At 35.3% G+C, this 127547-nt stretch overlaps 14 protein-coding genes and 1 pseudogene across 18 annotated transcripts in view; 6 read left to right on the top strand and 9 right to left on the bottom strand.

The window, feature by feature from the left end:
- Positions 1-8153: 8153 nt before the first annotated feature.
- LOC114720252 (protein trichome birefringence-like 39) lies at positions 8154-11714 on the bottom strand. The gene is made up of 5 exons (XM_028905888.1): positions 11369-11714; positions 11085-11256; positions 9259-9434; positions 9002-9160; positions 8154-8901 (listed from the first exon to the last, which is right to left on the bottom strand). The coding sequence occupies exons 1-5, from the start codon at positions 11665-11667 to the stop codon at positions 8613-8615; spliced, it is 1095 nt and encodes a 364-aa protein (XP_028761721.1). The 5' UTR covers positions 11668-11714; the 3' UTR covers positions 8154-8612.
- A 7042-nt stretch (positions 11715-18756) lies between these two features.
- LOC114720251 (uncharacterized) lies at positions 18757-23758 on the bottom strand. Of its 2 annotated transcripts, none has more exons than XM_028905887.1 (5): positions 23621-23758; positions 22737-22842; positions 21619-22315; positions 19409-19563; positions 18757-19329 (listed from the first exon to the last, which is right to left on the bottom strand). In XM_028905887.1, the coding sequence occupies exons 2-5, from the start codon at positions 22830-22832 to the stop codon at positions 19132-19134; spliced, it is 1146 nt and encodes a 381-aa protein (XP_028761720.1). In that variant the 5' UTR covers positions 22833-22842; positions 23621-23758; the 3' UTR covers positions 18757-19131. The 2 variants fall into 2 exon arrangements, with proteins under 2 accessions (XP_028761720.1, XP_028761719.1); XM_028905886.1 differs by having other exon boundaries at positions 22737-22871.
- Positions 23759-25508: 1750 nt separating this feature from the next.
- Positions 25509-29446, bottom strand: LOC114720253 (uncharacterized protein At1g03900). The gene is made up of 8 exons (XM_028905890.1): positions 29200-29446; positions 28758-28789; positions 28387-28487; positions 28214-28286; positions 28103-28134; positions 26780-26870; positions 26517-26631; positions 25509-26425 (listed from the first exon to the last, which is right to left on the bottom strand). Exons 1-8 carry the CDS (start codon positions 29311-29313, stop codon positions 26126-26128), a joined length of 858 nt encoding a protein of 285 aa, XP_028761723.1. The 5' UTR covers positions 29314-29446; the 3' UTR covers positions 25509-26125.
- A 541-nt stretch (positions 29447-29987) lies between these two features.
- Positions 29988-31349, bottom strand: LOC114720254 (transcription factor bHLH30-like). The gene is made up of 2 exons (XM_028905891.1): positions 30742-31349; positions 29988-30630 (listed from the first exon to the last, which is right to left on the bottom strand). Exons 1-2 carry the CDS (start codon positions 31063-31065, stop codon positions 30154-30156), a joined length of 801 nt encoding a protein of 266 aa, XP_028761724.1. The 5' UTR covers positions 31066-31349; the 3' UTR covers positions 29988-30153.
- A 5792-nt stretch (positions 31350-37141) lies between these two features.
- LOC114720313 (ketol-acid reductoisomerase, chloroplastic) lies at positions 37142-40782 on the top strand. Its single transcript, XM_028905957.1, has 10 exons — positions 37142-37447; positions 37592-37684; positions 38259-38324; positions 38476-38616; positions 38829-39056; positions 39161-39278; positions 39368-39507; positions 39629-39796; positions 39873-40028; positions 40181-40782. The coding sequence occupies exons 1-10, from the start codon at positions 37178-37180 to the stop codon at positions 40547-40549; spliced, it is 1749 nt and encodes a 582-aa protein (XP_028761790.1). The 5' UTR covers positions 37142-37177; the 3' UTR covers positions 40550-40782.
- A 2858-nt stretch (positions 40783-43640) lies between these two features.
- On the bottom strand, positions 43641-44964 carry LOC114720261 (senescence-specific cysteine protease SAG39-like). Its single transcript, XM_028905902.1, has 2 exons — positions 44522-44964; positions 43641-44435 (listed from the first exon to the last, which is right to left on the bottom strand). The coding sequence occupies exons 1-2, from the start codon at positions 44955-44957 to the stop codon at positions 43846-43848; spliced, it is 1026 nt and encodes a 341-aa protein (XP_028761735.1). The 5' UTR covers positions 44958-44964; the 3' UTR covers positions 43641-43845.
- A 2013-nt stretch (positions 44965-46977) lies between these two features.
- LOC114720263 (senescence-specific cysteine protease SAG39-like) lies at positions 46978-48088 on the top strand. Its single transcript, XM_028905905.1, has 2 exons — positions 46978-47413; positions 47499-48088. Exons 1-2 carry the CDS (start codon positions 46978-46980, stop codon positions 48086-48088), a joined length of 1026 nt encoding a protein of 341 aa, XP_028761738.1.
- A 9192-nt stretch (positions 48089-57280) lies between these two features.
- LOC114720260 (inactive TPR repeat-containing thioredoxin TTL3) lies at positions 57281-60954 on the top strand. The gene is made up of 7 exons (XM_028905901.1): positions 57281-58558; positions 59085-59280; positions 59362-59546; positions 59636-59969; positions 60051-60252; positions 60350-60456; positions 60544-60954. The coding sequence occupies exons 1-7, from the start codon at positions 57603-57605 to the stop codon at positions 60697-60699; spliced, it is 2136 nt and encodes a 711-aa protein (XP_028761734.1). The 5' UTR covers positions 57281-57602; the 3' UTR covers positions 60700-60954.
- A 1606-nt stretch (positions 60955-62560) lies between these two features.
- LOC114720273 (uncharacterized protein At5g01610-like) lies at positions 62561-62971 on the bottom strand. Its single transcript, XM_028905917.1, has one exon. The coding sequence runs from the start codon at positions 62969-62971 to the stop codon at positions 62561-62563; it is 411 nt and encodes a 136-aa protein (XP_028761750.1).
- A 3861-nt stretch (positions 62972-66832) lies between these two features.
- LOC114720262 (protein CONSERVED ONLY IN THE GREEN LINEAGE 160, chloroplastic) lies at positions 66833-70643 on the top strand. Its single transcript, XM_028905904.1, has 9 exons — positions 66833-67252; positions 67872-67921; positions 68006-68084; positions 68194-68289; positions 68478-68558; positions 68669-68760; positions 69723-69818; positions 70105-70173; positions 70354-70643. Exons 1-9 carry the CDS (start codon positions 66938-66940, stop codon positions 70484-70486), a joined length of 1011 nt encoding a protein of 336 aa, XP_028761737.1. The 5' UTR covers positions 66833-66937; the 3' UTR covers positions 70487-70643.
- A 1113-nt stretch (positions 70644-71756) lies between these two features.
- Positions 71757-77211, bottom strand: LOC114720269 (phosphoenolpyruvate carboxylase). Its single transcript, XM_028905912.1, has 10 exons — positions 76707-77211; positions 75960-76354; positions 75550-75634; positions 75196-75418; positions 74899-75002; positions 74722-74809; positions 74455-74609; positions 73263-74261; positions 72668-73054; positions 71757-72229 (listed from the first exon to the last, which is right to left on the bottom strand). Exons 1-10 carry the CDS (start codon positions 76872-76874, stop codon positions 71933-71935), a joined length of 2901 nt encoding a protein of 966 aa, XP_028761745.1. The 5' UTR covers positions 76875-77211; the 3' UTR covers positions 71757-71932.
- A 12269-nt stretch (positions 77212-89480) lies between these two features.
- Positions 89481-93346, top strand: LOC114720325 (protein LIGHT-DEPENDENT SHORT HYPOCOTYLS 10). Of its 2 annotated transcripts, XR_003737966.1 has the most exons (3): positions 89481-90062; positions 91983-92078; positions 93091-93346. XR_003737966.1 is itself a non-coding variant. In XM_028905968.1 (2 exons), the coding sequence occupies exon 1, from the start codon at positions 89544-89546 to the stop codon at positions 90033-90035; it is 492 nt and encodes a 163-aa protein (XP_028761801.1). In that variant the 5' UTR covers positions 89481-89543; the 3' UTR covers positions 90036-90062; positions 93091-93346. The 2 variants fall into 2 exon arrangements, 1 of the variants encoding a protein (XP_028761801.1); XM_028905968.1 differs by lacking the exon at positions 91983-92078.
- A 3494-nt stretch (positions 93347-96840) lies between these two features.
- LOC114720316 (trihelix transcription factor ASIL2) lies at positions 96841-100362 on the bottom strand. Of its 2 annotated transcripts, none has more exons than XM_028905960.1 (2): positions 99268-100362; positions 96841-97125 (listed from the first exon to the last, which is right to left on the bottom strand). In XM_028905960.1, exons 1-2 carry the CDS (start codon positions 100175-100177, stop codon positions 97106-97108), a joined length of 930 nt encoding a protein of 309 aa, XP_028761793.1. In that variant the 5' UTR covers positions 100178-100362; the 3' UTR covers positions 96841-97105. The 2 variants fall into 2 exon arrangements, with proteins under 2 accessions (XP_028761793.1, XP_028761794.1); XM_028905961.1 differs by having other exon boundaries at positions 96841-97129; positions 99268-100360.
- A 3608-nt stretch (positions 100363-103970) lies between these two features.
- On the bottom strand, positions 103971-116786 carry LOC114720314 (serine/threonine-protein kinase EDR1-like; annotated as a pseudogene).
- Positions 116787-126235: 9449 nt separating this feature from the next.
- Positions 126236-127547, top strand: part of LOC114720315 (uncharacterized) — a 3855-nt gene continuing 2543 nt past the window's right edge. Inside the window, exon 1 of one of the 2 annotated variants that reach the window (XM_028905958.1) lies at positions 126236-126472. The gene's annotated coding sequence lies outside the window, so the exon portion shown is untranslated. The remainder of the gene's footprint in view (positions 126473-127547) is intronic. The other variant, XM_028905959.1, reaches the window with a different exon arrangement.

Below are 127547 nucleotides of genomic sequence, written 5' to 3' on the forward strand. Positions count from 1 at the left end.
TCTTCTTTATCATCACCGTAAAAAATTGTGGCAGATCTTGTTAGTAAAATATGGGGTATGATGCGGTCGACTCTGAGTGAGTTAGAGCGTCCACTCAGAAATAACAGTTTGTTACATCCTTCGAAAAAAGAACCCTAGCGAACTATTTCATGATGTCTAGGTAGGTTCCTAACATGATTTCTATTGCAGATGATAATTAGGTTCTACAGGAAGGAGTGGTATAAAGAACTGAACTGCTTTAGCTGTGAAAGCGGTAAGCACTTCCCCACCCTATTTGTAAGTATCATTTACCCTCAACAAGAGGGCACTCTCATATTATGCTTTAGCCTTAGCCTTTAGGGTTAATCTTTTGACGCAGACAAGTTCACACATAGCAGCTACTGTCAGTTTTAAATTCAAAATATGCAGTTCAGTGAGCATCTTGACCTCGTTACCGAACTTTTGAAATATGTTGTGGTGGACAGTTAATCGTGTTCAGTATTTTGGGTTCCACTACCTTTTCGTGGTGCCCCTTTTTTTAATGATTGGACCTGATTCATTACTACGATCAGCCAGCTTTATAGATAAGAAATTTTGAACGAAGCAAATTAAACAAACCACAAAAAAGTTAGGGTTCTTTACTGCCTATATCTTTATAATAACTCTAGGAATTACAAAACGACTCTTCCACTAAATTAATGCAGCAATCTAGCGAACCGTTAAAAAGATAGCGACTCTACGCTATGCTGCAAAGTTTTTTAGGGATATTACTTTTCATTATTGGGATTACGGTGATTATCATTCAATTGTTGACCACCGTCCTAAGTGTCCGTTGATTAAAGAAAAATGGTGACTAGGCTTTTTCAACATAAGTAATGGCCAGTTATTGATCCGAGGCACTCCCATGGAGGTGGAGGAAACATCGCATTCCATTAGAGGAAGGTTTTTAGTTACGTTAGGGGTGTGCATGAAGCCCAAATGCCCGCTGAGCCCGCTCGAGCCCGAAGAAAAATTGCCCAATCCAGCCTGAAAAAAAAGATCCCGAAAAAGAATGGGCATATTTGGGCTGGGAATTTCATGGGCAGGGCTGGGCATCGGGCAGGACATGCTGCCCTACCCAGATTGTATATATTATAATTTATAAAATAATATTAATATATTACATTTCTTCATCTAAAAAAAAAAGTTATCTCCCTCCTCTTTACAATTTAATTTATTATTATTACATGTCTATTAGTTTTCCATTTTAGGGGATCTAATTCTTCTAAAGAAACAATAGTATCTTGTTTTTAACTTATTCTTCGTGAGCTTTATTGTGTATATCCTATTGTGTGTTGCTGTTGTAGTGTTGGCTATTTATAAGTCAATCTTCCCCTCTATGCCATTAACAACTTTCTTTATTAGAGAATGAAATTCATACATTACATATTCGTATAAATAAACAATTTTGAATATTTATGCAAGATAGAAAACAAGATTGGGGTAGGAGCATGGAAAGAAAATTGGGGTTTAATTATCCGAATTACATGTTTTTTTATTTAATTTATATTTAGTTATTTTGTATTAATTTTTTATGAACAAGTCATATGATAGAAAGAAGTCTTTTAATTGTATGGGCTACTAACTGCATTGTATCACATAATAAGTATTTACATATTAAAAGTGGTTATATTAAATTATTATAAGATTATAAGATTTTTTATTTTTCTTTTTACAATTATTTTCACCCTATTTTTATATGGTCTATGTTATTCCTATTAGCCTATTGCTTCAGTTTTAATATCCTTTTGCAATCCTTTAGGTAACATTGAATTTTTGCCACTTGAATGGATAATCAAGTTTCTATTACATCGCTATCCCTGACTCTCAATGGAATATCTCAATGTGCTTCAACCCCTCTTCAATTTATTCAGATGTTTTATTCTTTTCTCAACTTTCTGGAGATTAATGCAAACCGTTTAAATTTCAAGACTTTAATTACAATCTTGAGAGTTGTTTTGTTCTAAATGGATTATGAATATTATTTATTTGGATATTTGCTAAGACTTGTTTTGAATTATTTCCGGATAATTTTAATATGTGAAAATGTAAAATTATGAAATGTAATTTACAGGTATAGATGAAATTTTTTTACATGTGATATCAGTAGGTCATCACCATTTGGGCAGCAAAGCCCGCCTTGCCCAGCCCAGCCCAGCCCGCCCATGCCCAGCCCAAAATGGTTAGGGCTTCTATGAGCAGAGCCAGGCAGCGGGCTGCAAAATGCAGCCCGTTCATACTTCGGGCTGGGCATCGGGCAGGGGCCCTGCCCAGCCCTGCCCATGTACACCCCTAAACTTTACGTTTAATGTGTGATGTGAATTAAGGTAACTCAACGACAGACGCTTGTAGAACTTTAACTCCATTTCTAGAAAGCTAAGAGAAGAAGGCATCTTAATTACACATGCAGTTTCTGTACAGTTGGAACTAATTTAGTTGATTAACTGTGCATTTTTTGCTAGAACTTAGAAGATATACTCAGGTCTAAAAAAATGAAAGATGGTATATGTCTATGCAAAATGCCATGATCAATGAGAAACTATAGAGTTAACTACATTATTATCCGAAATCTCATGACATTTGGCAATGGCTCAATTTGCAATATCTGATATTTACTATGCTGCAAAGGCGAATGACTTGTTTGCAGTTAATTATGTAGCACAGTTTTCCTATGAGCTTATAGTCCATCTCCAAGCTCCTAAATAACAAGTTTACAGCTTTGATATGAGGCAAGAAATACTATAGCGTCCAGTTTTATTTCTGGTATACATATCCTTATTAGCAAGATTTGACTCTTGAAATTTTAATATTCTCCTTGGGTTTATATACGCGGCTGGAACTTGCAAGCGGGTGTGTGTGTGTGTGTAGACCCGGTACCCACAGAAAATAGCGTAGTGGGGAAGCCAGTTGTGCTAAATTTTCAACATTTGCTAATATTCGTTCATAAACTTACTTTTGACGCTTTATTAGACATCTTTTCCAAAAAGTTACTTTTATACATGCATATCTAAGATCAAATCGCACTAGCTAGGCACCTAGTGTTGAGTATGTGAGAGACGGGCATTGAGTGAATCATTTTGGTACTTGGCAGCTGTTGTTCCATTGTTCCACTTAAAAATTTAAAGCGAAGGCAAGCACCGTGATCAAGTTGCAGAAATGACTAGAGCTAGCGATATGAAACCAATTAATTATTAACTTCAAAGAATTCCATGCGGAAAGAACAAAGCTTGATGTGTGCGTGTGTGTGGGGGGGAGAGAGAGAGATCTTTTGAGTATCTCTTCCAGTCTTCCTAGAGTTTTCTGTCTTTTTTTTTAAAATTCTTTGAATGGAGTCGTCGTCATAGACTTTAGCACTTGCTTTCATTTTTCTCCAATTTTTCCGATGGAGCTAAAACTAGAGAGAATTTTTGTAGTTCAATTGAGCTTCTTATGATCTCTTTATGTACGGCGGCTCAATCCACTAAACTCAGTTTTGGGTTTTTCCTATGACAATCGCCATGATCTCAGATCTCCGTGACTGCATTAATATAACATGAACTGGAAGTAAAATGGGCAAAAATTCACAGTGAATAATGGCTTGGATCCTCTTGTTAGGTTCGTTCTGTTGTTCTTTGTGAAATTCTTAATTCTTAACTTTCCCAAGAAACAACATATCGCTAGTGAGTCTTCAGCAAAAGTGCAGTCCCCAGCTGAGGTGGAGCCACTATGTAGGACTTAATAGTGTTAACTGGGTTTAGGCGCCAAAAGTTTGATCCCATGATAATGGCCGCCACCTGCATTAGTTATTGAATCTTGTTCTAATTGCTAACTTTCCATTTTTATAGACTGAGATTTGACCTTTAAGCCTCCGAGGGGATAGTCAAGTTTCTAGAGGGAGACAAAACAGTCCATTATAAATTCTCTGTCAACAAGTTGATCCTGGTTTTTTCCATATTATTGATTGATTATCCTGATTAATCGTGCCCTATAACTCCAAAGGTCCATGCCTATGTTGACTCCTACTTAATTCCTCTGCATCTAATTAAATTATGATAATATTAATACAGATATAATACAGATATAATATTAATACATATATTATTTAATACTTATCACATAACCTATATGATGCCCTATCGTGCTACATGTGTATCTCTCCCCATCTCAGAGGATCTATTAGTACGTAGAAGGTGAGAGAATGAGATATATATGTGTGTGTATATATATAGAGAGAGAGAGAGAGATGGTAGCAAACAAGAAAATCTTCATGCAGCTTGCTTAATTAAAAGGTGGCCCAATGTTTATGCAAGATTTTGGCATATATGTTAGGAACCATATAAATCACGTGGTCGATCGAACACTCTGGCATTGTGTTTTCTGTTGTTTTGTTCTTGGTTTCTACTATCAAGTTAAAAATAAATGACCTCATAACTTAGCAAATCATAGGGAATCCAGATCATATGAGAGATTTTTCTAGCCAATCGACGGTAAAAAAAGTGAACGGCGGAAAAAGATACTCAAAACAAAACTAATCTAAAAACAAATTTCCTTCTCTTAAAAAAATTGTGTGAAGCTCACTACTTTTGAGCTCACAATTCCAGTATAATTATATCTGGTCCCACAATTTAAAGGAAAAAAAAAAGAAACATTTTCATTACTTTCCCCTTGATGAATTAACAACTTCATCAACATCCGCATAATTTACAAATATATTTCTTGAAAGTAGTCGTCTTTGCCATATACGCCAATATTCATGTTTCCTTTGGTATGATAATTATCCTCGGGCTAGAAGAAAAAAAAATTAAAAAAATGATTAAGCTCTTCCTATAAATAGATAGTGCGTAGGATCAGCTTGCAAGCCACTTCACCTCTCGATCGATTCTCATCATTAAGTTACAGTGATCTCTGCATGGCTGCTACAGGTGAAGCACGAGTAGGGTCCGTACTTGTCCTAGTCCTAATCATGATGGTCTCAGCCGGCTTCTTCGCGGCTTCGGAGGGACGTGTTTTTGCAGGCCACTTAGTGATTCGGAAGCATCGCCTTCTGCATTATGAGCATGACGGTTTTGATCTTTCCAAACCAGTGCACCTTCGAGCTTCTCACACTAGTAGTACTCCTCTTCTCACAGCTGATAATTCAGATAGAATCTCACCTGGAGGACCTGATCCTCAACATAATAACTGACATACATATTATTAGATGCATGCTTGAAAATCTATAGACTATATATAGTGATCCTTTCACATCTTCCAATAAAAGCTCTGATCGAGTGCTTTCAGTTCCCAGTGTTCTGCAGCCTCAGTAGCAAATTATGCATCTTTATATAATTAGTTTTACTGTTACCTTTGTTATGTGTTTGCTCTTTTCTTTCTTTTTAAGAGGTGTTTGAAGAGTTGGGTGGTGATGAACACGTAAGAGCCCAGTAATCTGTCTGGTTGTTATAAGCAATATCATATCTATAGATCGATTGCCATATATTTTTGCGCTTCCACCATAATCACTTGATTAGATCATCAAGTAACAACTGAAATAATATTACTGCATGAAGAAGCTGATCGTCTTAAATGAATAAAATAAATGGATAAATCATAAAGAATACGAGAAGTTTCTGAGCATGGTATGATAATTCTATCATTAACAAATTAAAATTGCGCATGCGTGTGGTAGGAAGAGAAAGGAATGCAGACAGGAAACACATACTGTTGTGGCAAGTTTAATTTGTGGGTGGGCATTTGTAGTTTAAAAAAACTTAGTGAAGATGCTGGGGCAAGTACTAATCTAAAGAAATTTATATTATGCTGCGAATATTAAATAATATTTTTGTAATAAATATACCCACGTTCGTAATAGAATATTTGCTTTTACTAAAAGAAGTTTTTTTTTTTAAATCATTTTTTCAGGCAAAACAAATAAAACTTCTTAAATCTAATTTGAAATCAAGTATATGTTAACATATTATTTTTAGCATAAAATTTTGATAAATGATTTGTACTTTAAAAAAGCTAGAAAAATAGCATAGGATTCATATTGAGTTACATTTACAACATAAACTAAGAGCAATGCCTTGCCTTATATGAGTAGAGAGCTAGGAGAAGAAGCGTTGCAAACAAAGGGAGGCAAGTTGTCTAAAACAACTCAAAGGATATGAGAAACAAGTATATATACGAACTAATTAAATAAAAAAACCCAAAACATTATAATTTATGACTCATTGCATGAGCTAATCAATCGACCAATATCTGACCTTGGAGGATTCCGCGACTTTAAAAGATGTGGATTCCAGTTAATCACATGCCCCCACCATCCTCTCTCAACCAAAACTTCTTTTAATGAACAGAAAAAAAAAAACACTAATATTAAATATATTCTTCTGAACTGTCCCCTGCATATAAATATATAGAACTAGGCCATCACATTCCATAAACTACCCCAGATCTGACTGCTAATATCCTCCAAGTTTCGTACTTCATTATGGCGAATGCAGGAGTAGCTGCACGAGTGTCATCAGTACTTGTGCTAATAGTGTTGTTGATGGTGGTGGGTAATGCGGAGGGTACTGAAGCTGCAAGTGTAGGGTATATAGAAAGCCAAGTGCGGTTTCTGCATGGATTAGGGTTTGGTGTTCGAGGAAGACGACTGAGGCTTAACGACGTTGCTGCTCCATCGGATAGGGTTTCGCCTGAAGGACCAAACGCCGCCACCACTGGCGACGTTCACCTCCATCTAATACGACCTAGCAATGCTCATATATACGATCGACAACCTTGATATATAATCACCTACGTGCGATCGATGTTCTTTAATCTCAGAAACCACTTCATATCTAGGCACTGGACTTCACACACACACACATGTGTTGTCGTTATTGTTTCTTTTCCCCTGCAGTGAGCTATATATATATATATATATATATATAGCTACTTATTGTCCCTTCTTTCTTTTTCTTTTTGTTTTTTTTCCCCCTTAACCACCATCATCACCTTGCTCCTTTTTCTATTATACAAAGTGACTAAGGTATAGAGCCAGCAGAGAGATCCAGATTGGTTTTAGATCTAGATTTAATCCTATAAAGGTGCTTGAATGATCATTAAACTTACAATGAATCGAAAGTCACTTATTAGTGTTTTATTGTTCTGAAGGGGGCTTCTGTTATGAAACTCCTATCCATCCTTTCTCGTTATGATTTATATATGTACATTTCTTCGTCCATGCATGTAATTGGATCCGAAAGAGAGAGCTAATGTTTTGAGAATTAATTACATGTAATGTGAATTCATGCATCTAAGATTTACGTACATATAAATGACGATTATTAATATATTGAACGCCTTCCAAAGATCACATTAAAAGACTGAAGTAATTTCAGAGTTTTAAAATCCATGGCCACGCGTGATACAATCCTATAAGAACACGGCGGCTCACAAAACCAGTTAAGAGTGTGTGTGTGTGTGTGTGTGTGTGTGTGTTGAAGAAGCAGATATTGTGACAGCTACTTGATGCGCCTTGTAGGTGTCCTTCTAGCATCTCAAAGGGAAACGCTTTCATACTTTAAGTTCTGAGCATCAAATTGTTTAACAAAATGGATTTTAGTCAATATATTGCCGTTCCCTTCCACTAAATTACTTTGATTAATCCCAAGGCCTATAGCTCCTCATTCTTACCTAAAAGCTTCTATCAATATAATTTCATGGCCATCTTTTTAATTACAAGAGAATATTATTATTTCTTCCTAAAAAGTAAAAATGTCTCATTCATAAAATAATTTTTCTTTTCATTATTTATTTATCTTTTTTTTCACTAGGGATACCAAATGGGAACAGTTTTTTTTTTTGGGTTATGTATAGGCATCTTTTTATTGAAAATAATCCTATTTGAAGCAATCAAGCACTAAATGTGACACTCTTTCAATGAAGATTTGAACCTAATTTATCACTTTGTGAGAAACTAATTTATTCTATTAAACCCAATCCCTGTGATTTGGGGATGGACATGTTGAAACATGAGTGTCTAAGATTGCAATTTCTGGTCCTCTCTTGGGCTTGGATCCAGGCCCAAATTGAAAGCCCAAACATACGATGGCTTGGGAGGCTCAAAACAACACTCATCGAATCCTTGTCTTTGTCAATCTCAATGCAGAAAGTAAAACACTAAAACCTCCAAAGACGAAAGTATACCTCCATTATTATTTATTGTTTCACTTTCACAGCATCAATAGCAGAACTACAAATGATATTCTATCCAAAAAAAAAAAAACACAGAGCAGTACAAATGGTAGATCCATAAATCAGAAGCAAAGGATCGAGTTTTGCATCCCCAGAACTTGAACTGCATGCTTTTGCTTTGCTGATAATTTGTCTTGTTTGCAGTCTGAGTTTTTCTTCATATACAGAATGCAGGCAAATCTTTCCCCAATACATATTGAGAAGCCAGAGTTACCAATCAAGTAAATAAATCTAAATCACATAACTTAGATGATCATCACTACTCTATTCCCTTTTTATTGCCCAGTGACATGAGCACATGAATGGCAAATGATTAATTTTTCTAGTGGAAAACAAAGGGTTTTCCTATAATGATGAGAAGATAATACTAATATAATATAATGTAAGAATGATCACCCAAAGAGAGCGGCATGGAGAAGAATATTCCAGGTATCAGGGACGCCTGGAAGACACCAGTGGCTACAATCTGTGTCCATAACTCCACTGTAACCTTCAGGGTGAGCATCTTTTCTGTACTGAGACATCGTCGTCACGTCCAGAAAATACACTGGTTTCTTCACCCTGCTCAGTACCTTGTTCACCACCACCCACGCCATTGGTGTCCCTCCTGGGTAACTCAACCCAAAGAATGGTTCTTTCTCCTTCATGCATGAACTTGTTGGCTGGTTCCACATTCTTCCCCTGTTTCATTATCAAGTTACATCCAACTTGATTACTAAACATCACAATTCAAGACCACTTTGGAAGTCTGTATATGTATTAATGAGGTTAAAGGGCTTACTCGTAGTGAACAGGGGAAATTCCCAGGAAGAAGACCTTGGTTTGGGAAGGATTCACGTTGAGGTTAACCCATCTTGCCCAGGTGGTCAAACCTTTGTAGAACGCAATCATGCGGTTCATGTCTTTGTACAGCCTGTGTCTGTCTTGAATATAATCAAACCTGGAAAGCTCAGAATTTGTTTGATCAACGTTAGCATAAAGCAAACATGAGTTTACTGAAACCGCGTAATTAGGGTAATTAAGGATATGAAGAATTACGGTTGGGCTGAGCCTGTGTGAGTCCACCAGTGCCAAGTGTTGAAGATGAGAACGTCCATGCCTCTCCAAGCATCACCACTTTTAATGGAGTCAAGCTTCAACACTCTTCCCACTCGCTCTCTGTCGAGATCCACCAAATATGGCGTCCTATACAGAAATAAACTCAGTCCATAGTCCTGCAATATTCATCACCACAACATCATAAGCCGTGTTCATGACAATAATTAAATGAATAACATATTTAGTTTAATGTCATAATTAGCAATCTTAAACAGTTAAATTAAACGGATCGATGAGATTGAATATGAACAGAAGCATGGAGAAAATCCCAATCCATCAAGAAAGGTGCAGGTGTAAAACAAGTATTTAACATGCTTAGGTAGTTGATTAAAAAAAAAAATCCCATGAATAAAAATATAAACTTTATAGTTTTCGACATTAAATATATAATATTGAAATAAAACTAAAATGCACGTTTAATAAAGTATATATTCTAACAAAAATCATTAATACTGTTTTGATATTTTTTTCAGTAACATCAATTAACAACTGATAGATTCCTTATAAAAGTTGATAGCTTCTTAAGCCATTCCTACGGTCTTCTCTGGATTGCCTTTCAAGCCAGTGAGGTCCAATCATGTCAGTAAATTATTATTAATAATAATAATAATAATAATAATAATAATTTTGTGTAGAGGACATGAAGTATATAGCAAACCATTACCCACGGGGTTGAAACGAGAGAAAACATAGGTCTGCAACAAGTGGTCCTAAATTTGACGCTTTCCAGTTTACTCACTGACCCTTCAATGGCGAAGCCGTGTAAGAAGAGAAGTGCGTCTAATTTGTGTTACATATGGTCCCTACCCATCTGTCATTACAATCTAGCGCCACATATATTACACGATTCGACCCTTAAAAATTATCAAATCAATCTTACCTTTAGTTTTATTCATTCACATTTAATCTTTTTCTAGTTATCCCTCTGATAGAAGCACACTATAATGTAAGAAAAAGAGAGAGACGAACAAAGAAACAGGATCCACATGAACAGTTCCATTAACGCTCTCTTTTAAATGCAATCTTATGTGTTGTTTTTGATATGTATAAGAAAGATGTTTATCTAATTATCATCAATCATTAAATTTACAGACAGACGCATCAGCAAAAGGAGATGGGGTTTGATTCAATGTCTCTGTTTCACTCATGACTCGCTTACCATACGGCGATATGGAAGACAAAACTTACATGTTCAGCATCAATTATTGCTGTTCCGGACATTCATTAGTGTCGTACAGTTTCTCTATAAAGCAAAGGGTGAGGTAGCAAATTCAGAAAAGATCGATGTTTTCTGCATCAAATAAGTTTTTTTTTTATTTTTTAAACCAAGCTAGGTGAATTTTGCAGAATATAAGGTTCCTCCTTTAACCATAACGAGAGCAAGTCATTTTTTTCCCCCGTGTTTCAAGATCAGATCCAAGAAAATTATGGAATCGTGTCTAGCTTTTGGGATCAAATGTCAGAAACATTTGTTGAGTATTGATCAAATTATTTAACTTTTCAACAATACACGTTTCCTGGTAAAAGAAAAAGCCTTCCAACTTCAATCACTTGTTTGCTTCATAGGAAAATGGCAAAAAAAAAAAAAGCTCCACCGGATCAAGTGTTATTTGAGCTCAAGACTTACCGAATTGTACCAAACAGATTCAAATGGCTTGCAAGTTTTGAACTTAAAGTTGGAAAGGAAAAAAGAGAAAATGACAATACAGCAATCATTCCAATGCAAAAATTTCAAATTTTTCAAAAATGGGAAAGCAAAGACCAACCTCGAATGTGACCGAAGAAAGAACGCCTTTTTGTCCAGTGGACGTCCTGGAGTTTGGTACCCAAGAGTGAATCATACAAGCCAAAGAATTGAACTGGTTCAAGCTCAATGAATCACCCACAAACATAATCTTCTTGCCCCTGTATTTCTCCAGGAAATTCAAAGCATTGAACCTGCACAAAAGCTCGTACAAATTTTAAAATAAACATGAGATTCTGCTACAGAAATCAGCGCACTACAAAACATGAAGCATCTGTATGTGATTCCATGGAAGTGAGTACATACCTTGGCAAGGGACAAGAAAATGGCTGCCATCTATATTTCTGATACATGGTATCAGGGCGACCATGCTTCTGGCAGTTGAACTGGTGATCTATGAAGGGACAGGAATAAGGATTGTAGAGAGGATACGAAGCGTCGTAAACCCATTTCCCTCGGAACCAATTGCATCGACCACCTGCGAGCTCTCTAGCTCTGAGGTTGGTTGCATTACCGAAGGAGGAATCCAAGTCCTCTGCTTTTGTTTGGTGCGAAAACGGAGTGAGAAACAGAGAGAGGAACAGAACACGTAGGAGGAAACCCATTTCTTGGGTTTCGGGAAGAATTCTGTGCTAAAGAAAAACACTAGCAGCGTGCTCAAAGTTGTCCAACGCATGACCTTTATATATAAATGTGTATGGGACACACAGAAGCGTAGGAAGTGGGTACGTAAGGGGTCCACTAAACGGAGTGAAAACAGAGCACTTTTTTTATTTATTTCCTATTTTAATATTCTTATTCTGTTGGCACAGTAAACGGAACTTCACATAAAAATCAGGTTCTTTTTTAAACCATGAGCATGTGGGGTTGATCCAATTCTTGATCTGGAATCATGATGAGCTTGATTCAAAAATAATGGCCGCATTTTTCTTCACATAGAAAGACACAATATAAAATGCGCTCTAAAGCTAATTTCTGGTGGATGATGGGTGATTTAAATATTTAAACAAATAAAGCAAGTTCTATAAAGTAAAGTAAAGTAAGATCAGTTTATGTGCATTAGGAGAAAATATCAAATTTAATCTAGTTCGCTCCAGCATTCCTTGTTTCTGTAATTTGATTCATCTTCTTGTTGCAGTTTTAACTTTTTCTGCAGCCCCTGCTATGAGTTTCATTTCAATTTCGTCTTTTGTTTTCTTATCTGTGTTGTTTTTTTAAACTAAGTGCACACGGTTTGACCAGTCATTTTCAGCTCATTGTTTCATGAGCCTGCTTTGATTTCTTTCCTATAAAAATGGGGGTTTTCGGCGTGCAGGATATAGGCCTTAGTTGCATTCTATAAAGAAAAATAATCTATGCTAATTGCTAAATCTGCGTGACAAGGTTGATCAGTGTCAGACGTTTTTCTCACACCTAGTATATTTATTTCCGATCAGCTTGATCTGGACGGAGCTTTTATATTTTGGCATAAAGGCCGCGGAGGACGCTCTACAAACGAGAATATTAAATAGAGAAGCATTAAACTCGTCACATAAATTATAAACCAAAAGATTCTTATTCTCATGGTGAGGAACATAAAGAACACTATTTCCATATTACGCACCCGATTGAGGCAGAGTGAAACCGACAAGAAATTAGCCGAAGGTTTGAGAATTTGTTTGAATCATGTTTTTAAAGTCTGGTGAGGTAACATACAGACATAATGAAGCTTTCGTTATCTAGAAATCACGCTTTATGGTTTCACGGTAAAAAGTTTGATTAGTTTATAAGGTAGGAATTTTGGATTAGTCCAAACCCAGTAATATAAAATAAATAAACAAGTCTACTTTTGTGCTGTATTACCATATTTATATTCTATGTATAGTAGAAGACAAACTTACCTGCGTTTGCAAGCAGATAAGTTCAGAGTACAAGATAAATAAAAGTCTCTGCGACTTATAAGTCAAGATCTGCAGGAACCATCCTTTGAGAAATCTTTCTCCTGCTATTTTATCATATTTCTTAACACGTTTGGAATATTTTCGTCCATTTAGAATGGGGAAGAAAGAAAAAGAAAAGAAAAGAGGAAAAGAACAAAAGCGGAGGGGCCAGGAAAATTAAATGGAAGGCGGTAAGTGACCTCCATGTTTTGTTCTATTGAAACTCAGAGCACTTGCCAAACTGAACTCTAGCACCCCCACCAACCATTACTTGAAAATTACAGTTTCCAAAGTCCAAGGGTGAGTTGTCCCTCACTACATCCTATTTTCAAATAATTTTTTTTCCAAAAAAAAGGAAGCTTTATTTTAAACTAAATTTGATACGCGCACAAACACATTACACATGGATGCATGCATATGAACATTTATAATTATTCTGTACGTAGCAGCAGAATAATAGAGGGTATCGTAATAATAATAAACATGTTCACATGAAAAAGAAAAATTTGAAGTGAAGGAACCAACAATTGAAAAATTGAGTTCATGGACTTGGTATGAACTGGAGCCTCTAATCAATAATCCTTTTGATGAAGAAACTTAGTGTGATAAGGCCAATACAAAAAGAACAAAAGATAATGTGACTAGTGGAAACATGGATGGCCTAAGCTATTTTATAATATATGACTGCAAAAATTATGTTCCATGTCCAATGTCTTACCAATTTTGTAATGACGGGTAGGTGTCAAAAAGCAATCTTTTGGTCTCTGAAAGCAACAAATAATAATAATAATTTTTTTAAGGTTCTACGTTGCAAAATTTATCAAATTTAAATGTTTTGAGTATAATTTTTTAGGAGCATTTATATTTTGATGAGTTGAGCAATTATGAGAGTTGAGGGTATGTGTATTTGAGTGATTTGAAAGGGTGGGAAGGGACGAAAGCTAATGAGAGGTGTATGATTAGCAAGCTCTGATTATTGAACTGTGAAGACAAAGGGCCTTTCAATGACACTGAAATGGTCGGGTGGGTGGTGTGGTTAGTTATTTGGAATCAGAGTTTAGTGTTGATGAAGCAATGTGCCATGAAGGCTGCCCCCATAGGATAAGACTTTAATGTTTTGGATATAGACGTGGGTAGGGACATTGTTTCGTTTTTGTGCAAGTGCAACAAATTAAAATCCAATTAATTGCAACTTGAGACGTCTATTCACGCAGGCACTATTTTATTTTATTCTATTCTATTTTTTAATTAAAGAGGTAGATATTAATAGTATGATATTATAAACGCCGGGACCTCCCACTTACAGAAAAGCGTATATGACTTTTAGCTAATATTTGTTTTTCTATTAACAATTTTATTAAATATACAAGTCAAACTTTGAGGATTTGTTTGGAGAGAATAAATACTAAACTTTCTCAATCACTCCCTCAGGTCTCCATTGCAAGTTACTCCTAATAATTTTTATTAGAAGCAAGGAAAAATTTTAAACTCATTGAATCTGCATGTTTTCTCCCACCCAGAATCATCAACTTTTTATAATAAAAAACAATAGCTGGTGGATCATTATATTGATACCAAAGCAACACCTACATTGTTAAGAATATGATGAACACCGTGCATTGATCAACTCAACAAATGATAATGAACACAATAAACCCTTCTAAAAGCGATTTATCACGAGGACCAAGTTACCCTAGCTCTCGATGACCTCGCTCTCGATGAGGATGCAACATCCTTTCACATTACAGGGTGTTTGGATACTTTAAAAAGTCCTTCTCAGAAGTACTTTTCCGCAAATCGAGATAAATTCTTCTATATATTTACCACGTAGACCGTAAAATCACTTCTGAAATCATGATTTGGTTTCCATCCAAACACCTCTTACAACACATTGACAATAAATACTTTACGTATATTAGGGTCCTTACTTAATTCATATCTAATCTTAATCAATTAATCTAAGATCTTGACTAATTAATACTTCTCTAATCCTAAATATAAAGACCTTATACATATCAATATAAGGGTCTTATATTTAAGATCAGAGGAGTATCACTTTAGCATCTCCTGTATACATTAATCCCCGACATTTTCCCGCTATACCCCTTTTGGCATCTCACAGAGAAACATGGCATATTTCCCTCCACGTCTTATTGTTTTTCCCATTTGGATCATTTCAAACAGTCCATTAAGATAAGGGAAATTGACAAAGAGCTATTAATGCAGCGTAGGGACGTTTATTGAAAAGTATGAATCACAAAATTGCGTTTTTCTCACTCCCGCTTGTCAGCTTGTGAAATGACCGGTTTCTTTCACTTTTCCTTTTACCCCCTATTATTTAATTAATTATTTCATATTTCATAACATGTACACATTCTTTACGCCATCAAACTTTGAAATATTGACATTGAATAACATCACATTGTTTTATTCTAATGATGACATCGCACTTACCATTGATTGCTCAATTACTTGTAACGTCACATTTTATATTCACATGCCGAATCATTTGATTCTGAAACTTGGATAAAGTTTTAATCCAACCATCATCCTTTATATATACTTCTCCTATACTTAATGTAAAAAATAATTAAATAATTTGAATAGATTAAAAATATTAGTTAAATTAGTCAATATGATATTTTCATCAATAGGGTTAATCAAAACAACTTAAACTTCTTCCTTAATTTTCTCCCTTCCTTTCTTGCTTAATTATTGTTGAGAGAATATCAATAGGGTTAATTTAGAAAAAAATTAATAAACTTGTGAAAGAAGTCTTATATATAAGATCAACATTAATTTCTTAATTAGATAATATATTAAGGACCAAAGAGTATAAAATAATAAAACGTGTGTTTGCATAACATTTTGCTCCTTTATATTCCAATGTGGGGCCAAAAAAAGAAAAGGATTTTGCTTACATTGTATATCAAGTCACATTAGTCATTAGTTAGTAATCCATAATCATTTTCTTAGTTTTTTTCCAACATTTGATAATGTTCTACAAATTTCTGCAATGTAATAGTTTTTTGGTTTTATAAGCACGTGTATTTTTTTTTTTGGAGATAATATTAGTCAAAAAATTATCGATGTGAGATACTAGCCTGATTCGACTCTCTTTTTTTTTTTTTTACTAGCAGGATTCGACCCTTATTAGTATAATATTGGTTTTTGAATAAGCATAATGTAGCTCAGATTATAGATCCGCTTAATTACTTCACATGGATTCTTTGCGTCTTCCTGTTTTATACACTTGTTATCATTTTCAAATACTAATTACATCAAAAATACTTTTTTTCTTGAGAATAGTTTTTTAAAAAAATTATGTATCTAAATTGGCTTACTTCAAGTTTTAAAAAAAAAAGGCTAACTAATGTTGCATAAAATAAAAATTGAAAGATTTGACAAGAAACACATGGTAGGACAATAAGTAGACGGAAGGGAATATCATTACTAATTTCTGACCACTTTATTAAGTTTGAGCTATCTAATCATTATTGCACTCCATTCGTAATTATCTACACCAACCTAATGAAATCTCATTACCAATTATCTTCGTCCTCCATCATAACACATTTAATAATGTTCATTCATGTAACTACTTGTCTTTGTAATGAGCACGTTATAATTTTAAAATCACATATACAATAAAACAGACGCAGTGTATAATAAAAATGGCCTTCATGTAGGTCCTATTTGCCTCTGTGGGTTGTCATCTTTTATTGAAGAAAGCCATCCAAAGCAACTTTATGGAGTTCTTAATTTGACGATAATGAACGAAAGGAATAGATGCTTAGGTGCACACGTGTTTTGCGTTCATCTTATTGGCTAAAGGTGGATAAAAAGAAATGTGGTTATCTTTGTTCAGAAGATAATTCTATTTCAATTTGGGCTGTGTGGGCCATGCCTGCCAAAACAAGCCTGGCCCATTCTCCCTTTTCTGTGGACTTGGAACACAAGTTGCTTGTTGAATGGGTAAAAATTCTTAGATACTTAGCTTTCTTCTCCATGTGTTGCATCTTCTTCTTGTCTTTTTCCTTTTGAATTTTCACAAGTCAATAATGGCAGGCAGGCCTTAATATCGTTCATCATCATGCCAAATACTAATAGCTCCGTTGAAACCAAGACCCTTAACATATTCTTCTACTTAAGGTTTATATTGATTTTTGTCTAAGTGGAAAACTAGACTTTTATCTTCCTCCTTATATTTTAATAAAAGTGTGACCTCTACGAGGGAAAAAAAAAATCAGAAATTCAGCCGGGTGTTAGTCCCATCATAATTGAAAAACCATACACTCACCATATCTTACTCCTTTGGTCCTATTTATAAGACAGGGAGGGAAGGTTTTTCTTGATCCTATTTATAAGCCACTTTATTAAATTTTTAGCATAAATGTACTATTTTATCCTTAATTTATTACAATATAGATAGTTATTCTTTTGAAAGGCGTATATATTAAATGAGGGTAAAGTTGAAAAGTTATTATATTTTAATGAAAAGTTAATGCAGTTTAAGGTTTTTCTTGATTTGTATGAAATATGTTGGAAGTGGTTTATAAATAGACTAGAGAAGTAAATAATAAGCCCAACAGTATATAATAATTATGGACAATACTCACATCAAATTTTTTATATCTATTATGTTAAGTTTTTTAATCACAAATTTTTCATGTGAATCCATAATTAAACAATAATATTTCAAAAATAGGATATATAACGATGCGTGACTAGAGAACTTAACATAATAAATATAAATAATTTGACCGGAGTATTTTCCAATAATTATATAAATATCTTTTTTAAAGTATGATTTATTTGAAACGTGTGTGAAAGAACAAAATGTTCAAAATCTTCTATAGATGTAATTACATAAAACTAGGGGCGTTATAAGCTACCTGATATTGGCCCCGTTTGGTATTACTTTGTAGATAAAATTTCCTCATATACTTATATCATATTTTGTAAATTACAATTAGAAAACTGTTTGTTTATAAGCCATGCTAAACATGCTCATTATTAGCTTAGATAAAAATAAAATAAGATGTAAGTAATGATGTAAGGTTCAAACCTTTCTAATTATTACCGACCTGAAAACCCTTCCAATTGGGGAAAAAAAATTTTCTTCATATTGTTTCAACGTAGGCCCGTCGGATCAAAACAAAGGGCAAACGTTACAAGTATAGGCCTTTGGGCTCATACCCTCGCATTTTCACAATCAGATCTGAACTATAGAAAACATGGTCCATGTGAATAAATGACCTTTTTTTTTTTTTCAACAAAAGCAATTTGTGAATAAATAACTCGATTGTCAAAAAAGTATCGATGAGTGCTCATTGTTGCTTTTGCCCAGAAACTTGATACAATTAAATTCCAGAGTTTGTATTGAGAAAGGACCCGCAAGTCTTACAAGCGTAATGAGCAGCCATCAAGTCGAGCCAGTTTTATATTAGTATCATCTGACTTAGCCTGAAAATATGCCTATTTTACTGTACAAAATCAACTATCAGGATTTAGGAAAACACTCGTCGAATGATAAATAACCGTCAAAAGTAATAAGCCCGTGATTATGTGATCATTTGATGAGATTTCGTTTGTTTACAGAAGTCCTACATTTCTAATCTAATCGTCAATGGTCATCATTATCTCCCAGAACGTATTCCATTCCAACTGCACGCAACTACATGAAATAGAAAATCTTAAACTTTGTGCAACAACCCAGCTCTTCTCGAGGGCAATTTGTTTTACCTGAAAAAAAATCTGGATTCGGAGCAAACGGAATGAAATACTTATCCTTGTAAATTATTATGCAGAAGGGCCATGCAATTTGCAATGGCAAGCAGAGACAGAATCTGAATACATAAGTTGCATTTCGTTATTTAACTGTCATATAATGGATAGACGGAACTCCTCTTTGGATGTTCTCATAAAAATTGCCAAATTAAGGCTTCCCTTGTCTTACTTTCCTTTCTTAGGAAAAGAAAATAAAAGCAAAAGGAAGAGTGGCAGTAAGGAAGTTTAGAGGCAGCATAGATATAAACATTGTAGGAAATTGAACCCATCACAGCTCCACCAGGACTAGGTGGGGAGTGGATGTAAAAGCATCATATTAGTGGCAATATATGTGCATGCATGACTTTGTCACGGTGATACTTAAAGAACCTCCCACTCAGATTCAGAGATATTTGGAAGATTTGGTTTCTTATGATCCCCTTCTGCACAAGCTGCTTCTGAATCCTCCACACAGTTTCCTTTGACTTTCTCTCTGTTCCCATGCCATGCTGCAAGCTGCTCATATTCTTGCTTCCTTCCAGACTTCTTACCTAAGCTAAATACCCGCCTCATCTTTTTCTTCAAAAAATAGATAATAGTAATAATCAGTTAAAGAAGGGATGCTAGAGAGGGAGGGAGGGGGGAGGAGAGAGAGTACCTTGTTAGTCTTTGGATTATCCCCTGCCATAGGGATTGATCTGAGTTCATCTCCACTCACCATGACACAAGATTGGTCGAGCTTCAGTTCATCATCCTTTTCCATGGCTTCAGGGCCCTTTTCTGTCACAAAATCAATTTCGAAATTCCAGCCATCTGGAATTTCTTGAAGTCTTAATATTAGATAAAGCGGCATAAGAAAAATATGCAATCAAATAACTTCATATCTGTTTAAATATCCATGCATGTAGAACACAATATAAGCAGCAGCAGCATATATTGGTACACCAATCAGTCAGTCTCCTAAATCATTGTGCCATTGTTCAGGATACAGAGATGGCACCCAGGCTGGGGTTGTTGGTGATTAAATAATGCCCAATGGAGGACAATGTTAGTGGGCATGATATCTCATACCATTGTTAGTAGATGACCCCATAGAAGTAAGCATGACAGAGATGGATCTGTACGGGAAGTTGATAGATGTGCGTCATTAAGATATGTCCACCCTCTGATATGGGTTGTGTTAGAATCCAATTGCAAGATATGGGACTTGATGCCCAAACTAAAACCATGGGATTTTGACGTCAGATTTACAGACTTTGGGCTCTCCAATGTTACAGGCTAGCTTTCAGGGTATGTTTCTCCCAAGGCTTCAAGCAGGTTGTCAGTTCAAGTTGACGGTGGTAAATCTCTGACTATCTTTTATGGCTGGCTGTGTTTGCCATTTAAAGGGATGGGTTAAACATGATGCATAAAAGGTGATAACACTTTGACAGCAAGTGTTGGGAGAAATTCATATCAAATAGAAATTTAACTTTCCCAATATCTTTCTTAGCCATGTAAGTTGTGCAGCACATAAAAATAAGAAAATTCACATAAAAAACATTTTGCTGTATTGTTCATATTTTTTTTCATATGTGACCTCTAGCTGTAACCTCAGTGAGAGAAATCTGAGATAGAAAGAACAATGACAACGCAAATACGTTTAAGAAGTTGGGGCAAAACTTTCTTTATCTGCCTGAGCCAAATTTTATGTGTATATAATGTAGAGAGAGGTAATTTGAATGAGTTGGATACTTTATTTGATGTGAATAAGTTACTTCTTAGGAGGGGGTTCACCATTTCACGAAAGAATAATGTATGTTGTTCAAAGAATTTTGCAATCTTTGTGTCTTTTCTCCAATTTCACAAAGTGAAGTAGGACAGACCAGTAAAAACTACTATTATTTTAAGCCCTAAAGCCTCTGCCTCACTTATTAGACATTGATTCCTGCATAAAACAATCCCCATCCGATTCCCCTTTTTTGGCCAACAATCCTTGTCCAATTCCAAGCAAAGACCTCCACATATGAACACATGAAAAGAATGATGATACAGCTTTCTAGAGAATCCATCCAAAGTATGCCTACGATACTGTGTGCTGGCAATGACTCTTACTGTTAGTCTTAAAACACACTGTCTCTCTAGCTTCTAAAAATTTCAATGTGATCCCCCTAGATTATCAGAAGTTCTCCTATTAAGTGTTTGGCAACCCTCAAAAGTGCTTTAAAAAGCACTTTTCCGCTAAACGAGACAAACTCCTCCACATATTTACTTCATGAATCATAAAAGTACTTTTAAAACCATGGTTTTATTTCCACCCAAACACCTCCTAAGAGTGATACAGCTTAGTACCTCCGCCTCATACTCTTTTTGAACTAAAACCCCCAATGTTGCATTTAGTGCTACAAAATCAGAAGATGTTGTTCTACCTTTCATATCAGATATAACAGAGGGGCAAAGCTTAAAACTTCTAAGAAACTTTAAGGATCTATCTTATATACTCAGAATAATATAAAGAAAATAATTAAATTGGTGAGTAACACGATAAAACTAGAGGATTCCTGTAGAATTCTCAGATGATACTGAGTGAGAATTCTTTTGTTATGATATTCATGCACCATAAGACACAACAACCGGCAATAAGATATAATTCCAGAAATTCAACAAAAGGTGGTCTATACCCCCGTGGAATACGCATTAATATCTGGATGAGATAGAATGACTGCACTATCTGAACAATAATCAGACTGTAATTCTCTTTCCGTAGCAGAAAATACGATAAACAATACACATAATAGTTACGTCAGAAGCCAATACCAAGCAACCAGCAGCAATGAGGAGAAATATGAGGAGGGGGTAAATAGAGAAATCATCTGCAAGGATACTCACCATTTAGTTCTCCAGATTGGACACAAGAGGAAGAAGGGCTCACATTCATCTCATTTTCATCAGCAGGTTTATTATCAAATGTTGGAAGATCAGGGATCTCTTCAGAACTTTCATTTTCACTACAACAATCTGAAACCAAGTCTGACAGTTTTACTACAGCCGAGGATTGATTGGAAATGGTGGTTGCAGGACAAAAAGGCACATCATGATTTTCATTTAAAATGTTACTGGACAACGTCCTGCATGTTTCTATTTCTGTTTCAGTTGAAGTAATTCCGTCCACTGTCCTGGCTAGAGCAGGGTTTGATCTGATATTTGTGCTCCTAACACGTTGTCTTGCATGTGAATTAAATTTGTTCACTTTGAAAGAGTTGCCAGGAGCTGATGTCAATAAAACATCAGTGTTGCAAGATTTTTCATAAGATGTAGCACAGGTGACATCTTCATCAACGTCCTGATTGATCCTTAAATTCTTGCTTATTTGCTTGATATCAACCTTTGAAGGTCTTTCCTTGGGACCCATAATTGTCTTCTTATGGACCTCAACATTAGTGTCATGATCTATAGGAGAATCAGACACAACTTTTTCATTCAAATCACAAGAAGGGGGCAGCAAGTCTTGCATGACATCTGCATAGAATTTTTTAACACTTTCCCCAACAGTCTGCACCTGATTCTCAAAGTATTTAACAGTGTCCTGTCCCAAAAAGAAAAAGAAAAGGAAAGAAAAAAAGGTTTATAGTGGATTAGATACCGTAAATTCATGGCAGGGCAGCAAATCATTAGCTTTATAAACCAATTCAACAGCTACTGCTAAAAAGTTCAAATAGATAGAACTAAGCTTCCTTAAAGGTTACATTAAACTCCCATAACATGACAAATGATACGTATAAAGACCGTACCAATGATTAATGACAATTAAAGGAAGAATACCACAGATATCTAGCTAAATATGAAGCCTTCGCCACTATTAGAGGAGATGCACATATTTTAGTTCAAGTTTCTAATGACATTTATTATAAGAACTCACAAATCTACTAGAGAAATTTGACCATCCCTCGCTGGAAGCTTAAGTGGCTATAAGATAGGCTAAAGCTAAATGGACAACAAATGCATACCTCATATATCATTTCTTCCGCTTCCAGGCACATATTTTCAAACTTCTGGTATATATTCCCAACCCAAGTTATGCCTTTTACTTCCATCGTGACCATAATAACCTAGCTGGAATAATGAACAAGGTGATGATCCTACCGTTTGAACATCAGGACGTTATTAGCTGATTATCTTCAAGATGATAATGCACACACAGATACATTATACACACACAATAGCGAAGCAGAAGTGATGGTGGTCAACTTCATATGCATAAATCGGCATTTATCAGATAGTACAATTTCTAAAGATATAAAATGGCTTGCAGATATGTTCAGTCCTAGAACACGTTTAGGTTCAAAAAAACATTCTTTTAAATACAGGGAATTAAAAAAAAAAAAAAAGGTTATTAATTAATCATGTGAAACTCGAAAACCCAACTCCCCATTCCCAGTTCCCACCAACCAACAACTTGACCAGCCCATACAATCTTGTAAAGCCTAAACCGAACCAGACCTTCATGCAGTTTACCAAACAAATACCAAATTTTTATGCTTCTTTTTAGAGAGCAGTCTAGAACTGCAAACATCCTCTCCCCTGCCTCGATAAAAGGTAAAAACAAAAGATGAAATGAGAACTTTCAAATTTTCTTAATCAAAATTGTCATAGAAAGGCTTGGGAGAAGCTTAAACTTGCCTAAGAACAGCCATAATTAAAATAAAAGACCCCACCAAAATTCAATCAGAGAAAACAAAAAGGCATACAGCCCCATATATATTAACCGAAAAGGAAAGAGCTTGTGGTCAGAAAACAAAAACCCAGTTCCGATATTATTACTCGATAAACTAAAGGGTGAAAAATAATGAAAAACACCAGGGTTTTGTTTCATGGAAAGTTCAGAACTTACTTGCTCTGAGGAGGGAGGAACACCCAACGCCACCAAGCTGAAAGAGCCTTGCCCAATTCAATTAAGCCTTTAAACTTTAAAAGGACTAGAGGCTCGATATTTAATTCGATAACAAAACAAGAGGTAAAAAAAGATCAATAAAAAAAACAATTATATCAGGACTTCGGAGTTTGGAGGCGTTCTCCGAGGAGAGAAGGAAAGGAAACGTATGGAGTGAAGACTCAGCGGGAAGCGTATTATAGCCATACGATTGACACGTGGATTCCGATGCCTAGCTACCTCGGCTCATCCCGCCACTCGTCGCACACTTTTCCGGTGTGTGGGTCCCGTTCCCTCGGTGGTTTCATAATTCTAGAATTCGGCTTTTTTGTTTTCTTTCTGTTGCCTTTTTTGGGAATGGTGGGACCTATTTTAACAGTGGATAAATCAATTTGTGAGGTGGTCCAGTGAGATGTTGTTATAATATTGATAAGCCTTCGATTTTATTTTCTCCACCTGCCTGGTGTGGTACACTCGTACTTCGGTGGTTTAGTTTTAATTCGGTTTCATTTTTAAAATCTTAATCCTTTCTCTATTTCTCCTTCAGATATATGGTTTATAAAAGTGTAATTCATTTCTCTTTTTATAGAAAACTCACCATTAAATTGTAATTTGTAAATAATTAAATCGTGAAAGTAATGTGCTTAACAGTTACTCGAACCTAAATTAAAAAATTGATAAAAAAATATAAATTAAAACATATGTATAATACTATGCAAAAACAATATATGCAAATTGAATCTCGAAAAGATTCATTGGAGCCAATAAATAGTTGTGATAAACAAATAATAATATGCAAAACAATAAGCAAAGGAAAAGAAGAAAATCAGTGTAATCTTGATTGAGGACAGAAATTTCGCTTTCAACAAATCGTAGATTGGGTATCTATTATTGTTAAACCGTTTGCCTTGTGTGAAAAATTAAGTTCACCTTATTTAAAGAAGGGGAAAGTTTATAGCGTGATTTCAATTCATATATAAATCCGAAAGCATACCTGATTTTAGGTAAGCTTTTTCCTGGGATTTGATGTTTTGATTCCACTACCTTATTATTCAAACAAGTGAGAAGCATTTGGCAGTTATATATTTCACACCAGTTGATTTAATGTCAGGCAATGAGATTTTTTATTTAAAAAAAAAAAACCTCAAGAACTATGGTGACTGCAATACATTGAAGAAAAATTTTCTTTAGGACGAGTGAAAGTTGAAACTTTTATTGTTTCTTCGGGTCTATTCATTCTTTTGTGATGATATTTGTATATCGAAAATTTTCAGAGTCTTTACAGATATTTTTATTGATTGTACTAGAAAAGAAGTTTGTAGCATCATTTCATTTTTTTCATCATCCCCTCGACAGGGGAATGATGCTTCTTGATTATTATGCTGTTAATTTCTCACGAACCCTGTGGATTGCAGGGGATATTTTGCAGCTACACCGATATGATGAACTTTGTGCAAAAAAATTGTAATAACAGAATATGCTTTTATTTTTAAAAAAAATATTTAGATGAAAACTAAATAATAGTTTTAAAAATAATTTTACGATATACAAAATAAACATGAAAAAAAATTTATGTCAAATAGTAAGTTTTATGAATATGGGTTGATACATGTAAAAGGGGACCCGTGCCTGCAGTTCACCAGGTATTAGTTTGACTTTGAAGCAAGAAACTTGTATCGTCCAATTTCACAGTCTTGAAGTTTTGAACTCCCGTATTTAAAGTTACTTGCAATCAAGCTTTAAGCTTATATGGTTCGATTATTAGTAGGCTCTTCCACCTCCTGAAATATCAACCTCAATTGCCAAAAAGCCTTTTTTTTTAAAAAAAAATTAATTTTACGAACGAATCTGAATTATGGGGAAAAGCCACGCCCCATGAAATGGATACACATATTCTTGCAAGTTCTTGTCCTTCTATCATCTTCAATGAACAAATAAATATATGAATGATTTATAATAAAATAAATATATAAAAATATTTATTAATTGTAATCCCCAGTCTCTTTATCAAGTCTCCTGGATTGGGTTATCCAACATCCACCAAGTTGGATAACGAGCACCGGTAAGCCGCAACGTAGATAGCTTTGACGTACGGCTACCACAAAGCATATTGCCGTCCGCTTCCACAGTTTGTCTTCTCGTCTAGCTTTCTGTTTCCTTGTGCCTTTGTTTATCTTCAACAATTCATGGGAACGACGCAACAAAACCATACTAAACGATCAATTCGACCCTTCCATTTCCAAATAAGTATATGGATGGATTCTTGGAAACTTTGTTTGCTCTAGAAGAATACGGGAGAAAAGATACGCGTATTCAATATCTGAGCAGAGCACAATCATACTTTGTGTTATGTACCACAAAACAATCCCTCAATTTTACACATTCCTTGTAACCATCAAAGATTCGAAACGTACGAGATAAACGTATAAGTGCTGGAACACAGACATGTTAGTGTGGTCAACAAGGTTAACCAGCTGTTTGAAAGTCGCCAAAATCATCATCCGGTATATCCTGCTTGCTCTGATTTTCTGGAACGCTCATATGTTCTTGGTCTTCTTTGTCTACTTTACGCGGCTCATCTCTGGGAGCTTTCTCAGGGCTGAAATTTGTTGGAGACTTCTGTAAGGCAGCAGTAGGAGATGCTGGGGGTGGTGGGGGTGGTAACTTAATGCTAAGTGGTTTAGATTCTTTTGTATCAAATTTTTCTTCTGAGGTGCTGCTCTGACCCTGCTCGAGCAACTTGGATTTTATATTGTGGCCACTTTTCTGCAGACAACAACAAAGGATCACACATTGATCATGATAGTCATCAAAAAAAGATTGCGCCTGAATAACCATAGGATGAAGATTCCAATACATTCGTCTTAATTTGCAGTTTGAGAGTCTCTCCTTCTTTTAAACTGTAATCAACTGAGGAAGTTTGCTGGAAATGTTGTTCCATCTCTTCTGCTTCTTTCTTCTTGTTTAGATATCTTAAAAATAATTTAGGAAAATACATGCTTTCCTTTTTATGAGAAACAGTGTCAGGTATTCATTCCCAGTGCCACTGAGGGGGAAAATGCAAGAAAAATACCAGGCAAATCAGATAGATAAGAATAATTATAAATATGTTCAGGATACTTCATATGGTCATGCAAGGCAGCTTGAAAGTCATAAGCCTCTGTTCTTTCTCGGAATCCTATACCAATGAAGGCATGCCGGAGACGGCCACCTATAAGATTTCCAATTGTTAAGGATCAAATTTGAAAATATAAAACTCGAGCGTAGAGAAATACCGCATTGGATTTGCGGAGTCAAAGCTCACAAGTCTTTCAACTACTATACCAAAAGGGGAAAGGTACACTTATGCAAGGCAAACATGCAGGGGCTAAAAGTAAGAAATTAAGATGATTGATTCAATCTATATATATGAAACAGAACTAAAAGACAGTTCATAATAGATAAATAGTAAATTCACTGCTAATCAAAGAGGAATTTGTTGACCATTCTTATTCAAGTCAGAGGCCTCTCCGAATCTGTTGTCCCCAGGATGCAGACCACATAATTCACAGTAATCATTAAATTATTTCGTTCTTTTGACATATTATTTGTTCTCAACTCAAATCACTAACCTGTAATGAATTTGGGAGATTACACATGCAAAGGTGTCACATTTCTGAGTCTCGAAATATTGACCATTTCCAAGCCATATGTCAATTAATTCAAAAGGCCTCAGAAGAGGATGCTGATACTTGGACTCACAATCTTGAAATAACGTCAACATGTGGATGCACCATTCATGAGTTTCATGATCATCTAGTGTATATTTAGAAAATACAAAGATTACTTCGATAGTGAAAGCGCAGCTGTGAATTATGGACCGCACAACTAAACACCTTCCTTCTCCTAAAGTTACATTTATGATCTACCCAGTATCAGCGCCACTGCCGCCCTTTCGCAGGACTTAGACCTAGTCCTATCTTATGGGGCAACTTTGAGGACTGTTTCAGAAATATGCTAGCAATTACATGTCTGGAAACTATCTCTTAGAAGGAATCCCATCTTCTATTTAAAATGTCAGATAAGGCAGCTTCTGGCAATGCGTCAGCAATATGCGAGCCAGCATCTTTCCAGAAACCATCTCTTAGGAGGACAATATTTCTACAGAATAAGCTAAATTCTTGATAACTTAATATGATAATTTTCTGTCTACTTTGAGCTAGGAGGAAAAGGAAATCACTGAAATGATTGCACATTATACTTCCGCAGTCTGTTGGACTTCAATTCAAAAAACTCATCCAACAGTTTCTTATGTTATCATGATATGTTTTCTTCCTTTTCAGCTCCTTTTCCTCCCACGTGTGTTGCCTTTATTTCTTTTGGGGGGATATTTTTTCTTCCTCAGCTCTTGCACAATACGAACGAAGAAAAAGAAGCAAAGCAAAATTTAGATTGGGGGCTCACCTATGTTCTCTTCTATGCGAAGAACAAAATACCTGCAAAATAGAAGTAAGCGTCAAGAAGCAGAACACCACATGATTACAACTAAAAGCAGATAATAACAGTCTTACATACCTGCTGCTGTCAATGACAGGCTCCACAGGATGTGGCTCTCCATTTCTTAAAAATGCCCGAGCATATAGTTCACCTGATTAAATAAGGAATTTTTTAAATGTCGTAAACACCAAAAGAAATGAAAGAGGAATTAAATGTATGATCCTATTAGAGCAGCTCAAGTATAATCTTACCTGTTTTCCTATCTTCAAGTTTTATAATGCATAGTTCTCCCTTGCTAACGACTTTCAATGTCCCTTCCCATGCCCATTTGTTCACATCCCATTCATCGGCCCTGAAATAATTTCATAAGCAAATATTGATACGGGGTACTTGTTCAATTAGTAATGGAAGCACTGAGTCACTAAACTATAAAGAGTTTAAACTCAATTGCTTCGTAGAAGATAATTTTATAAATGTCTCGAAATACAGCAGTCATCAGATGGAAGTTCCTGGACGCTGAAAATGTTGGCTTTTTTTCGACCAAGAGCGAGCTAGAAAGTAGAAACTCAACAGATCACAAGTATAGCAGATCAGGAGTCACAATTTAAAGTTAAGCAGAAACCTGTAAGAAGCTGCGCTCTTCCTGGGGGGAATCTGCACACATTGGAGTAACCGTCAGCTAGACATTACAGATATTCCAAAATTCAATATTTCAAGTCATCCATCCCAGCATGAGAGTAAAATTAACTAAAACAAATCTCAAAATGTATTGCCCCCAGACTTACTGAATTGGCGTAAGCTTTATTAATAATACCATATCAATTCGGCAAAAATACATGAGAGAGCGATGGGGATATGATGCAGATTTTGATTCTGAGCTCAAATATCAAACTTGATCCTTTGAACTCATTTCATTGAAAATTTAATTTTCATTTACCTATCACAATTTTCAACTAGACCAATTCACCACTACTAAATTCTGAACGAACACATCAACAAGCTTGAAATTGCAAGATATGCTCAATGTTTTTGGTTTTCAAAGATGATCTGTGAGTTATACTTACTATATATACGTAACATTCAGACACTTGAAAGAGAACAAGCTCTATGGCCTCATCAATCTGTTCGCTTTCGTCTCCAGTTTTCTGAATGTCAGATTTCTCCTCTTCCTGTGCCATGATTGACGGAAAGAGAGAGAAAAAGACTGCAGATTTCAAGGCAGCAAGTAGAACGACAGATAAATCAGAGGAAGGCCTTGGCGGAAGGAATCTAATTTTGTTTGAAATAGGTTGCGAGTTGGTTTCGACAGAGAGAAGACTCAACAGAACGAAGGCCGTCTCAGCTTCCCTCTCTCAGGCAGAAACGACGCAGCAACAAGAGGCTTCTGAGTAAGAGCAATAAGGACCGTCGGATGAGAATACTTTAGTAACGCACGGTTCTGAATTGTCCCAACGGGTCCCCTCGTTAGGACTACAGGGTCTTTTGACTTTTCCTCCTGTTTGTCAATTTAGTTTCATGGAAAAAAAATTAAAATAAAATAAGATTGAATGATATATTTAGAAAATAGAAATTTCTATTAAATAAATCATATGGTAATACTAACCCTTAGAATATACATATTTCTTCTTAAAAATAATACTGAAAATTTTAATTATGAACGTTAATTTAAATAGGAATTAATTTACATAAATTTGTTAAATGATTTTCATCTTCGAATTTTTTTAAAAGAAAATCATAATTGTGGATTTGCAGTGTACCTTGAATTCTGTTCATTAATTCACTATTTTTTTTTTACATATATATTCATATTTACATGATCACGTTATAGATTCGTCTTCACAAAAGGACAGTATTCAAGTCAGGAAGAGCAGAAGAAAGATTTCTTATTATTTCAGCATATATAATCAAGTTTACATGGCAGCAAGGCACATGACACCAGTATCTTCCATCAATCGATTGCTCAAAGAAAACTCATGCTTACGAGGAACTCTAAAATTCCTCCCATGTATACAATAAGCTCACCACAATTCTCCCACAGAGAATGATGAATTGAATACAGAAATCCTTCTCCTCTTCCTCATTCCTAAGAGGTCTTGTGAAGCAGAGAATCTGTCAACCACAGACTTGAGAGCTTGCTGAACAGAACCAGCAAGAAACTGCCTATACTCAGAATCTTCAATGTTGTTCTCTTTGCAGCTTATAATCACAAACGCATTCTTCATCCTTCCTCCCAAGGTCGCAATTTCTGCGTTCATTATCATCAGATGAAGAGCGTCAAGTGCTTGTCTTATATCAGACAATAACCCAGGTTTATACTCACAACACAGAGATGCCTTTATTGAATAAGGAAATCCATTAGAGCCACCTTCTTGTTCTTCAACTCTTATCTCATCGCTGTCCTTTGGTATCATCAAACCTTCACAAGCTTGTGCTGCATTCCCTTTAAGCTCTTTCAAGTGTCTGATCACCTCAGCAAGTAACGATGCTTTGTCCATCTATGGGTTCATAATCAATAATCATACCACAAAAACAAATACTCAGATTTTAAACCAACAGGAATATTGAAGAAAATTGATAGTCGAGAAGGCAATATTGTAGCAACCGACCTTGTTAGCACCTGGAATTACTGTGCGAAGAGTATCAAGATGAGCATTGATCCTTGCTCTTCTCCTACGTTCCGCCTCGCTATGATTCTTCAAAGCGGCGACGCTTCTCTCAGAGGACAAGCCCTTGTTTCGTTCTTTGACAGAAGCCTCCACGAGCTCACCTATCTGGTCATCCAAAACCAGAGACGAAGATGAAGCAAACCCACTTTCTATAATACCAGAATTAACTATAAAACCATGACTAGTTTTCTCTGAGGCATTTCCCCAAATGCCTGAACCCCAATCAAAACCTTCCATTAAGTCACTCCTTTCTGTGAGTTCCATTACAAGAACAAGGCAGAGCCTGTGCTCGCGGGAAGAATTTAACGAAGAAAAGGGAGTGGTTTCTTGCTTGCCTTATTGGGTTTGGACTGGAAGATGTAGTGAAGTGGAGAATCAGAGGGAGTCAGAGAGAGGATCAGGAAAGTACTAATATTTCCTGTTTAGGTGAGCTAATAGTCAGAAATGCTGGGTTTTAAATAGCACAAAATTTTCGTCTCGTTCGTTTTAAATTATAATCGCAGATGTAACTAAAGTACAAATTGGTGTCTCGTGAGTGCAGGATGAAACCTCAATCCTCCCTTCTCGAAATATTCTTTATTCAAATATAGCGTCAATCTCGTGCCTAAAAATTGGGACATCAGATTCAAAACAATCCATCCCCGCAGAAACCAGACAGTATTCTTCTCTATAAAACTAAGTAAACGAAGAGAAAACTCAGTGGTCCATGTGGTCGGGGTTTAGATTTTTCTGATGTCTCAAAGTTTCACCCTTTAATGTTTGTTAGTCAAAATCCCGGTCAGTTTAATCGAACAAATCTTGTTCACATTCATCCGACAAGCCAGTCCAGAAAATTGTCGCTTAAAATAAGCGCTCTCTCTTCGAAGTCGAATCAGCAAATGTTGATTTGCGGAAAATTTTAGGATATGTTTGTTTGATTGTGCAAATAAAAGCAAGAAGAAAAAACAGTTAAACAAATTTTATGATATTTGTTACATTTTTATTATTATTATCATCATCATTCAAGGTATTGGGTATATAATTTTATGAAGAGTTGTGCTAATAATTTTCAACAAAATTTTCTCTCACTCTCTCTGATGTTTTTTTAGGACTTTATGCATCATATCATACACACTTTTATTTATAATTATAATTATCATTATAATTACGGGCTTCAATTTTATTACCATGGAAGATGGAACCCCTATTATTTGAGCGTGAAATCTGGAACATGATATGGTAGTACTCCATTTTATCTCTCAAAGACCGAACAGGCGGTCAAAAACTGATTTTCCTTCTTTTTTTTAAATTTTCTCAAAACTCAAAATCATATTATTTTGCTATTTTACTTAAATTTTAGTTGTTTATTTATATATATATATTTGATGATTTGTTAGTGATCATGGAAGTTTATGCCAGTTTAGTTGAACAAATGATATTGCATACTTAATGATTTTGGATTTTTGGTGATCTGTAATAGATAATAAATATTATAAGTGGGGCATGTTTGAGATTGTTAAGAAGAAATATTACTGGAGACATATATCAATCTGATCATTGATATAAATAACTTGTAATTTATTTTCACATACCAATAAATTTATTAAATTGAATTTTTTTAAAAAGCTCCTGTTTAAAAAAAATTCTTTCTCTACGTTTACAAATCATTCTTACATATTTATCATTTTTATTTTTGTAATGAGAATTAAATAAGGGTAGAATTAAAAAATAATTTTGAAATACTCTACAAATAGTTTATATTTAGGATTAACAATTTTTCCTATAGGTGACTTGTGCAAGGATAAAAGTGGTAGACTAAGAACATGTGTCCTGGTGTCCAAGTCATTACCCACAATCATCACTGATAATGACCGAATGCTAGCACGAAAGAGGGGGAGGGAGAGGAAAAGTGGGTTTTTGGGTTTGGTGGTCACGATTCGGTACAGGATAAGCACAAGCTTTTGGGACTTTACATAACCCAAGGAACGGGTTCTCTCATTACCCAACCACCCACTGAGACACACAGACTTTGTGGGTTAAAAAAAGACTAACGAGTAATGACAAATGATGGTTTATGCCACATTGAGAAGAGAATCTTTATTATCTTTTACACACACACACACATATATATATATAGAGAAAGAGAGAGAGAGAGAAATAGTCATTGTTAGTGGCCATGTAGCAATATAAAACAACAAACGGGAGCAATGAGGGGGATCTATTGAGATCTCCTAACAAGAGTAGTTAATTGAGGATATTTGGGTTTTTGTCCCTTCCACGTCCGCAACGCACACTATTCTTGAATTTTCTTTTGGAATGGTTCGCACAAACTCATGGGAAAACGTGCCTCTCTTTTTCTTCTCCTTCTTCCTTTTCTTTTGTTTTTTCTAAAACAGCTGAGGATTCAACATTTTGCCATGTTCATACCATGGAAAGGCCACTTCTCGGTTGATTCTCACTTCCTTTGCACCTATGAGCCTGCTCCTCACTTCTTTTGTTTTATTCCCCTGCCTATGTCTACCCGTTATACGTCCTTCCAATCACTTGGATTTCCCATTGATTAATCACTTCAATTAATCGCCCAAATTCCTAAGATTTTTTTTTTTCAAATACTCTCTGTTTTCCTTATTAAGCTGATACAACACTAGATGCCTAGTCCAATACTACCGGCACTTCTCTTAATTTTTTTTTAAAAAAAAACATGAGGTCATGAGTTACTATTAATATACATCAATATATAACAAAACAGGATTGTTAGTGCAAATAATACAAGAATTCACAAAACTGAGGATAGTTGTTGGATTCAACAGAATTAACCTTCCAATTACTCTTATCAGAATTGATGGATTTGCTTTCTTGCACGGGCAGAGCCTCGTTATTGAAAGGAAAAAGAGAAATTAAAAAGTTTCTTGAAAAAGGAAAAAAAAAAAAAGAGAGAGAAAGATTATTGATGTAGGGCCTCGTATTGGCCTTTTTTCACGTAAGAAGCTGGGTGGGTTTATGGAAGCCACTTCTGAAGGACACGACAACAATGGATCGCTCACCAGCTGCCCTGTTGGCCTAATTAAGGAAACTTATTGTCTGTCTCGGTTCCAGGCCCACATTTTGGGCCTTACTTCTTCTTTTGGGCTCAGTTTTATATCATCACCATGAAACTCTCTCTCTAACTTAAGGTGAGTACCCACCATACCCAGATGCGCGACGCGGGTCGAATCCGAACGTAGTCAGGGCAAAGCTCTGGTGAACCAGGTAGGGAATCAAAAAAAAAAAAAACTTAAGGTGAGTATAACCAACGAGGTTGGGTCTAGCAGAAGAAGTTAGTCTCTCACAACGTGACGAACCAGTATTCAAATTTCTATTGAGAGAGGCGCTCACATTTAGTACCCAACAGTGCCTCAAATAAGATTACTTCCAATAGGAAGATACCTATACTTTAGTGAAAAAAACTCAAGGTGAGTATGTGAAATTCTGAATTTCTTTTTAAAATGAATTTCTGATTCTACTAGTAGATATACATATAACTGTATATTTATAATTTAGTCGTAAATTTATTATAGAAATAATGCAGTCTGAAAAAAAATCATGGCAATAATATAAAATGAATCCTTAGTTTGATAATTAATTAGAAGACCCGTAAGTAGACCAAAAGACATCAGCTTTATCGCAAGAGGCTGTGCCTTTGACCACTTGAACATGAAGCTGATCTCCCTTCTTATTTTCACTACTTAATCGACAAGCTCCACGAACACATTTCTTTCCGCATAGATCTCATTATCTTTATTTACCTGTTTTAGTTGGATTTCTCCGTTATTTCTAAATATGCATCATGTTTCAGATTTTAAGGTATGAGTATTACTACTATTTGTTTATAATAATACTCCTAGAATATATAATGCAAGTAGTCGAGATTTCAAATAATGTCTTGTTATATAAAAGACAAATCTAAAAATTTAAAATATTTTTTTAAAAAACAGAATCTGCATATTTTGCCCGCTTTTTTTTTTTTTTTAACAATGAAAATTCATTACTAAAAGTAATAGTACAATGAACAACCAGCAAGGATACGGCTGGCTGGGATACAAACAAGCAAAACCATCCTATACCAGAGCAAACAATAGAAACATCACCTCCAATACAGCTATGGTCATTCCTAATATTGAGACCATCAGAGTCCAAAATCCGCTGAAGATTCCATGGCGCCATTGCTGGCATTCCATTGGAACCCACCCCTTTCTTTGCACATAGGGGTGGAAACAGGCCAGGCTTTACGCCTAACAGGCCAGGCCTGTATTGAAGCTTGTTGGCCTGAGCCTGGCCTGTGGCCTGTGACAGGCCTTATATTCAGCCTGAGCCTGGCCTGTGTAAAAGCCTGGCCTGGCCTGAAGCCTGTTAAGAAGCCTGCATTTTTTTAAAAATATTTTAAACATATTTAAATCAACTCAACATTATAATAACTCAATCCAAATTATATAAAATACAAACATAAAATTATCTAAAATATTTAAGTGAAAAATATTTAATATTCAAATGGTAGTATATTATTTTGTTGTTCATGTTTCAAATTATATTATTTAAGTGAAAAATATTTAATAACTTGAGGAGAAGATGTAGTTAAAATGGTCACAATACAAGGGATAAACAGAAATCAAATTCATAGAGGGGTTATTTCTATTGTCAATTGTTGGTGATGTGCGTTAGAAAAACTAAGTAGTTTTGTATAGGTAAATAAAAGTCAAAAATGACAAACACGAAATCATCATCGGGCAGTAGGATTTGAATGAATAACAAAGTGCATATTATAGAAATCATCATACAAGGTATATTGAAGAGTAATCCAAACATGGTCTTATTCAGGATAAAAGTGTGGTATTAGGCATATTACAATATTAATCAAAACATGGTATTATTTTAAAAAAGTTAATTATAAATTTATAATTATAATATTTTAAAAAAAATATAACAGGCCCAAGCCGCCTAACAGGCTTAACAGGTTTATTAAAAAGCCTGGGCCTGGCCTTTTAAGAGAAACATGCCTTTAAAAAGGCCTGAGCCTGTTTTAATTTGGAAATAGGCCAGGCCACAGGCCCCTGACAGGCCGCCTGACCTATTTCCACCCCTATTTGCACAACCTGCTAGATAGCTAGCCGCACGGTTACCATGTCTGGAAACAAGCGCAAAGTTAGGTTGAGCTCTTGCCAATAATGTTTGTAACGAACAGCTTTAAAGAGGTCCTGACAATCAATTTCAAAATAGATTCATGGGCATCCGAAAAGCTGAGGAGGAGTGAGCACTAATCTCCTTTCCATCTCATGTGGCCCTCCGCACGGAATAGAAGCTGAACCACAAGGGTCAGAACGGAGTGAGTGTGCGGCGGCCAGCGATTTGGACCCCTCATGCGTAATCCACGTCACATATTTGTTTCTCTCTTTTGACCGTGAGAAGTAATAATACTAGCTCTGGTCCTTAATATAAGACTCTGTTTGACTTTTATATTGATTCTAAATATAAGACATCAATCTATTTTGTCTCTTATATTTACTCATTTTTTTAAGATGGTCCTTCTAATAATTATAGTTTTAGCCAACATACTTGATTAGTAAGGATATTTTAGGAAAGATAATACCTATTTATTACAAATAACTAACTAAACTTCTTTTCTTAATTTTTTCAAATTAGTCAACTGGCTCTTATAATTAAGACTGGAGGTAGTATTTAATTACAAATATCTTTACAAATTTAACACTGCTTATAATTTAAAGACGCATTCTTTAACTTTCACAGACTGAAAACATATTATTAGTACTTTCTATAATCGAAGCTTGTACATAATTCTGTCCTTAGAGATCACTTATTGTTATTTCTTTCATTTTTTTAAAACAATGGATACATTGCTATTTCACCCGCACCAAAACACAGTAAATAAGCGGTTTCTTTTTGAACCATCAATTATTTGTAGTTTTTATTCACCAAGAGATATTATTATATACTCTTTTAATTTTAAATGTAAGAAATAATTAATTAATTTATATATATTAAAAAAATCAGATAAATTACTTGTTTGTTAACAAGTTCTCTTAACCGTAATTCATAAATTTTTTTTTTACTAATTTTGTGTAATCCTCAAATCTTACATTTGATCAGCATCTTTTAACCCTGAAAAATGAAATATTAATCCACGTAACATAGATTTTTGGATGTTAAAGTCTCAGTAAATTAAAGCAAGACAACCCATTTTTTCAGCCGTAAACGGACTGCGGAGCGGGCGTTGTTGCTGTCCGGTGCACGTTAGCATTAACCCCTGTGTGCGCCCAGATATAAAAATCATAAACTCCTTTCAAGTGTTTCACTCGTTCTTCACAACCTAGTTTGCAGGCAACTCGGGCTTCTTCCACCATAAATGGCGGCTACAGGTTCTTACACCACTCCCATCTCCACTCCTTCCAAGACCCTTCCCGTCGTTAAAAGCTCCGTTGCCTCCAATCTCACATTCTCACCTTCGCCTTTCAAGCTTAGCTTGAAGTCTCTCAGGGTTAAGCGATGCTCTGGCCGTGGCTCCGCTCTCGGAGCTCAAATGGTTTCGGTTCCGACAATAAAAACCCCTGCTTCTCTTGATTTCCAGACCGATGTCTTCAAGAAGGAGAAGATTAACCTTGCTGGACACGATGAGGTATGTTATTTTTAGTTTCTATGGTCTTCTTCAAAATATCTGTTCTGTTCATTTTTCTCTTTTTATCTTCTGCATTTACGTTTTGGATTTCCGAAGGGTTTGGTGGAAATTGACTTAATTTTTGGTTGCTCTGTATCACTGCAGTACATCGTCAAAGGAGGGAGGGATTTGTTCCATTTGTTGCCGGATGCTTTCAAGGGCATTAAGCAGATCGGTGTCATCGGATGGGGATCACAGGTGTTTATTCTCATAAGCTGTTATTGAAAGAGCACACTTTTGACTCGAAATAATTATGTTTCTCCCTCAGCATGACGCAATCTTAATTAGCTGATTGAAGTCCTCGAAATTTTTTTTTTAAAAAAAGAGGAAAAATATGCCTTGTTATGTTATTGCTGAAAAAAATCAAGAAAGGAAGAAGGAAATCTCATTTGGAAAGGAAGTCGCGTTATACTCTGACAGCCAAATGTGCTAATGTTTGCAAATTTGCAGAGCACATTGACGTTGTTAACTCCGATGTTAGTAAACAATTATCTAACTGCTGTGCTGAACCGTTGTGCAAATGATTCATTGTGAAGTGTGCTGCGAGTCTTTTTGGAAGGAAAGCTAGGTTAGAGTACGAAGTGACTGCTGGATGCTTATCCTGATATCATTTTTATTTTTAGCTCTATATCATGTAGATAGATAATTAAATATACATGCTTAAGGAAATTATGAGTTGTCCCTTCTCTACCGCTGCTGAAAAGGCATCTTCGACATATTCAAGCAGTTTATGATTTTAACGTGTCTATTAACTGTGGATTACAAATACCAGGGACCTGCTCAGGCCCAGAATCTGCGGGATTCACTTGCTGAGGCAAAGTCTGATATTGTAGTCAAGGTGATTCCCGATATCATTTTTCATTTATTAAGTTCATTATCCTCTACTGCTACTGTTACATTGGTTGTCACATTTATGGGTTTTGCTTTCTAAAATTTAGATGACTGATCTCTTCTCAAATCCTACTTCATGACGTTTTTTATGAGTACAGATTGGACTCAGGAAAGGTTCCCGATCATTTGCTGAAGCTCGAGCTGTTGGTTTTACTGAGGAGAATGGGACTCTAGGTGATATATGGGAAACTGTCTCTGGCAGTGATCTTGTGTTGCTGTTGATTTCTGATGCTGCTCAGGTTTGTAAACTCAACGGGACACTAATCACAAGTTTTTCATTCGATTTTAAATTATTGTCTTCACAACAGTGTTCACATATTCTTACTAAGAATATGGCACTATGGTGTCTTGATTTGTGGACAAATACAGACATATCGTGAGTCATACTGCTGGTGACTTTGCAGTGTTCCTGATTGGTCAATAACTTCTGTTTTTAAAACTTATTTTGCAGGCCGATAACTATGAAAAAGTGTTTTCCCACATGAAGCCAAACAGCATCCTTGGGCTGTCTCATGGGTTTCTCCTTGGGCATTTGCAGTCACTGGGACTTGATTTCCCCAAGAATATCAGTGTAATTGCTGTCTGTCCAAAGGGAATGGGTCCATCAGTTAGGAGACTTTATGTCCAAGGCAAAGAGATAAATGGTGCTGGAATTAATTCAAGTTTTGCAGTCCACCAGGTGATCTTGCTTACTCTATTTCTTTATCAATACTTGTGGATTCCCTCACATAGTTATATTGTTAGTTGCTTTTTGTTGCTGGTGTTCACTACCTTATGATGCAGGACGTTGATGGCAGAGCTACTGATGTTGCTTTGGGATGGTCCGTTGCCCTTGGTTCTCCTTTCACATTTGCTACCACGCTAGAGCAGGAATACAAGAGTGATATCTTTGGAGAGAGAGGTAAGAGTACTTTTAGCTTTTGGTTGTCCTTGAATATTATTGGGTGCTGTTCACGGGGTTGTCCTAACTTTTTTTTTTTTTTCCTGTAGGAATTTTATTGGGTGCTGTTCACGGGGTTGTGGAGTGCTTGTTCAGGAGATACAGAGAGCATGGAATGGATGAAGATCTTGCTTACAAGAACACTGTTGAGTGCATAACAGGAATTGTATCAAAAACCATATCTACTAAGGTTGTATTCTCATGCTATCTTTCGGAGCTGGATTTGTCTATATGATCCCTCCATGCACCTTTTTATACAGGGGTATTTCTCACTAGTTCTATAACATTTTCTTTGTTCTTTTTATGGACAGGGGATGCTGGCTCTTTACAACTCTTTAACCGAAGATGGAAAGAGGGAATTTGAGAAAGCTTACAGCGCCTCGTACTATCCCTGCATGGACATCTTGTACGAGTGCTATGAGGATGTGGCTAGTGGCAGTGAAATTCGCAGTGTTGTTTTGGCTGGACGCCGCTTCTATGTAAGGACATATTCATTTTCTATGTGGATTATTGGATATCTAGGAGTTTGACTTTAATTATACTTGGGTTTTACAGGAGAAAGAGGGTCTACCTGCCTTCCCCATGGGTAAAATTGATCAGACCCACATGTGGAAGGTTGGTGAACGCGTACGATCTAAAAGGCCAGAAGGTGATCTTGGTCCACTCTACCCATTTACTGCTGGTGTCTTTGTGGCATTGATGATGGCCCAGGTATTTGGTCTTCACCATTTAGTTGCTGATCATGACAAAGGGGCATTTAGGCGGTTATTTTTGCCTGTAGAATTCTGTTTTTTCCCGTCTATATTTGCTGTTCAATTTGAAATCAAAATCTTTCTGTATTAATTTATGATTACGTAATTCAGATTGAGGTACTGAGGAAGAAAGGCCATTCCTACTCAGAAATCATCAACGAGAGTGTGATTGAGGCTGTCGACTCTCTAAATCCTTTCATGCATGCTCGGGGTGTTTCTTTCATGGTTGACAATTGCTCCACCACAGCAAGATTGGGCTCAAGGAAATGGGCTCCACGATTTGATTACGTCCTTCACCAACAGGCCTTGGTGGCAATCGACAATGCTGCACCTGTCAACCAAGATCTAATCAGTAACTTCCTGTCAGACCCAGTGCATGCAGCAATTGAAGTTTGTGCTGAACTCAGACCCACCCTAGATATTTCTGTGCCACCGAATGCAGACTTCGTTCGTCCTGAGTTGCGCCAATCCAGCAATTAGAACTTCAAGCATTGGCTGCTTCTCCCTGGTCAAGCCTTTTGATAATGAGCTATTGAGCTTAGAAGAGTAGTTGTCCTGTACGCGTGGTTTTGTTTTCATAGTTTAGTAGTAATGTGGAGAATGTATTGTCACTTTTGACTTAACGTTTTGATGATGAGGATTGGTGCTTACGCTTATTGTTCCACCAGATTTTTGTGGTAATAAATTGTGGCAAATATTTTGAATCTGGTGCATATCGTTGCAGTGCTCGAGACAAATTGGCGGCTGGCTGGTGGTGTTCTTAGGTATTGAAACGTGAGATCAGAGGCTGGCCGCTTTTAAAAAGTACTCCCCTCTTTTTTTAAAATACACATGTAACCAAATTATGTTGTTCAAAATATTGGTTAAAATTATTTGAAGACAATAAATCTGTTAAACATGTAACGTTTTTGTTCAAAAATATTCTCGATTATCTAGAAGAGGGATTTTGTATGGTGGATAGAGAATATGTGAAAATTAAATAAAATACTACTCCTCCGGTCCTAATTATAAGACCCAATTGACTTATTTGAGGAGATTAAGGAAGTAAGTTAAGTTGGTTATTTATAATAAATAAGTGTTGACATTCCTAAAATATCCTTGCTAATTAAGTATATTGGCTAAAACTATCATTATTAGAAGGATTATCTTGGAAAAAAATACATAAATATAAGAGACAAAATGGATTGGGTCTTATAATTAGGACCAAATAAAAAGTTAAATTGGGTCTTATAATAAGGACCGGAGGAGTATAAGTTATTAAATGAGTGTAAGTTAACAAGAGTAAGTTTAATTGATAAATATTTGGCTTACATTTGAAACTTGTGCGGTTGTTGGTTTGAATTCATATCCGAGGACTTTGTTAGTGGGTAAGTATTTTTATAAACACTTTGAGTTTAAAAATATGTCCTGATTTTGACGAGTTCTAAGACTGACTTATTTTAACTTTTGTGTTAAAATATACTTTTAGTCTTTTAAGTTTAACTTTACACAAGGTTTCAATTTAGTTGTTTAACTTTAAAAAGTATGTTTTTAATCTTTGTATTCCAAAACCATTAATAAAAAATTATAATATTGAAATCTTGAATATTAATAAAATATTGTCAATACTAATATATTAAGTTTAATTTTCAAAACAATTATAATTGTTATATAAAATCATTATTTAAAAGCAACGATTTTAGAGTTAAAGGACTAAAAATATATTTTTAAAATTAAGAGACCAAACTGAAACCTATTTATAAATATAAAGAACTAAATGTATACTTTAGCCAACAAAATAAATGAGAATAAAATGAAAAATCAACAAACAAAATTTGAGATAATATCTATGGGATTGTTTGGTTTCTTGTTTTGAAAACAATTTTTTGTTTTTAAAAACAGAAAAACAAAAAAAAACCTTGTTTAGCAATTTGTTTTTAGTTGATTGTTTTAAAAAACAAAAAAAAACAATAATATGTTTTTAAGAACTAAAAAACCAAAACAACTTTTACATTTTTTTTTTGTGTTTTTTATTTTTTTGTTTTGAAAAATTGGAGAAATCTTTTTCTCTTCTCCTCTACTACCTATTACTTATCACTACCGATAATAATTACCACTTGTTAAAGTGTAATTTTTTTATATTTTTTTAAAATTATTTTCCAAACAAAATTTTTTATTTTTTTCCAAAAACTTGTTCTTAAAAACAATTTTATAAAATTGTTTTGAGAATAAGAAAAAAAAAACAAACAAGCCCTAAATGTCCCTTGTTAAAAAAAAAAAACATGCTATACCCTATAATTGTCTCTTATAAAAAAGCAACAAAATTTGAGGATCCAGGCTTGTTTGAGACACATGGGAATATTCATTTTGTGTTGTAAACTCTGTTTTCGAATGAAAGTAAAAGAAACACTTCTCTCTTCAACTTACCCGAGAATATGAGCAGAAAATGACCCATGAGTTTCAGAACATAACTGTTCCACTTTTATTTGTTTTCAAAATGATTCTATGCGACAGCAAATACACGTCAGCTTGTCAAATCAGAATTCGTGCAAAGTGCCAAATTTAGCTTTCCAAACCTATCTTAAGAGAAGCAATGAATACAAAATATGGTACTACCTCTATCTTATTTATAAAATTATAAATACTATTTTATAATTAGTATCAGAGATAATAACTAAAAACATACTTATATATTATAAATAAGATTTTATAATTAAGAGCAGACGTAATAACTACAAACGTACTTGTGTATATAGATCTAAGCAAATCTTCTTCCCACCTAAATTTGTCGTAGAAGAAGCTTGATATTTTTGGGGCGAATCGCAGAAGTTTAACTGGATTTGCGAAAATCCCAACCTAAACTATAATTAAAAAAAAAAATCCAGTTTCTGAAGAGATTCTGTTTAATCTTTATGCTGGTATCATTGCTGAAAAAAGTTAATTAGCTATGGACGAATTTGATTTGAATACTTGAATTTAACACATACAGAAATTAAGAAAAATCTTACGAGATCAATATCACTGACTTCAAGTTTGTCTATCTGCATCCATTACGGACAACAAAGATGAATCATATGATTTAATGCACTCTTTTAATTAATTATTTGTAACGAATCCGACATGTTAAGTTTAGACATCAGGAATTTACCCTTGTTCTTGTTCCATTTTCTTTTATGCCTTTCAGCTTCCTGTTCCCACATATGTGCATTTAATTGATCTTAACGGAACCATAAACCATTGTCCATTCTTCATCCATTTTATGGTCTTCCTTTGCAAAGAAAATTTCCAGGCTCTTTACAGTAAAACAGTTTAACCATATTTTGAGATCTCTTTAAGCTGTTCTTATCTTTTTGGTCAATCCTAAGAGTCCACCTTCTTTTGTCACAACCACAATTAAGAAATGCTTTCTTAGATTAATCACCTTTAGTTCAGTAGCTTCGCATTTCGCAGGTATACTAAAGATGCAGATATGTCGCAGAATGGCAAAACAATTAAAAATATGACGGTCATAGCTGATATATTTGATTGATTGTATAATATTTCATAGGTACACCATATATATATATATATATATACACACACAACATTTGTAATGAGAACTGGAAATTAGACTCAAGGATAGTAGGATATCGTGAGTATGACCTTTAAGAAACTGCACGTGTGTATGTGTCAAAGTCATCACAGGTTTTTCATCTTACTATAAATGATAAGTATTCAAATGGCGCATAGATATACAGCACCATTGATTAAGAGTAGAAATTGAAATTTAAAGCAAACAGTAACATCTTGTTTGACGATTAAGCGGTAGGGTAAGAAGCTTCCATTGCTATGCCACAAAGGCCTTCCTTAGCATCTACATTTCTTTTCATCCTAATGTATCCTTCTTCACCCCATTCTGTTCCCCATGAGTTCTTTACCAACCAATATTCAGTGTCATCGCTAACACCATAACCAATGGCAGTAACACCATGATCTAACTCAGTGCCACAAGAACCTGTGAAAATGCCACTCGAGTAAAACTGAAAATCAGATCCACTTGCATCTATGGCCACTGAAACTGGCTGGTTAGCCACTGCTTTTTGTAGTGCTTGCTCATTATTGGCAGGAACGTCCTCATACCCCTTAATTGTTGCTACATGATTGGCTTCTCCTTTGGCATTGCAGGCTCCATCAACGCCCTTGTAAGGGTAGTTCACCTCTGAGTTTAGACCATGGTTTTGCATGATAAATTTGAAGGCATCATCCATTAGACCTCCTTCACAACCTTGGTCCACACCTTTTGTGTCACAATCTACTAGCTCTTGCTCTGACAAGGAGATCAATTTGCCCGTGCTCAACTTGGTGATTCCTTCCGTTGCTGCCACAGCAGAAAACGCCCAACAACATCCTACAATGTGCAATGAAAGAATAAAGTTAGATGGAACTTTGATCTTGATTTGTTTTTTCCTTGAAGGAATTATCAATAATACTTACCACAATCCCCTTGATTCTTGATAGGCGTCACAGCACCTTGCTTTCTCCAATCCACAGAGGAAGGCACATCACTCACATTTTCATATCTGAAAGATGGGGTCTTTTTAATTGAGGAACGCATATGACCTTTGAATCTATTTCTAGATGCTGTGAATTCTTCATTGGTAAGATCTGCAAATTGATTGATGCCTAGCTTGTGAGGTCTGGTTCCTGCACTGTTGATGCCTTCAATGTACTCCACATTTTGCTTGAATATATTAAAACGCTTCTCCTTCTCCTGAGGATCACTATATACTTTGCCATAGCGAGCCATCCATTGTTCATGCCTCTTCTGCATTGAGGCTTCTTGGAGAGTGCGAGATGTGGCTTGTGATACCATCATTCCCAGCAAAAGAAAAGCCAATGAGAGGTGCTGAGATTGAATTCCGAACGCCATGTTACTGTAACAATGGAAGCAATGGCTTCAAATGGATCGTCTGTTCTTGATGCTGTGATGACCTCTTGTGTTCTTGAGGTATTTATGGAGAAATTTATGTTGACCTGTAAACCGATCATCTTCTGAAATTTAATCACTAAAGAATTTTATTTTTTTTTTAAAAAAAATTAAATCCTTTCTCTTGGAAGTACCTGAAAGAATGTTATGAATGAGACAGCTGCGTAACGTGTTAAAAACTTAAAATGGTGGTTTTCAGAAATCTCTTTTGATATAGAGTATGATCCCATTAAAAAATGATTTTAAAAATTCCCAGCATAACAAAACCAAAAGGGAACTCGTGGCTTCAGACTTACGATTATAGCTAAGGGCCAAGATTAACTTCAAGTCTTTCTTCAAAGACCGATAGTAATGAATACAAAACATAGTATTCAGAGACGTATACGTTACGTATGGGAAGACTAAATTATGTGTACTATATATCTATATCGTTAGCTATTTCGTTTGTCCTTGTGCTCTTCGGATGGTTCCGGAAGTTGTCTTCTAACTTTGTTCTTATAAAAGTAAAGAACTTAAATCAGGTTACCTAAATACGAGGATCATATTTTGTGATGCGGGTTGTGCATAACAATGGAGAAGATCTTATAATAATGCCCCTTCTTGTTGTGACTTTCAAACTGCTTAATCATCATATGGCCTTGGTAACCTAATAAGAGATTCTAACCATCTGCATTGTTCGCTAGAATTAAATACTCCTCCGGTCCTTAATATAAGACCCATTTAACTAATTTGATTAGATTAAGGAAGTTAGGTAAGTTAGTTAATTATAAGAAAAGTGACACATTTTTCCTAAAACACCACAATCATCTTTTTTAATACCCCCTCTCCTTCTTTTACTTGATTATGGTTGAGGGAGTATGCATAGGGGTAATTTAGAGAAAATTGATAAATCTGAGAAAGGGCTCTTATATTTAGGACCAAAACCAACTCAAGAATTGGATAATACTCCTTCGGTCCTTAATATAGGACCCAATTGTTGAGTTAGTTTTGGTCCTAAATATAAGACTCATTTCTCATATTTATCAATTTTCTCTAAATTACCCCTATGGATACTCCCTCAACCATAATCAAATAGAAGAGGAAGATGGGGTATTAAGAAAGATGATTATAGTGTTTTAGAAAAAATGTGTCACTTTTCTTATAATTAACCAACTTATTTAACTTCCTTAATCTAATCAAATTAGTTAAATGGATTTTATATTAAGGACCGGAGGAGTAATAGTTATCTTACATCTATACATTAGCAAAAGAACCCAAGTCAGTTTTTTTAGCAAGAGATATAGCCACAAATCATCTTCATCACGTAGATCTTGACTTTCACGCAGATTCCAAATAAAAAAGAACGAGGAAAAAACATAGAACCAATGCAGTCTGAAATAATGCCGCACTTTGATCCTTTCAGTTATATACATAAATATATATATATATATATATATATAATGAATGAATGATGGTATTGTAGTTTTTATAGTTCAATTTACACGCCAATAAAGATAATGATTTTTCAATTTATGTACGAGGTATATCAGTTCATGAGCTATTGAGCGCTGAATTCGAAGACAAATTCACCATTGTCTTTCATAACAGGCTTCCGAACGTAAACGACTCTAATACTATGTTTTCCACACGCAATTGTCTGTATCTGTTGAAGGATAATTTGAAGTTAAGCTTGGCACTTGCCTATAGTTCTAAAACCCTGTTTCCTATAAAACTAATTGCTGTACTATGCTTTTAATAATGATTTGTCAAAGTCATTATCTTCTTCAGAACATTCTCTCAGGTACGCTGGGGAGAAAGAAGTATTTTTCAATTCTTAAGTTATTAAATTATAGAATAATTTAGTTTACAAGTCATCACAAATTTTGCTTTATATACATCTGCAACATTGGAGGTCATCACACCATCTTTCTTTTCTCACACTTGATTGAGCCATCTAAGGCACTTGCTTCCACTGCGACGGAACATGGATTCCAGAATTCAAATTCAGCACCTTTCATTGGCTTTTCTTTTACTGGGAATGGTGGCATTCCAAGCCACATCTCGCACTCTCCAGGAAGCCTCAATGCAGGAGAGGCATGAACAATGGATGGCTCGCTATGGCAAAGTATATAGTGATCCTCAGGAGAAGGAGAAGCGTTTTAATATATTCAAGCAAAATGTGGAGTACATTGAAGGCATCAACAGTGCAGGAACCAGACCTTATAAGCTAGGAATTAATCAGTTTGCAGATCTCGCCAATGAAGAATTCACAGCTTCTAGAAATAGATTCAAAGGCCATATGTGTTCCTCAATTAAAAAGACCCCCTCTTTCACATATGAAAATGTAACAGATGTGCCTTCCTCTGTGGATTGGAGAAAGCAAGGTGCCGTGACACCCATCAAGAATCAAGGGGATTGCGGTGAGTATTATTGATAATCCTTGAAGGAAAAAACAAATCAAGACCAAAGTTCCATCTAACTTTATTCTTTCATTACACATTGTAGGATGTTGTTGGGCATTTTCTGCTGTGGCAGCAACAGAAGGAATCACTAAGTTGAGCACAGGCAAATTGATCTCCTTGTCAGAACAAGAGCTAGTAGATTGTGACACAAAAGGTGTGGACCAAGGTTGTGAAGGAGGTCTAATGGACGACGCCTTCAAATTTATCATGCAAAACCATGGTCTAAGCTCGGAGGCCAACTACCCTTACAAAGGCTCTGATGGAACCTGCAATGCCAAAGGAGAAGCCAATCATGTAGCAACAATTAAGGGGTATGAGGACGTTCCTGCCAATAATGAGCAAGCACTACAAAAAGCAGTGGCTAACCAGCCAGTTTCAGTGGCCATAGATGCAAGTGGGTCTGATTTTCAGTTTTACTCAGGTGGTATTTTCACAGGTTCTTGTGGCACCGAGTTAGATCATGGTGTTACTGCCATTGGTTATGGTGTTAGCGATGACACTGAATATTGGTTGGTAAAGAACTCATGGGGAACAGAGTGGGGCGAAGAAGGATACATTAGGATGAAAAGAAATGTGGATGCTAAAGAAGGTCTTTGTGGCATAGCAATGGAAGCTTCTTACCCTACTGCTTAATCGTCAAACAAGATGCTACTGTTTGTTTCAAATTTCAATTTCTACTCTTAATCAATGGTATTGTGTATCTAAGCACCATATGAATACTTATCAATTATAGCAAATTGAGAACATAGTGATACCTATGACAAGTATACACATGTTCAATTTCTGCACCTAGTGGGCTTTATATCTGTGATGTAATTATATATTATAATATAGTGAAGGATATCAATTATGAGTATGCCTTATTTACATAATGATTTGTGGAACCATGCCCGTGACTATTATTGCAGCTGATTTAAGGCCTTTCAAATGCAAATTATACAATACATGAGTAAATGGTTGGTGATATTTAAAAAAAAAAAAACACGTGCTTTTTCGAATGATCGTAGGGAACATTCAGATTCACAATAATCCAGCATGTCATTATTTGGGATTTGAAAATCTTAATGAGCCACATTTTTTTTCCCAAAAAATATAACCACATACGAATCTAAACTTTGAAGAGAGAATATTAACAAAAGAGGTTAACTATGAACAGAAGAGGTTAGATTTCGAGGTAACACAGACTCTGTACCCCAAAAGCATACAGAGAGATCATGTCGGGGTAGCAGAAGGAGCATCCTGCAAACAACAAACATAACCCAACAATGAAGAGGGAATCTTGGAAAGAACAAAACTTGTTACAGTCACCCACAAGGGAAGCTTCCTAGCAGATCCCATGATACTTTTGCAGGGGAATCCTAGAATTTGGCCTTAAATTACTTGGTTTGGAGAAGCAGAGTACGTGGTTTTTTTTTTTTTTTTGCTGCAGAGTATGTGATTTGTGCAAGTTTTTGGATGAGTTAAAAGACATAATGGGGCCATCCAGGGAATAGCAACTGTTTGGGTCCAAACATGAGGGTCCATTGGGCAATCAACCAAACTTCCGAGGTATTTGCATAAACAATTTACCTCTCCAATTTTCCTTTGTCAGCACAAAGAGGGCATCATTATGTCCAGAGAGTATTAGAGAAATTGGGGGGGGGGGGAACTCCTTAAGACATGAAAAAACAGAAAAATAAATGCATTTCAACTAGTTTTGCTTCGCACGCAAAAGTTAGAAATCAAACCTCTAAGCAATTTGTTTAGACTTTAATAAACAAGAGTTTCTACTATTTATGTTGATCTTAATCTTTTTTTTTTTTAAATTTTGATTTGGCAAGCCAAATGCTTACAAACACAAATTAAACCCACAAGCCGTGCCTCCCCCCCCCCCCAAAAAAAATCATGTATAATGAACTAGAATAGTTGGTTTCTTGAAATTCTTATAATCATGTTGATATGCACATTAAATTATATATAGTGCCTGTTAAATACTATTTTCATTCCTTAATATAAGAGTTAGTTTGACTTTTAATTTGGTCTTAAATATAATATCCCAATCTATTTTGTCTCCAATATTTATCTATTTTTGTTTAATCTAATAATCACATATATTAAAGAGTTACCGTCAATTTGTAATTCAAACACAAATGACTAATAAGGGCATCTCAGGAAAAATAACATCTATTACTACAAATAACTAGCTTGATTAAATTTCTTAATTTCTCCAAATTAATCAACTAAGTCTTATATTGATGACTGAAAGTAGTATATTAATATATATTATATCCTATAAGGCGATACTAGCTCTTTTTTTTAATATAAGAGCTAAATAATTAATTTACAAATATTAAACAAAATTAGTTAAGTTAGTTATTTATAATACATGAATGTTGGCCTCTCTAAAATATCTTTGCTAATTATGTGCATTTGAATAGAAATCTTGAAACATAAGCAATTTCATATGAACTATTTTGAAAAAATATAAATAAATATAAAAAATAAAATAAAATGAGATTTTATATTTAAGACTAAACTAAACCTCTATCTCACTCTTTGAGATGGTAGTATTTAGAAAAAAACAAAAAAGAATGATGATGGTGGTGGTTAAAAGAAGTTTCAAGGGATGATGAAATGAGCATGGAGATGGGACTATGGTGGAGACGGTTATCCTGGTCAACGCTGAATCATGCCATCCCAACCTATTTGTCGTTTTTTTTTTTTTTTTGCCAACCCTATTTTTCGTTTTCAACTTAAGCAAATGTGTTCATACATGATATTTTTTCTGGTCCAACATACATTATCAAAATTATACTTGGAGTTCACATAGAGAAAAGAATCACCCGCGATACTCTATAACTCTAACCATATCTATTTTTATTTTCTTGCCCAAAAAATTATTTTTAATAATTTTGTTTGATAAGTAAGACAAAAGTTAAACTTCATACAGAAGTATCACGTAAACAAACCTATCTATACTCCATCCAATTTTAAATATAGAAACTTATTGAAAATTTGGTTTGGCCTTTAATATAAGGCCTTGTCTACTTTTATCTATCATACTAATTGTTTTTTTTTTTGGTAGCCCTCTTTAATACTATGTTTTTAAATTTAAATGAATATTAATTGTAAAAAATAGTTTAATTTATTTTCTTAATAATTTATGTGTTAAATAAAGAGACCCGATCCGGTATTTAATACTCATCCGGTCCTAATTATAAGGCCCAATTGACTTATTTGAAGAGATTAAGGAAGTAAGTTAAGTTGGTTATTTATAATAAATAAGTGTTGTCATTCCTAAAATATCCTTGCTAATTAAGTATATTGGCTAAAACTATCATTATTAGAAGGATTATCTTGGAAAAAATGCATAAATATAAGAGACAAAATGAATTAGGGTCTTATAATTAGAACCAAATAAAAAATCAAATAGGGTCTTATAATAAAAACCGGAGGAGTACACTAATAAACGAGTATCAAACAAAGAGTAGTAGTATTTATAACAAATTAATGTATTGTTTATAGACCTAAATAAAGGGATTATTAAAAAGAATGAGTGGGGCATCACGAAAATCAGCTTTGGGTTCCCTGAAAGATCCAGCTGGCACGCCACCCTGCACATGCCTTCCTGCTGCTCCTATTCCCGCCATCCCTCTCACCCTTTTTTCATTTTATTATTTTTTCCTTTTTAATATCCGTGCACCCTTTCTTTTACCATTTTTTTCTTTAAAAAAAATCCTCAATCTCTGTCTCTTATTTATCCATAATAATTTAGAATAATTCACACTTTTTAATTTCGAGATTTTTAATTAAAATGATTAATACTATAATTTCATTTTGTAAGAGATGTACATGTCTAGATAAAAATTATGGAGGATTTGATGGTGATTAATCGTCATATGAATTTGTTTTTCATTGCAATGTACTAATAAGATTTGATTTGATTTGATTGGTGGACTTTCTCCACTTGTGGCTAAGAAGTTCACCAACCAAAAGCTCACTGTCATTAATTAATAGTGTGTTTCTCGCAGTAGGCTATACGGTTGAATGCTGTATACATGATTGGTCTAACAGTAAGTGTTGTTTGGAAGTACTATTGGAATTTTTAAAAGTAATTATTCAAGCAATTATAGTCAAAATTTTCATCACATGTCCACCTTGTATTTTATAAATTATTATTGGAAAACTTTTTTAAAAGAATTTTATACAATTTTATGGGAGGAATTTTTATAAGAAGCGCGTACGTATAGCCTACGCACCCCGTCATGTCTGAATCAATCCCACTCAAGCTCACACAATTGTCCCTACGCTTTTCCCCTACAGCTCCTCACATCTCCTATGCTTATTGCAACTTCATTTTCTCCACTTTGAGAAACTAGTCAAACACTGCTTCGTTTTTTAATATAAAAATTAATTAATTAATTTAAATAAATTGAAAATTTTGTTAAGTTAATTATTTGTAATAAATATGTGTAATCTTTCTTAAAATATTCTTATTAATCATGTGTATTAGTTAGTATTACTATTTGATCGTATACAACTATTACAATGACTATTTTAAAAAAAGTTGACAAATATGATAGATAATATAGATTGAGATATTATATTTAGTACTAAATTAAATGTCAAACTAGCTCTCATATTAAAAACTGAAGATAATATTAACAGTGCCAGGTTATATGTTGGATCGGATCCGGGACGTCCGAATTATATCTATTGCATTTTAAATAACATTTATTTTTTTTATAATTTCTTAATGGAATAGAATCTTTTAATTTTATATCTTTTTTAGCTAGTCACTTTTTAAATTTAGCTAGTCACTACCTTTTATGTAGATTAAAAAAAAATCTCATTCTCCTTCCAGTAAAAGATGAGAACTACGAATCAGGCCCCAAAAAAAAAAAAAAAGATGATAACTACGAAGAGAATATAACGATGACAAGTTAATAAGAATGGAGCAATAGGATCCGTAAAAGTTCCTGTTTTTAAAATATTTTTTATGGATATGGGATACCAGTATTCAGTATTACTATCTTTTTGGCAAAAAAAAAAAGATATTGCCATATCGGTTTAATTAAAAGTAATTCTCTCAAAAAAAAATTTGCATTCACATTAATTCATTCAAGTTGAGCCCAGTATTCATAGAATTTTTTTAATAAGATCAAAGCGTGTTGGTAAAAACATTTATTTTGTTATTCAAGAATATATAAGGCAAATTTACACTTTGGCATTTAAATATTAGGAGGGAAAAGGAAAGTAGATGGCTGGCTGTTAAATGCAAAGCAGTGTGGTGCCAAACAAAATTGAATATTGAGAGATGAACGAAGGAACACCCCCCGGGGGGGCGGGGGAGGGTCGTTTCGAATTTACTGTTATTCCTCACATTCATTGGCTCATTCATATTGTCTGCTCTATTCCAAAAAAAAAAAAATATATACATATATATATATATATATATATATCAGCCAATAAATATTGGCAGCATCCACTTATTCTTTCACTTCTGGCTTGGCTTCTCCTTTGCCATCACGTATCATGTGATTTTTATTATTGTGGCCCAATAATTCTCTCAAAATTATAATATTCCACTGCTCACTGAATAATTTGAATTTTTTTTTTTTTGGGTTCACATTACTCAAAATTTTAAAAAATAATTCGGCAATGAGATGTAAATTAATTTGTTGTAAATTTTATAACATGTATTCATATAGTGAAATTAATTTCGTTTCATACTTATTTTATCGTCTCTGAATTATAACAAATATCCTGACACAACACTTGTTATTTACCATAAATATTATAGGTATGAAAACAAAGCGGGAGAATAATTTAGGTTTTGTATAAGTGATAGTAATATAATTGAGTTGTCGTGAGGAGAGAACACGCGGACGCTAACTCAAAATCATGATATGAGTTTCTGTGAATAGTATTAATAAAAAAAGGGTATTCATAGATCTCATATAAAAAGTTAAATATATAAATAATTCTAAAAAAAACTTAATTTCTTACAAATTGAACCTGTATATAATAAAACCCTACTATAAATACGAAAGCTTGATTTAGAAACATAAATTATATAATTTGACTCGTAAATATGGATTTTTTCATATTTCTCATGTATTTAATATAATAATATGATTTTTTTCACTAGTATAAAAAAAGAGAAAATTACCATAAGTCCCCAAAAAAGGATTTAGGGTATGTTTGGCAAGCACCCCAAACCATGGTTTGGGAAAAATGTTAGCCAAACACCCTTCAAAAAATCAAAACCATGGTTTGGGTTCAAAACCATGGTTTTGGGAAAAGCAGAAATTTTTTATTTTTGGAGAAAAAAAGGAGAGTGTGAGAGCCTATAGGATATATATCTTGTTATTTTTTTTATAAACATATTTTTTATAAACATATTTAATCTTATATCTTATAAATATATATACATATTAATTATTTATTAATTATATTATCTTATATATTATTAATATATGTTAATAAAAAATATTTTATTAATAATTTTATTCCTTCAAATTAAAATATATCATAAAATATATTTTTTCTATAATTATCATATTAATTTATGCCAATTTGTATATATAAAAAGTACTTCTAATAACAACTATCCAAACACTCACACTTCTCAAAATCACTTTTTTACAAAATCTATTCTTCCCAAAATCTATTTTTTTCAAAATCTATTCTCCAGAAGCTATTCTCCAAACTATGGTTTGGTTTCATCCAAACACACCCTTAATCATCAAAAAGTGTCAGTGACAAGTAAGCAATTTAAATATATTGTTATTTCTTATATTGAAAGTTGTCATTACAAACTCATCAATTGTTAACTGATTTTTAAATAATTAAATATCTTATTTAAAATCTAACACTCATTTGACCTTAATGTAGGGTTTAATTATTGAGTTCATCTTAATTGTAAATGTAAGATATATTTTTTATATTTATCAATTTTTTTAAGTTATTTCTATTGATAATTCTATGACCATTATCAAATAAGAAAGCAATAAAAATATTAAATAAGATAATTATAGTATTTTAAAAAAATCACTTCTTATTTTTTATAATTAACTAATTTATTTATTTTTTTAATTTAATTAAATGAATTAAATAGATCACATATTAAAAATATAGAGAATGGTAATTTTCAAATATATATATATATATATATATATCTACATATAGAGAAGGGAGGAATGAATCCCCGGGTGGGGGAAATTTGAGTAGATTAGATGGAAGGGTTGGGGGGCAAGGGAGAAAAGCGGCAATGATGACGTGGAGGGATCCGTAACGAGATGAAGGGTAGGGGTACGGAATGATATGACTATGAGTAGTGATTGGGGCCATATATGGCAAAGGAAAGGTGATTTTCGTAACTCCACGTAACCCCCCATCATCATTCTTCTCCTTTTTTTTTTTTTTTTTTAATCCATATATTTCTCATTTTTACTCCTTCGGAATAAGGTTTACATAAACACAGTAAATACCTTGTTTAATTAAGATGATCTTGCTAAAGTTATTTTCACATTATTATCTCATCATAAAAAATAAAATAACATTTAACACTATAATATTGTCTTTTAGTTATATCTAACATTCTAATTTAATATATAATTTAAAAATTAAATACACTATAAATAAGATTAAAATATTGAATCGCTAGATTCATAATATTTGCTTGATACTACTTCATCTTACAAATATTATCCTTAAAAAATTTGAATTTTTTTTAAAAAATGAAAAATCGTATCGATATTATCATTGGAATCTTCTATGCATGTTTCAAAAGCAAAGTTGTGATTAAAACAAAAAAAACATGAAAATCATGTATCCCAGGCCAAATTGATGACTAGAAACACAATACCACGGGTGGTCGGTCCAAGATTATACGAGTCTATTAGATCCAATGTTATTTTTTTTTTTAAATGAGAAAGTCCAACGCCATACTTAAAAGGTGAAAAAGGACATCAATGCATCAATGTTGATTGGATCTTTCCAATTTCCACGCCTATTTTAAGTAAAGAATTAAAGATATCAGACAAATCCCAAATCTTAATTTGCCAAATGGCTTGTAGTTTAATCAATTCTACATTCTCATGTACTTGTACAAGGCATGAACTATAAAGTGGGATTCATAATACGCGTATTTTCCTTTTTTTCCCGTCCCTTTCTTCTTTAGCATTTACTTCCTCCTGATTTAAATATTAAGTATTTTTTTATATTTCATGATTGGTTATAGGAAAATAATAAACAAGGACAGCGAAAATTACAAAATTTTAAATATGAAATTTTCATAAAAATGTGTTATTATTTGTGAGTAAATTATTTTTAAAAAATTGTTAGAGTATTATAATGAATGAGATTTTGTAACTTTCACGGTTTTTATTTGTTAAAATGTTATTTTCCATGATTATATTCATCATATAATAAGCGTATCTGAAAATTTAACAACAAATATTAAGAATTATCCAGCTTCGATTGAGCGAATGATAATAATTGTTACAATTAACAAGTTTTATACATTACCCCTTCTTTTTTCGTGGCCTTTTTTTTGTGTGTTAAAAAAGTCAATTTTATTAATATCACAAAAAAATTATTACACACACCAATAGCCGAAGCCAAGTTAAAAACACTCAAAAAAACCCTATCAGGACAAACTATCCCACACCTTGCTCCTAGCCAAAAACCAAGAAAGAAACAAATTAAGAGACAACCTAAAAACCGGATAAAACAAGAAACTCGTAACCAATACCTTCTTTCTTGAAACTTGTCCTGGTGGCCTTTGAGCATGGAGTCTCTCATATACCTATTAATATTTTTCTCAAAGATTTTCTTGGTTTTTGAAAATTCAATCATATATTTTTGGTGAAAAAAAGAAAAGAAAATATTCAATCATATATATAAGTTTGCGCGTTAAAAACATGTTTTCTCGAAAAGTTTAATAACGTTTAAGGATAATCATATGACTTGTAACAAGAGAAAGTTACCAAGGAACTCAATCATTAATAGATTTTTTTTATATGTTAATTTTTTTTTATCATAGTAAACTATGGTATTTACATGATTACATCTCATCTTTCGATATTTTGGGTATGTTTGACCAGAGATTTCTTTACGATTTTTCTTTTTATAGGCTCTTAATTAATTTATCTTTTTAATACCACGGAAGAATTAGAGCTTTGTCCCACAGGCTATTCTCTTCTGAAGTTTATTCTTGTAAAATTAGATATTTGGATGCTTGTCGTAATCGATACACCCACCTACAACTCTACAAGCACATTGTGACATTAAATTTGTAATATTTCATTTTAATTAAAACATCTGAAATTCTCAATCAATCAAATATATGTAGTAAAAAGCATAAACACTAGCATAACGTTAATAATAAACTTGTGATGTTATTATGAAGCATAATCATGCACAAATTCAAAAACTTTACACGAACTATTTATGGACGTCCTTAATCTTAATGTATTAAAATCATGATGTCACTAATTTAATTTGTCAAATTCATGATGGACACAATTAAAAACAGTCGTAAGATTAGATCACGAAAAGATGAAATTTTAATTTTACACCTCATGACATGAAGGATGATTCTATTTTTATTAAAAAGGTTAACTCACCTCGCCAGGAAAGACTCAACGAAGAGAATCCTGTGTCACTCCGATATGAGAAAGATGAGAAATTTAAGGAAGCGCGTTAAAACATAGAAATTACATATACCGAAAGCATGGGGCAAGTAGAGAGATAATATATGATTGCAGTAATGGTAGATGGGTCATTCATCGTCGTGTTTAAAAAGAGAGAGGAAGGGAGGGAGCGAGTAACATCCGTGAAGCTGCAGAGAGAGGTTTTAACGAAAGAGAGCTTAAAGAAAACTACTTTGTGCCCTCCCTCTCTCTGCTATTTGCGCTTCCTTTTATCTTTCGCATTCTTTTCTTCTCTTCGCTTCTATCCCTCTCATCTCATGTCTTTCTCACAACTCTTGCTCTGTTTCTGTGTTTCTTGTGCCCGGATGCTCTAGCTGCCTCATGAACATTGGATTCACTGAGATTTGCGTGATATTATAGCCCGGGCTCCTGTTTGGTGAGTGATATTTGGATTTTGGGTTTCAATCTCTTGGAGGGAGAAAAATTCACGGAATTAGAAGACCGAGAGAATGTCGCAATCTGGGAAGTCTGAGCGAGAACTGGGCTATGACTCTCTTGCGACTCGATTCCGTGATTCGCTGACCTGTGAAGAGAACAAGCCCGATTTCAAAGAACTCGATCTGGGTCCATTCATTTCGCCATTGAAAATCCGCAGCGCAGGTAATGCTAGCAGCGGCGGTGGAGCAGCTGCCACTTCGAGCTCGAGCTCGAGCTCCTCCGGCTCAGTCACAGGCAGAAGCAACGCTCCCAAGTTGCCCAGAAGACCCGACGGAAAGCCAAACCACCATTCTGGCGAGCTCACTGGCTATTTCGATACCAGCCCGAATGCCTCAGAGAGTCTCCGATCCGCTTCGGCAGCGAGCAATTCCAGGCCGGGTCATCGGAGATCGGTTTCGGCTGGAGCCCCATTGCTCTACTCCGGCGGAAGTCATAGCAGCCCGGGGAGTAATAATTGCTCGAACAGTGCAACTTCAGGGAGCAATTTATTCCCAACTGGTAATATTTGTCCTTCGGGAAAGATCCTCAAATCGGGCATGGTGTCTCGAGCTTCCAATAGAACTGATGTGTTGGGTTCTGGAACGGCAAACTATGGCCATGGCAATATAATGCGTGGTGGCACGAAATTGAGCAATTCTGGGCACGTCGTGGATGACAGTGGGGCTGGAAATTCTCAGCTCGGTGGAGCATCGGGGGGTGTTAGACGAGCAATGAGTGGTTCTGATCCGGAAGAGATGAAGAGGACTGGGAATGAGTTATATAGAAGAGGTAATTTTGTGGAGGCATTGTCATTGTACGATCGTGCTATTTCGATATCGCCCAATAATGCAGCCTACCGGAGTAACCGGGCAGCGGCGTTGACGGCGTTGGGGAGACTGGCCGAGGCAGCGAAGGAGTGCGAAGAGGCTGTGAAGTTGGAACCTAATTATGCTCGGGCACATCAGAGGCTGGCTTCTCTCTGCCTGCGGTAAATGCTCTGTCTTTCTCTCTGAATGTGGAACTATAAGATGCAATGAATCTGGGTTGTTTTGATCAACGTGATTTCTTTCTGTTTGCATTTGCTTTGGTTAATCTCCTTGATGATATGTCTTGCCGTGCTTCTTTATCTTTGACTTTGCTTTGAATGTTTGATCTTATTATTGGCTATGATAGCTATCAAATGAAATCGATGCACTTTACTATGAAATTCTGAATTCTGAATATACATTCCAAGCTGTTTTAAACCTTATGCTCATCTAACTGCTTATGAAGTTTCAGTTTGATCGAGGAAAATGTTGGTATTATATTTTGTTTTTGTTTTTGTTTTTCTTCTTTCTTTCAGTTACATTGTGAAGCATTGATATTCAACTGCTTGCTCATTTTCCTTTCCTGCATCTCATAAGCAGTTGATGACAACTGCAGACAATTTAGGCTTGCTCATGATTGTTTGTTTGTATTAGAGGCATAAACTTTGCGTTGGCTCATTTAACACTATTAATTTGGTAAATCTATAGCCTTGGACATATCGAACCCGCCAAGCGCCACCTCTATCTCCCTGGGCAACACGTGGATCAATCTGAACTGCAGAAGCTGAGGTTATTGGAGAAACACATGAACCAATGTGCAGAGGCAAGAAAGATTGGTGATTGGAAGACTGCACTTGGGGAATCAAATGCAGCCATTGCAGTTGGAGCAGATTTCTCACCTGAGGTAGATTCTTTAGCCTAAAATCTCAACTTGCTTTAGTGGACTTAATTTCCACCCCCTAACCTGCTATAATGGTACTTACAGCTTGTTGCTTGTAAAGTGGAAGCTTATTTAAAACTCCATCAGCTTGTGGATGCTGAGTCCAGTCTCTCAAACATTCCAAAGCTGGAAGGCTGTCCTTTATCCTGCTCTCAAACCAAGTTCTTTGGTATGTTTGGGGAAGCCTATGTGCACTTTGTTTATGCTCAGGTTCATATGGCCATGGGAAGGTAACAAACAAAAAATCATAAATTTGAAATGCAAAACTATACATGACTTTTAGCCTTTGGATACATAAATGGATAATCGGTCATTTCAGATTTGAGAATGCGGTAGCAGCAGCTGAAAAGGCCAGACTGATAGATTACAGCAATGTAGAAGTTGAGAGGGTTCTAAATACTGTGAAAATGGTAGCAAGAGCTCGTTCAAAGGGCAATGATCTCTTTAGCACTGGCAAATTTTCTGAAGCTTGTTCTGCTTATGGGGAAGGCCTCAAATATGACAGTTTCAACTATGTTCTGTATTGTAATAGAGCTGTTTGTTGGTCTAAACTTGGACTATGGGAAAAATCTGTTGAGGATTGTAACCAAGCTCTCAACATTCAGCCAAATTACACCAAGGCCCTCTTTCGTAGGGCCGCATCAAATGCAAAGGTGGGCATCTTCATTGCGTCTCTCTGTTCTCTTTTAAATTTTTGTTTACTGTTTGTGCTTATTATGATCCGTAATTTATAGCTTGAAAGATGGGCTGAAGTTGTGAAAGATTATGAGACCCTAAAACAAGAACTCCCGGGAGATAATGAAGTTGTCGAATCCCTTCGTAAGGCTCAGTTAGCTTTAATAAAATCTCGTGGGGAGGACCATGCTGGAAAGCATGAAGTTGAAGTTGGAGCTGTCTCTTCGTTGGATGAATTTAAAGCTGCTATTGCTTCTGCTGGTAATTTCAGTGTCTTCATTAAGGGCTCAACAGGGTTTATTTACCAGTGTTTGTCTTGCTTCATCTTTTGATTTAATGAAAATAGATGAACTTTCAGGTATTTCAGTAGTTCATTTCAAAGAGGCATCGGATGAACTATGTGGAGAAATATCCCCATTCATAAATATGCTGTGCGTCAGATACCCATCTGTTAAATTTATCAAGGTACGATAAAGTTGGTGACTTTTGTAGACTTTTCAGACATGACGCCACCATATGTCTAATTTTCTCTCCTTTGAAATTCTGTTGAAGGTTGATGTGGAGGAGTGTTTAGCTGTAGCAAGAGCTGAGAGCATAAGAACTGTCCCAACGTTCAAAATCTATAAAAATGGAACGAAGGTGAAGGAGATGATTCGGCCAACGCATAAGTTCTTAGAGGAGTCAGTAAGAAGCTATAGTTCCCTCTGAATTCTGTGATTATTCATAACAATTTGCATTCATGGACGAGCCAGACCCACAATTGAAGAGGGCGCTTACAAGGACATGCATCAGGTGCCCTTAGTTTGAGATTAGGATCATCAATTTTTCTTGTGATACACACAGTTGCATACAAATTCTTTCACAATACTTCTAGGCAAAAAAACCTCAGAAAGATAGCAGCAAGTTAGCTAAACATTTGAAATGTTTGATTTGATGTATATCCAAAGGGTATCTTTCTTTTTTTCCCTCTTCTTTTATGTTTCTTCTGGGCTGCACTGCATGATGCTTATGCCAGCCTTATCACAAGAAAGTTGTTTTGGGCTCTGGCTAGGAACCTACACAAAAGCAGGAGGAAAAGAGGCTGTCGAAGTTTAATTATAGTCTCTCCTGTTAAATAAGCACACGGACAGAGAAAAGTGTGTGAGAGACGTGGGTAAAGTGTGGCAAATAGCTACAATTAGATGGCTTTAAGCAAGTACTTTATGGGATTTTAGATTCGGGGACCATTGGTAATATGATTTTGGAGGACAGATCATTTCGAAAAAATATCAGAGTAAGATGGGTCGCTTTAGATTGGTCCTACTCACACACTGATGTGATCAGAAAGCACGTTATAGAGAGCAGTGAGCTGAAGCGGGTGTTAATTTTGTTCGTCCATGGAGATGCCAAATGCTAATAATGGTGGGTGCTGGTTTGATTGAAACACAGTGAGTGTCTCTCTTCTCAGTGATGACTTTTTGCTGATGCATTATTATTATTTTATTTATTATGGCCGTTCTGACTTCTGAGTCTGAGGGATTCTCTTTGAAATTCGTGTTCCACCAATCACACATTTCCATGTCCTCCATTCATTTTTTTGGGGTATAACCCTGCTGTTTCAGACCATTCTTATCCAAACCGAATCGGATCTGCCAAATGCCAATATCCAGGAATCATTTTCTCTCTAGCATCTCTCCTTTTTTTCAAATATATGTGTCTTGGTGTTTGTGAAACAGTTGATATGTGAATGAGTGTTCAAATTCAGAATCACAAGTTTGTTGTCCCGGATTGCTATGAGGATTCTTGAGTGACTGGGTTTTTAAGAAGATTAGCCTGAAATAATTATATTTATAAATTAGTTTGTACATATTTTGACTTAAAAAAGTGAATGAGCACATCGATTGGAGGTGGCGGATTATTAAATGGGGAAATTAATAAATTATTTCTTGATATTAATATTAACAACTCCTATTACTGAATGGAAGGAAATGACCAATTATCAATTTCGAATATTTTTAAAAACGTGCGAATTCTTGAACTTCGTTACGAGGAAAGGTCAAATAGTTGGTGAAGTCCTACTAAATTAGTCCATGTTTTATTGGGATTGAGAAGCGCTAGCTCAGCAACCAAGTACAAGCAATTTGCACTCACACTGCTACAAGTTAATGTTTACTAATTGAGTGAATTAATAAATTATTTCTCAAATCTTTCATTTAATCTTAGTCTTTAAAAACATCGTGCTTATTTAGTCCCCAAGGAAGTACATCTGAATTCATCGCAAGTCGATCAATCCCTTAAAGATGACTTAGCCAGCAAACTCAGGTGACGATTTGGAATATTCAATGAAATGATTAAGCTACATATTCTTAAAAACTCAGCGCCGAATTGCTAAACTTGGTTATTTTGTGAATTAATTGAGAAGAAAAGGCTCAACACAATAATTTAGGACCGGAAAATTAGACTCACCAGGCTCGTAGAGCAGAAAGATTACATATAGTCGTGTGAACCGAAAGCTGCAGTTTAAGTTCTTATTATATTGGGAAAGCAGATGGTGAAATTCGTGCAGCGAGTGGAAATTAATAATTAAAAATCACTGGCCAGCGGCGAAGGCCTCCACAGGGAAGGTCTTGGTGATACCAGCAAGGCTCTTGAAGTGGATCTTCCTGGCGGGGAGGTCATCCACAGTGATCTCGCTCACCGGCGGCCACAACATCAGCTCCTTGGCCTTCACTCCTTTCAGCTTCTTTATCTTCTTCTTGGAAACGTACCCTGTGATCTCTGAGTCGTAGCTCACCAGCTTGCTTATCATCTTGAATTCATGTTCCACCTTCTTCTTCTGCACTATCCACATGTACCCAGTCCCCTTCACAAACCCTACTTCCACCACTTCTCTCAGTGGCAGCAGCCCCGCCGGCAGCTCGTACTCCTCCAGAAGCGACGCTGCCATCTTCATCCCTTCCTCGTTCCCCTTCTTAACGATCCCTCCTTCCTTTTCTGCCATTTTTTTCTTCACTTCCTTTGTTTGTTGGGTTGGTTGATGGGGGAACTTTGTGCCGTCTGAGCTGTGTATATGTAGAGTCTACTGAAAATGGCAAGGACGAGGAGGGACAAAGTTCGTGCTTGGTTATGATCGAAATGTCTTCTTTGTATGCATCGTTAACTTTGTCAATAAGCATTTGTCACTGAATTGAGCATGCATGTTTCTCGAGATATACGAAGTTTAGATATGTCTGTTTCTTCCGTTATACTGTAGCAACAAGACAGGGAGTTGCAATATGTAACGGCGTCTCCATTAAAATTATATCTTGCCACACCCCAAAGTAACCACGATCTGTTTAGTTTTTCTGGTTGAGATCACATTATGGGGGAATCAATGACGGACTGAAATTAAGGACATTCTCTGACTGTAGCTAATACTCACCAGTCACCAACCATGGCATACGAGGCATCAAATCCTATGTACAGTGCCAGCCGCTTGTTATAACCTCTAATATGGGGCTTGTGAGATTGCCAAAGTGTAACAATTAAGCCCGGCCGGATTCAGGATCTGTTTGTTCATCTTGTACAATGTCGTACTGATTTGTGTAATGAACATATATATATTACTCCTTCGATCCTAAATATAGACCCTTATATACATTATATAAGGGTTTTATATTTAGGATAAGTATGATATTTTAATGTGTATAGCTAGCTTTACAATGCATATTATACTAATAGGTGTGATCGATTCATTGAAACGGGCTACTAAATCATGTCAGAATCATACAAACAAATTTGTCAATGCGTTATTTACGCTATCCGGTATTTAATATAAGAGTTAGTTTGACATTTAATTTGATTCTAAATATAACATTCAATCTATTTTGTCTTTATATTTATCTATTTTTTAAAGTAATCCCTGTATTAGCTATATAAGTTAAATATTTCATCAAATAATAGTTCTAACTAATACACATGATTAGAAATGATATTTTAGGGAAGATAACAACTATTTATTGCAAATAATTAACTTACCAAACTTTCTTAATTAATTTGTTCAAATTAGTGAACTAGCTCTTATATTATATTAAAGACTGGGGACAGTATTTTATAAAATGCAACGTAGCTGTAAACATAATGCACCTCTCATTTATTCAATGAAAATTGTGGAAAACCTCCCTGTGTATAATATTGATCTGTTATTGCTTTTGAGTTCTTGTCACCGGCTGTCATGAATCAGAATTTTCAAGCCGTTCATACTTTTAACTGTAGTTTGCCTTGTTTAAACACTGATTTTTTTTTTTGTTCTTGATAAGAGTTTAAACACTGATTTTGTGAATATAATCCTACGTATTACACAATGACTCCCTGACTCTTGTTATCGCCATTGCAAATGATACGATTAACAGTACTCTTCATGTAACTTAAAGGTTTTACTATATCTAATGGTACTCAGTACTCACCAACCGTCGTGCTTCATACATGCCAAACACAAGCATTCGGAGCATGATTCGAAACTTACGGTGCCTGCCGGTTGTTATTGTCATAACGCTTTTAATTAATCACCCTCACACACCAACACACCACACACACCATCTACTACGCATTACCTCTTCTAATTCTTAATATAAGACCTAAATAACTAATTTGAAGAAATTTAAAAAATTATTAAATTATTTTAAAGTATTTATATTTATCATTTTATATACTTCAAACTAAATTGCCTTACTTATAAGTTGATATATAATTTAATAATCTACATAAATATTTAAAAAAAAAGATTATGTAACATACATTATAATTAAGTAATTTAATTTAAAAATTAGTCAACTAAATCCTATATTAAGAATTGAAAGAGATACTTCCTTATTTTGCACCTCATGCGTACTTCCGTGACTGCCCAAGAGTGTGAAATCCATCACCATGTAGTTGAAAGAGATCTTGCAATTTTCATTGATAGAAATTAAAACAAGAGTATATCACTCATAAGTATTCTCTCAAAAAATAATAATAATAATAATAATAATATATCATCACTGCACGTGCGCGCTTCCCCCTCCAACTCAAAGCTTTCAACTTTTAGATCAGGCAGCGTCAGGGAAAGATGTTCTCGATGCAAGGCTCATGTTCCTCAGAAGGTTTTTGTGGGAACACTGGTGTTTGATGCATTGGCACTGATTCTTCTTTTTCTTCTTCAATCCATTGGTAATTGCTTCTTGAACTTTCTCGTGGTCACTCCTCGCTCCCATCGAGATCGATCTGACGAAGTCCTTCTCTTCCTTACCACTCCTCTGTCCCTCCTGACTCTCTCCCCACAGCGCTCTCATCCCTTCTCTAACCTCACACTCCCTCTCTTCATGCATTCCCTCGCAGAACCCACAACATTCAACCACTTCCTTCCTGCTTCGAATGCTTCTCATCTCTTCATAACTGAAAGCCAGCCTCAACGCATCGTTTAGAGAGTTGGGTTTCTGCAGCAGAATCCATTCCTGAAACTCTGTTCTCAATCCATCTATGAACACTCCTTTCAGCAAAGCCTCAGATAGCCCGTGTTCCGGCCATCTCTGTAAAATCCGTTGCAGTCTCAGAAAGTAAGATCTCACACTTTCACCTTCGCCCTGGTTGATCCTCATAAGCTCTGATCTTAAGTCCTCCACCACTTCGATCCTATGGTACGCTTCTAAAAATGACGACTTTATCTCATCCCAAGTGAGACTAGGGTACGGCTCGATGTTGAGGTCGTACCAGAGCGCGGCTTCTTCCTCGAGCGTCACTGGGAAGATCCTCATGCACATGTCAATGGAGGAAGCGCCGTTTGCTCTGCAAACTTTGTTGAAACGACTCAAATGGGAGATTGGGCATTCCGTTGCAGTGCCACGGAAAATCGGTAAAGGAGCAATTTTTATGTACGGAGTCATGGGGTGTGAGAGATTTAACAAATTGGAAGCCGACATTGAAGAGCTTTTTCCTTGAATGTTATTGCTCTCAGGAATATATTTAGTGGGTTCTCCTGAGGAAGAAGGGTCATCGTGTGCGTTGGAAACGGATTCGATGTCGTCGTCTTTTTCAAATGGTTCGTATGCATCTCCTTGGGATTCGTCGTACAGAGATTGGGAAGCAGAAGCGTCGGAGTAATCGTCACCGTCGTCTTCGGTTTTCTTCTCTCTTAGGATACTCCTGCGATGTTTACCGCCAACAGCGGCGGTAGCAGGGGATGAAAGGGAGAATTCAGGTGAATGCGGAGGTGGTCGGCGACGGTGTTTACGAGTCATGATTGATTTCCTCCCAAACGGCTAATGGCTATGATCAAGCAGGCGATGAAATGGGATGGAGGGAAAATAACCGCCAGTTACCGTTCGTTGGGGAAATGGGCCAATTGGGCTTTCCACAATCGTTTGGGTTTTTATGATCCTCCGACACTTGAAAAAACAAAAGGTTTGCTTTTACCAGCAGAAAATAGTTCTATACAATTTGACAGTAATAGAAAAAAAACAAAAGGTTTGCTTTTACCAGCAGAAAATAGTTTTATACAATTTGACAGTAATAGAAATGATTTTGAGTTTCGAGATATCTTCACATAGAGTTCTTAGATTCTATATATTTAAATATTTTTTTATAATCAGATATTTTTCAAAAAAGTAATTTATTTTATCTACAGTTTGCCCCGTGTGTAAATTGACAAATAATTAATTTAAAATGAAATGGCATGTGACTGCAGATTGATATAAAAATGATGGAATGATAATGTTTTCTTGTTAACTCAAAAATTATTAATTATTTCAAGCACTGAAGCTTTGTTGACTATAGTTTCATAAAAATTAAAAATGGCATTTTTTGGTCGGGGAAACAAAATGAGATATTTACTCGACTTTCGCTTGGCCAGATATGTGGCGCGATGCCGGACACACATAGTGCAGTATCATAGCTGCGCTTTCTTCAGCTCTCCGACCATCCGTTTGGCGCTCAATTCCGTTGAGCACCACAAATGGCGGTTCTCAACTACATATCTGTGACCTCTTCTGCTACACCCATCTCACCGGAGCCTCCAACTCCGCCTATAACGGACCCAAGACCGACGAAGATCCTTTTGCCAAAGAAAAAGCCTATGAAATGGTCCACTGGGTTGGCTCCGGGGGAATACGGTGGTCCTCCCACCACCTCCAAGCTTCGCAAGTATTGGGGAGGCGAGGAAGAAGACCCCTTAAACTCTGATGACTTTATGTGGAACAAAGACTTTGTGGATCGGTTTCAAAGGTTGATTCAGGAACCTGAATCTTCCATTGACGCAGCTCCTGCACAGGTCCCCAGTATCTTCGCTTTACTCTCAGTTCTTTGCTTTCTGAGTGTCTTCGTATTGTGTTGATTTTTTTTATTTAGATTGTTGATTGGTTCGGCAATTTGATCGTGGGAAGTAAGTTCTGGCTAATTATTCTGATTTCTGAGGGCTCTCTGTGGGTATTTACTTATCCAATGAAATAAAAACACCAACACTGGCCTTCTATAGAGCTATCTATTTTATAAGAAAAAAAATATTTTGCTTACAACAGCTAGCCGGTCAAAATCTTGTCATGGTATGTCAGTGGACATTAAACATGCATTATGGATGTGCTAGAAAAGTTTTGTTAACTAGTAAACAATCGATATCAATATTTCCAGAACGGCATGCTTTATTTATCGAAGTCTATGTAATGTATGTTAGGTCCACGTAGTTATGTATATTTAGTCCTCTTTACCTTATTGTTGTTGGTTGATTCTGGGTTCTCCTGGGATCCATAATGGCAAACATTAAAATTCCCAAGTTTTCGTTCTCTTTTGCTTGGTGACTACATAAGATTTGCTAAATGATATCTAATTAACTACCTACTGTTCGCTTGTGCTTTTTTGAGTTTGGTCACATCAATGGAATTTGTTGTAAACAGGGAGAGCCATCTGGATTTCTGAGCTTAAATAGGGTCATGAGCCTTGACAGGTCTTATTCTACGGTAGACTAAATTCAAATCTTCAAATGTCGTAGCATTTTATTTGCAATTATTTAACTGGATTATATTACCAGTTTAGAAGTTGATTTGAGCAAAGAACTCTCGGCTCCTGCAAAAAGAATTCCAGATCAGCCAGTTGAGGCAGCAACTAAAGTAAGGGAGTTTTCTTTGGACCTTGAGCTGATCATTATATTTTATGGATTTTAATGTATCATACCCATATATGATTTTACTGGTCCTTTTCAAATTTTATGGTCATCAGATCACTGAAAGCAAGAGAGCAAGATGGAGATTGGCACCAACACGCCGTGAGCAAGACAAATGGGACAGAGCTACCAAGGCCGCAACTGGAGGCAGTGTAAGTAATGTTTGCCATCATTTGAACTTCCAGCTTCTGGAACTAACCACATAATGTTTGCTGCTGTAAAACATAAAGCTCAATTTTCACTTTAGAACCAACAAAAGACGTCTGGCAGTGTTTGGCATCTATGGCACAAATTTGTAGTTGTGTTCTTCTTTTCTAATATTGGTTAAATATACATACAGGATGTGATGTTTAGGGAAATAAGGCAGTCTCGCGAAGACCCAGCAGTATTGGCTGCTCGATCTGAAGAGCAGTATGATAAGGTAATCAATTAGCATTGCATGCTTTTGTTTGCTGGTTACCTTTTCCATTTTGACACTGATTAAATATCAAATAATTAATTCTTTTCTTTAACATATTCTTTCTTCCCCAGTTGAAAATGAAGTTACAAATCCTCACACTGGGTATAGGTGGCGTGGGTCTAGTATCTGCTTATGTTTCTTATTCTGCTGAGGTGGCAGCTAGGTACTTATGCCTTCATGCGCTGAATCAGTTTTTTCCCTATGTGCTCATGCTAAATGTATCTTTCACCTATGCTTTCCGTATGGCACAATTTATAATTCCGCTTAATAGAACCAACGCCATCCACACTATCATAATTCCTTGACTCTTACACATGCTAGATTTTGCTGTAAATTGATTGAACTAAGCATATTTTTGGTTACATGGTGCCGTTACAACTCATGACTTGATTGGTGATAGCAAAATGCTCTCACCAACAAGCCAGAAGTTTGATGGGCTGAACTAAGCATCTTTTTAACTGCTCGCTCATTTCTTATTATGATGGAGCATTTCATATTTTAGAGAGGATTTTAGAGAAAAAGAAATCAAAATGGAAGGAAATTAAATGGAAGGTTGAATATTTAGCTCCCCTTGTCTGGAAATTCAATGTGAAAGGGGATGGGAATGTATCTTTCATGTATTTGATTAGCAGAGTGAGAGCAAGGAAAATAAATTAATTATGGAGAGACATATCTTCTCTCTTTATTTTGCCCAAATTCAATAGAATTTTGGGGGAGGGCTTTCTCATGGATTCCACTACTCCGGTAAACACCCCCCCCCCCCAAAAAAAAAGAAAAAAAGAGAAGGCCTTCGAATTTGTGTTTGTTCTGCCTGACTTAAACCTGAACATATCTCTAGGCAGTACTAGCGATTTTTTCTTTTTCCTTTCCTATTTTTCCTTACGGTGATGGTTATTTGCTATTATTAAAATCCAAAATTCCTGGGTATATTTTCAAATAACCATTGAGAGACCAGTTGGATTGCTACTTGAATTTTAGTCACCTTATATTCATAAAATACTGGTGCAAGGTAAAGTCACAGTCAATTGCTGATGTTTTAGACGATCTAGGATTCTTTACAATGGAGTTGTGAGTACTATTTTCTATCCATGATTTCTAATGCATGATTATCTTTCGTATGTTCAGCTTTGGTGCTGGCTTGCTTGGTTCATTGGTATATATACGCATGCTGGGCAGTAGTGTGGACTCGCTGAAAACGGACGGTGCAAAGGGCCTTGTCAAGTAATTCGTAGATGATAGAATCAATCTAAAATTTTAACTTCTTCACGACACCCCCAGTATAATAGAGCATTTCGGTTCCTGCCATTAAGACTATTGGTTGACTAATCCAATTTTGCTTATAGTATGCTATTAATTATTTTTCAATAATTAGCAGGAGCACAAATTACCCTTGGTTGAGATGCCCTTAACATAGTGGTCATACCTCAATTTCACTAGTATGATAAATAAGCGATCACTTTATCTGATTCTCAGGGTTTAACAGAGGCTTATTGGGTGTTAATTGCAGGGGAGCAATTGGGCAGCCTAGGTTACTGGTTCCTGTTGTACTAGTTATGATTTACAATCGTTGGAATTCGTAAGTAACCTTCTGGCATGCATGCACTTGGATCAGTCACTCTTTTGCTCATAAAGCCATATTTATCTGCTAATATTCAAAGATACCTAGCATAGTAATTATCTTTTTCCTCCGTTTTGGACTACATTGTTTTTCTGTTTCTTGTTTTCTGCAATGACCTTTCAATAACTTCATTTTCAGGATTCTTGTTCCAGAATTTGGATCTATGCACTTGGAATTGATACCAATGCTAGTGGGATTTTTTACATACAAGATTGCTACTTTTGTTCAAGCCATAGAGGACACGTTTACTGTACCTGTGAAAAAGACCTAAACACTGGGGCTGGAAAAAACAAAAAGCGCTTTTCTCTTCCCTTGTATCGAAAAAAAGAAGAAAAATCCTTGAGCTTCTTTTGCCATTGCTTATGTACCTCCTGATGCAACTATAAAGCTATTTTGCTCAATGGCCAAGGCTACATCCTATTGTCTTATTTGTGAACTACAGTAAAAAATATATTATACTCCTCCTCCGGTCTTTAATATAAAACTCATTTAATTAATTTGATTAGATTAAGAAAGTTAGGTAAGTTAGTTAATTATAAAAAAAAGTAACTTAGATAAGTTAGTTAATTATAAGAAAAGTAACGCATTTTTTCTAAAACACTATAATCATCTTTTTTAATACCCTTCTCCCTCTTCTACTTGATTATGATTGAGGGAGTATTCATATGAGTAATTTAGAGAAAACTGATAAATATAAGAAATAGATCTTATATTTAGGATCAAAACCAATTTAAGAATTGTGTCTTATATTAAGAATCAGAGGAGTACAAAACAATTCCATGCAATTCACTCTTATTTTGCACACGATGCCTGCTTTTGATGGAAATAGCGCAATATTATTTTTGTAGATTTACTTGAGCATATTATTAAACTATTGTATTGGTGGGATATAAGATAAAACAAAAGTTGTACTATAAGTTTTTAACTTATAGCAATTTCATTTTTGACTCTCAATGGTTGCGTTGAAAGTACTGTTTTATGTATATATACTATCTAATTAAGTGCTACAAAGTTATGACTCATTTTAATAGATCTTAACTATAGTTAAATATAATTGTTCGCTTAATTAACTACAATTAAAATATAATAATTCCAAATTTATAAGCTCCCTGTGCGTAAGGGGAAAGCATATGCTTGTTTGCCCACAACATCGACAATTTTTTTATTTTTTGGGTGGGGGGTGTGAATGCTCGTGATTTGGTTAAAACATCAGTTCTTTTCTAATCCACAAGTAAGAGATCTTTCAGATTACTAAGCTTTCAATAATAATAAGAAATAATCTGTAAGGGTTGATAACTGATCCATGAAAAGCATCAAATCAACGATCAAAAAACAATAACTACGACCAAGGTTTGAATTCCATCTCAAATAGAATTGTTTCCAATAAGAGGACATCTATCAAATCTCTACTAGGAGAGGCGTTACATTTGATGCTTGAAAGTATTTTGAATAGGATTAAAAATACCTATGCGTATTTTTTTAAAAAAAAAAAAGAAAAGCAAACAAGAACTACGAAGTGATCGCGATTTGAGAGAGAGAAATGCAGAAGCGCGTCAACACCTTGTTGGCAGTACAAAACAAGGCCTGGCTTTATTATATAGCTAAAGAGAGCAATATAGTTACTTCGAAATCATTCCAAATAGATAACAATATCTAAAGTTATATATCCTTCGCATCAACATGCATTTTTGGCGAGAAAAACATAGACATGCATGGCTCAGCCGGTGTTTTGCATGCCAGCAGCAATGCCTTTCATGGTCAAAATAAGGGTATCCTCGAGACCGGGTGCGTACTCGCTTTTAGGGTTAAGCTTGACAAGTTCTGCTGCTGGCTTGCCTGATTCCATATACTCCTTCGATAAGTGTGGCCTCAACTTCACATGGTAGTCTGGATCACGTATTCTCTTTAATGTGTATGCCTGCAACACGTTCAGGGTTGTGATGTATGAATCACGAAGACGAAGTCTTTGCTTCAGGTACGGGTCCCCTTCAAGAACATCCTTATGCCCCGCAATCTGCAAAACAACATTCAAACCAACAATGTTCATCACTGATAACATCACATCCTATAAAATTCTTTTCCCAGAATCAGAGCACATGAAGTGCAGGGAATGACAAAAAGCAGAGAATTTAGTTTATCGTTGTTTTAATGTTACCCAAGATTTTACTATGGCATGGAATGAGATGTCACACAAACTGTATTTTCTCCCTATATATAGCTTTTAATTAACACATCCAAAATGGCCCCATAATTGAAAGAAAGGAGGAAAATGGGAAGAAGTAGTTTTCTCAAATTTTACTGTTGCTTGAAGTTATGCTTTAAACAAGGATATAACGATTTAGTGAATGCTGAACTAAAATAGTTTGTTGTTCATACCTAACAATAACAGCAGCAGAATATATGAGAACTTTAGCAAGAAAAGTCATGAATATAGACATTGGTAGTTTGGTACCTGGAGGAGGAAATTCTTGGTTTCTTCAAATTTATCCCTTAGACACTCTCCAAATGACAATAGTTCTCCTGAGACTAAAAGTTTATCATAAAGTGCAGCAATCCCTGGGTCTCCCTTGGCGAACACCATCTCAACCAAGTCAAGAGTGACTCTGAAGAACGGCCACTGATTGTACATAACTTGAAGCATTTGGAGATTCCTAGGATCCTTCTCAATTGCATGCTTAAATGCTGCACCAAAACCGAGCCATACTGGTAAATGAAACCTTGTCTGTGTCCACGCAAATATCCATGGGATAGCTCGCAGTGATTCAATCCCTCCACTTGGTTTTCTTTTTGATGGACGACTCCCAATGTTCATTCTTCCATACTCCAACTCAGGTGTAGCCTGCATTTTCCATCATTACAATAAGAACAAGAAAAAAAGGGAGAAAGAAGGAAAGACATTGCAGGTCCATAAGTACTGTCAAAAGAAGATGAAAAATACTTGATAAGAAAAGAATGCTAGGTATACCCATGGGTTTAGCTCACTTAAATTTCTTAGGAGCCAAGAACTAATACCAAGGGAATTAAAATAGATTGAAAATAATACTTACACTTCTGAAGTATTCAACAAAGCGGGGTTCCTGGAAAACAACAGAGCGATACTCCTTCGTGGCGATGATTGCGATCTCATCCATGAGAGCACGCCATTCTGGTTTAGGTGACACAGGAGGGTGCATTCCATGCTCAAGTGTAGCAGCAGTAAAGCGCTGAAGTGTCCTAAAGCACAAGTGCTCCTCTCCAAACGACTGTTCAATAACTTCACCTTGGACAGTCACACGAAGAGACCCATGAATTGTCTCGGGAGGCTGAGACAATATAGCAAGATGAGTAGGGCCTCCTCCTCTTCCAACAGTCCCTCCTCTTCCATGGAACATTGTAAGCTTCACACCAAAGTCTTTGGCAACCTTTATCAGCTCTTCTTGAGCCTTGTACAGTGCCCAAGCTGCTGAAAGGCGTCCCGCATCTTTACCTGAATCTGAGTATCCAATCATAACCTCTTGCTTTCCATTGATTCGGTTTCTGTACCAATCAATAGAGAATAGGCGAGCTACTGCAGCCGGTGCAGCTTCAAGATCAGCAAGCTTTTCAAACAAAGGGACAACTCTTAATGGCTGTTTCACATGACATTCACGCTGTAGGAGTTCTACAGCAAGCACGTCAGATGGTGCTGTCGCCATTGAGATGATGTAGGCTCCAAAGCTGTCTGCGGGAAGCTCTGAAATGACATGGAAGGTTTCTAAAACATCGGCAATTTCATCAGTTTTGGGAAGATCAGGGCCGAATAGGGGGCGCTTGCCACTGAGTTCAGACAAGAGCCATTCTTGCCTGCGTTCCTCGGACCATTCTCGGTAAGATCCAATCTCCAAATGTTGCGTGATTGCATTCATGACATCAGTGTGCCTGTCTGATTCTTGACGGATGTCAAGTCTAACAAGTGAGAGTCCAAATGTAGAAACTTGTCTCAGGAAATCAAGGAGGCTTCCATCAGCAATTGCACGGTCACCACAAGCACAGAGTGACCTATAGCAGAGCTCCAGAGGCTCCAGGAACTACAACAAATTGCCATCATTTTCTTGTTAAGCATAATTGAACAATAAACCATGATTCATGTCTCAGAAATGATCAAGAGCCAAAACAAAAACTGGAAGGATATGGGAATCTGCCATTGTTAGTACTTATAGTAACATTAAGGTTGTCTCTTTAGGATGTCAGATAGTTGAAGCTGTTGTGAGAGGACAGTACCTGCTCAACATTTGTGAAGGTTGTCTCCTCAGGGATCTCAGAGTTTCCATGGGCTAATAAGTGGCGAGCACGTTCGCGTGTATTGTATAGCTTGTCCCTCACATCACCCAGAATAACACGATATGGCTCATTTGGAGGAATTTGTTTCCAAAACTCTGCAGCAATAAAACATTGGTTTTGGTAAGGCCAATCGAAATTTAATTTTCAATAGAGATAACAATAGTTCAAAAGTTTCATTCACAACAAAATGGTATCATTATTTCATACCAATATAATGTTTAGCATCTCTCTTAGACGACCCATGGAGTTGATCAGCACGAAAGCGAAGCTCATCATTGCACCGCCACATGGACAACTGAAACATAATGTAACATGTAAGACTAAGAACCTTCTTGCAAATAATGGAAATAATAATAAACAAGAGAGAGAACTGTACGTTGATACCTCAAACATGAGATCCTCAATTTGAGAGAAATATAAATTAGCAGCCATCATTCTGGCCAATAAGCATACGTCCCTTGTAACCTCAGGTGTTACTCTGGGGTTCCCTGTAATGCACATTAGATAAAGAGGTCCAATGAAAATCAGCCTCGAACGACATGCAAGAGACATAATGGACGAAGAAAACATGAAGAATCAGATATTTTGAACCTATATCGTATCATCACGTGAAAAGAAAAGTTCAGAAGGCTAACAAAGAGAATTGCTATGTAATTGAAAAACACGGAAGAAGAAAGATACCATCACGATCCCCTCCCATCCAAGAAGAGAATTGAATGACAGGAGCATTATATGGCACACGTTCATTTATTCCAATGTTCTTCAAAGCTGTGTCAACCCGACGCAAAAACTTTGGTACACCCTTCCAAATTGTCTCATGGAAGTAGCTCATTCCTGCCCTCATCTCATCTTGTGGGGTAGGGGGAGTCCTTCGAATTTCATCTGTACGAAATGCAGCTTGAATCTGCATACCCCCGGGGGGGGGGGGGGGGACACTTTAAGCCATTGCAAGCAAAGGTGCGGTACTTATCTATGTGGATCATATAAAGCATTTAGTGACAAGAAGACAATGTACGACAGTAGATATTTATGCACCTCTCTTTGTAAAGCCTCGTCAAGTTCCTGCTTATCATCAGGTGTTATGTCTTTAGCATATAACTGAGTCAAACAATCCCTTATCCTGAAATTGAGGAGAAAAAAATGATCGCCAACCAGATTAATAAACTATACTTCTGCGGTTCTTTGCAGATATTGCCACAGTTCTAAAAATAACGGCGTGCATATTACCATGCTCTGTCATTACAGTTTATCTTTTCTTTTAGGAATTAAAATTAGACCTTCAACCTTTGGGGGAACAAAATTGAGACAATGTATAGCTTTCAAGTACCAAAATCTCTATTGGCTACTCCTTCCTTTATTGCTTACTAATGCTAATAGATAGATTCGGAAAAAATGGGCCAACGTAATTACTCAAAATTAAGGATCGAAATAAGAGATAAACGAACCTTCCATGCTTTTGGAGTAAAGATCTACGAACAGACTGAGTAGGGTGAGCAGTTAAGACCAAATCAACAGTCTGGTTCTTCAAAGCATCAAAGACTTGCTCTGGGGTCTTGTTTAGTTGGTTCACAAGCCTCTTGAAGGTCTCTTCAATGTCTGATTCAGTGATGGCAGAGTTTTCATCCGCAAAATCACCCTTCTTCAAGAGCTTGATCCTTCTTCTATACGCAATCTGAACCTCCTCGGCCAAATTGGCCAAATTAAGCATGTGAGAAAATGATTTGGCAACAACAATGGAGTCCCCAGCATCAAGGCCAGTTAGCATATTCCCAAGTTCCTCCAACTTCTGAGTGTTATGCTTCCCTTCGTACTGAGCGGACCTCTCGTAACACTCTTGGACCTAGTCCATATCAAATCCATTCATAAAAAATTCAGAAAGTCCGTCCAATTGAGCATGGAAGCTCGAACAGACAATTCATGGACTATAATGCATCTGGAATAACTGAAAATAGGGACTTCGACAAATGACATCGACTGGTTATATAATCCAATTCCAAGTCCAAAACAGATACAGCTTCTTGTCACATGGGCATGTTCCAAGACCAAAAAAGTTCATAACTTCAAGAAACAAGTGGAAGTGTGGTTTTGGGAAATCTGCTAGATTGAGCAGAAGAACAGGATCTACGCAAGAGCACAAAACTAAACGAGCAAGAATTAGCATTACAAAAGACAAGAAGTGGAAATGACAGTACCGTTTCTCTGATGTCTTCGCCATGTAGATCCTGAAGAATATCAAGGAAGCGATCCAGCAACAAAGCATCGTACTCGACCAACTTGTCATCATCGGACACCTTCGCAGGTGCCAGTAACCTCAATTGAGCATCAATTGAAGCCATTTTCTCAAGGTTCCGAGTTGCCATCTCTCTCTCTTTTATCTTACACTCTCTACTGCTTTGGTCTATTCCTCACTCTCCGAACCAGTCAATTCGTCCAAGATGACGCAGAAAGTAGTTAACTCACGTAATCAAAAGCACTGAAAGCGAATCTTTCTGGTTTGAGAGGATAGGATAAAAAAACGCAAAATCTCGTGAGTGCACAGATGAAGATCTCGTAGATTCGAAGCTAAAATGTTCCTTGTGATCTCTGCACGGAAAAGTACGGAGAAAAGTAAATAAGCTCGAGTAGCAACTTCACCTCCGTGACGACGAAGAAGAGAAAGAGAAAAAAGATTTGATTTTGATTTCAAGAGAGAGACGTGAAGTAGGCGTTGTGTCGTAGTATCACATTTGTTCGAGGGCCTCTAATTTATAGACAAAAACCCCATCCGTTTTATTTACATGGAAAACATAATTTGCGCATAAACTATTTTCAAAAGAGTTGACGAAAATTATGATTAATTATTCCTCTCAAATGATTTTATATTTTCTTCTCCGCAGAATTTGGAATTTGGAGGAGTCAGTAAAATGCAAGACCCGCCAACTGCCACGTCTATAAAAGTCAATGCGGAAAACGAGCACCGATTCTGACATAAAGTAGCTTTAGAAAAGTATTAAAGTGCTCATCATAATTTTTCAACAATTTAAATTAAAAATATTATTTTACATTTTATTTTTCAAAAATGAGTAGATATAATAATTCAGAGAACAAAATAAAAGGGGAAAAAAGTTAAGCACTTAATAACTTTAAGTGGCAATGGTAAGTGGGATTATTAGGATGGGATATGACATGGGAGTTGGATTTAATTTTCAAGCTTTTTAATATGCTATTTTTATTTTAAACATAAGGCATTTTTTATCAAATGCAAATTTTAAATATACTCCTTCAAGTTCAATGCATATTTATCAGATTTTTTTAAGTAATTAAGTAATTATGCGAAATTGGTGGCATGACAGAGCGACAGACAAAATTGACAAAATGACATAATAATGTCGGTTTGACTATGAGTGTGACTTCAAATCATGGCTGCTTCTACAGAAATCGTGTGAGTATGGGAATCGTAAAAACAAGATTTTTTTATCTTATCAACCCAAAAAAAAAAAGATTTTTAAGCCTCATATTTCTACCCCCACAATTTCCTGCTTCATAATTACATGCTCCACAATTGACCATTCTCAGAGGCCCCCTTTTTTCAGCATCATGCCTTGCTCCCTTGTCGTAACAAAAATCCACTTCTAAGTTCTAATATTTCAGTTTTTTGTCTGGAAAATTACTGGTAAATTAAGATATTATTTTAAAAGAATACTAATTATAAATTTGTGCTAATTTTAATTATAAGAGCTAGTTGACTAATTTGAAGAGATTAAGAAAATAAGTTAAGTTAGTTATTCGTAGTAAATATGTGTTATCTTTCCTAAAATATCTTTACTAATCGAGTGTGCTGGTTAAAACTACAACTATTAGAAGAACTATCTTAAAAAAATGTAAATATAAAAAATAAAGTGAGTTACGATTTTATATTTAAGATCAAAATAAAAATCAAATGAGATTTTATATTAAACACTGAGATTTGGGAAGCATTAGAGGGGGTCAAGAACATGTGTCGTAGATTTATTGGCCTTACGACATTTCGAAGGGTCAAGTGAGTTGACTCACGAGTCAGTCCTGGAAGCCCCTTCTTGTGGGTTGCATACACGTGGCGTTTGGAATTTCCAAGAGACAGGTTTTGATTGACGTATTGGAATTGATTCCGTTATTTCTCTCTTGATGATGATATCAAATATCAATCCATTTTCCCCCCTGAAATACCACATGTTTATGACTACCAACATTTTGTGAAACTAATAAAGAAATTCGATCAGAATTGATCAGTTATTCGTATGCCTAATAATAAAATCTAGAAAAAGCGTTAGATATTGGGTGACACAAAGGATAATAAAAAAATACTCCTCCGGTCCTTATTATAAGACCCATTTCACTAATTTGATTAGATTAAGAAAGTTAGGTAAATTAGTTAATTATAAGAAATGTGATACGTTTTTCCTAAAATACCATAATCATCTTTCTTAATACCCCTCTTCCTCTTCTATTTGGTTATGATTGAAGGAGTATCTATAGGGGTAATTTAGAAAAAAATTGATAAATATGAGAAATGAGTCTTATATTTAGGACCAAAACTAACTCAACAGTTGGGTCCTATATAAAGGATCGGAGGAGTACATGCTTATGATTAAATTTAACTCCCAACTAATTTATATATTAGGGCCCGAAAAGAGTATTACTTATTTGTGTATTTTTTTGGGTACATGTTAGCGTCCTCTAAGAAGGTAACTTAAATAAACCCTTTGCATGGTTTTTTTTTTTAAAAAAAAACCCTTTATTCGGGGGAAAAATTTTCGTGATACTAATGAGAATTCTAGTGTGAAGATTTTGATAAAAGTGTAAATATAAAGCCTTTGCATTTCAAAATTAATTTGAGCTCAGAGGCGACAGGGATATAAATATTTACAGATATATATAATTTATTAAATTTCAATATAATGTGTACCGCAAACACACTTACTTGGAAAAAAGGGCAGGAGGGAATCCTTGTGATAGACCCTGACGTATTGAATGGAGTAGGAAGATGCCACCGCATATGCTCATTCCTCGTCAATTACTCCCATTCTTCCCTCCCCCACGCCACACCTTTTTTCTCTCTTTCTTTTTTCTTTTTGGGATTATGGTCATAGCTTGGGTTTTTCAAACCATTTACTAAAAATTTACTCCCCCACTATTTAACATTATTTGTACTGCTTCCGTTTCTTATTATAAAAGTTTGTTTGATTCTTAATTTGATTCTAAATATAAGATTCCAATTTATTTTGTCTTTCATATTTATTTATTTTTTTAAAGTAATCTTTATAATAGTTGTACATGTTAAAGGTTTTATCAAATGGTAATTCTAGCTAATATTTATGATTAGCAAGGGTATTCTAGGAAAGACAATACCTATTTATAATAAATAATTAATTTAACTAATTTTCTTAATCTCTCTAAATTAGTTAATTAGATCTTATATTAAAGACCAGAGATAGTATTAATTTCAGCCAAAAAAAAAAAGAAGAAGCATTTTTTGAATTAATGAGTATTTGGATTGGCTTTTCGTAAAAAATTTTATGTTGTATGAGGTAAATGCAAGTGTAAGGATGGAGCCTGGTTCTCATCTTATATTGCATTTCATCTTTGGTGGGTTAAACTAATAATAGGTTTGATAACTTCATCCATCCCAAAAAGATTTAAAAAGGAGAAAAGGTTTCAAGTGGAGCATCGGATCATTAACCGCCACCAGGTTCAGTGTTTGATTCAAAACTAACAGTAAAATATATTCACAGACCATGTGAAAGGATATATAAATGCTTGTGCGGCAAATTGGCGTTCGGCCACTACTTTTCTTTCAAAAATAAACTACTTTCCGATCCAAACAATGCGGTTTTTCCTTACCCATACCCAGGTTGATGCAGGCCTGACAATGGGCCAAGCCCAACTAATGAAGAAACTGAGTTGGGCTTTTGATCCTAAATGGGCTTCATTGAGCCCCTAACACAAAAAAACAGATGGAAAGCTCAGCTTATAATTTAAATCTAATTTCACTATTAGATTCTAAATATAAAATTTAGTTCACGTTACAAATTAAATCTTATATTTAAGATGAGAAGTAAAAATATACATTCATTTTCATAGATGTTAAAAATTCATATTAATTTTTTGCCCTCAGAAACATCAAAGAAGCCAAGAAGACAAACAAAAAACATTTAGCAACTTGTGAGGTCAGTGTTACGTACGTCATAATAAATTGTTCAATTGGTTTCCAAGCACAATTTTCATTAGCATCGATCCGGATAACAAACCTCAGGACCAACCAAAATAAACGTAGTTATATATAATTAGGAATCTCAGACACTTCATCGAAATTGTTGAAAATAACAAACAATTCTTTTCAAATCACCTAAAGAATTAAAATTTGCTTGAAAACCAGGTTCTTTTCATGCAGTGCACGAAATAAATAATCTGACAAAAAATTTTGATCGAAGAGGTAAGAAGACAAAACTAAAACTGATAATGATCAAAATGAAGAGAGACCAGAGCCAACGCAAAATATACACTGTTCCTATATATGCGTTGTAATAATAAAAGATAGAAAGATATGGTGCAGTATTATTAAAGGTAATGGACAGTACAGGTTATATGAGATTATAAGATTCGATTTTCAGTGCTGAAATATGATTTATATGTGCAGTTGGTGAGTCGTACCTTATATATATATGTATATATAAATATATCTGATAAATTGAAAGTAAGAGAGGGAAGGGGGGGCAATGGAAGAACCAGTAGGGGCCATTTTGCAAAGATTGAGGGGCTATGAAGTGAGAAAGGAACAGTGTGGCATGAAATGGATCGGAGTCCAATCATGGTTCAGAGATTGGAGGGGTTTTGCTATTTTTTTGGCTTCACTGTGACATCAAAAGAACAAGAGAGATTTGTGGGGTTAAGCAACCAACACAAAAATATTCTCCCAACAACAGCACAAAGCACTTCACCACTCCTTTGAAAACGACAATTTACCCCTTGTCCGTTCTTTAGTCGGCAAGGTACCAGACACCACTATAACCAAAAACACTCTCTATCGATCTCTACATATAATGTACAGATTCATGTGTATGTGTGTGTCTGTGTCTGTGTCTGTGTCTGTCTGTGTGTGTGAGTGTGTGTGTGTCAGTAAATAGTACTTTGTCAGAGAGACTCTTTTTAACTCTCTCCTTCAATATTAACTCAATTCTCACATCAGTCTTGAGGGAGCCAGTATTGCTTTAAAAGCCTCCACTTTGCTCAACCTGGGAAGTGAAAGCTGAACCTATCGTACTGAAACTTTATTTTTTCCTCTGAGGTTTTGATTCCTCATCAGGCAATTGTTTTAAAAGTTAATCTGGTTTTGATTCCTTCGATCAGTTAATGGTGTTCTCTCTCTCTCTCTCTCTCTCTCACACACACACACACACACACTTGTTCTTAGTGTCTCTTTGTCAGCTGTCTCCCTTGGTAGATTAAAGCTAGCTAGCTAGCATTATATGTCTAGTAAAAAGAGACTGGTGATGATGATGCCAATATAATAACTCTTCTAAGAAGCTGTGATAGGCTGTGCATTATCTCCACACGATACCATTATATTTAACATCACATAATAATTAGAAAGAGACAAGAGGAGGGAGTGAAAAGATAAATATATATATATATATATATATATATATTAGAGCCAACATGTTATGCCTAATATAATTTTCTGCACTTACTTGCCAGAAAGACAAAATGTATATAATGATGAATGTACAGTGGAATCTGATACAGAAGTGATCATTGCACATTTTGTACGCCTATGTCACCTAACTTCTAACACTCCTCAGTTTAATGTGAGACAACTAACTTAATTATGATATCTCTAATGTCCTATATATATAGGATATGCGGAGTTATCTTCACTTCTATATATATATATATATATATATATCATCATAGTTTGGTTTACTGTTATCAATAAAAGATATGGCTTCACTTTCATGTTTCAAGGCTTTGCCGCTTGCTATCCAAGATCTTTTAATTTTTTTTATTGTTTCTTTAGCAAAAATATCTCAAATTGTACTCATCATTTTAATTTGTTCGCTAGGTTATATGATCTCTCTAGTAACAAGCTTAGGGTTTAGACTACAGCACACTCCCCAGCCCCCACTGTATGATGATAGTTATCTAGTTAGAGCTCATCAATGATATATATGAGCAACTTTCATTTTCTGTAATAAAGTTCACGAAGGACATTAACGTTTCTGTGAAAGGAAAGAATATTATCGAATCTGTTTTACTGTACTGTTTATGCGTTCCCACACCTCTTTCTGCATCTTTCGAAGATACATTGGGGGGGGGGGGGAGGGAAAAGAAAGAAAGAAAATTTGAGGACATGACATTGATTTGAAAAAAAGAGCAATTAATAAGTTTTACAGAAAACTGAAAGGACTAATTAATGGCCTAATAGTCCCAAAGATCGGCCTCAAGAGATAAAGGCAAATCTTTAATTAGGGCCTCCAAAGCGCGAAGAAAGAAGCTGTTGAGAAAGGCAATTGACAGTGACGGTAATAAAGAGCTACAGTATGAAATTAAGAGGGGCATAAGAAACAAGAAAGAATCAATTTCCTTTCAACTTGCATATGATGATGATGCATAAATGACTGTACAAATATATATACAGCCAAACTGACAATTATAGGACTCTCAAAAAATTACCATGTACTGAGATAATTTCTGGAACAAGTTGATCCATATACATGTACACACACTACTGGAGCAAACAATTGAATTTAGTATTTGATCTTTAGTTCTTTAATTTGCTATACTTATATTAGTTTTAAACTATTGAGGACCAAAGAAGTCAGGTCTCCATATAGAGTTGGGTTCATCTGATAAATTTATATTTACCAATGATATATGGTAATAATCCAATTAGCTTAGTTAGTTGCATCAGGTAATTAACATCACTTGGATTAGGTAAGGAGTCATCAGCTTTTGAGTGGAAAGAAAAATAAGAAGCTACTTAGCTCTTCCATGGGTGATTAATTAGCCTACGTGCTAGGCAGCCTCACCAAAACCCTTGAAACACTGAATAAAGTTTACCAAAACCCATCAAGTGCAGTGGAAGTGAATCTGTTAATCGTACATTATTAATACAATTTTACTCAACCCCTTTTGCTTCTTACCCAATTTGGTACTCCATAATCATGTAACTTAGAGAAAATGGAAACCAGCAGGAGGAAGCACCCGCATAAGGACAGAATTAGATGGAAAAAGATGGCCAGCATAGAATATTATGATATGAGGGAGCACCCTTCATTCATACTAGCTAGCTAACAATTTGAATCAATTTTGATTTGGGTTTTCTTTATTGCTTTCAACTCTTTATCGTTAAGTGCCATTGCAGAGAGATTCTGTGTCTTAAAGGACGACCCCAGCTGGTGTTTGCTAGTTATAGACAGTCTCCATTTTTTCAGGCAACTTATTGACGGTACGTCCTTTATATATATGTGCAAGTATATACTGCAAAATATGCATTGTGATTTTTAAAAATAACATGTGGACTGGAAGTGGCAGCACTAGTTCAAAGCTGAACAGAATTTGATAGAAAATAGTTATAATTAATGCCATATTAGTTTCAGGTTCTATTCATTTAATTTCTAATGAACCTTACATTATTCTGTTGCACGAATAAACGAGTTGCCACGATCTTCTCAATCTCTGTTCATACACTGTAGCAATGATTTTTGTGTAAATGGATATAACTTCATTAAAAGAAAAAAACTAGCATAAGCTGAGGTTTGAAAATATTTTTAATCAAATGGCAAAATAAGAGTTCATAGACGAGCTAGAATAGAGGAACAAGAACTTGGATTTCCGGCCTCCTTAGCTTCATAATATATAATTGATATTGAAGGTGATTTTCGAATAGTAGTATAACATTGCAAAATATTACCTCCGGTTCTAATTATAAGACCTCGTTTGTAGACTACAAAGCTTGCTATGTTTTTAGATATATTTTATATTGACTTAATTTAATTGATTAATTAGGGTAATAGCAAAAACTAAAGAAAAATTGCGCCGTTACTTGATAGTTCTTTTTAGAGCCGAAGTTTTTGTTAGTAATAGTCAATAAAGAATATTTATCTGTGGAAGGAATTGATTCACTCTTATGGTCTCTACTTTTGGAGTTATTTGTGAAATCAGGACACAATTTTTCAAAGACAGATTCTCTTAAATCAAATAATTAAGCTCACGAAGTGAAGGTCCCAGACCCATGAATAAACAGTAATAAAAAATGATAATAATTGCTATACGATCAATGTTAGTTAATTATACTATTTCTGCTTCCTCATTGCCTTCGTAACGATGCAGTAGTACAATGTTTTTGTCCACTAAATGTCAATTAACATATCCCACGTTTCATTCTTTCTTTTCCCCCTCTCTTTTGGGTTTTGCTGCTTTGTGACACATCATCATCCAAAGAATCATTGACGAATTAAACTCAGCTTACTAACCAAGTTTCTTGCTTTTCGCTTCAATTGCAACTACGGATCAACTTCAATTCTTTTTTTCTTTTTGGGAAAATTATATTTGAGGGTTTAGAACTTTTAAACAAAGATTGAGTCAAAAATTTTGTAATTATTTTTTTTGAAAACTTATACTGTTTAAGTTTTACGGACTTAGTTAATTTCCTACCAATGTTTTAAAAACGTTTTTTTTCTTGTAAGGGAAAAGTAGCTATTTTAAGAGGTCTTGGTCAAAATTTATTTTATTAATTTTTTTTGAAATTTGAGAATAATTTTAATTATTAAATTCTTTTTTATTTTTTCAGATCAAAATCCTCAGACATAATTTTCCCTTACTTCAAGGGTTAACATTTGTTAAAAAAAATTATTTCTGCTGAAAAATATTTTAAAATTATATTTTTGCACCATCTATATTTATCCATCATGATCGTGCATGAATCAATAGATCAATATGTGAACACACACGCGCGCACCCTATGTTTCATGATATATTACTTCTGATCCTAATTATAAGAACTAGTTGACTAATTTGAGAAGATTAAAAAAATAAGTTAAGTTAGTTATTTATAATAAATATGTATTGTTTTTTCTAAAATATCATTGGTAATCAAGTGTATTGGCTAAAACTACCATTATTAGAAAGACTACTTTAGAAAAAAAAAACATAAATATGAAAGATAAAATAGATTGAAATATTATATTTAAGATTAAAATAAAAGTCAAAGGGGATCTTATATTAAGAACTGGAAATAATATAAGAGAAAATATGTCTAATCGGCCGGTTTAAAACCATGCTTATAAAGAAATGATATTATATAGATAATCATAATACAGTAATTAGTAGGAGAGTCTATTATTAATATAGACTCTCTCTTGAAGTCATCAATCTTATCACATGATCGATGTGACAAAATTCACCTGAAGACTCTCGCAGTTAAAACTTTTTATGGGAAATATATGTGGTGGCGTTGCCATTAATTATGGTTGTAAATATACTAATGATAATTAGAGGAAATAATAAATTAGTTGAAGAGGTGGAGCACGAATGCAAGCTGGGAAGTGCATGAACACCAAAAAGAGTGAATGATTAGCAAAGACTAATGAGGGAAAGTTAACGAAAAAGTCAATCCAATTCCCTGCATCATCAGGTAACCCAACCCAAAATTTACTATTCCTACCAAAAGCAAACCTATTTCATGACTTTATCATATCTGTTTTAATTTGGCGTGAAGAGTTTTAATTGGGAACGGATATTGGAACGTGATAATTCTGACTTTTAATTAACCATCTTTCAATCTAATGTAATCATTCATCTCATATGCACTCCTTTTTCTCTTGATCTCTCTTTTTTTTTAATGTTTTTAAGACTAACATAAAAAATTCGATTACAATCTATAACACAAAATCGAAACTTTAATCAATAGAAACACATGAATGATTTATAAATGTTTATCATGAGGAGGGTTCACTAAGTAATTACACCCTTCAGATAATTCAGATAATTTAGAGGGGGCCGAATTTGTTTTTAGTCCTAAATATGATTTGAGACTAATTATTCATGTTTACCTCATTTATTTAAAAAAGTTACCAAAGCATTGTTGATGAGGAGGATCAATAATCTGAAGTCACTACAGAAGAGTGCTAAGTCACAACAATTATGTATCAAACACCTCAACCCCCTTCATTAATTGAGGTATTAAGACATTTTTTGGGAGAGGCCGGGGCTCCTTTTCTTAATGTTAATGCCCATTGTTGAAAACGGAGAAATAAATTCATTAAAAGAATGAAATGAAAGCATGATTGTACATATAATGATAACATAGTGGATGTCCGTATAAGAATTTCATTCTTTTCGCTGCAACCTCTAACGACTTTTTTTATGATTAACGTGGATAAACCGCCGAAACTTGCATATCATTGTACAATTATGAATTTTTATTTTTTGTTTAATATAATTATATATGTATTCGAACAATAATATTGAGCCAATTTATTGGAGATGTTATTCTTAGTTCAATGAAGCCTACAAATAGAAATCATGTCCTACAAATATTAGATTAAATGCTCTTTATTTGTATTTCCAAATGTGAAAGTTTCAAATCTTACTGTGAATGATTAACTAAGGCAATGTACCTTGTAAGTATTTTATTTCACAAGAGATATTGAAACAAATAAAAAGAGAATCATGGTGGCCGTAAAAATTTGGTCCAATTAATTATTTATGTTGAGTTAATTATTCACAATGCATGCTTTGAAATATTATTTTAATAATTGATTGAATGATTAAAATGTATGAATTTGGGTGAGGGGTATCATGGGGGGACCCTCATTCTCAAGATTGGTCGGTTGTCATCTCCATGAAATCGACCTCAACCTTCTCTATTAAAAATCATGCCGATGGAGAATTCGTTTCTTGATTTTACACAATTCATCTTTTAGCTAGCATTTTTCATTTGACAAGTACTCTATATATATATTAAATATTATTATATTCATTAATCTCTTGAAAATTATTGTCAACTTCAAATCTGACAGTGGCGCATATATATATATATATATATATATATATGACTCGAGAGTGAAGTGGAGATTAGTTGATTATTGAGGGTGATTTTATCTTTCAAAAATAATTAAGTTGTTTCTTGCTGGTTTCTATTTCAGGAAAAATCCAATCCCTTTGCTTCTTATTTGAAGTAAAAGAATTGCTTCTATTACCATTTTGAAGTAAAAGATGCATGTTTTCCAAAACAAGCTTGCTTCAACACTTAATTTTATTTCCTCAAACTCACTTTTTGAAAAATGAGCAAGCTTCCCTTTCAGGCCAAATAAACATTTTTTCTTTCAAAACTAAATATGGGGTCCCATATGTTTCATCGGGTCTCAAAAATAATTACATCATGATATTTAATATTATAAATAACGTTACTTTAGATAGATATATTGACAGTACACCCAGCTAACTATCAAGAAAATTTTCGGTCTCAAAATGAAAAAACAGATAATTATGGAAATCAGCGAACCGATCAGCAGTATGCAGAGTGAATAGTTACACAAACTTATTTTTGGGATAGGAAAAAAAAAGTAGAACCCGGTCAACAAAAGTACTGTACGGCAAAGTATTTACTACTATTTAGTGGCATGCATGCAAAGTTGCAGAAATAGAGGTACAAAAAAACCTGGTATACACGCTGTTTCTGGAAAAAAAAGGTTATTGGTATTTGTAGCAGATATATATCCAGATGCACTTGTGTGTGTGTTTATATATATATGTATATATATATTTGAGCTCGCTCGCTTCTACAATATTCACATTCCAGTACTCTCAATTTGACAGAGACATCCATAATAGCGACTTCAAGATATGGCAACAGTAGATTTCGTTCACTTTGTGCACATTTCACAATTGAATCAGCTAGTCAAGTATGAACAGTGAGATTCTTAATTATTTGCCTATCTAGCTTGGACACCTCACGAGGGCTTGTGTTCTTTGAATCAAAGCTTATTATATTGCCAGCAGATCTGAGATCTCTTATATTATAGCCCTCATCACAACGGGCTTTTGACCAAAGTTCTACAGTCACAGAATATACAGGATGAATCTTTTTAACCTTCGTAACTAATATCTGTAATTTCCCCCTAAAACTTAGTTTTCTTTCAAGTAATATTAAAAATACGTGCCCCCTTTTTGTTTATTCAATAGTACATCGCTTCCAACATGGCCGATCTCATTAATTATTTTACCTAATTACTTTGGTCTAATTATAGTCTTCCACATGCGACCCACAGGATACAGAAAAGCTAGTTGAATTCAATTTTTTTTGTAAGAAATCATTTATTAATTAGTTTCTACCAATAATCCTTATAGATACTAACACGCGTGCCATATAACACACACGCACACACACGCTTGTTTCTTAATTGTTCACCGTGTTTTATTAGCAGCTAGCTAGTTCCTATTGGAATTACATGACAGATTTTGGGACTGATCTTGGTGAAGCCAATAATGGTAAAAGACTTCACTAACAAGGCAATAATTAAGACTCTTCTACAAAAGGCTAAACAATGTTATTGGTTTCATGTGTGAAAGCTAATAGGAGATTGTGGATTTGTTTCTGTAACTCCAAGAGCTATTAGTGCCTGCTTCTCTAGCATTTTTGGGAAAAAGAACAGGCACTAATTGTATGTATACATAATCATACATGCACATAGGGGACACGTATACAAACGTAATGTTAGTACTCCAAAGAAAAAAGAGTATTAAAAGAATTAAGAAACAGTGAAGAAAGAGATGTGAAAAGAGAAGGAAAGAAAAAGCAAAGCAATATGGCCCATAAAATGTCTACTCATGTATGAGTAGCCCAATGACGTCGTGAAACTCCATCTTCCTTCTCTCCGCTCACATGCCTTCTCTCCTCCCTCCTCCTCCTCCTATTCCTTTCACCTTAATTACATAACTTCTCACCCTCTCACTTTTATTTCAGAAAGAAAGAGATTAACCAAACCGATCAATCTGATCCGGAAGCCACCATGTCTGAGGGATCATCGAGCTCCGGAGCAACGCCGGCACTAAGCCGGTACGAGTCGCAGAAGAGGAGAGACTGGAACACGTTCGGACAGTACTTGAAGAACCAGAGGCCACCGGTGGCTCTATCACAGTGCAATTGCGGGCACGTTTTGGAGTTCCTGAGGTATCTGGATCAGTTTGGGAAGACCAAGGTTCACGTAGAAGGGTGCATGTTCTACGGCCAGCCGGAGCCGCCGGCCCCTTGCACGTGCCCACTCAGGCAGGCTTGGGGAAGCCTGGACGCTCTCATCGGAAGGCTCAGAGCAGCCTATGAGGAAAACGGTGGGTCCCCTGAGACAAACCCTTTTGCCAGTGGAGCCATAAGAGTGTATCTGCGCGAGGTTAGGGAGTGTCAGGCCAAGGCTAGAGGCATCCCTTACAAGAAGAAAAAGAAGAGCACCAATAAGGGGAACGAAGAATCAAGCTCTGCCAGTACTACCATCCACTTCTCTTGAGCAACACCTACTTGCTCATTCAAAATGGTAATTAAATTACCTACTAATTACTTTAGCTAATTTCATCTCCATATATATGCTCTGCTTAGTTACTTGGATTATTATTGATTCTGACGGGCTTATATATGCACTGTGCTACTGTGCTAATTAATGTCTCAAGTTCTATATATATTTATATATGTATATTCCTCGTATCACAACCTAAGATTCTTTTACTTTTGATTGTAATTGTAATGGTCGTGAAGCATTCATGCATGTTATTAGGCGGTCGATTTGGTTTATATCATATGGCTATCTAGCTTTAATTTGTTAAACAATGATATGCATTTCCAAGCCGGCCACTTCTTGATGCTCATCAAGACGTTTTTAGTAATACGGTAATTAATAAGTTGATTTCATTTACACATACCCAGACTTTGGTCCAAATGGGGAGCAAGAAACAACAAAAGTCCCACATATATATAATACAGACACACACACACTCCTCACTCTCACAGCCTCACTCACACTCTGCTTACCATTATTCAGTCAACAGCGTCAAATTTTATTCTTTATGTCAAGACCTAAAAAATTCATTAATTAATTACATGCTTATAATGATATATGATGATGCAGTATTAATGGATGTCAGGTTATTTTGTTCATTATAAAGCTAGGAAAATTGGGATACTTTTTCGAATTATATACACGCACAATTATAATCAATAAAGTCAATGAAAAACTAAGAAGCAAGCTTAAAACTGCAATAATTGACTTGTTACACAGTAGTGCTTTATAGGTATAGTTTCCTTGGATCATCAGGTGTCCAGTTCTTTAAAGCTCAAGTATTTCCGCTTGGACTCACTTTTAATTATCGATTAGGAATTTTGCTCCAAAACTTAAATTAGGAAAATAGTCTTAGTATTCCTTCATGCATCTGTTATATTTTTTTTTGGGCCAAATCTGTTGTGTTTATAAATACCATATAATATATGTACGTATATGTACATATACATGTATATATATACATGCACCTGTCATCTAGGTTGAAAGAAAGCTAATTATAGTTATGCCATGTCGAACACACGTTGGAAAAAGAAAAATAAACACGCACGCACATTATGAAAAGCTATTGTTTGCTGGTTCATCAATTAATTGTTTGTTATTCGAATATTTCCCTAATTTAACTTCGGATCCTGCGGATTTTGTCTGTACCGTGAAGATGGTTTTGCAACTGATGAGATCTCATACACTTCCTTTTGTAGCTGAGCATCAAATGAACGAATGATTGAATCCATATGATTGATTAAGGTTTTCGCCTTCATAATCCAATTAAAATCATCTTCCCGACATATAAAATTGTTGAAAATGCTCCCTTTTTATTAGGCTTTTTCTTACAACTTTACAATTTTATACTATCAAGTCATGATTGCATGGAATCTTTCGGATTATTCATGTTCAGACACACCTGATGCTAATTTAATACTACCTCCAATCCTTAATATAAGATCCTGTTGACTTTTATTTTGGTTTTAAATATAAAACCCCAATCTACTTTGTCTTTTATATTTATACATTTTTTTTCTAAAGTAGCATTTCTAACTATAATAATTCTAGTTAATACACTTGATTAGCAAGGATATTTTAGGAAAAACAACACCTATTTAGGACAAAAAGTAACTTAACTTACTTCCTTAATCTCTTCAAATTAGTCAACTGGCTTTTATAATTAGGACCGGAGGTAGTATTAAAATGTTTTGCTAAACTTAACACCATATCACCACCTCCATCGTGTGCCCACTTATTCCTAAATATAATATTATAGTGAAAATCCATGCAAAGGAATGATTTGATATATTTATGCTCACCATTTGATGTGATCTTTTATCGCACCTCGTCAAGATTTTCATGTCCTCTCAATCTGATTCCGTGGGACAGTTTTTTAATAGTTTTATTCTCCTGATCAAGATGCTATTGGATGTTGAGCTTATCAACGTCAAGAATAATTAAGTTCGTTTGGGAGAAACATGTTTGGCTAGAGCAGTGATAACCAAAAAGATTCTTGTAAGTAGTATTAAATTTTGATTTTATATAGGAGAAATTCTTTTTGCGGATTTGAAGATGATACATATATTTCTGAACAAATGTGTTAAGACTTACCCCACCTTTTGTTTCTTTAAGCAAATCAAATGATTATCTATAATTGGGCTGTGTATTACAAGCATTTTGAAATATGTAAAATTAATTTTTGCAAACACTTCTTTCTGCACAATATGCTTAGCCTTGCTAGAGCATGCACATTTACATAACAGTTTAGCAAGGATCTATAGGGAATTAATATATCGGCTTGGAGCCCTTTAATTAGGGCTTTCTCGTTTGTATATATTCAAATCGAACCAATTACGAAACTATTTCTCAGCGATTCCGAAGCTTTCTGGAATCTGATATGCATGTGTGTGTTCATGTGTTGGTGATTTAATATTTATATTATGGATTGAACAAGAGTTGCTTCATTTGGGTCTCTCTCTATTCTGTTTTTTCTTTTCTTTTTTCATCTTCCAGTTGATTTACTATATTGGAGATATAAAATAATGCCTTCTTCCTCCTCCTCCTCTTCTTCTTAATGTCAAGAGTTAGCCAAATCTCTTCATCTTCAGATATACGTATGCATTGTACCACGTTTTACACTTGATTAAATAGTTGGCCGACACATGGAGCACACATCGTAATCATTTTCAATATGATATAAAGATCCACAATAACAACAAAAACTTTAGGCTTCAAACTTTAGTAGTGCATATATAGAAGTCATTTTTTGTCACTGTCCTCTAGGAATCTCAACACATGCTAGGTATTCCCTCTTTTGCTGTGTTTAAGTAAAAATAAGGTTTACTTTATCCAAACATGCTTTCTAGTTCTTAATATAACGCTCATGTTCTTTAATCATATGGGTGCAATTGTTCCCAGTCCTAACATACAAATTCTTAATAATGTTCGACCGACAAACTGATTGAGGCAGATATTTCTTTAACTAATCATTTATTTGGTTAAACTGATTAGTTGATTTGATGTGCAGAGAATATTGTAGCGTACAATCAAATTGGAGGGGGTTCTTCAATAACAAATCAGTGATGCACAATCTATATGAGAGGTTTGGTTTCTATGTATCTGATATAAATCAATGGTATGGACAACTCTTAAAATTTTCTGTCGTTTAATTACTTGGGAATTTGCAATTTCCCACCGTTGCAGAAACATATATCTCAGTCAACTATCAGTTTGTACCTTGTAAAATTTCAACTTCATCTATATATGCAAACTTTTTTCAGCTTTTTCGCTTGTATTGTTGAAAGCTTTTCCATTGAAATGTAACTATATATATAAGTTGTATTCTTCAATTAATGTGGGTGCGTGTCATGAGAAGAAGCCTATCTCTTTTACAAATATAAATCTAATTCTTCCCGACAGTATCTTAGGTACAAAGTTTCAAATGTATAAAGTTATGGATGCGGGGGAATAATATCATTTTTAGGCTCTAAAATTTGGCATCGGTTTTAGTCCCTGAAATTTGAAACTAGATATTTTGGTCTCTAAAATTTAATCCCAGTGGTTTAATTCTTAAAATTTGATCTTATTGTAGTCTGCCTAAAAACTTTTGGCCCCTGAATATTTGTCTCAAATTTTAGAGATTAAAATTGACATTAACTCTTAATATAAATAAATTTAGACTCTGCTAAAGTTAGATGGTATTTGTGAATGGTGACTATACTTTGAATTAAACTATTGGATGGAGAACTAATCCCAAAGCATAGGTGAAGTTTATGACACCTACTAATACCTAGAATGTTGTGAAGCAGTGATGTTTAATTAGCAGTTTAATGTTTCATTCATTCTAGATCTTTGGGCATCTCCGCCTCTATTGTACGTAAAGCCAAACTTAAGATACCATTGTGTGCCATTGTCAAGTAATTAGTGTGTCTTAATCTGATTCTCTTATATATTTTACTGACATATATGTAGTTTTTGATCATGCTCATGAATCAGTGAGTGAGCAGAAGAAATAACTTTAAAACATCATGAACGATGTTTTCCTATATCCTAGTACTTGAAGTCTGCAAAATAAATTGTGTGGATATTGAGACCTGTGAACAGTGTGATTTTTTCTCTTTTGACAGAGAATAGTATGATTTGTTATTGATTCGAAGTTGATGACTTCGATTTGCAATTTCTTCGGGAAATTGAACATTTATGAATGTTTCAGCCCCTTTAACTAGGGAGAGAGAGATTATTTGAAAGGAGCTCGTGGTTTTTGGATTTTTCCATGAATAAAGGTTTTAAGCGCTTCATTCTCATGCAGCTATTATATTATTGTCAAGAGTTTGACCGTTATGCTATCCAATTTCCCTCCTTATTTTATGACCTAAATCCATTTAAAAATTTTTGAGATGTTTATATATATATATATATATATTGAAATTATTTAAATTCATTTCTCTTACATACACATAGTAGATTATTAAGCAACATTTTATTATTAAAAATTAACAATAAGGCGGCACTGAGGCCTATCAACAAACCTTCCAAACATTTCAAAACCAGGCTATTAACCATTACCTTAGACAAGCTTGCATGTCTGGGGACTAAAATGGCATGAAACAAATTAAACTCTGGGGCCTGGGGAGAACTCGGAACAAAATATATACACATCCGCAACAACATGCACGGATCAACCTAGGGAACAACGCATTTGGGACGTGTTGTGGAAAATCATATGATCTTCCCTATAGGATGATTCTGAGAGTCTGGAAAATTTTGAGCTTGGGCGTTCCGATTGGATAGTGTCGACGAATCTTTTGATCATCTTCTTTTGGACTGTCAATGGTTTGATGATCAGGATGGTTTGATTTTATGGATGAAAAAATGGTTAGCGTGGGTGAACACTCGGAATCAAAACCAGATGATGGAGATTACCAGGAATTTCTTAAAGCCAGAATTATTGTGTTTTTTTTTTTTATATCGAGGCACTTAAGGTTTGATGAAGAATTTCTTACCACCAAGCGACTTCCAGTGCTGGGACTCTGATTCGTGTTCCAGATTCGGAGTTGTTCTTGTGGATTTTTATGAAACTGGTCGTCACAAAGGGCTTGTTTGAATTAATATATTGACAAAACTCACTTCTAATTTCAACGGTCTTTTACAAACTGAAATTTAGATAAAATTCAATGGATTTATGCTTCAATAGACTGTCATAAAAAAATCAGTTTAACAAAAATCTGTATGGAAAAAATTCACTAAGTCTTAAATAAAAAAAAGTCGAAAAAAGTAATTCAATTTTAAAATAGCTTTAGTCATATTAGCAAAAAGGAAAATCAAGGATCCAGAAAACAAAAACTTCAATAAACAAAATCAGACGAACACAATTTTTCTAAGGATACACAGCACAGCTTGTAATACAATTAATAAAACAAGAAGATCAAATTTTGTTGTCTTCGACAAACGCACCATCAAGTCGCATTTCTCTCAGAATATAATTCCTTTCGGGAGATTTCTTTTCCAAAAAATGTGAATATTCATCAAGGAATAACTTCCCTGAGGGTCCAACTGAAACCTCATACCTTAGCTTTGTGCGGGTGACTCGTGTTTTTATTGAATAAAACTAAATTGTGGCCTTCATAGAAATTTTTTATTTCATGAAATTATTAAAATAAATAAGGTAAGATAGTTGTATTAGCCGATAGCCAGGAAAAGGGTAAAACAATTGTAAAAAGATTGAATAGGTTTATATTTAGGTTGACTGACCTGTAATTAGAAAAGTCTCGACTCTTGATGGCTCATTTAAAGTTAACAATGCATGATAAATAATTAATAATATTTTTCGGTACAAGATAAATAATTTTTTTTTGCCAAAGTATCGGTATCCTCCTATTAGAAATAATTCTATTCGAGGCATTGTTGAGTACTAAATGTGAACACATCTCCTAATAGAGATTTAAACTTTGGTTTATTACATTACGAGGAACTAGTTTCTTTTACTAAATCAAATTCACGTTAGTATAAACAATTAATAATTGAATCACAGCTTGCTCGACTTTGGTTGACCAAATCCAGAGCTTCCCATTTCCATGGACTGGGCCCAAAGAAAAGACCCAAGAAAATCAAAATATTAGGGAAAAGCCCAAGAATGATGGGCAATGAGACTAAAATTTGATTGAGTCCAAACTTAGAGAGGGCCCAGCCCGGGTGGGGCTAGTTTGACAAATCTGAAAATATATTTTTTATTTTTATATAACAAAAATATATGTATCATAACATTTACAAATGAGAGATGAACTTAATATGTGGATGCGAATTTGTTAAAAAATTGGCATGTATTTTTTCCAAAAAAAGACATGATTTGGCCAAAAAAAGGTAATTTATTTATCACGAATCAACTTTCACTAAAAAACCTTACTCACCTAAATTTTTTGGAAACCACAAAAAAGAAATTTTCATGAAAAAACTAACAGGGATTAGGTTTGATGCAAAGATTTAGCTCCTCACAACAATTGAAACCAAAATTCAAATCAGCACTAAAACAATGTCCATATTTATTATTTGAGCCTTAAATACCAAATGGGACGAGATAAAAATTTTACTGTCTTAAAAAAATGAGCGCCTAATATGTCGCGTGTTATCCTCTGAGTACGCTTTTTATCTAGTTTAGCGATTGTTCGGCAACACAAGACATTCGATTCTTCTTGATGAATTCAACAAAATAACAAAAATTAAACCCAAAAAAAAAAAGAAAACAACTCAGCCATATTAGAATACAGCACTGAACACAACATTGAAAATATATGTCAAATTAAGAAATGAAATTTTCATTTGAGTGAGCCTTGAAGGGCCTCGTTGTTCATTATATCCTCCGCTAATCCTCAGCCAGTGACAAAGACACTAAATTTACTTCACAAGGGTAACTACTATATAAATAGGTACATCCAAAGCTGACCCAAAAATACCTTTCTCAGATTCCTTTCTTTCCAAAAAGAGAATCTATATTTTTCATATTCAAAGCTAAATTCTATATTTTTTTCTCCCTGCAAGATTCTCCATCACCACTTACTACGAGAAACTGTCTGTCAAGGAAAAAATTATATGAATAACAGTTAGATACCCCATTACTCATAATCGTGAGATAATAATGCAATGGCAAGAATACTCATAATGAAATTGATTTAAAATATTCAATCCGCAAAGAAATTAGGACACCCCCTCAAGGACTCCGGCAGTGACATCATCTCTGATTCAACATTTGATAATTCACAAACATGGGCATCTGTTGTGTATGATTTTAAAGATACTATCTACCTTCTAGTTAAGGTTTAAGGAAAGTGGGTTAGGAATTAGGATAAACAACTTAACTATCGTTGAAAAGCTTTTGTTTGACGCAACATTGAGAAGAACGTAAACATGAGTAGAAATCAACATCAGTAGAAACAAAGGCCGTGGTCGTAATCTGCATTTACACTTCATGATAACATTTATCACTAAGTCATTAACAAAAAGCTTGAAAATTATACAAATTCTTAAAAGGAACAACTCATTCTTGGTATTGACTGGTTAAATGTGAACGCACTGGAGAAATCTAATGCAACCGCAACATTGCCTTACTTGTCCAATCATGAAGGGCGTAGAAGAGTCACATGCCTAATCTTAAGCTACTGAGAAGAGGTTAGAAAGCAAAGTTCATAAATAATCTAGTATGAAGTAGAGTGACTGTGAGCTAGAGCAAAAGTAATGATCATCAAACCCAGCTAGGATTAGAAAGAATTAAGAAGACAGAGGAAAAAAAAGAGAGTGAAAAAGGGAGGGCAAAAAAAGAGGAACGTTAAGCATTAGGGGCATGAACTAACTTCTGCCTTTACTGATGTGCTGGTGTCCTGTCACAAGATGTATCAATGAAAATGATGCATATTGTGCATGCCAAAGTGTGCCATATGAATACTTAAACACTGAAGGGTTGCACAGAAAACACTGTTGCTACCAACTTTACAGATACTAAATTGTGCATGTTTTTTCTAGGAATTCATTTTCTTCATGAGGAATGACCAATTTTTAGCCACAGAGATTAACGAATTTACATTTGGTTGAGTCATAAAAGAAGTATTCAATCACTTTTGGCATCAAATTGGCAAACACCATATGGTTCAATGTCACTAAAATTGGACAATTTTGGCAAAAACCATGGCCCTGCAACCAAGAAGTCACACAACTATAAACTTACTGTCCATCAGATAACTTATGTCAGACAAGTAAACTCCTCCATTGTCAATCCCAGCAGGCTCGATTGGACCAGGACGACATATCCCAGATCTTGTTTCTTAAAGAAGATCCAAGTCAAGAACAAAACATATATTCTAAAGTTTGGACAGTTTCTAGCCAATGGTTAGTCGTGTATGAGCTGGAGTGCTGACACGCTACACTTCATTCATATCAGAAGCCAAAAAGCATGTGAAATCATACATGATGAATTAAGCAATCAATACAACCGGGTCCGACCCCCATGATCCAGGACAGAAGTACTTATGAGTGAAGGCGTGAATAAGCTTTTCAGCACATCATAATGCAGGGGTCAACCTGACATATTTGATTAAACTAAAATAGTTTACCTTGAAAATATTAGGTAAATCTCAAACTCAGAAAACATGAAAAATGAAAAACACTTATCATGAAAAAGGATCAAAAGACATGAGATGATCCGCTAAGTGGTTTCCAAATAGTATTGATCAAGTGTTTATGTTAATTCATTACATCAAAACTAGTGTGACGAACATAGAGCTATCATATCCAGGAAATGCACTCTCCATCGCAAATGAAATGAAAAATTAGGAACCAAATGACATCAAATTGATCTAATTGATCTATAACTAATCACCCTCATCATGAGTTCACAACTTGAGTAATTCTCAAACGAACGCATATAGCAAAAATGATACTGTTATCAAGTTCCCACTTTCTTTCCTATACCAGTACAAATTATACAAAGTTACTGAAGAATTCTTATTTGGCATGCTGTTCATCACAAACCACAAGCAACAGCACAAACCTAAGACACCAGTACAGTATCAGAGTTCGTGCATCAAATTCAAGCTAGATTTAATGTAGTCTAAACTGACATAATAGTGACATGAAATCAGAAGAATTAAGGCAAAAAGGCGCACTGTAGCATTGCAGTGATGGCTCTAATGATAAACATAAAGCTCAGAAGACTCACCAGTCTGAGAAGATCGCTTGGCGCGTTTGATTTTTTGAAGCTGAACCTGCGTTTCCATGAAAAGCTCCATCCTCTGGTACTCCAAATCCTTAGCAAATTGCATCCTCTGTTTCTCTAACTCCACCATTTGCCTTTGCTTCGCCGCCTCTACTCTCTCGTATATCTCCCCAAACCTCTCTATTGCTTGTGCCAGCTCTCTGTACCCGAATTCTGAATCCCTATCGCTTTCCCTGTTTTTCTCCCTTTCTCTACCTCTCTTTTTACTTCCAGTGGCACTACTTGACCTTGACTCATCCGAATCGTCACTGTCTGCATCCCCTGCCTCCGCCGCTGCTGCAGCTGCCGCTGCGAAAGCTGAGAATTTCCGACGGAAAGACGGGTCTTTCATGCTCGCCGGCACCGGAGCCGGCAACGCCGGCCGTTTCTGAGTGCCGGATCGGGGGCCGACAGGCACCTGTGAGGTTACCCACGCCGGAGACTTTGCCGGAGGGGAGCTACGGCGGCTACTGTCGATCGCCGGCGGAAGTCTCTTAACTGGAAACGTATCGCCTATGAGAGCGTCAAGGCGAGCGAAGAAGGGCCAAGGGCTAGTATAGTTCCCGTCGAAATCGATGACCTTGTTCTTCTCGATCTTGTACTTCTTCTTCAGAGTGTCGATGCGGTTTTTGCACTGAACGTCAGTGCGGCGCGCCTTCTTGACGTGGCCATGATTGGCGTTAACGGCGTCGGCGACCTCTTGCCAATGCTTCTGACGGAGGTTTCCTCGATTGAGCTCAAGGTGACGTTCACCCCAAGCATCGATGAGAGTGAAGGTGGCGTCCTCACTCCAGCAGTCTTCCCGACCGGGAAACGGCGACGACCGAGACGGAGCAGTGGAGGAGGGCGACAGAGCTCCCGTGAGGGAGTCCATGAGTGACGCAGTGCCGAGGTGCGGTAGGGCGCGATTGGAGGAGCGTAGGCGGTGCGGTTATGCTTTTAGTTAGAACTGCCGGCGGTGGTAGGAAGGAATGGTTCTCAGGTCAGACAATATGGTTAGTCCGACTCCGGAACTTGCCAACGCCAATGTACGACGATAGCCGATCACCGTGCGGGAAACTCCCCTTTTTTTGTTTTAGTCAAAATTTTGTCTTACGATGTTAGTCGGCCAACGGGCCAAGACCATTTTGAAATTGCGGCAACCTTAGTCTTGGGCTTTCAGAATGCCTGACCCAATTGGCTTGCTATGGCCCGACGAAGGAGTTGCGTCGCACAAGAAAGAAAACAACATGATACCCCGGGTATTCTGTTTTTTTGGTTTTTTGGTGCAAAGAGAGAGTTAGAGCCCAAAAATGCAAAAACTAAGTCCCGAACGCTCGCGCTCAAATCAGGACACAAATCAAACATAGAGGATTCAGTAGTTCCTCTCTTCGCCAGAGTATCAGCAACATTATTGCAGGATCTAGAAATTTCCAGGGTCGCTCCAGCATCTGTTGTATCTCTAAGATCAAGAGGCTGCACTCAGAGAGTTGTAAATTGGAATTTAACATATCAATCACGAATTTAGCATCTGATTGAACACTCAGTTCCTGATTCCATACTCCCAAGCCAAGCTCAAGCCTTTGAAAATTGCCCACTTTTCAGCTTCCATGACAGAGCAAAGACCAATCTGATAGCAGAATCCAGCAATCCAATCACCTTTAAAACTTTGCAAACAAACCCCACATCCAGCCTTGTTGGTCACGTCAGATGGGTAGGCAATCTATCATGCACGAGACGCCATAGAAAAACTCTAATCCTCTCAGTACCACGCTATTTCCAAATAGAAGAAAATAGAGTATTATATAACTGGGGAGGATTTTCTTCTAGCAAATAAGCACTTTTCAGAGTGAAATTCCCATCAGAGCTAGCATTCCAAACCATAATATCTGCACCAGCAATATCCATTGGTGGTATAACACCAATAGAGTCTGAAGTACCTCTTTATTCACAATCCCATCCAGTTTTTGAAAATTCTGGGAACCATGGTCCACCCAGTCCGCTACCACACTATTCTCTTCATCACTAGAGAGAGGTCTTAGACAAGAGTCTTTTATTCTTTTGTCTTTGAATAACCAGTGATCATTGAAAAAATTCGCAAACCTTCCATCCCGAATTTGTCAACAAGTACCCTTTTCCAGAATGTCTTTCTGCTTACTGATGAAATGCCAAAGACTAGAGTCACCAGAATGCGCCATAAGCACATTTTTCTCATTCTTCGTCATATATTTGTGGCTTAAAATATCAGCCCACAGACCCTGTTCTCCCTTTATGAGCTTCCAAGCAATTTTTGCACCACAAACTATTCAAGGATGAGATTTTCTATCAATAGAGGTTGGATCTAGTGAAAAAGGTTAATCCCTCATAATGTGATAAATCAAGGTTCAAATCCCTAGTAAAAGATATGACCACATTTAGTACCTGACAGTGCTTTCTAATAAAGATACCTATGTATAACCCAAAAAAAAGAGAGAGAGAAGAGATTCTCTTGAAACCTGAACCATTATATTGTACCTAAGAAAAACCCAATACCCTGGGGTCAACTAGCCCAGAATCACGGCCCAAAACCTTTTTCTAGGATGTTTCTTTTAATTCTCATGCGATAAACATCAATTTCAAATATTATCCTCTGTAAATGGGGCCTGCGGTGCAAAATTAGCATGGAACTTAATTGTAGGAGGCAAAGGTCTTTGGGTTGAGGTTCTGAATAAGAAGTATATGATGCACAATGAAGAAAATCTGCTTACTGCTTTGCCAGGAGATTCAAATCTCTGGAAATTTATTTGCCAACAGAAAGAAGTTATTGGGAAAGGTACAGGGTGGGTGCTGCGTGATGGTAAATCCATTAATTTTTTCAATGATGTGTGGCTGTTCCCGGATAGAAGTATAAAAGATCTATGTCGAAGAACTCTCAACGGAGAAGAAGAGAATAGTGTGGTTGCAGATTGGACTTCAAATGGTATGTGGGACCTTCAGAAACTAACCAATCAGAAAATGCTGGTCATGACTTTCTTTATTGGAAAGCCTCAAACTCTGGCTTGTTCTCTATTAAAGGTGCCTACTTTCTAATAGAAGAAAACCCTCCCTCACTTTATAGCCCAGTTTTTAAGATCATTTGGAAATGGAGAGGAGCTGAGAGGATTAGACTTTTTTTATGGAGAATTTTTCATGGGAAACTGCCAACCAATGTTTGGAGAAGTAAATGGACTCAAGTTTCCCTTTTGTGCGCGCATTGCAACTCTGAGGACAGAGGATATTATGCATATTCTGTGTGATTGTACATATGCAAAATCCCACTGGATCAGTCGGGTAAGCTCAGAACATTGCTCCAATTTTTTTCACAGCTTCTCTGCGTGAATGGATTAGTATTAATCTCGGGTAATATGACCGATGATACTGAATTGGAATGGGATCTATCATGGGGAATTTCTATATGGAAATTCTGGAGGTGGAGAAATGATTCTATGTTTGATGAAAATTTTGTAAAGCCTGCTAATCCTTCAACTGTTATTAAACATAGTTGGCAAAACTATATTATGGGCTCTAGTAACTTGACAGTCTTGAATCAACCGAAATATGCTAAGGCAACACTTTGGTCCCCGCCTCAACTTGATTGGGTTAAAGTAAATGTGGATGGAGCAATGTCAAGAAAGTATGCGGATGCAGGATGCGGAGGTTTGATTAGTGATCATAATGGAAACTGGATTGTGGGTTTCTCGTATCAAATTGGGAAGTGTAGCGTGTTGGAAGCTGAGACTTGGGCGGTTTACAAAGGTCTGAAAATGGCTTGGGATTTTGGATTCAAAAATGTTGTGCTTGAAACGGACTCCAAGAGTTTGTACGATATGCTGTTAAAAAAGGAAACAAGGGACACGGCAACACTCATGATTATGCAGATACATGATATGCTGAATCAACAATGGAAAGTGAAGCTGAGCTATATACAAAGAAGTGGGAATGAAGCTGAGGATGTTCTTGCAAAAATGGGAATTTCCGAGTCCTTTGTTTATGATGCGTGCCCAGATGTTTTAAGGGCTCGTGTGCAGAAAGAGTTTCGGGGATTAAATCCCCACCTGAGTTCCTTTTTGGTTTTTGTTTTCAGTTTGGGCTCAGCCCTCTTTTGTACCCAAAACAAATCAACTTCAAATGGGTTAAATCATTTTGGCCCAAAAAAAAGAGTTAGATCATGGTACCCAGAAAGAAAAAAAAAGGGCTAAATCATATTCATAATGTTCCCACGTCCTAGACACCTCGGGTTTTAAAAAAACTAGGTGCTTCCCACGGATACAGGTGTCTTGTTAAAAAAAATGGTCTCTAAATGAAACGATCCGTTACAACGGGAGTGTCCACCATCCTGTACAAATTTTTTTCACTAGTTTCCATCAACAATGTTAAGTAAATCTGTAAATATTTATTTCTGTAATCCATCCAGTGATGCGTGCTAAGCTATTGAAAAAGTTATTATATTCTATCTGGGAAAAATAATGAAAGAAGCACCTCGCAAAAACTTTTAAAGATATGGAATAAAAAAAAAATCTTAGTACAGCTCCGAAACAAACCCAATGCTGGGGTTTAGACAGCTGGGATTATTATCCGCCCCACCCACGAGAAGAACATGCCCGTAACTCACCACCCCTTTTCAAGGCAATTATATAACATCCAATAACGGCAGAATCTAAAGACTCGGATGGGAAATACTGTGATTTTCTTCATTGCTCAGAGAGGATGGGAGTGAAACAGAATTCACAGATTTCACGGCTCAAACCGAAGACATGTGAAAGATGAAAGATGAGCCGATTGACGTTATCACGAGTTTTAACGGTGGGGAAAAAAAAAAACACGAAACAAAACAAAAATCACAATAGTAGTCTACAGCAGCATCAGCCGAGGACGCTTCGCAATGTGACAACTCTACCAAAAGTTTCTATGTACAAAGATAAGAGGCTGTATTAGCACAATGAGTATTCGCAGTCATCCAGACGAGAAAGGATGTCTTCACAACTTGGCCGTTCATGAGGTTCTGCCCAACAATCTGCACATAAGAAAACATTTTAAATGGAGATCAACCAATAGGTCTAAGTTCAGGCATCGTCATGTGATCAAATGCGAAATAGAAAGGGTTATGAGTATTTTGGCGGTTGCAGAGACCTGAAATCAGCCTGCCCAGTGGACCCTCAGGAATCTCCAGTCTGGATCCCTCGTTAGCAACGGCATAAATTACCTGATCAGCAGAGAGAAGGCTATCAAACATCAGAACTTGAAAGTTTGGGACCCCAAAGGGAAAACTTTCATCAAACAATGCAGAAACTGAAAGCTATCAACCGTACCCTCTCCATTGGTACGCCTTCCCAGGGCCTATTTAATGTGCAAAGCTCCCACATTATCACCCCCAGGCTAAAGATGTCACATTTTTCCGTGAATGGTTCACTTCGAATAAGTTCAGGAGCCATCCATTCTGGGGTTCCCGCTGATGAAGAATCTTTCATTGGAGAATCTGTCATTATTCTTGAAAGCCCAAAATCACAGATCTTCACAGTCCAATGCTTATTCACAAGACAATTGGCACTTTTCAGGTCACGGTGAACTATCTTCATACGATGTATGCACATCAACCCCCTACACCACCAGGTTGCTATAGTAAGTGCGAAGTAACAGATCAAATGTAATAATTTTATCGTCAGCCATAACTAATTTTTAACAAGAACCATACTTTTTAGACCAACGCTAAAAGAACTAGCTTTTTTTTACCGAAGAAAAACGAGCTAGACCTAACCACAGCTTTATATTCTTTGCTATCGAGCTTTATAAGAATATGGCGATTGTATAATTTTCTTAAAAAATCACATAAGAAGTCAATGATTTAATTGGAAGCCATACTTCTTAAAAAAAAAAACAAGCTTGTCAAGCTTCTTTTTTTTCTTTGGGGTGGGGGGAGGACTAGCCATGTTATTAGAGAACCTGATAGCTAAGTTACAAGCAACATAAAAATGACGTTTCTATAGATTCTATCATCCAACCGTCTATCGAACACAATTATAAACCTATGAAATAAATTCCTCAGGTGAAAACAAATGGACAATTATAACCCTAGTGATTTGTTGTTGGGCGACAACAAATGCACAAGCCAATGCATGGAACACTAGTTAAGCGTAAAGGCCAATGAAAATGAAATGATTTTGAAAGGTATATATTGCCAGAAAACTTACCGGCATATATCCCTTAACATCTTCAGTCTTCTCCGCCAACTAAGCTTTTTCTTTTGACCACTTGAATGGATCAAGTAATACAAAGATCCCATCTCCATATACTCAGTAACCATTGACAAACGTGGAGGCTTTGTGCATGCACCGAGAAATAAAATAACTGCATGACATATGATCTAGCAATAAATAACTGCTGGACTCAAACTAAACATATTACAGAAGATAACGTTTCAGCTATATAGGAATAGTAAGTAGATGCTGATACGTACCATTAGGATGTCGAAGCCGGCTGGACAAAGACAAAAACACATACAAAGGGAAAGAGCATGGTTGTTAGAAAATTTTAAATAGGCCAGAAAAATTGATGTCAAATGATATTTTGAGCAATAAGATACCTGAGAATTGTTATCTCATTGCAGAAATCTTCCATGTTTTCAGTAGTCAAATCTTGCTCCAGAAAGACCTTTATGGCAACATCTGTTCCATTCCATATGCCTCGGAATACTTCTCCAAAGAACCCTGAAAAACAATGCATGCATGATGGTCAAGCAGCCAAACCATAAGTTACTTGTCATGTCAATCTCTATTTCCTTTCTCAATTCATGGTCCAGATTCAAAAAGGTTATTACTCACTACGTCTTTTCCTTTTATGGTTCAGTAAAGGCCAATCCCTTGAAATAGCCATTAGTTAAACAACTCCAACAAGCCAAAGGCCAATTCCATTTTAGTTGAGTTGATTAGGCAGCACTATCAGGTAAAAAGAAAAAATAACGGTCTCCATCATTTGGATAACTCTGCATCTTCTGGTCATTTTCTTGATTCAAAATTTATGTGATACATCCTCTTCTTTGGTATCATCCTTGATGTCAGGTGAATTCTCATTCCTCAAGTCTTTCACGGACAGAGGATCTTGATGGAAATGCTCCCCAACGTCTTCTGATGCTTCATTTATACTAGTCGATGGCCTAACAAACTAAGTTTGATTATTTTGCAAGTTCTTCATTTTAAATTCTTCAAATTTGATTTCTTTACTTGCATGTGAAGTGAAGTATTATAAATCTTCCCTGAACTTGTTACATGGAATATAAGGGGGTTAGGGATAACTGGGAAAAAGGGAGAGGGGCATTTAGGGAATAAACTGTACACTTCTATTAGACTTCACATATAGTCACATACTGTCATCTACATATCCTTCCTCTGGTCATACTAACAAAGGTGTGCAGTTAATCCTCTAAATGCCTCTGTCCCTATTTCCTTAATTACCCTTAACCCCCCTCAATTTCCATATTAACAACGCTAAAACCTTGACCAAAGGTTACAATTAGGATTTCCCTTGCGGCTCCTTTAAATAAGGTCCAAATGCCGAAACACCCCCAAGTCTTGAATGAACAGCTAAAAAGGACATAAAATGATCCTTTCTGTCAAATGGGAGAATTAGATTTTAGTTGCATAGAATTTTTTCTCCTTTTTTGAGTGGGAAATACAAGCATTCTTCTATAGTCCTCCGGGGATCAGCTTCTTCAACAGAAAAGTAGATGTAAAAAATCTAGGGATTTCCCTTTTGGTTATGCTGGATCTGTCAAAACCTAACTCACAAATGCAGAAACCAGGCACATTTAGATGGTAGGAATCATGCAATCCAACCAGAACCAAAGAATCTCACAATCTTCTAGACATAACAACGGTTCTTGACCTACTACGCAACGTTTATTCTCACCATACAAATCATAACTAAAGTGATTCAGATAACATACTTACCAATCCCAACACGCATTCCAACGGTTAGTTCTGAGAAGTCAATATTCCATTCTTCATATGGTAACAGAGGTTTATTATTGAACATCGGAGACTCGAGGACTTTGTTCCATGTTGCCTGTAGCTCATTACTTGCTCCATACCCTGATGATCCACTTCTCCCAGATGCTTCACCCCTATATTCATGTGGTGAAGAGGGTAACGACATTGCCTTTTGAGAAGTCTCTTGGTCATGCTTAAGTGAATATAAAGCAGATCTTTCATCATGACCAAGATGGAAATTTGAGACCTATCATATGCGGAAGCCAGAATCACATAAAGAACATTAGAGATAAATGAAGTGAACTTAATAAGAAAATACCCCCCACCACAACACCCTGAAAAAAAAAAAACAAATTAAAGACCAGAAAACTTCATGTTACCCAAAGAAGGTAAACGGTCCATATTCATCATAAACAATACTACACATGTGGACCTATAATCAATTAATCATAAATGATAAAAATTCAAATAATTTAAGCATGCACATTAATCAATAAGGGAATAACTTAAAAAATCATTAAAAAATTTAAGTGGGGCAGGAGAACACAGGAAAGTATATTGAATCTTGTAAATCCTAGAGTTTCCTCTTTTCCATACAATTAATATTCACATAAATAATATAAGAAACATAGCACAACAAAGGGAAATTCTTAAGATGACACTTTGCCAGCCATGACTACTCTTGAGTAATCTAAAAGGCCAAAAAATGATGAGTGAAGAAACGGATTTTTCAAACAAAGACGCTCATCTAGGCTATTGGAACAATAAATCAACGATATAAAATAATGGGCTCATATGAGATGATGAAAAGGAGATGGGCACAGAAAGGTTTCATTTAAATAATAGCATATTCCTTGGTTACCACCACAATGAAGACATACATTTTTCTGAAGATTATCACCGCTACTTCTATCAGTTGGAGAATGTGAGAAGGATCGATCATCCCTCTGCTCTCTCAAAAGACGATTCTGCTTTAGTGTTTCATTCATTGCCCGTACAGCCCTACAAGAAATTAGATCCTGAGTTATCACGGTACAAACAAAGCTTACAGATCAGTACAAACAATACATGCACACGTAAATAGTAATTAACAGATGACTATGCATAGAGAAAGTGGAAACAAAAAATTATAAGCACTGGACTAAATCACAAAAACATTTTCGCATCCATCCCATTTGTTTTAAGTTATCATACTAGCTACAATCAATTGAATTAATTCATAATGAAGTTTAAATTCAACCAAAGCTTGCCAATTATACATTCATTGCCTAATATTCTATTTTCAAAGGATAAATTAATAAAGATATGGACGCTTAACGAAATGAAAACCTTCAAAAGCAGGATAAAGTGAATAAATAAATAAGAGTACAATGAGTTGAAAAAATTAAGGGGGAAAATAAGCAGAAAAGAGCTCCCTAATCCCTTTTCCAAAAACCAACATTTAAAACTCTTGACCTGGAAGCAACAACAAAGCTACCAAATAAAAAGCCCATTCCATAAAAATATCCAGTGAATAAAGAACAGTAATGTATTCAAAGCAGATCATACAAACAATTTTACATAGACATGCATGACAACACAATTTCATAATAGCAAAGAAACATCCAGAAGAATAATGGAGCAGTGATCAACCTTACGATATCATCACCAATTTCTGGTGTAATGCTGATGCTTCTTCTTCTGATCCTACGAGCTTCTGATGACGGCGCACTATCTGACCTATAGCTGCATCTCAAAAACGAATAAATTCATATTCTAAATCATACAATTAAAAATCATGAAATGGTAAAGAACATAGACCAGATAAATTGATAGATTATTCAACAAATGTTCATGGAAAAGAGATGACCGCATATGAGCAATTGCAGTGAATGCAGTAATCCAACTATTGCCATTTAAACCTACTTACTAAGTATCCAATGCCCTTGTAGAAAAACGGGGTAGATGCACTCGTCAAGGCAGATAATCCATAAGCCGCAAAAGTAATTATTTGCCATAACAACATACTAATGATTATGATAAAAAGGAAATCATCGCATAATTTCCTGTTCACCTATGACGACTGTCGGTTTCCATTTAATTTATTTAGGCCATCTCAGTTTATGTCAACCGACAGCTCCTTAGAAAGACTTAGCAACCAATCTCATCCCACTGCTTTTAAAAAAACTGAACTGGTGCCAAGTGTGAAGATATCAAAGATCAATGCAACAATGCCATCCTAAACTTTTAATGCAAGACATCTAAAAAACAACAACAACAAGCCTTATCCCACTAGGTGGGGTCGGCTACATGAATCATACAACGCCATCGTACTCTGTCAACAACCCAATCCTTAGATATGTTTTGATTAGGAGGTCTCGTTCAATGACCTCATTCAGCGTTCTTCTCGGTCTTCCCTGCCTCTTTTTATGGGACTCCATCTTGTTTGATCCACCCTCCTCACCGGGGCCTCCAAAGGCCTTCTCTGCACATGTCCAAACCATCTTAAGCGATTTTCAACCATTTTCTCTTGGATAGGTGCCACACCGACTCTTGTCCTGATCTTTTCATTTCGAATCCTATCTTTTCTTGTATGACCACACATCCATCTCAACATCCTCATTTTTGCTACTCCGACTTTGTGCTCTTGTTTTTCCTTTATTGCCCAACATTCACTACCATACATCATAGCTTTAAGGCAAATTAATATTAATAAAACAATCAAGGAGCTTCATTAGACAACATAAACCAGAGTTTTCATGGTTCTTAAGATGGTGTAAGCACCCTGCTCCCAGATAGTCAAAAGTTCTGTCCTAGTTGCCTCCCATTCTCCCAAGTAAAATTATGTTTCAGCACAGATTATAGTGGGCCTTACACGTTATGCTCAAAGGCCCTTAATGATGGAGCATGCTAGAGTTTAAAATTTTGCACAAACTGTTCTTTGACATGATAATAACAAATGCATGCCTAAAGTTGCAAATCATCTGCATATAATATAAAAACTCAAACAACTCGTATTGTTCATGAGCTATGAACAGTACAACTCATCTTTCAAACTTCGTGCAATACAAAACCCACGCAAGTTAGCTAACATACTGTAAATGAATAATACAATATTATATTGACTGCTGCATCAGAAAAATAAGCATTACTGTCTGTTGTCCTCATAATGCAAAGTAAACAAGGCAGTAATTCTCCTTGATGACACGGTTGTAATAAGTAAATGCTCTATCATTAATTTATAATCATAAACCCCTAAAGGCAACACGTCAATCACAAGCTCTTTTAAAGTGCTTCATGAATCAACAAAGATAGGAAAAACATGACAGATCAAACCAGACATTTGAAATAGAAGAGGTTGAAGAACTCATGAGAGAAAAATGATTTGTATCAAATAAAACATAGAAACAACTGATAAACAAAAATTGAAGTAGAAACTAAAGTAACTAAAACCTAATCACTAGTATGAGACTTCAAAAGACATATACCCTATAACTATGTATCGGGGCAGAAGCCTATACTATGGAAATATAAAGGCAGGAACCTTGATGTAGCCCCGTCATCAGCAAAATCTCTAAATGTTTTCCTATCACCGCTAAGCATGGACCGCGCACGTGCTCGAAATGAGGGGTGTTCTGGACTGCAAAACCGAAAGTATTTGAAGGGAAAAGAGAAGGATAAATTATAAACATTCTAAAGTAGATCAGTCTGTTGAACTTCAAAAAGAATTAGAACCCTTCCACTAAATTTGAGAATGATAACGACTACATGGGCCAATTAATAAGAATAACTGGCCTGTCCTAGGATCAAATAGTGATGAGGATGCATTACTATTGAGCCAACAGAGAAGGTATTGCTTTCACTGGGGGGAAAGTAAGTCAAAAAGAAGGTTCAACCATGGAATTAGAAGCACATCCGCATGCGCATGCACATGCACATGCACATGCACTTACAATAAACGGTTAAGATTTAACGTCAAGTCGTCCGACCCTTTAAATAGGTATGCCTTGGTCAAAACAAAATGGCAATCATGCAAGACACAACAGTTGGCAATTTTGCATGCTACAGACACATCCTACATCACCCCAAGGCAACCTGGCAAATCAGCCAATTAAGCAAAATAGATCAAACACTTCATGCCAAATCAACCTAAAACAGCATTATTGAGTCAAATATAGCAATAATTATTTCCGTAGAGATGGGCTCAACACAGCATGATTACTGAGCATTATTCTGTTCCTAATGACACTGGGCCCACTTTCATTTTTATTTTGAATATTGCGATTTCAACAAAGACTATCTGTCCAATCATTGTTATGAAGTGCAGATATTGACGTGATGTCATCTTTTGCCAATTGTAAACATCAAAATCAACGTACAAGCAACAACATCAAAAATCAACAGTCAACCAAGAATGTAGTCACCAAACCCCCATCTTCTGAACTCGTGAGCTTCCAAGGAGAAATAGACCTTACCCTCTACAATAACATTGTTAGCATCAACTCCAAGCCTTTTATCACATACAACCATCTGACATCATCATTTTCTCCTAAATCCTCATAGCATTCTTCACCTCCCTCGCATTCTATATGTTACTTCTACTATGAAACCCACAATCTTTTAGACCAGACCAAGCCTGTCTACCTTAAATCATGAAGAGATATGACAAACAGAAATACAACCTCTGGTACTTCCAAGAATTACTTATTCCAATAGATAAAGAAGAATAAGATGCTGCCTTTTAAATATCATAAAATCCTGAAGCACATTGCACCCTTACCCTACAAGTATAAATTTTCTCACAAGCAATACTGTGTGATCTACGTATTATAGTGTTGGATACTATAGCTTATTGACATTCTAAAACTTCATAGAAGAACAGAGAGACTGAGATGGAAAACATTATTCCAGGGCCAAAAAGTCTCACAATGCCATCCCACGTAAATTAAAGGCTAAAATGGTAAAATCCAACAAGTCAAACTCGAAAAACTTTTGAAGCACAATAATCAACAAAATATCCAAAACCAGTATGATGATTAATAAAGAACCACATTGGCATAATCATATCAATCTAGAAGACAAGGTAACTATATATAACCTTGAACTAGCTGTCCTCTGTTCAGCAATGACCCTTCTCCGACTACGCCGACCAAATGCAGTTGCAACGTTGGGTTCACTATGAGACAAACTGAGGGAATTGGGGGAAAAAACCAACAAGAACGAGTTGGTATAGTACATCTTTTTAGTTGCCAGCCAAAACGTTTCACAAATTATACAACTAGTGAAAGAACATTCAAAAGTGAAAAGAAAGAGACTACAAGAACAACAGCAACTGAAGAAAGAAAACAGCAAAAATTGAGAACGTTCAGATTCTGAGGATAAGCAATTCACCTCAATTTGTTGTCCAGAATGATATTTGAACGTAACATGGTGTTTCGTAAAGAAATGCCTGATAAATTTGAAGATGCGTCATGTCTTCTGTGAAATTGGAGATTTTCCTCTCTTTCAGCACTGTATAATAGAAACAAGGAAATTAATACTGGTCTCCTAATAGCTCTTGTAATTGGCATAAATGATATACAGGCATCAAGATTTTCTACCCAGAATCTCAAGATTCATGTTTTAGTAAACAGGCAGAAGTATATCCAGGAAAAACAAAGGTAGGAACTTATATTTAACCAATGATCAGCATGTTGCTTGAATATGGTTGGGCCAGTGCATAATCAAAGTTAAGATCAAACGCATAAAATCATTAACAGGCACAGTTTCAGGACCTGTCAATATCTACTCTCTCTGAAACCCCATATAGAGGACTTTGGGTTCTAAGGGCGAATCACAGGAATCATTCTCCGCAAATCACTCTCTCCCCCGCGCAGAAATATGTGTCATGAAAATTGTCTTGGTTGATTGTGGATATAATTGGCCGGGGAATCGCACGAGATCAAACCAATAGCTCCACAGAATTTAATACAACTATGACAGACAAATGCTTGTATGAATCTGCACATTCAAGGACTCCGTCGTTTGGCAAACCCTGGTAAAGAGAATGATAAAAAAAACATGTATACTTCAAAAATTATGCACGATGACAAAAAATAAAATTAAATATTTATTGTGATTTCTGTGCCAAACAAACATTGCAATAATATTTGAAACATTGATAACATAGTACTAAGTGTTTGGTAAAGAGCAATTATCTGCTAAACCAAAAGAAGTTAGATCTTACCACCATTAGTTTACTTTCAAGGCCTACAGTATCTGCTAAAACTTTAAATAAGATCGCTCGAGGACGGCATGAACCATGTTTTATCTGCCCCAGCAACTGGACACTTCGATTCTCAAACATGTGGGAGGTTTCTTCTAGTGCAGCTTTTGCTGGACTTTCCACATTTGGCCGCTTGTAAAAATCAGAAACCTGTACAGAAATTGATGAGGTCAACATAAACACAACAATACATTTTACTATTCTTTAAAACAAATCAATAAATAGAGGCAATGAAAAACAACTTTCTTGTACATAATAGACACTAATCATCTGTAGTTCCCACAAACAGGCATGTAATTAATACTTTCCATGGAACGATTATATTTGAAAAAAATACATAAATAGCTAGCAGCTGGCTCAAATCAGAAATCAAAAACCCAAAAAAAAAAAAAAAAAAAACAATGCAGTCAGCTAAGACAAACATTCTTGAGAGTTGGTCATTGAAATTTATATAATAATGTTGTCAAGTGAGCACATTATTGGCAACAAGATTGAATGAACTTGTATAATTTATATTTATAGAATTAAAAGTAATGCATAGTGAGAAAGGGGCAACACTTTTGATTTGGAAATCCTCGCACAAGAGCTATACAATGAAATATAATAAAATTACATACTAATCCTGCTATTTTCTTAATAACTGCAGCGGGATTTGAGTTCAATCCTTTTACTAATGCCACCACCAGCTGCTTCAACATGGATAGCTTTTTATCTCTTTCTGCATCCACAAGAATGATATCAGGCCTAAAACCCTCTCCTCCCAAAGCAAGAAGCTCTTCCAAACAAGGAATATTATGAAAAAGTTCCTTTAGTCTTTTCTCTCCTGCACATTATTAAACTAGAGTTAGTGACAATAAAATGAAAAGGAAAACCATTAAAATTTAATATAAAAAACTTTATAAAGCGAACAATGACACAGCAATGAATGAATATTATAGAAGTTATTAAACAAAATGGTTAAACTCTATTTTAGTTATGCTTTAGTACTTGAAGAAAGGCAAAAATTGCTGTTCAAGAAAGTAACCATAAGAAGTTGAAAAGACAGATATCAAAACACACATCAGCTTCCGTATTTAAAATTTAGACAAGAAAGATCCATAAAATTCCTAAAAAGGTAGAATCACACGTTCCGATAAATAATTTACTTGAGAATATAAAACAAGAAATAGGAAAATCAATATTATATTAGAAGTTTTTTAATTCAAAAAAAAGTATTTCTAGCAAGAGAATGGAACATATGCTAAGGTGATACGTGAATTGAGCCTCACCGGAATGACTGAATAAAAACCATTTGGTATTGGTTCGGAAAGAACTCCAGTGCGCCAGAGAATTTGAGATGCTCTATGAGGTGACAAATCACCTTGCTCTGAATGTCTTGGTGATTCTTTATTGTTTAAGACCTCATCTTGAGATCCCAAAGAAACAGATCCAAATTTTTCAACGAAATCTGAGGGCCACCATGAAGTATTAGAGGGCCCTTGCTCTGCAGGCCCTGAATCTTCTCGTGTCTCTGCCATGTCCTAGTATATTTAGAACGTATAACCATTTCGCTTCGCTTCTTAACCCATCAGAGATGTCTCCATGTTGAAGGTAGTCATCAAACAGTAAACCATTGAAGTATATACCTCAGTAACTCCAACTTGCTTCAAGCTGGAGGCCATATGACCTGCAAGAATCAAATTATGGCATATGAAATAAATAGAAAAACAGCAGCAGAATATTAGAGGACAAGAAATTCTCATATAATCCAACTCCACATTTAAATGGTAGTGTGGCATTGGTGCAAATCTAATTCATGCAAAATGCTAATAAATAGTTAAACACCAAATCACGTCTTAGTCCTTAAAAACATATAGAATAATAAAACAGTTTCTACGTATTCACTTGGCAGCTCCACCCTTTCGAAAGAAATCTCCTTCTCGGATAAAGGGAGACAGAATGAGGAGTCAATAAACGCTAACAAGTTAGTTTGCTGTTATTTTTCCTTTGCACTCGCCAAGGGGAATAGCTTACTTACATTTCTTCTTGTAATTATACTTTTTACTCTCCAGTAATATATTTCTTCCATGAAAAAGATTCTAATATTTCTCCTCAATGATAAAAGTCTCTAAACTATGCTATGCATCAAAGGCAAATTGCCTATCTACGTAATATAAACATACTATTAGAATAACTACAGTTGCCGCAACCCTACTGCCACAAGGCAGCTTCTCTGTCCTCATTTGCCATCCAAAGCCTGCTATTAATGCCTAAAACACGAGGAACTGATTCCTTCGTGGGGTGAAGTTCATTCCGTCATATAATCTTCATCATCAATCATCCAAATAAAACAACCATGGCAATCTCTCTCCGTGCTCAGTTGCTCTTTTATTTTCCATATTGTCTTCCTTTTAGGAATCTTCACTCGTTGGAGAAACAAAAGGACAGATAAAGAGTATCAGATTCTATGTGTCCATATATCCTTTTATTTCTTTTTTTCTACATCAACGGATAAATCATTTCTTTAGCTATAATTTTTTCAAATATATTTATTTTTTCGATTCATTTTGTTAAGGATGGCATAATTTTCAATCGTACCAGTAGCAAATACACAGCAGCTCAGAAGCTGCGTGGTGTGGAAATAATGCCTTCGTATCTCAGATTTATGTGAATTTCAGAACACATTGGATCAAATTACTACTCATTTGGGAACCTCACTAGTCACTTTCTAAAGAGAGCTATTTACTTGAAAAATATCTCCAGTCACTTCAAGTCACCTAAAGTCAGGGAAAAAAAAGCCAAAAATAGGACAGTATCTAAATTTTGCTAAAAACTCGTGCGCGTAAAGACAGGAGAATGCTTCAACAAAGAATCCTACTCTATAAATACTGATTTTATAATGTTAAAAGCAAGAGATTAAAACCCAATACAATGATCAAGGACACGAGAAATAAATTGTAAAAGGAGTGATTTACCGCCAGCAGATCCAAGCATTAGACCCCAAATCGCGTATTTCACCCAATAGCATTTAAATCTCAACTCCTCCGCATCAAGCGCCTCACAGCCTGGATATCCCCCGGAGAAAACTGAAGCTAAACAAACACCAATATAACTACGGAGGGGGGGGGGGAACAGAAACAAGCGTGAGAGAAACGAGGAAATGAGAGAGTGAGTGAGGGGGAGGGAGGGAGATGGATTTGATATTTGGGTTTATTGATTGATGGACGAAGAAAGCGATGGTGTGTTCAGAGAGAGAGAGAGAGAGGAGAGAGAGAGAGAGAGAGAGAGTTGATGACTCGAGGATGGGGAGGAGTGAGAGTGTCGTGGGAAGAAGAGGAGGGAGGGAGGGAGAAGGGTGAGTCACGTGCAGGGCGAGAGGGATCTGGGGACCTCTCTCCGACAGCACAGCTAGCAAAAGGGTTGGCTCACCAACATCCACACCTTCGTCCTCAGCCTCACCAACGTAAAAAGGACACCTTCTCTGCTTTTCTTTTTCTTTTTCCCTCCTCCCCCCCTTTCCCTCTCACCCCTCGCATATTCGCCTCTTCCTCTCATTCATTCCCACGTCCGTATAATAATCAGCTATTGACCATAAACAAGTCAATCAGCATTAATGCTTCTCAAGTAAAAATGAATTCATTTGAAATTCAATTAAAAAATGTAATTTTTATTTCATCATAAGGATATCGCAAATCATCATGTGACAAATGAAAAATGTCATAGCACATGGATTCTGTTTAATTTTAAAATAATAAATTAATAACAGTTTAATTTTGAAAATGGGTAATTATTATTCAAAAGCATGCTCCTTATATGCTTTGTTCTGTTTTTGAAGACTTCCTAGGTAGCGAAGATAGATATACGGGGGCGATACTGATTAGTTCAAGATAACAGTGAATTTCTGTCTAAATTCAGCTGTGTTTTTGCTCTTTCGAAGCAAGAATCTCCCCTGTCAAAATGTCTGGGACTGGGATATTTTGGTTGCTGAACTTTTTTAAAAAAAATGTTTCTACTATCATACGCACAGCTTATACGGTAGAAATAATACACGATAAAAATGAAGCCAAAATCCCCCCCAAAATTACTTAAAATTCTAAATCAAGAATTACTATAAAAATATTTTATCTTGTGCCTTTCAAGTGTAGTCAGTTGTTATTAATACATAATAAATCCGATTTACTTCAATTTTAAAATTTAAAAAGTATTTTTTTAGATTTTTTAAAAATTAAACAGTGATAATTTAAGGACGTGTATAAAGGACTATAAACTCATGGGCCGCTTTTATACGATTAGTTAAAAATCTGCAATAATAGCTAGAAGACAGAGCGGACTAATTTTGTACTGATTTGGTACCATCCTTGTCTATGTGGCCCCTTTTGGTCAATGGGCTCCAGCAATTCAAACCTTGATGGAGCTGCCCCGCACGTGGAGATTTATAATTTATAATCCAGCAAATTCGGGATTATATATGTAAACCCAGTATGTGTGTGGTGCGTGTGTATATATATATATATAATAATAATAATAATAATAATATACTACCTCTTGTTCCAAATATAATATCCCATTTAAAATATCTTATACTTTTATACTTAGTAGCGTGATATCTGTTTTCTCCTATGATGTTTTGTATGAGTATTATTTTCTGTGCTAAATATAAAATCTAACTTATAATGTAAAATCAAGTCTTATATTTATGACCTAAAGTAGTACTACCTCCGGTCCTAATTATAAGATCCAGTTGATTAATTTGAAGAGATTAAAGAAATGAGTTAAGTTAGTTATTTGTAATAAATAGGTGTTGTCTTTCCTAAAATATCTTTACTAATAAACTATATTGGCTAGGACTACAATTATTATAAGAACTATCTTAGAAAAAAATACATAAATATATGAGAGACAAAGTGGATTAGGGTCTTATATTTATTACCAAAATAAAAGTCAAACAGGGTCTTATATTAATGACTGGAGGTAGTATTATATTAATCTATTTACATTTGCATTGTTATCATGAGATGGCAAGATATTTCATCCCCACTTTCAGGTGTTTAATAAAAAATTAAACGTGTAAACTGACTAAAGTGATTTACTTTGTGTTAGCTTTCTTGCATTAATGAATATATTTGCCAGCCTAATATGGCTACATGAAATGAGATTGTAATTTTCAATAATGAAGATAATTAATTAATTCGCATTAAAAAGATGTGAAAGTGTTGTTTTCTGAAAACTTTATTATAGCAAATCATAATTTATATTATAAAACCAATTCGTCTTCACATATATGATTTGTACAAGTGGTCATACTGTAAATTTAAGTCTGTAAATTAGCAGTATTTTGTAATTATGCACAACATTATCATTGAATATTACTACTTCCGGTTCTTAATATAAGACCTTGTTTGACTTTTATTTTGATCATAAATATAAGATCCTAATCCACTTTGTCTCTCATTTTTTTTCAAGATAGTCCTTATAACAATAATAGTTCTAGTCAATACACTTGATTAGTAAAGATATTTTAGAAAAGACAACACATATTTATTACAAATAAATAACTTGACTTCTTTTCTTAATCTTTTAAAATAAGTTAACTAGCTCTTATAAATAGGACCGAATATAGTATTATAAGAGCTACTCTCTGTATGACTATACTTGAATCTAATTTGACAATATATACCAGATACCAAATGGGTAATAAAAAAAAATAGTTGGCAAAACATATGTAAAAAATAATAATAAAATATTTTATAATTATAGATGTTTTCGGTTGGAGTTATTTATTGCTAGCGGTACAAAAGAACGCGCTATTTCATCATTAAATGTTGGAGCTCATAGTATAGCACCATTGCTTTACAAATAAATCAAATTTATTTTGGGGTATGATTGAGTCAGAAGAACTTCCACCTGCCATCTGGTCTGCCCGTGCGTGGTGGGTAATATTATCAAGTTAACCAATCTAACCCATAGCAAATGGGGATGCCCTAAAAAACATGGCAAATGGGTAAAAACAAAAAGGCTAATCAATTCATTTCTTGTTTATTTTATTTTTGCCAACCTAATCAATTCATTTCTAAACTTCAAATGGCCACAGGAAATATTGTTGAACCTTTAAACGGTTAATGATTTAATGTAGCCAAACTGTGAAGTGTTAGATAGCTTGTTTATTCCGATTTAATCAGCGAAGCATGCCGGTAAATGTCCTAATCATGTTTGTCTCGTTATCGATTGTATAAGGAGCCAAACACCGATTTGATATTTCTAGTTCAAACATATAAAATGTAAAAAAAAAAAAAAAAATCCAAAGATGGTAGATATTACTCTTCCGGTTCTTAATATATGACACAATTGTTGAGTTGGTTTTAATCATAAACATAAGACCCATTTCTCATATTTATGAATTCTCTCTAAATTTACACTATAAATACTTCCTCAACCATAATCAAATAGAAGAGGAAGAATGGGTGTTAAGAAAGATGATTATGGTATTTTAGGAAAAACGTGTAACGTTTCTTACAATTAATTAACTTACCTAACTTTCTTAATCTAATCAAATTAGTTAAATAAGTCTTATATTGAGAATCAAAGGAGTATTATATATCTTAAAGAAAGAATTACAATCAAGTTCTAATAACAGGAATTAATTATCTTAAAGTCCATCAACAAATAAAAAATAAACAATAACAAGTTCTAAAATAGAAAGTGATAACAATTTCAGACTCATCACTTATCACTAAGAATTTTTTAGCAATTAAATTCTTTTTTTTAGGTTCTTGTGTTAAATCAATGTTTTAACTGGTCCAATTTTTAAGGATATTGATAAAAGATATTATAAGTATACTTGAAGAGTGGGAAGAGAGTAGGTAAAGCAAATTTGACTGGTCAGTGAACTGTAGATTTGATGGCTAACAATCAACAAAACTAAATGGAATTTCAACGTTATATTCAATCCCGCTTAGGTTTTGATGGTCACCAATCTTATTAGTCAATCCAAATTATGAAAGCGATTTCCTAGCTATCCCCTTATCACACGCACACACACAAACACATGACAATGACACGCTCTGTCTTCTAATTTCGTTATTCTCAATTCCAATTTAATTCTTTTTTCATAAAACTATTATAATAGATTACACTTAAATTTTTTCCACCGTCTTAATTAAAATCTAATATAATATACATCTAAAGCATGGCTTAATCCCTTAATTAACTCAAGTAACACGTTTCTTATCCTTGCATAATTTGCTCATTGGAATCTCCGTGTCGGTGATAGATAACAGTGATACCGTGAACTCAAGATGTCATATGTGCTCCAATAATTCTTAAACACACGACAAAAATATCTGAAATAGCTGCTCAGTTGACTGACCAAAATAAATTTATTAAAATAATCAGAATTAACAAGTTCAAAAAACTCATTGTTTTTCAAAAGAAAAATTGGAGAAATATTTATTTAAAAGATAATAATAAAGCTAGACATGAATGGATAAACTGTTGCAATAATGGGGGAGAGCCGTCTTCATGTAGATTTTGCTTAAACACAGAGCAGCCAGTTGTATCTGCAAAGGAAGAAGGAAGAACACAGAGAGGGAGGCATATAATAGTGATTGGAGTAAGATGGCCTTTTTGAAGGAATACATTGAACTCGAACTTATGAGCTTTCATGGCAAAAGGTTTTATCTTTTGAGGGGAATCTATTCCAAAGCAAACTAAAAGAGAAGTAGGGAGATAGTCATGGTTACATGTATTGCGTGAGTTTTGGAAACTGATATTGACGCTTGACAACTAAGATGGGTTATAAAAAAATATGTGAAACAACAGCTGAGCGTGCGGCAGCTAAATTAAACACTCAATGCTGATTACCTCAATCCGACATAGTTTACAAAATTATACTAAATAATACTATATCCGGTTTTTAGTATAAAAACTAGTTGACTAATTTAAGTAGATTAAGAAAACTAATTAAGTTAGTTATTTATAATAAATAGGCGTTGTTTTTCTTAAAATATCCTTATTAACTAAGTATATTGGCTAGAACTACAATTATTACAAAGATTAACTTAAAAAAAATAAATAAATATGAGAGATAGAGTGAATTAAGATCTTATATTTAAGACTAAAATAAAAATCAAATGAGTTTTTATTTTAAAGATCGGAGGTAGTATAAGTTTACAAATTACAATAGTCAACAAAGTAAAATGAGTTGTTAAGTTATATTAAAAAAAAAAAAGAGTTGTTAAGAAATTATAAAAAAACTAATAGTGGAAAAGGTCTAAAATGAACAACAAAAATTAAAAGGCAAAATTAAAACATTCTGCCAATTAACATTAAGAGTTGAAAAAGATTGTCAAAAGTTTAAAGAAAAGCTTTCCCAACATGATAAGTTGTTAAAGGAGTCTTTAACACCGATTGTAACAATCTTGTGATAAGAATTCAAAAAAAAAAAAAAAAAAAGGTAGGATGGTAACATCCTGACTAGCAGACTATTTGATTAAGAAAGCACACATAAAAAGGGAAACAAGGAAAAAGCTAGGACTTTAAGGGAGGGAAGGGGGTTATAATGATGAAAAGAGGGGGAATAGGTGCTGAGCTTGAATGACACTGGAAAACAGGCAAATGTTGTCCATGCTTTGGCCAACACAGATGCAGAAGATAAGTGAGTGTCCTTTATTTTATTTTGTAATTTTCTTGCACACATGAAAAAGCAAACTTGTTCTCTCAACCAAAAGGGAAAAAAAGCCTATTCTCACGCTTTCGTCTTCAATACCTTATCATTATCATCAGCAGCAGCAGCGGGAGCTGGTGGGTCGGTCCAAACATGGTTTTCTTCTCATGAAATTGAACGGCAAGTTCGGTTGTGTGTATCTTTCCAATCACGCCCCTTTGTTGGGAATCTTCCCGTTCCTCTTTATTGTGCCTGTAATTTTCCTGGTTAGGTCACCAATAAAAATACAAACCGGGTTAAATCTGGGGTTTTATGACAAGTGTTGCCTTTCCTTCTTTATCTTATCTTATCCTTTTTTTTTGGGGGGTTTTGCCCCTCTGGCTCAGGTAATTTGAATATATTATATGGGTGACACGTACAGCAGAATGTGACTATGCATAAGATTTTGTGGTTTTAGACTCATCCACGCATGCCCTCTCTCTCTAAATACAGGACCTAAACTGATAAATTTTGTCTTGTAACCGAACCTCACAGATAGTAAAGATCATTACAAATCAGGGCATGTCACAGAAGTCTTGCGTGTTTTTTATGCACCAATTCGGTACTCGTGTAACCCTTTAACGTGATATATTTCATATGCAATGTTCACACTCCCACCGCCACCTCATTTGGAGAAATATCAATTGAAATGGAGTTACATTTAAGCTCTTAAAGTTTTCTATGGATAAATTTGTGTATTTTGAAGCTATATGTGTGTGTCTATGTCTGTGCATATAAAGTTGTTGAGCATTGGCTAAACAAAGGTTAATCTAATTGATAAGGAGTATAAAATTGTAAATTCAAACTATTGTTGATATCAAAACTTTGGTGATGTGTGATATATAAGCATTTTAGTAGATTTTTTTTGACCCTGAAAGCATATCTCGTCATTGTGAACCTAGAAAACTAACTCATTTAAGTTTTTTTTTTTTTAAACAAAAAAGTTGCAAGTCTCACCGACACTGTTTTTTTCCCCGATACAGACAACTAATCTTATTGACATGTTTAATGTTTTTCCTCTATTTCTGGACAATTCAACGGTGGGGTGGCTGAGGAGTTATGGTTCCACCTTACGAAATGGTTGTTGGGCTTTAGGCCTAATATTGAGTGCATGAGCCCAGGCAACGAGCCGGCCGGATTTGGTAGCTCCCACCCAGCTTATGCTCTCCTCGAATTTCTTTTTTGACCTGGATTCTCAACTTCCGAATAATCTTTTAATTATCAATAGGATTGGGTCTAGCAGAAAGAGCTAGCCACTCACATCATGTCGCAAACGAAGGTTCAAATTTTTGCTAGGAGATGTACCCACATTTAGTGCCCGATAGTACCTCGAATAAGATTACCTCTAATAAGAGGATACCTATGCTTTAGCAAAAAAAATAATTATTTGATATTTTCATGTATTTTCACAAAATATATCTAATTAAATGCAAATTCTGTTCACAAATACCATGAACTACACAAAAAAAATAGTTGCTTTGTACATTAAACAGAATGAATTATGAATATAAATACAAAAAAAAAAAATTATACGGTGATTTATAAGTTAGGATGAAAAGAACGTGTTTTTTCTTCTTCTTCTTCTCTACACACTGTACATAATTTGACGATGAGTTAAGTAATATTCATGGTAGCTGCCTGCTAATATATGGATGTTGATGCATTGATTGAATGAACATTGTTTATGGATAAGTTCATAATGGTCCTCCAAACATTTTCGTCCAATAAAAGAGAGGAAAAGACTAGGGAAGATAAAGTGGTCCAGAAGTACGAGGGGCCAAACAAAACATGACAATCTCGTACAGGAGGAGGAGGAAGGAAATATATATATATAAAATAAATCAAGGAATGGACAAGTCAAACGAGGAAGAAACCCTTTTTGTTGTGTTTTAGATAATTCATGCAAGCCTCCATAGTACTAAACCAAGCACCCACCCACATGACGTCTCAAAAATCGGTGCTTGACTTATCAGAGTTCAAATATGTGGGCAATGAGCTGGAATTCGCAAACTTCATCTCATAATAAATCATCTCTCTTTTCGATGGCACATCTCATGTTGCTCCCCATAGCTCCCTCCAAGTCAAACACTTCCATCCCATCACACACACACACACACACACACACACAGATATATATATTTATATATTCTTTTGCCCACATGTTTTCAGTCAGCTGACACATTAATTGGATCTAATATTTTTCCCCTGGCTCTTGGGCGTTGCACAATATAAATTAAAAAAGTATGATGCGTGAAGTTGTCTGGGGTTAGTTCACAAGATATAAATAATATAAGGTGCATATATGCGTCCACTGAAAATATAAATCCCCAGAGTGTTTGAAAATAATGTAGGAAGCTTCATATATGTTTCTTAAATGGACCTTACTTGTTTGTTGGCCAAACAAAGAAGGCCTTACTTGCTTATCAAATGATGATTGCATCATTAACTTTTATTTTCTAATATGGGTATGTTTAGATTCTACTTTTAAAATTTCAATCTATTTTATATTTAAAATTGATAATTTTTTCTCTAACTTCTTCTTGTTGATTACACCTATCATAGGAGGTTTTCATCAAAAAGTTCGGTGCTAATGAAGATGATATTAAAAGAACTGTCTAAAAATCAATACACATTTTTTTATAAGTAATTAATTTAATTTTTTAATATTTATAAATTAATTATCTAATTCATATATTGTCACCAGAGAAAATATATGATTGAGTCCATCTTAGATCGTACAATGCAAATTTTGGATGCTATGGCTTGACATTTTCAATTATTATAATTATATAATCAATTATTGACTTCCGAAGGAGATACTTTATTTTTTAAACAGTCCATAATATCCTTTCTTCGAGAGAGGAACGAGATTTTATAATTTCAACATATTTTATAGTATAATAGATTGATAATTACGAATAGGCCTAGCATCCCACATGCAGGAGGCAAAATATAATTTTAATTGATTTAAACTATTAAAAGTTTATACCGGTTCGACTCCATCTCCTTAAGAATCTATTCCTTCCCGTAAGAGCTTGTAAAGGTTCAGACAATTATATCCTGGTGGCCGGGGCAATTAATTCATTCTAAACATCATCCTAATTCGATTGTTAATTATCTAATTATTGATTATAATTTATATTCTGCTCATTATCTTCAAACATTATGACATCTACGTTGTATCTTATTCACTGCTATTATATTATTCATACCATCAGCTCATTATTGATTGATATGAAATGATAGCGAGACTTTACCTGTCCTTTTCTTTCTTCTTGAAAATTCGGCATACACTTATTAGGTAGTAGTATTAATTAATAATCAATGGATAAGAAAGTAAAATAGAAAATCGTCTGTGCAAGTGCGCAAGTTATTAGGAAAATAGAAAATTAACATAAAATGCTAATTAAGTTAAAAAAAATCTAATATTCTAAGAGAGCAAAGCATTACTTAATGGTCTAATTTAGTATATTCTTCTTTTAGCAAAAAGAAAAGAAATCGCAGAAATAGAAGAAAATAACTTTACACCTTGCTCCTTTTATTATTTTTGGGGACTGAGACTTTATACCTTGCGAAGCAAAATAAGAAAAGAGCATTAACAAGAAAAACGCAAAAAAAAAAAAAAAAGAGTGGGACCCATTTGCTCATTAAAAGATCGATTACAGATCATTACTCGCAATAATTAAACACGGAAAGAAGGTGGGCCATCCCTTCTCACCAATCTTCACACAGCTTTCATATCCCTTTTTATGTGTAGGCGTCTCTAATCTCTACCCGCCACCCCCAGGGGCCATGGCTTTCACATGATCCCACAGCAAGTGGTCCTAAAATAAATGCACCAAAATCTTCAGAAGTAACATTAATTATTAGTTTAATTGTTTGATTAAATTAATTAAACGCACCAACGTTCAATTTCTCATACAGAAATTTAAAAAACGATTTCATGTTTGAAAGCATTAAAGAAAGAAATAGATGATTAAAATCAAGCTGCCTTTGCAGCATCAGCGGGCAAGGTCGCAACTGCAATGGAGTAATAAACACAAACGTACAATCCGGTTTATTCTTTCTCAGCCCCTTTCTTCACTTTCTTTCTCTCGCTTCTTGCAAGCCATAATTCTTTTATACCCTTCTTTCTTTCGTGTCCTCTTCGAGTGATATTCTTTGGCAATATAAGAAATTTCCTGGGAGGCGTTTGCAGCTTGTACTCACCGACTGTATTCCAAGGAAGAACGCGGTTTGGTTTCTCTGTGGGGTCCTTTTTCTCAGGTTTTGCTCCGAACCCATCTCTCCTCTTTCTCACTCTCTCTCTTTCGATGTCGGTGTTTACTGGGTTTAGTCAATAGCGGTGAGCGCTGCGGTGGATTTTCTTGTTTGCTGGCAAGATGTCAAGAAAAAGAATAAATCTTTATCCCGAGGGGAAATTGAAGTTTCTTGATTTCAATGCATTCGCGATTCTTCGGAGTTTTCTTGCTCATTTTCCTGCTAGACGTTTGACTGATGCTCGTTTTAGCAGTTACTGATGAATCTGAAGTTTGCATTGCTCTGACGAGTGTCTGTTCTGTTTGCACGTAGGCTGGTTTATTTGATTATTGTTTAGTCAGTTAAAAACTGCGTAGGAAATTAAAATACTGAAATAGTTGAGCTTCTTCCGGGGACATCTTATTTACTTCACGTCTTCATCCTTTCCCCTGCTCTAGATTAGCTTTCTTTTATTAGCCTGCCCTTGATGATTGATGACATATTTGCAGCTCAATATGCTTTTAACTAGAATTTATAGAATTTCTTTCTTTCTTTCCTTGCTTTTCTTTTTCTCAAGCAGTATGCAAAAACATTTGTCCAATTAATTTAGTATTTGTTAATAATTCAGGGTGATTATCGAAATGGTTTGTTTGGTCCTGGTGTATTAAGTTTTTAACAATTTCGAAATTCACATATTGCGAACGTGTTAGATGGGTGTACAGACTAAAGATTCTGTTTTCAGATAAAACTATCAGCAGTTTAGGGCGGCCCAATCACAAAGCTATTCGGAGAGGTCTTTAAGCAAACTCCAACACACAACAAAAAGTTTTCATCTTGGGAAAAACTAATTCAAATGTCTCCTGTTCAGTAGTACTGTCCACTTTCTAGGCTTCACTAATCAGTCAAGGGTCAATCACCATTGCTGGGAAGAAAATCTTATATCCCCAACCTCTAGTTGTGAGTCAATCGCCATTGCATCATCGCTAGTCAAGTGTCGATTGCCTTGGGGTCATCTTCCTTCAACTAGTTCTCTATTCCACACACTTCCCTGTGGAATATGTAGAACTGACAAGTGCAATTATGTACATTTGTTTTTCCTTAT

This window comes from Neltuma alba, unplaced genomic scaffold (assembly GCF_004799145.2).
Source record: "Neltuma alba isolate B1F8T4 unplaced genomic scaffold, ASM479914v2 tig00011972_pilon, whole genome shotgun sequence".
Lineage (NCBI taxonomy): Eukaryota > Viridiplantae > Streptophyta > Magnoliopsida > Fabales > Fabaceae > Neltuma > Neltuma alba.

Excerpts from the sequence above, each read along its gene's own strand:
- LOC114720252 (XM_028905888.1), bottom strand. The coding sequence starts at position 11,667 with ATGGGTTTCCTCCTACGTGTTCTGTTCCTCTCTCTGTTTCTCACTCCG. Across the intron at positions 9,161-9,258 it reads CACACAGGCTCAGCCCAACC|GTTTGATTATATTCAAGACA; the intron begins GTAATTCTTCAT and ends TGAGCTTTCCAG. Across the intron at positions 8,902-9,001 it reads ATTTCCCCTGTTCACTACGA|GGGAAGAATGTGGAACCAGC; the intron begins GTAAGCCCTTTA and ends ATAATGAAACAG.
- LOC114720251 (XM_028905887.1), bottom strand. The coding sequence starts at position 22,832 with ATGGTCACGATGGAAGTAAAAGGCATAACTTGGGTTGGGAATATATAC. Across the intron at positions 22,316-22,736 it reads CGGAAGAAATGATATATGAG|GACACTGTTAAATACTTTGA; the intron begins GTATGCATTTGT and ends TTTTTGGGACAG. Across the intron at positions 19,564-21,618 it reads CCAATCTGGAGAACTAAATG|ATGGCTGGAATTTCGAAATT; the intron begins GTGAGTATCCTT and ends AAGAAATTCCAG.
- LOC114720253 (XM_028905890.1), bottom strand. The coding sequence starts at position 29,313 with ATGGCACAGGAAGAGGAGAAATCTGACATTCAGAAAACTGGAGACGAA. Across the intron at positions 28,287-28,386 it reads ACTTGAAGATAGGAAAACAG|GTGAACTATATGCTCGGGCA; the intron begins GTAAGATTATAC and ends TTATTTAATCAG. Across the intron at positions 26,426-26,516 it reads AACTGCAAATTAAGACGAAT|AAAAGTGGCCACAATATAAA; the intron begins GTATTGGAATCT and ends TGTTGTCTGCAG.
- LOC114720254 (XM_028905891.1), bottom strand. The coding sequence starts at position 31,065 with ATGGAACTCACAGAAAGGAGTGACTTAATGGAAGGTTTTGATTGGGGT. Across the intron at positions 30,631-30,741 it reads TAATTCCAGGTGCTAACAAG|ATGGACAAAGCATCGTTACT; the intron begins GTCGGTTGCTAC and ends ATGAACCCATAG.
- LOC114720313 (XM_028905957.1), top strand. The coding sequence starts at position 37,178 with ATGGCGGCTACAGGTTCTTACACCACTCCCATCTCCACTCCTTCCAAG. Across the intron at positions 37,448-37,591 it reads ACCTTGCTGGACACGATGAG|TACATCGTCAAAGGAGGGAG; the intron begins GTATGTTATTTT and ends GTATCACTGCAG. Across the intron at positions 40,029-40,180 it reads TGGCATTGATGATGGCCCAG|ATTGAGGTACTGAGGAAGAA; the intron begins GTATTTGGTCTT and ends TACGTAATTCAG.
- LOC114720261 (XM_028905902.1), bottom strand. The coding sequence starts at position 44,957 with ATGGCGTTCGGAATTCAATCTCAGCACCTCTCATTGGCTTTTCTTTTG. Across the intron at positions 44,436-44,521 it reads CAAGAATCAAGGGGATTGTG|GATGTTGTTGGGCGTTTTCT; the intron begins GTAAGTATTATT and ends TGCACATTGTAG.
- LOC114720263 (XM_028905905.1), top strand. The coding sequence starts at position 46,978 with ATGGATTCCAGAATTCAAATTCAGCACCTTTCATTGGCTTTTCTTTTA. Across the intron at positions 47,414-47,498 it reads CAAGAATCAAGGGGATTGCG|GATGTTGTTGGGCATTTTCT; the intron begins GTGAGTATTATT and ends TACACATTGTAG.
- LOC114720260 (XM_028905901.1), top strand. The coding sequence starts at position 57,603 with ATGTCGCAATCTGGGAAGTCTGAGCGAGAACTGGGCTATGACTCTCTT. Across the intron at positions 59,547-59,635 it reads GTTCATATGGCCATGGGAAG|ATTTGAGAATGCGGTAGCAG; the intron begins GTAACAAACAAA and ends CGGTCATTTCAG. Across the intron at positions 60,457-60,543 it reads CATCTGTTAAATTTATCAAG|GTTGATGTGGAGGAGTGTTT; the intron begins GTACGATAAAGT and ends ATTCTGTTGAAG.
- LOC114720273 (XM_028905917.1), bottom strand. The coding sequence starts at position 62,971 with ATGGCAGAAAAGGAAGGAGGGATCGTTAAGAAGGGGAACGAGGAAGGG.
- LOC114720262 (XM_028905904.1), top strand. The coding sequence starts at position 66,938 with ATGGCGGTTCTCAACTACATATCTGTGACCTCTTCTGCTACACCCATC. Across the intron at positions 67,922-68,005 it reads AGGGTCATGAGCCTTGACAG|TTTAGAAGTTGATTTGAGCA; the intron begins GTCTTATTCTAC and ends TTATATTACCAG. Across the intron at positions 68,559-68,668 it reads CTGAAGAGCAGTATGATAAG|TTGAAAATGAAGTTACAAAT; the intron begins GTAATCAATTAG and ends TTTCTTCCCCAG.
- LOC114720269 (XM_028905912.1), bottom strand. The coding sequence starts at position 76,874 with ATGGCAACTCGGAACCTTGAGAAAATGGCTTCAATTGATGCTCAATTG. Across the intron at positions 75,003-75,195 it reads GATGGGAGGGGATCGTGATG|GGAACCCCAGAGTAACACCT; the intron begins GTATCTTTCTTC and ends TGTGCATTACAG. Across the intron at positions 74,262-74,454 it reads CCTTCACAAATGTTGAGCAG|TTCCTGGAGCCTCTGGAGCT; the intron begins GTACTGTCCTCT and ends AATTTGTTGTAG.
- LOC114720325 (XM_028905968.1), top strand. The coding sequence starts at position 89,544 with ATGTCTGAGGGATCATCGAGCTCCGGAGCAACGCCGGCACTAAGCCGG.
- LOC114720316 (XM_028905960.1), bottom strand. The coding sequence starts at position 100,177 with ATGGACTCCCTCACGGGAGCTCTGTCGCCCTCCTCCACTGCTCCGTCT. Across the intron at positions 97,126-99,267 it reads CAAGCGATCTTCTCAGACTG|TTTCTCGTAGTAAGTGGTGA; the intron begins GTGAGTCTTCTG and ends CTTGACAGACAG.